This window comes from Bombina bombina, chromosome 10 (assembly GCF_027579735.1).
Source record: "Bombina bombina isolate aBomBom1 chromosome 10, aBomBom1.pri, whole genome shotgun sequence".
NCBI lineage: Eukaryota > Metazoa > Chordata > Amphibia > Anura > Bombinatoridae > Bombina > Bombina bombina.
In genome coordinates this window covers 174,489,223-174,633,401 of record NC_069508.1, presented here as the reverse complement: position 1 = coordinate 174,633,401, position 144,179 = coordinate 174,489,223, and the positions used below count along the sequence as shown (strand labels likewise).

General features: G+C 40.2%; 3 protein-coding genes across 5 annotated transcripts in view; 1 reads left to right on the top strand and 2 right to left on the bottom strand.

The window, feature by feature from the left end:
- Positions 1–24,098: 24,098 nt before the first annotated feature.
- ATPAF1 (ATP synthase mitochondrial F1 complex assembly factor 1) lies at positions 24,099–63,064 on the bottom strand. Its single transcript, XM_053693521.1, has 9 exons — positions 62,788–63,064; positions 62,081–62,189; positions 57,267–57,302; positions 48,033–48,095; positions 36,237–36,287; positions 32,729–32,776; positions 30,354–30,449; positions 25,730–25,837; positions 24,099–24,547 (listed from the first exon to the last, which is right to left on the bottom strand). The coding sequence occupies exons 1-9, from the start codon at positions 63,021–63,023 to the stop codon at positions 24,347–24,349; spliced, it is 948 nt and encodes a 315-aa protein (XP_053549496.1). The 5' UTR covers positions 63,024–63,064; the 3' UTR covers positions 24,099–24,346.
- Positions 63,065–70,561: 7,497 nt separating this feature from the next.
- LOC128641390 (G2/mitotic-specific cyclin-B1) lies at positions 70,562–78,477 on the top strand. Its single transcript, XM_053694016.1, has 9 exons — positions 70,562–70,739; positions 73,438–73,575; positions 73,647–73,745; positions 74,437–74,616; positions 74,697–74,855; positions 75,131–75,367; positions 76,230–76,370; positions 77,380–77,490; positions 78,281–78,477. The coding sequence occupies exons 1-9, from the start codon at positions 70,719–70,721 to the stop codon at positions 78,383–78,385; spliced, it is 1,191 nt and encodes a 396-aa protein (XP_053549991.1). The 5' UTR covers positions 70,562–70,718; the 3' UTR covers positions 78,386–78,477.
- A 31,983-nt stretch (positions 78,478–110,460) lies between these two features.
- EFCAB14 (EF-hand calcium binding domain 14) overlaps positions 110,461–144,179 on the bottom strand; it is a 70,086-nt gene continuing 36,367 nt past the window's right edge. The window contains exons 5-11 of one of the 3 annotated variants that reach the window (XM_053693519.1): positions 138,914–139,024; positions 137,267–137,347; positions 135,987–136,145; positions 118,976–119,035; positions 113,504–113,609; positions 111,673–111,792; positions 110,461–111,504 (exon numbers count right to left, since the gene is read on the bottom strand). In XM_053693519.1, coding sequence (XP_053549494.1) covers positions 111,326–111,504; positions 111,673–111,792; positions 113,504–113,609; positions 118,976–119,035; positions 135,987–136,145; positions 137,267–137,347; positions 138,914–139,024 — 816 coding nt within the window. In that variant the 3' untranslated portion in view covers positions 110,461–111,325. Of the gene's footprint in view, positions 111,505–111,672; positions 111,793–113,503; positions 113,610–118,975; positions 119,036–135,986; positions 136,149–137,266; positions 137,348–138,913; positions 139,025–144,179 lie in introns of all 3 variants that reach the window. The other 2 variants (XM_053693518.1, XM_053693520.1) reach the window with 2 other exon arrangements.

Below are 144,179 nucleotides of genomic sequence, written 5' to 3'. Positions count from 1 at the left end.
CCCCCTCTTAGGGACCACCCCGCAGACCATCCTATTCCACTTGGACATTAAAACATCCTCAACTCTGACGGACCTCCTTAGTATATACTTACTCACCGCAGCTAAGCAGTCGATAGCCAGACTCTGGAAACAAAAGATGCTTCCTACCTGGGGCGACGTAGGTAAAAAAATTACTTATTTAGAACTCATGGAAGACCTGATTTTTTACTCAACATAATAAACCACTCCTACACTCGCAGATATGGGAAGTATGGAAACAGCTAGATAAACTTTAAAACCCCTAAATGCGGGAGATTAAGATATCCTGGCCTGAAACGAGTTTTCCTATGTTCCCCTCTCCCCTCCTTTTTTTTTCTCTCTCCCTTTTTCCATCCCAAGCCACCCCTATCCCCTCCCAGGTTACTCCTGTCAACAGCCTATGTTTATTATTTGACTTTTTGCTACATTTAGCATTTACTTTTCACAGTCTTTAATACTACAACATATTAAAAAATTTACAAATGTGACAGCCCCACTTTGGTTTCGAATTTGGGACACCATACAGTCGAACCCTGGGCATTCGCCCCAGGCAAATATACCCATGTTTTCATGTTTTCAGTTCTTGATTTACAATGTAATTTCATCTACATGTATTTTCTTTATATGTAATGCCTGTTTCTTATTCAATAAAAATTTATAAAAATAAATAAATAAACATTTGCAGACGAATCAAACTGAAACAGCTGCCTGAAGAACTTTTCTACCAAAGACTGCTTCAGAAGTAGCAAATACATCAAAATGATACAATTTAGTAAATGTATGCAAAGAAGACCAAGTTGCTGAGTTGCAAATCTGATCAACTCAAGCTTCATTCTTATAAGCCCAAGAAGTGGAGACTGATCTAGTAGAATGAGCTGTGATCCTCTGAGGTAGGGACTGTCCCGCCTCCAAATAAGCTTTATGATTTAAAAGCTTTAACCAAGATGCCAAAGAAATTGCAGAAACTTTCTGCCCTTTCCTAGAACCAGAGAAGACAACAAATAGACTAGAAGTATTCCTGAAATATTTAATAGCTTCAACATAATATTTCAAAGCTCTTACAACATTTAAAGAATGCAAAGATCTTTCAAGAGCATTCTTGGGATTAGGACACAAGGAAGGAACAACAATTTCCCTACTAATGTTGTTAGAATTCACAACCTTAGGAAGAAATTTAAATGAAGTCCGCTAAACAGCCTTATCCTGATGGAAAATCAGAAAACGAGACTCACAAGAGAGAGCAGACAATTCGGAAACTCTTCTAGCTGAAGAGATAGCCAAAAGAAAAAAACACTTTCCAAGAAAATAGTTTAATATCCAAAGCATGCATAGGCTCAAAACGAGGAGCCTGCAAGGTCTTCAAAACCAAATTAAGACTCCAAGGAGGAGAGATTGATTTAATAACAGGCTTGATACAAACCAAAGCCTGAACAAAACAGTGAATATCAGGAAGCTTAGCAATCTTTCTATGAAATAAAACAGAAAGAGCAGAGATTTGTCCCTTTCTAAGTACTTGCAGACAAACCCTTATCCAAACCATTGTGAAGAAACTGTAAAATTCTAGGAATTCTAAAAGAATGCCAGGAGAATTTATGAGAAGAACACCATGAAATATAAGTCTTCCAAACTCGATAATAAATATTTCTTAAAACAGACTTACGAGCCTGTAGCATAGTATTAATCACTGAGTCAGAGAAACCTCTATGACTAAGCACTAAGCGTTCAATTTCCATACCTTCAAATTTAACGATTTGAGATCTTGATGGAAAAACGGCCCTTGAGACAGAAGGTCTGGTCTTAGAGGAAGTGGCCAAGGCTGGCAACTGGACATCCGAACAAGATCCGCAAACCAAAACCTGTGAGACCACACTGGTGCTATCAGAAACACATACAATTGTTCCATAATAAACTTGGAGATCACTTTTGGAAGAACTAGAGGCGGAAAGATATAAGCAAGTTGGTAAAATTAAGGAACTGCTAAAGCATCCACCATCTCCGCCTGAGGATCCAACTGGGAAGTTTCTTGTTTAGATGATAAGCCATCAGATCTATTTCTGGAAGACCCCACATCTGTACAATCTGACAAAATACATCTGGATGGAGAGACCACTCCCCCGGATGTAAGGTCTGACGGCTGAGAAAATCCGCTTCCCAATTGTCTACACCTGGGATATGCACCACAGAAATTAGACAAGAGCTGGATTCTGCCTAAAAAAGTATCTGAGATAGCTAGGGGACTGCGAGTCCCACCCTGATGATTGACATATGCCACAGTTGTGATATTGTCTGTCTGAAAACAAATGAATGGTTCTCTCTTTAACAGAGGCCAAACCTGAAGAGCCCTGAAAATAGCATGGAGTTGCAAAATATTGATCAGTAACCTTGCCTCTTGAGGTTTCCAAACCCCTTGTGCTGTCGGAGATCCCCAGACAGCTCCCCAACCTGAAAGTGATCACAGTCCAGGTAGGACAAACAAAAGAGGCCCCCTGAATTAAACGATGATGGTCTAACCACGAAGTCAGAGAGAGTTGAATGTTGGATTTAAGTATAATCCCTGCACCATTGATTCAGCATACAAAGCTGTAGAGGTCTCGTGTGAAAAAGAGCAAAGGGGATCGCGTCCGATGCTGCAGTCATGAGACCTAAAACTTCCATGCACATAGCCACTGAAGGGAATGATTGAGACTGAAGGTTTCAACAAGCTGAAACCAATTTCATTCATCTCTTGTCTGTTAAGCACAGAGTCATGGACACTGAATCTATCTGGAAACCTAAAAAGGTGACCCTTGTCTGAGGAATCAAGAAACTCTTTGGTAAATTGATCCTCCAACCATGTCTTTGAAGAAACAACACTTAGTTGATTTGTGTGAGATTCGGCTAAATGTAAAGACTGAGTGAGAACCAAGATATCGTCCAAATAAGAAAACACTGCAATACCCTGTCCTCTGATAGCAGATAGAAGGCCACCGAGAACCTTTGAAAAGATCCTTGGACCTGTTGCTAGGCCAAATGGAAGAGCGACAAATTGGTAATGCTTGTCTAGAAAAGAGAATCTCCGAAACCGACAGTGGTCTGGATTAATCGGAATGTGAAGATATGCATCCTGTAAGTCTATTGTGGACATATAATGACCTTGCTGAACAAAAGTAAAAATAGTCCTTATAGTCACCATCTTGAAAGTTGGGACTCTTACAAAACGATTCAAAAACTTCAGATCCAGAACTGGCCTGAATGAATTTTCTTTATTTGGGACAATGAATAGATTCAAATAAAACCCCAGACCCTGTTCCTGAAACGGAACTGGTATTATTACCCCTGAAAGCTCTAGATCTGAAACACACTTCAGAAAAGCCTGAGCCTTCACCGGATTTGCTGGAATGTGAGAGAGAAAGAATCTTCTCACAGGAGGTCTTACTCTGAATCCTATTCGATACCCTTGAGAGACAATACTCTGAATCCACTGATTTTGAACAGAATCTTCCCAAATGTCTTGGAATAATTTCAATCTGCCCCCCACCAGCTGAACTGGATCGAGGGCCGCACCTTCATGCAGACTTGGGGGCTGGCTTTGGTTTCTTAAAAGGCTTGGATTTATTCCAACTTGAAGAAGGTTTCCAATTGGAACCAGAGTCTTTAGGGGAAGGATTGGTTTTCTGTTCCTTGTTCTCTTGAAAAGAACGAAAACTATTAGAAGCTTTAGATTTACCCTTAGATCTTTTATCCTGAGGTAAAAAACTCCCTTCCCTCCAGTGATAGTTGAAATAATTGAATCTAACTGAGAACCAAATAAATTGTTACCTTGGAAAGAAAGAGATAGTAATGTTGTAAGATTCTGTTCTCTTATTTTCCTTGTCACTCCAGTTACTCCCACTGACTGCTGATTCGCTAACTACTCCTTAAGACAGGTGCTCTCCTTGCACTCTGTGCTTAGTATTGAAGTTTCTACATACAGATTGGATTACAAAATTTCACAGTCCTGCCTGTTCCAGCTTCCCTATAAACGATTGCTGGTATTGAAGCAGGATTCAAAAGACTTTCTTTGCCGTTATTGCCTTCAAGGACTTCACTGTTATCTGCTTTATACTCAAGTGAGGAATTGTTCAACTTTGTTTTGTTTAAATAGCTGCTTCATTCAACGCAGCTGAACAGCAGCACGCAAAAGGAATCCAACCGTGACGTCACTTCCACTCCGGGCCCGGCACCAACAAACTTTCTCCCTGCTTGCGGTTGAAACGGACTACTACCGAATAAACTTTCTACTTGTGTAAGAGCTACAGGTACCACATTGATTAACCGCATTACCGCTTGACTAACCTATCTTCTGTTAACTTATTAGCGGCTATTACTGCAACTACATTACAACTAAAAGCATCAACTAATATCTGCCTAACTGTTTGTTCTTTGCAAAGCTCCTGCTTTTTTGAAAGTAATAAGGCATATCTTCTGCATAAATTGCTATGTTGAATTAAGACACTTGCTTGCTGGGAAAGACCTGTTATTGCTGCTGCTTTTGTTCCGTTAAATCACCAGTTCTATACACAGTTTCTGTTGTTGTCTCTCTAAGATATACATCAGACTATATACGTTATTTCTTTCAGCTTGGTGCTGTTTATATTCCATGTTCTTTTTCTGAATTTGAGCAAAATTCACAATTCTGAAAGAGTCCTTTTTGCAATAACAGATTTGTGTAACAAACAATTAATTTTAGTTTTAACTGCAGTTGTGTTCCACAATCAAGAGTTCATTTAAAACCTTATAAATGTAGACTTGGATACCATGTCAGCATTCCAAGATTTGAGCCATAAAGCTCTTCTAGCTAAAATAGCTAAAGACATAGATTTAACATCAATTTTGATGTTATAAAAATAGCATCACAGAGAAAATGATTAGCATGTTGAGGTAAACGAACAATGCTAGACAAATCAGGATCTGTTTCCTGTTGCGCTAAGCTATCCAACCAAAATGTTGATGCAGCCGCAACATCAGCCATAGCAATGGTAGGCCTGAGAAGATAGCCAGAAAATAAATAAGCTTTTCTTAGATAAGATTCAAGTTTCCTATCTAAAGGATCTTTAAAAGAAATACTGTCTTCCATAGGAATAGTAGTATGTTTGGCAAGAGTAAAAATAGCCCCATCAACTTTTGGGACTTTTTCCCAAAACTCTAATCTAGCCACTGGCAAAGGTTACAACTTTTTAAACCTAGAAGAAGGAATGAAAGAAGTACCAGTCTTAATCCATTCCTTAGCAATCACATCAGAATTAGCATCTGGAACTGGAAAAAGCTCAGGAGTAACCACGGGAGGTTTATAAACAGAATTTAAATGTTTACTAGTTTTGATATCAAGAGGACTAGACTCCTCAATATCCAAAGTAACCAACACTTCTTTCAATAAGGAACGAATATACTCAATCTTGAAAAGATAAGTAGATTTGTCAGTGTCAATGTCTGAGGTAGAATCTTCTGAATCCGAGAGATCTTCATCAGAGGAGGATATTTCAGTATGTTGTCAGTCATTAGAAATTTCATCAAATTTAAGTTTTAAAAGACCTTTTACGTTTATTAGAAGGTGGAATAGCAGACCAAGCCTTCTGTATCGCATCAGCAATATAATTTTTAATATCAACAGGGATATCATGTACATTAGATGTTGAAGGAACAACAGAAACTGTACTAGTACTAATGGAAACATTTTCTGCATGCAAAAGCTTATCATGGCAACTGTTACATACTACAGCTGGAGATATAATCTCAGCTAACTTACAACAGATACACTTAGCTTTGGTAGAACTGTGATCAGGCAGCAGGGTTCCAACAGTTGCTTCTGAGACAGGATCAGATTGAGACATCTTGCAAAATGTAAAAGAAAAAACAACATTAAAGCAAAATTTACAATTGCCTTATATGGCAGTTTCAGGAATGGGGAAAAATGCAAACAGCATGGCCCTCTGAGTATATAGAAGGCAAGAGGCATATAGGAAGTGGGGTGAAAAATAAATTAAATTTTTTTGGCATCAAGTATGACGCACAACGCAAAAGGAAGTTGAAATTTTTTTGGTGCCAACAACATCCGGAAATGACGCAACTCGCGTCATAACAGACACAACGTCGTGCGAAGGAAAACCTGGCATCAACTAAGATGCCAGAAATGATGAACTTCCATCAACAAAGACGTACCTTCGCGCCCAAAAAAATCTCGCGCCAAGAATGACGCAATACATAACAGCATTTTGCACCCTCGCGAGCCTAATTTTGCCCGCGAAAGAAAAAAACAGTCAATTTGAAAAAAGGACTATACCCCAGGTAAGACAAATAACTTTCTAAACATGTTTCCCAAACTGAAACTGACAGTCTGACTTATGGCAAATATAAGTAAAATACATATATTTAAAACTTTATATTAATACATAAATCGCCAAACTATAGCTGAGAGTGTCTTAAATAAGAAAAAAAACATACTTACTGAATGACACCCATACACATATAGCAGATAGCCAAACCAGTACTGAAAAAGTATCAGCAGAGGTAATGGTATATAAGAGTATATCGTCGATCTGAAAAGGGAGGTAGGAGATCAATCCCTACGACCGATAACAGAGAACCTTTGAAAAGATTTCCCGCAAGGAAAACCATAACATCAATAGGCGATACTCCCTTCACATCCCTCTGACAAACACTGTACTCTGAGAGGAATTGGGCTTCAAAATGCTTAGAAGCGCTTATCATAGAAGAAAACATAGAAATCAAACACAAACTTACTTCACCACCTCCATAGGAGGCAAAGTTTGTAAAACTGAATTGTGGTTGTGGTGAGGGGTGTATTTATAGGCATTTTGAGGTTTGGAAAACTTTGCCCCTCCTGATAGGATTGTATATCCCATACATCACTAGCTCATGGACTCTTGCCAATTATATGAAAGAAATAACCTGTTTAATTATTTGTCATAAAAAAATATGCAATATATTTTATTTTTGTTCTCTTTTCCTATAATTTAACTTAAAGTTTGTTTGCTAAAATTGGAACTACACACTACAGACTTCAGCCGAACGCAACTATATTATATGCACTGGTTACTCAATCAGTATAGTGCCCCATTTCTATATGTAACTAACTGGCATCAGCAGAGAAGATAAGAGGCTTTTAAAACAAAATTACAGTATGCAGATCTTTTGCTTTGTAGTGTTTAATTGATTAGATGCTATGGATACAGAGGTTATAAAGAGCAGACTTTATTTAGTTATAAGGTCATCCAAACTTAGAGGGTACAGAATGTACATTATATATTAATAAATCAGCTACATAGAATAAGATAGAACCTGGTGACAATGGGGAGGCTTGAGGGAACTTTAGTGAATCAGCTGCACAGAATAACATACAGTAGAACCTGGTGACACTGGGGAAGCTTGAGGGAACTTTAGTGAATCAGCTGCACAGAATAGCATACAGTAGAACCTGGTGACAATGGGGAGACTTGAGAGAACCTTAGTGAATCAGCTGCACAGATAAACATACAGTAGAGCCTTGTGATACTGGGGAGGCTTGAGGGAACTTTAGTGAATCAGCTGCACAGAATAACATACAGTAGAACCTGGTGACACTGGGGAGGCTTGAGGGAACTTTAGTGAATCAGCTGCACAGAATAACATACAGTAGAACCTGGTGACACTGGGGAGGCTTGAGGGAACTTTAGTGAATCAGCTGCACAGAATAACATACAGTAGAACCTGGTGACACTGGAGAGGCTTGAGGGAACTTTAGTGAATCATCTGCACAGAATAACACACAGTAGAACCTGGTGACACTAGGGAGAGTCGAGAGAACTTTAGTTAATCAGCTGCACAGAATAACATACAGTAGAACCTGGTGACACTGGAGAGGCTTGAGGGAACTTTAGTGAATCATCTGCACAGAATAACACACAGTAGAACCTGGTGACACTGGGGAGAGTCGAGAGAACTTTAGTTAATCAGCTGCACAGAATAACATACAGTAGAACCTGGTGACACTGGGGAGGCTTGAGGGAACTTTAGTGAATCAGCTGCACAGAATAACATACAGTAGAACCTGGTGACACTGGGGAGGCTCGAGAGAACTTTAGTGAATCAGCTGCACAGAATAACATACAGTAGAACCTGGTGACACTGGGGAGACTCGAGAGAACTTTAGTGAATCAGCTGCACAGAATAACATACAGTAGAACCTGGTGACACAGGGGAGACTCGAGAGAACTTTAGTTAATCAGCTGCACAGAATAACATACAGTAGAACCTGGTGACACTGGGGAGACTCGAGAGAACTTTAGTTAATCAGCTGCACAGAATAACATACAGTAGAACCTGGTGACACTGGGGAGACTCGAGAGAACTTTAGTTAATCAGCTGCACAGAATAACATACAGTAGAACCTGGTGACACTGGGGAGGCTTGAGGGAACTTTAGTGAATCAGCTGCACAGAATAACATACAGTAGAACCTGGTGACACTGGGGAGACTCGAGAGAACTTTAGTGAATCAGCTGCACAGAATAACATACAGTAGAACCTGGTGACACTGGGGAGGCTTGAGGGAACTTTAATGAATCAGCTGCACAGAATAACATACAGTAGAACCTGGTGACACTGGGGAGGCTTGAGGGAACTTTAGTGAATCAGCTGCACAGAATAACATACAGTAGAACCTGGTGACACTGGGGAGGCTCGAGAGAACTTTAGTGAATCAGCTGTAACAGAGTAACATACAGTAGAACCTGGTGACACTGGGGAGACTCGAGAGAACTTTAGTGAATCAGCTGTAACAGAGTAACAGAATCTGGTGAAGCTGGTTTGACAGGTAAAACTGGAGAGACAAGAGAAAGCTTTAGCGAATTGGCTGCATGGAATACCATAGAAACTGGTGAAGCTGGAGTGACTGGTAAACGCTGGAGAGGTTAGAGGGAGCTTTAGTGACTGCTGCATAGCATAGAAACAGATAAAGCTGGCGAGGCTGTTAACAGCTGGAGAGCATAGAGGGAGCTTTAGTGACTCCGCTGCATAACATAGAAACAGATAAAGCTGGCGAGGCTGTTAACAGCTGGAGAGCATAGAGGGAGCTTTAGTGACTCTGCTGCATAACATAGAAACAGGTAAAGCTGGCGAGGCTGTTAACAGCTGGAGAGCATAGAGGGAGCTTTAGTGACTGCTGCATAACATAGAAACAGGTAAAGCTGGCGAGGCTGTTAACAGCTGGAGAGGTTAGAGGGAGCTTTAGTGACTGCTGCATAACATAGAAACAGGTAAAGCTGGCGAGGCTGTTAACAGCTGGAGAGGTTAGAGGGAGCTTTAGTGACTGCTGCATAACATAGAAACAGGTAAAGCTGGCGAGGCTGTTAACAGCTGGAGAGGTTAGAGGGTGCTTTAGTGACTGCTGCATAACATAGAAACAGGTAAAGCTGGCGAGGCTGTTAACAAGTAAAAACAAGAGCAACTCCTCCTTATGAAAGCACAGGGACTCCAAGTTAAAAGATATATAACAAAGTCTTTATTGAAGGTTGTATAACATAAAACCAAAAAGCATGAGACGCAGCTCACAAGATCAGGAGCAGGGTTCCAGTAGTGCAAGGAACGGCAAACATGTTTCGTGTGGGGCCTCCACACTTGTTCACTGCTGTTGATTGCACACACTGGATACGCCTTATAAAGGCAAATAATCAGATCAAATTTCAAACATGTGATGTTAACCCTACCTGTTTATGTTAAAAGGTTAAATGCGCATTTTATCACATAAGAGAAGCTAGTATAAACATCAGTAATCAATAGAAAAATGTACAAAATACCAAATTGTAATTTACTTATACTAAAAATATTGTAATAGGGCTTGGAGAGAAAAAAACATTTATATATACATATGTCACACAAGGATATCAAATGAACAAATTAACGTCAGCTTCCATATTTATACCAAGAGGGTGTCTAGTGTTGAGTGTGAATATCCACTGTGCTTCTTTATAGCACAGTTTATATTCCTTGTCACCACCTCTTGTGTGTTTAGGAATGTGGTCAATAGCTTGAAAAGATGCCAGGGATGAGTCAGCTGCGTGCATATTTTTAAAATGCTTCGCTACAGGCGTGAAGACATCAGGATTATCAATATCCCTGATGTGTTCAAGGGCTCTGTCCCTGAGCATCCTCTTAGTTTTTCCAACATATTGGATCTGGCACCCCCTGCAGGTCAAAAGGTAAACTACATATGTAGAATTGCAATTTAAAAGATGCCTGATCGGATAGGTCATGTTGGAAACTGAGGACTGGAACAATTCACCCTCAGCAACATAATTGCAAGTCTGATTTGCATTTGTAAAATCTTGTTCTGTGTGGCAGCCAAGTACGTGTCTTATGTCCAGGCAACTGTGAGGGAGCCACTATGTTGCCTATGTTTTTCGCTTTTCTAGCTACAAATTTGCAACCATTATTCGCCACCTTCTCCAAAGATGGATCGGTGGCGAGAATGGGTAAACATTCCCTGATAAGGTTGCAGATCTTATTAAATTCAAGGCTATATGGGGTGCTAAAAATTAGCTTGTCCCTACATTCACCATGTTTTGATAGAGCCCTATCATCACGTTTGTATTCCAAAAGCCGGTTGCGTGGAATCTGGCTAACCTGTTCCTTGGTAGACTGCAGGAGTTTAATAGGATAGTCTCGCTGAGATAACCTACCCTCCAAAATATCAATTTGTTCCTGATACGCAATATCATTAGAACAAATTCTTCTTGTTCTAATGTATTGGACCTTGGGTATTGCCCTCAGGACATGTTTGGGATGGCAGGATTTGTAATTCAAAATAGTGTTGCCACTAGTAGGTTTCCTATATAGGCTAGTATCAATAGTATTTGTGGATAGTATGTGTGGATATCTGTGCATTAAGCTCTATATCTAGAAATCTAATCTGTAGTGGATTTTGTTCAAAAGTGAACTTCAGGTTTGCCTCATTGCTGTTAACATACTCAATGAACTTCACAGCACTGTTATCATCCCCATTCCACACCAGCAGCAGATCATCAATATAGCGGCCAAAATCAAAAACTGTTTTACATCTGCTGAATAATTAGAATAATTATCCATTGACCCCCATTTTTTATTTTCTGCCAAAACTGCATATGGATGCTACCAACCCTCCTGGTCGCCCCATTATCTCAGGGGTAGGCTCCCTTTTGGCGCCCCTCTCTGAATTAGTCGATTCTCTTTTACAGCCCCTAGTGGTTAGTCTTATGAGTTACATTAGGGATGCCACTCAGGTTCTCAGGACAGTACAGGATATTACATGGGAAGAGACATACCGTTTTGTCACCATAGATGTAGTCTCTCTCTCTATACCTCCATTCCACACCAGCAGGGATTGAATGCGGTATCTTTTATTTTGGATAATTATTCTAATTATTCAGCAGATGTAAAACAGTTTTTGATTTTGGCCATTGAATTTTTGCTTACACACAATTTTTTTTTGTTTGAGGGATGTTGCTACCTCCAGAGACGTGGAACAGCTATGGGGGCAAAATTTGCCACCTCCTATGCCAATCTCTATATGGGATGGTGGGAGCTGTTCCACGTCTATGGGGGTGGCAACCCTTTCAAAGATAATATTATTTATTTTGGCCGCTATATTGATGATCTGCTGCTGGTGTATCCAGTGGGTGCAATCAACAGCAGTGAACAAGTGTGGAGGCCCCACACGAAACATGTTTGCCGTTCCTTGCACTACTGGAACCCTGTTCCTGATCTTGTGAGCTGCGTCTCATGCTTTTTGGTTTTAGGTTATACAACCTTCAATAAAGACTTTGTTATATATCTTTTAACTTGGAGTCCCTGTGCTTTCATAAGGAGGAGTTGCTACGGACTATCTTGTTTTTACTTGTGATCCTGTTTGGTGTTCTAACTGGAACGCTGTCTGGCTGCACCCTCGTTCTGAAGCAGGCTACTAGCTGACGTGTGCACACGCCGAAGATACGCTGACGTGGAAGTCGTGGCGTGGGTGAGCGCCATAGATCTATGTGTTTGTTGAGGCTGTTAACAGCTGGAGAGGCTAGAGGGAGCTTTAGTGACTGCTGCATAACATAGAAACAAGAAAAGCTGGTGAGGCTGCTAACAGCTGGAGAGGCTAGAGGGAGCTTTAGTGACTGCTGCATAACATAGAAACAAGAAAAGCTGGTGAGGCTGTTAACAGTTGGAGAGGCTAGAGGGAGCTTTAGTGACTGCTGCATAACATAGAAACAGGTAAAGCTGGTGAGGCTGTTAACAGCTGGAGAGCCTATAGGGAGCTTTAGTGACTCTGCTGCATAACATACAAACAGGTAAAGCTGGTGAGGCTGTTAACAGCTGGAGAGCCTAGAGGGAGCTTTAGTGAATCAGTTGTGTAGAATAACAGAGACAGGTGATGCTGGAGAGGCTGGTAAATTAATCTGAAAGTAGTTTGCGCCCGTTTGCTTCCAACTTTTTGTCAATTCATAATTGCACAAAAATATTTTGAATTTTTAAACATTTCTAACCTGCTCCCTCAGCAAAAATGTGATTTCAAAGAAATATTATATAAATATGTCCCAAGGCAATTATCTTCCATTTATAACATCATATATTTTAGTATTACATATTTCAAGCTCATCAATCTCTTCTCCACCCAACATACTTAGATATGCCTCATAATTAAAGGGCCATAATACCCAAATGTTTAAACACTTGAAAGTGATGCAGCATAGCTGTAAAAAGCTGACTAGAAAATATCACCTGAACATTTCTATGTAAAAAAGAAAGATATTTTACCTAAAAATTCCTCAGTAGCTACGTCCAATTGTAAAGGACTTCTAAGCAGCAAATCAGTATGTCTGTCCCGGGACAGCTAAGGGATTGAGCCTTGTGCATTCTCATGTTATTTCCCTATTCAGTGTAAGGACGTTTACAATGAAATCTTATGAGATCACAGTAAAAGAGTTCATGACCTCAGCACTGTTGATTCTGATTGGCTGCTGTTCGTTTCTTCATTTTTTTTATTTTACCTGCAGCTGAGCAGTAACTGAGTATAACTTTCTACACAGAACTTACTCTGCTGAGCTGAGGAGATTGTGAGGTAAAATATCTTCCTTTTTTACATAGAGATGCTCAGGTGATATTTTCCTGTCAGCTTTTTACAGTTATACTGCAACAGTTTCAGTTGATTTAGCATTTGAGTATTAAGTCCCTTTAATATTAAATCCAACAAACACTAATTTGCGAATGTGTAAAATTTAATGATACACGCTTGTATTACACATTTCTATTAACAAAAATACACTTTCTATACACTCTAAAAGTGCTTGAGAAAAGCTCCTCCAGGTCTTGCACACCTCTTCAACACCTCTGCTTAAGCACACCTCTATTTAAACACACCTCTGCTTAAGCACACCTCTATTTAAACACACCTCTGCTTAAGCACACCTCTGCTTAAGCACACCTCTATTTAAGCACACCTCTATTTAAGCACACCTCTATTTAAGCACACCTCTATTTAAGCACACCTCTATTTAAGCACACTTCTACTTAAAGGGCCATGAAACCCACATTTTTTCTTTCATGATTTAGAAAGAGAATGCAATTTTAAACATCTTTCTAATTTACTTATATTATCTAATTTGTTTTATTCTCTTGATATTCTTTGCTGAAAAGCATATCTAGATATGCTCAGTAGCTGCTGATTGGTTGCTGCACATAGACGCCTCGTGTGATTGGCTCACCATGTGCATTGCTTTTTCTTCAACTAAGGATATCTAAAAAATGAAGCAAAATAAATAATAGAAGTAAATTGTAATGTTGTTTAAATTTGTATTCTCTATTTGAATCATGAAAGAAAGATTTTGAGTTTAGTGGCCCTTTAAGCACACCTCTGCTTAAGCACACCCCTGCCACATCTCTATATATGCTTTTTTCCCCAACAGTGCCCCTTAAATGAATACAATAAACCTCATCAAAGAATTGGAATCCTTCACATTTTTTTTTTCAATTTTGAGAGGAAAAAAGGGAGAGAGAGTGAGAGAGAGAGAGAGAGAGAGAGAGAGATGAAGGGAGAGAGAGAGAGGGAGAGAAATAGATAAAAGATGGGAGAGAGACACACAGATAGAGGAAAAGAGGGGTAAGGAGAGAGAGAGAGGAAGAGAGGGAGAGAGAGAGAGACAGAGGAAGAGAGGGAGAGAGAGAGAGAGACAGAGGAAAATAGGGAGAGACAGAGGGAGAGAGAGACAGAGGGAGAGAGACAGAGGGGGAGACAGACAGAGAGAGAGAGACAGAGGAAGAGAGAGAGACAGAGGAATGGAGGGAATGAGAGAGTCAGAGGAATAGAGGGAAAGAGACAGAGGAATGGAGGGAATGAGAGACAAAGGAATTGAGGGAATGAGAGACAGAGGAATGGAGGGAAAGAGACAGAGGAATGGAGGGAAAGCGACAGAGGAATGGAGGGAGAGTGAGAGACAGAGGAAGGGAGAGAGAGACAGAGGAAGGGAGAGAGAGACAGAGGAAGGGAGAGAGAGAGAGAGAGAGACAGAGGAAGGGAGGGGAGAGAGAGAGAGACACACACACACAACGTTCTTTTAAATTAAAAATAGGTGCCAATGGCACTCTAAAGTATTAAAAGGCTTTGCCACACCTGATGTACTGACTAAAGGGAAGATCTCATCTCTGAATACAAAACAGAAACACATCTACTAAGAACATATATAGCCTAGTTCAAAATGAGAATCAGAAGAGATTCTGATGTAGCATAAACTCAGACTGAGTTAGCAATTAGTCAGATACAATTGTGTGTTACAAACCAAACTAAAATGCACTATACATCAGTGGTACTGTGACCTTAAGGGGAAGGCACAGCAATATAATACAAACCTTGTATCATTCTTATTCTGAATATCCAGGAGCGGAATAAACAGTAGACTGTATACTGTAGTGTATTTGGCATAAGTATATCAGAAAATAGTTTTTGTAATCTGTTACTGAAATTTGTGAGCCAGAGTAAGAGTTAGTGAAAAAGAGCAGAGTTTTAGTCTTACCTTCTTGCAACCAGCACAGCATCTGTGTGATGAGCAGGGGGGCGGGGGAGAAAGATTTGGCACAAACAGGATATGAACAAAATCAAAGCCAAGAAAGTGATGAGCAATGAATTTGTTTCAACTTAGTTATCTCTACATGAATTACACACCCCCAAGTTCCAACCGCGTCTAATCACAGCATGTTTGTATGTTGCTATAATCCTACAGTTGTTCTGCAGAGGAGCAGGTTTTATAAATTCATTTGTTTTTATTTTCTATTTGCCAGCACAGACGTCTCCTAATGCCTGAAATTGTGTCCATCAATTCTCAGGGCAATCTGTGTGATATTGTTATTAACATCATCAGTGACCCCTTGCACTTCAGAAATGGCAGCAATCATATGGTTAATAAGAGTTTGCTCCCACCGCCTCTAGAAACAGTATCTCTTGCAACATTGTGTTTGTGGTAACAACTTTGCATTCCCTACTACAGCTCCAGATATACAATCAAGTATTTTTCTTAAATACATCTAGCAAAGTTCAAGTGAATTGAATACAGCTATACATATATACAAAAAATAGTAGAGGGTTCATTTATTTCCAGCGTATCATAACAAACTTTTTCTTCCCCCTCTATCAACCCAGAGTCATAAAGTCAGAGTTAACAAGTATAACCCACACAGATCAGATTTAGGTGAACAGCCTATAGGAATTTAACAAGCACAATGAATCAAGGGAGGGAAAGAAAAAAGAAAAAAAGAATCACACTAAATAGTGCTAGCCGCTAGCCCAACCCTCAGCATATGTTTCTTCTCTTTCAAATAGGAAAGAGAAGGGTCCTGACTCCATTGAGCAAATATAATGTCTAAAGGGCTACACTATATACTTTTGAATATTAATAGGAAACATTTTAATTATGTCCTCCCATTTCCTAATGAAGTTTTGAACATTCGATTCTTGCTGCATATCCACTAGAATTTGTTCTAAAATAATTTGGCAATATAATTTATCTGTGAATTCTTTAAATCTAAGTACATTCTTAGATTTCCAATCCTTAAGAATCTGATGTCTAATCAAAAAAAATGATTGTGTTAATAAGCTTTGAGTTCCTTCTATAAGCCTGTTTGTCGAGAAAAAAAATTACTTAAAGGGACACTCAATCAAAATTAAACTTTCATTATTCAGATAGACCATGCCATTTTAAACAACTTTCCAATTTACTTCCATTAACAAAATGTGCAGTATTTTTATATTTAACCTTTTTGAGTCACCAGCTCCTACTGAGCATGTGCAAGAATAAGTGTGTATGCATTTGTGAATGGCTGATGGCTGTCACATGGTACGTGTATGCATTTGTGATTGGCTGATGGCTGTCACATGGTACAGGGGGAGTGGAAAAAGACATAACTTTTAAAATTGTCAGAAACAAAATCTACTACTTATTTGAAGTTCCAACTAAGTGCTATTGCATTGTCCTATTATCTTGCATTTGTTGATTATGCAAATCTACTGGTCCTTTAAGACATGTCAAAGTCTGTTTTAGTGCTTTGTCTTCTAGAGCAGTGATTTGCAACCTTTTTTTTGCCGTGGCACACCTTTTTACATGAAAAAATCCTGCGGCACACCACCATCCCAAAATTTTACAAAATCACACATTGTAGCCTAATACAGGATATATATACACTGTACTGTGCTGTCATGCCATGCCTCCTACAAACTATACATGACATATTGACATTCATTCACAAACACCCCCGCACTGTTGTCAGTCTGCCGCGACACACCTGAGGATCTCTCACGGCACACTAGTTGAAAAACACTGTTCTAGAGAGCCAAAAGGCTACTTTGTGCCTTTAGAATTAAGGTGAATATAAATTTTCATGAATCAGTGCCGGTTTCGTCATTGCTGTGTAAGTACAGCAGAAAGAAGCCGGCGGGATATCACAGATCCGGCTTTGGTGAAGAAAATGGCATTTGTAAAGTTTCATGAATGAAAGTGCCCCTGTTTTTAATAGTATTTTTAAAAACTGGGCACTGATTCATGAAAATTTACATTCACTTTAACTTTAGGACATGAAAATAATGTGTGATATCAGCTCTAGGAAACCACATTTAGGGCAGCCAAGACTTTCCACTTGTAGAGAACTGAAGGCGTTACATAAGCTTTATATAGAATTTTAAGATTTGATTCTCTCCAGATAATTGACTGTGAGGTTGATTCAGCTCTAGCAATACTTAAAGGGCCACTGTAAGTAAATATTTTCTATGCCTGTTACTAACTACCCCAAATACGCTTTTTATCAATAGCATTTCATTAACATATCTCTACCGTATATCAGAAATCTTGTCTGCAAATTTAATTGTTTTCCAAACCCACTCCGTGGGTATCCTTTGCTCTGTACCAATCCGTTTACAATACCTAGGTTTCAAAATGGCGCTTTAAACACAAAGTTATTGGTTTAAGTATTTTGAACATGCAGTGCTGAAAATAGTGGGCAGGATAACGTGACATCATCGGCGAATAAAAGATATAACTTTTAGAACGTTATGAAACTTCGTTTTGGAGAAAATATAGGTCAGTAGGTTTTAATTCATGTTTATTAACTTTAATATGTTAGTTGTTTAGCTTAAAAATTATTAACAAAGTAATCCTTTAATATAATCATAATACTACCTATTTTTAATTGTGGGATATCTTGCTATTTCTGTGCTAGACTTTGGATATTCTCTACCCCTTCTTTTTGTAATAAGGTCTTTTACCAATATGATAGATGATGGTTCCAATTTTTATAAATATTTAAGCAAGAATATAAAGTATGCCAATCCTCTTCTAGCCCTCTACTTCTAAAAGAAAGACTCAATATATAATGTCTAGCTTGTAGGAAAGCAAAGAAGTCCTGATTCTATAAGTCGTATTCTACTTTCAAATCTTAATATGTTTTAACTGACCTGGAATCTGTGTTAAACAATTGATGTGAAAAAAATGAAACCTTTATTTTTCCATCTCAGAAACGCTTCAGAAGATAGACCTTCTGGAAAGTTAGGGTTTGCCCTAAACGTTAGATATCTAGAAATTGTACGATTAATTTTCAGGTATTTCGGGTATTTATGCCATGCCACAATTACATTATGAACACATATAATATCTCTGACCAGATCCAGAAGGGACTCGCTATCCGAATGTAATAAATTATTTAAGGAGAAAGGCCAAACTAAAGTTTGAATTTCTTGGCGCGTAATATTCACTTTCAGTTAGCCATTCTGCTGCAAATTTAACTATACAAGCCCAATTATATTTTAATTTTAGTAGAGAGCAAGGCCACCAAACTTTTTAAGTTGACATAGTTTTTTTGCGACTATTTGTTTGTTTTTTCTTGCCCCATAAAAAAAGCTTTAATTCAGAATTTATTTTCTGGAGATCTTTCTGGTTAATAAAGATAGGAAGATTTTGAAGATTGTAAAATAATTAGGGGAACGCTATCATTTTAAATAAGCTTATTTAGGGTTAGAAAGGCTTGAAAAAGGCTCTTACGAGCTGAAACGCGTTGCCGCAATACAGACCTAGCTCACCAAGGAGGCGTCATCCCGCATCTGTGGGCATGCATTTGATGTGCATGGTTGTTTTGACGAACCCATAATCTTAACAGAGGACAGCGCTTTCTACCGCTCCCCATTAAAGGAGTTAAGTACCAGAAAAGTGTGAAGGTCCAGTAAGATTAATTTACTAAACAGGAGAGGTTACAACACTTTTGGAAACTGTATTGCAGACTGCAGTGGGATATATACAGGGAGACGCATTGCATTTTGTTTTTATGCACACAAACTCCTGCTAAGGCACCTAGAAGGATACTCTGGGTTACTATTACAAGTACCCAATACATACATACACTATTAGGTGGAAATCAATTTGGATACAAATCAGCTGATGCTTATTGAACTATCTTCTTCAAGTAATGCTCCGATTTTTTCTTGATACCATCATTTCTTTATATCATGCATGATATGATTTCATAGGTCAATACACTGTATATGCATATTTTTAATATCCAGAACGTATGTTTAAAATTGATATAAAATACTTTTTCTTTCACTTAGTTATTTTTTGTATACCACCACAACTGTTATACTCCATTATATTGCTACTTGACATTTTATTAGATTTTAAGTCCCTTTAATCAGTGGGCGCTCACATTTATTTGCTTTTTGTTGTACTTGTACCTTTCAGGTTCTAGGATTGCCTGTGCTTAATGTGTAGCATAATCTAATACTGCATCCAGCGCAAGTTTTCATAACATAGACTGTTTTAGCCTTATGCATATCCCAGGTATTAATTAGTCTGTAGGATAGCCTTATGCTTATCCCATGTATTAATTAGTACGTATGATAGCCTTATGCTTATCCCAGGTATTAATAAGTAGGTAGGATAGCCTTATGCTTATCCCATGAATTAATTAGTAAGTAGGATAGCCTTATGCATAACCCAGGTATTAATTAGTACGTAGGATAGTTTTATGCTTATTCCAGGTATTAGTACGTAGGATAGCTTTATGCTTATTCCAGGCATTTAGTAGTCTGTATGATAGCCTTATGCTTATCCCAGATATTAATTAGTACATAGGATAGCTTTATGCTTATCCCAGGTATTAATTAGTACGTAGGATAGCTTTATACTTAACACAGGTATTAATTAGTACGTAGGATAGTCTTATGCATATCCCAGGTATTTATGAGTATGTAAGATAGCTTTATGCTTATCCCAGGTATTAATTAGTACGTAGGATAGCTTTATGCTTATCACAGGTATTAATTAGTACGTAGGATAGCCTTATGCTTATCCCAGGTATTAATTGGTACATATGATAGCTTTATGCTTATCCCAGGCATTTAGTAGTCTGTATGATAGCCTTATGCTTATCCCAGGTATTAATTAGTATGTAGGACAGCCTTATGCTTATCCCAGGTATTAATTAGTATGTAGTATAGCCTTATGCTTATCCCAGGCATTAATTAGTATGTAGGATAGCCTAATGCCAGGTACTAATTAGTACGTAGGATAGCCTTATGCTTATCTCAGGTATTAATTAGTACGTAGGATAGCATTATGCGTATCCCAGGTATTAATTATCACAGGCAATAATCAGTATGTGTGATAGCCTTATGCTTAACCCAGGTATTAATTAGTACGTAGGATAGCTTTATGCTTATCACAAGCATTTAATAGTCTGTACGATAGCCTTATGCTTATCCCATGTGTTAATTAGTATGTAGGATAGAATTATGCTTATACCAGGCATTACTTAGTATGTAGCATAGCCTTATGCTTATCCCAGGCATTAGTAAGTATGTAGTATAGCTTTATACGTATCCCAGGCATTAATTAGTACGTAGGATAGCTTTATGCTTATCCCAGGTATTAATTAGTATGTAGTATAGCTTCAAGCTTATCCCAGGTATTAATTAGTATGTAGGATAGCTTAATGCTTATCCCAGGCATTTAGTAGTATGTATGATAGCCTTATGCATATCCCAGGTATTTAGTATGTAGGCTAGCCTTATGCTTATCCCAGGTATTAATTAGTATGAAGGATAGCCTAATGCTCATCCCAGGTATTAATTGGTATGTAGGATATCTTTATGCTTATCCCAGGTATTAATTGGTACGTAGGATATATTTATGCTTATCCCAGGTATTAATTAGTACCTAGGATAGCCTTATACATATCCCAAGTATTAATTAGTACGTAGGATAGTCTTATGCTTATCCCAGGTATTAGTACGTAGGATAGTCTTATGCTTATCCCAGGTATTAGTACGTAGGATAGCTTAATGCTTATCCCAGGCATTTAGTAGTCTGTATGATAGCCTTATGCTTATCCCAGGTATTAGTTAGTATGTAGTTTAGCCTTATGCTTATCCCAGGCATTAGTTAGTATGTAGTATAGCCTTATGCTTATCCCAGGCATTAATTAGAATGTAGGATAGCCTTATGCTTATGCCAGGTACTAGTTAGTATGTAGGATAGCCTTATGCTTATCCCGGGTATTATGTACGTAGGATAGCCTTATGCTTATCCCAGGCAATAATCAGTATGTATGATAGCCTTATGCTTAACCCAGGTATTAATTAGTACGTAGAATAGCCTTATGCTTATCCCAGACATTAATTAGTATGTAGGATAGCTTTATGCTAATCCTAGGTATTAATTAGTACGTAGGATAGGCTAATGCTTATCCCACGTATTAAATTAGTACGTATGATAGCTTAATGCTTATCCCAGGCATTTAGTAGCCTGTATGATAGCCTTATGCATATCCCAGGTATTAATCAGTACGTAGGATAGCCTTATGCATATCCCAGGTATTAATTAGTAGGTAGGATAGCCTTATGCTTATCCCAGGTATTAATTTGTACGTAGGATAGCCTAATGCTTATCCCAGGTATTTATTGGAACGTAGGATATCTTTATGCTTACCAAAGGTATTAATTAGTATGTAGGATAGCCTTATGCATATCCCAAGTATTAATTAGTATGTAGGATAGTCTTATGCTTATCCCAGGTATTAATTGGTACGTATGATAGCTTAATGCTTATACCAGGCATTTAGTAGTCTATATGATAGCCTTATGCTTATCCCAGGTATTAATTAGTACGTAGGATAGCCTTTTCCTTATCCCAGGTAATAATTAGTACGTAGGATAGCCTTATGCTTATCCCAGGTATTAATTAGTACGTAGGATAGCCTTTTGCTTATCCCAGGTAATAATTAGTACGTAGGATAGCCTTATGCTTATCCCAGGTAATAAATAGTATGTAGGATAGCCTTATGCTTATCCCAGGTATTTATTAGTACGTAGGATAGCCTTATGCTTATACCAGGTTTTAATTAGTAGGTAGGATAGCTTTATGCTTATCACAGGCATTTAGTAGTCTGTATGATAGCCTTATGCTTATCCCAGATATTAATTAGTACATAGGATAGCTTTATGCTTATCCCAGGTATTAATTAGTACGTAGGATAGCTTTATACTTAACACAGGTATTAATTAGTACGTAGGATAGTCTTATGCATATCCCAGGTATTTATGAGTATGTAAGATAGCTTTATGCTTATCCCAGGTATTAATTAGTACGTAGGATAGCTTTATGCTTATCACAGGTATTAATTAGTACGTAGGATAGCCTTATGCTTATCCCAGGTATTAATTGGTACATATGATAGCTTTATGCTTATCCCAGGCATTTAGTAGTCTGTATGATAGCCTTATGCTTATCCCAGGTATTAATTAGTATGTAGGACAGCCTTATGCTTATCCCAGGTATTAATTAGTACGTAGGATAGCCTTTTGCTTATCCCAGGTAATAATTAGTACGTAGGATAGCCTTATGCTTATCCCAGGTATTAATTAGTACGTAGGATAGCCTTATGCTTATCCCAGGTATTAATTAGTACGTAGGATAGCCTTTTGCTTATCCCAGGTAATAATTAGTACGTAGGATAGCCTTATGCTTATCCCAGGTAATAAATAGTATGTAGGATAGCCTTATGCTTATCCCAGGTATTTATTAGTACGTAGGATAGCCTTATGCTTATACCAGGTATTAATTAGTAGGTAGGATAGCTTTATGCTTATCACAGGCATTTATTAATCTGTATGATAGTCTTATACTTATCTTAGGTATTAATTAGTAAGTAGGATAACCTGATGCTTATCCCAGGCATTAGTTAGTACGTAGGATAGCCTTATGCTTATTCCAGGCATTAATCAGTATTTAGTATAGCCTTATGCTTAACCCAGGCATTAATTAGTATGTAGGATAGCCTTATGTTTATCCCAGGCATTATTGCAAATCCCCCACAGTTTGTCTTTACCATCTCTTATGGACATTTATTCTATGAATCAACCACCCTTTCTGTGAAGAAGCACGTTACTCCTGAACCTGCTACCCCCTTCAGCTTAAGATCATGACCCCTTGTTCTGGCGTTACTCCTTTTGTGAAAAATACTTCCAGCCCCCCTCCTCTAAGCTGTTCATATTACCCATAATGTTACCTAGTAAGAATGTGATTGCTATTCCTATGCCAATATGCTGCTACCTAGAAGGGCATAAGACGGCATAAGCTGGTGACTGTCATCTTGATGATAATTACCTACTCACAAGGGGGTAATGTTACATCACAATGCAAAGAATTGACTCATACGTCTGTGTGTCATTATAGGGAAATATACAGGCTTTGAAAGAATTATCTGAAAATTAGTGGCAGATGTGGTATTCCCCTTTGAAATGAGAAGTCTCATTCTACTCTGAAAGCAGAGGGACAGGCAGGGGCTCTGTAACGTCTCCTCTTTCTAGTAGGCACCTAATCATCCCTCAGTGACCACCTATTTGGGGACATGTAAGTCATAATTTAAGAGAATCTTAAATTGTGTCAAATGAGGGGCAACTGTACCTCAAAGTAAAAGTATGGGAGGTGGGGGCTCGATCCTAATCCCCCCCCCCCCACCGAAATACTTTACGGAGTACAGAAAACATTACTTACACCACAAGGTTATCACGCAGATGCCTGCACAGTGCAGTTATTTATACAGAAGATGGTAGTGTAGGCAATCTGTGTTCAGCAGCTAGTGTTTTATTACGGCTTTTACTAATGTCGTGGTGTGATCTGCAACACTAGAAATGTCCGATTTAGAGCGTCATCAACACAGACAACCATAATGACAACTAACTTTCTAACCTAAAAGATACTTAAATTCTCAGTTGTGACAGTACTCTAAATACTGCAGTTTCAACATCAGCAAAAGTGACAGAACATTAGGCACATAGACAGGGAGGTTTGGTCATTCCAAGCACTTATGTCACGCTAGGCAAGGCATCAGTCTGGTCACGCCAGGCACGGCATCAGTGACCTGTGCCCAACAACTGGGCTACTACAGACACCTGTTGATATCAGGGACACTAGAGCACACCATACATTTTTGTAGATGTCTGATCATGTAGAATCATTTTCTGCCACTTTAAAACATGGCTGTAAAGCTAAATAATGATTTTACCAAAATAACTACATTTCTTTTTGTTTATTGTTATCCATATCTCACAATACTTTCAGTGGAACTATGCAAGTTCATTATGGTGTAATGCTGAGCAGCAAAACCGTCACTGGACATTTCCAGGCCTCTTCACTCTAGATTCACGTTGTAAAAAAAAACCCCACTTTCGTGGACCATAGGTTTGTATAATGAGAAAAACAAGCGCCTCCTGCTGCTTGATGCAAAGCTGCTATAGACACAGCACATAGTTTCCATTAGGGCTAATTGTCATCTTTATTCTTTCCTTGTAGGTGCACAATACTTTTTCCAAGTCCATTTTTCTCCAGAAAGGCAACTACAGACATATACTTAAATTCATCGGGTTTGTGATTGAAAGTTTCTACCAGTCCAAATGACTCCGACTGATCGGTGGCGTAAAATAGCTGCACTTGATTGGCTAAGCACTGAGCCTCATGGACGTTCTGAGGAGAAAGAAAACACTTGTAAGTTCCTCTGTGATGAGAACAGTAACTATTTCTTTTTATTTACCAGCTATAGACTTTGTTACATTATATACAGTGTAAAATAAGCTGAGAAAGGGAGTCACTCACAGGGTCTTGCATCAACAATCAGTGTCTTTATTAATGTTTCGGGGTTGCCCCCGCTTTCAAAATAGGCCTATTTTGAAAACGTGGGCAACCCCGAAACATTAATAAAGACACTGATTGTTGATGCAAGACCCTGTGAGTGACTCCCTTTCTCAGCTTATTTGTATTGATCTTGGAGTGCACCCAGGGCCGGTCTAGGCCCTAGTATCTTACCAGGAGTGCTTCTACCATTTCCTTTATTATATATATATATTATTATTTAAAGTCTCAGCAAAAGCATCTCCGAGGGCCGAAAATAAGGAACACTTAAAGGGACAAAAAGCACCTTGTGGTTATAAGACTTTTCTGCAGTGTTAAAATAAACATACCAGCCAAGTGTGGAAACTTTCTAAATACAATGACACAGTGTTTGCTGGATTTATTTTTCAAACAGCCAATCATTCCACACTGTGTTCCTTATTTGGAAGAGCCAATGCTGATTTGTTACTGAAGTAGACAAAGAGCGCCACTTTCATGAATTGTTTAGCACTATGTTTTCTTATCACCTTTACTGAGATCAAAGGGCAGATATGAAGCAGGGCAGTGTACTTTTGCTCTTCCAATTGTCAAAGTTGGAAATTACAAGAAAATAGGGCAAAAATATTCATTCTTTTTACCATGCAGAATTAAATATTTAATATTAATCTAGTTTTTTCCCCCCGTCTCTTTAAGAAAAAATATTTTCCCCTTAAAAAAGGACTGGGAGTATTTCTAATCTCATACAGTAGGGCCAAACAAACATGAAATTCTGCCCTAGATGACAAACATAAAATAGATGACATCACAATTACAAGCCTTGTAATAGCTTTCTTTACCACACACGGGACTGCAATCTCATTTGGTTATAATAAAATAATTTTAATAATAAATCATGTTTTGGAAATCTAAATAACAAACAAATACAAAATTGTACTTAAAACTGAGATTTGGTTTCAGTAACCAGTGCATTGTAAGTGCATTTTGTGCATTGAAAGTTCCTCATTCCCTAGAATTATGACAAACTTGTGAAAATATTACCAGGTATTTGGTGTCAATGTCTGATGTCATCAGCGCAATTCCTTTGTCTTTCTGCAGTTCTGTGAAGTGGTACAATATTAACTGGCTGGGAGCAGAATCTCTGGCTGTCTGCAAAGGAAAAGCTCAAGAAAATCATATAGAAGAAAACATTAAAGGGATGGAAAGGACAAAAATGAAATGCGCGTGGGATCACTTCAATTTGAGGGCCGTGTATTCAAACACCGCAACTTCTCAGAAAGTCAGCAGGGGCTTATATGACACAAATGACATCTTCACAGAAGCAAAACGCACAACTGCCAGCTCTCTGAGATGTTGCAGTGTTTGAATACATGGCCCTCACAGGATATGTGTGTATACCACTGATAACTTTTACTAGAAGCATTTTTGCAAATTTAAAGTATATTGCTAAAATTCTTCTATTTCATATTGAAACGCACCCATGCACATTTAATTTTTTACCTTTGTATCCCTTTAATAACAAAGATCCAAATAGTTCGGTAACTATTAGGGTTGCACCGATACCATTTTTGTATGACTGAGTACAAGTACCGATACTTGTTTTCAAATACTCGCCGATACCAATTACTGATACTTTTTTTTATGTCATGTGACAGTTTACCAAGCACAATACAGACTAATTATTTAAGGTTATTTCTTTATAATTATAAAGGACTGTAATTCAAAAGACATTATGAAATAATAAAAAAGTTCACTGAACATGTTTATAAATAAAAAATATTACAATAAAATATTAAATTTAAAGGGATGATGCAATTGGGTTGTTGGGCTGTTATATAACATCAATCTGACATTTATATGGAGGTTCGACTCTAAGTTGAACAGTCTTTCACTTTCCACACTACTGCATGGGGCAGAAACATATTTTTGGGCCATTTTAGCCAGAGCTGGAAATCTGTTTATTAACTGCCCAGTACTTCAGGGGTTTGTCTGAACGAGGTATAGTGATCTCTACTACAATAATACAAATAACAGCAATTTGTATTGGCAGAACAATAGTAAACAATTTTTAGTTTAGTCTCCACTCCAGTTTAAAATGAAATGGGAACATGCAGTTTGAAAAAACATCACAAGATAGCAATATGGGTAGGAAGTGTGGGTATCGGTTTAAGTATCGGTGCATTTGCTCGAGTACAAGTACTCATGCAAATACTTGGTATAGGTACAGATACCGATACTAGTATCAGTATCGGTGCATCCCTAGTAACTATAATATCAGTATTACATTTTTTTTTACATTTCTACTTAAAAATCTACAAATCTTTTCAGGAAAAAGTAAAAAACAAAATGCCCTAAAGGGCCATGATTTTGTGATTCAGATAGAGGACGTGATATTAAACAACTTTCAAGTTTACTTCTATTATCTAATTTGCTTCTTTCACTTGGTATCCTTTATTGAAGGAGCAAGTGTGCACTACTGGGAGCTAGCTAAATGCATCTAGGGAACCAATGACAAGAGGCATTTATTTGCAGCCAACAATCAGCAGCTAGCGCCTAGTCCTGTGCCTACCTAGGTATGCTTTTTAAACACGGGTACCAAGAGAGTGAAGCAAATTTGATAATAGAAGTTGTCACGTATACCAGACAGCTAAGGCTAACCCCCACCCCCCTACAGCCTCACCCCTGTTGTTTCTCAGTGGTTTTGGGCTCCTCAGAGCAACCACAATCCCTCGAAGCTTTGGTTTGCTTGTCTTGTGAAACCCTCCTAGGCTGTCCCTGGAACTCCCGGTAGGCCGCCTCACCACGGACATCCGCCTAACCCCTCTCAGGCTGTCCGGGCTCCTGGAACTCCCGGTCGGCCACAGGACAGCAGGACACCCGCTAAATTTACCTCTGGTCGGTCCAGCAACCATGTGCCCCAGAGCTACGCTCTTTTGGGGATTAGTAGCCCCTAGGGAGGACAAGAGGTGGGGGAATTACCAGAGGGGAGCTGCTTTTGGAACCAGTGGTTTTGGACACCCCTACACCCATAACTTCAACGGGCTGTATCTCCGGTCCCCAATAACGAATCACGCCACTTTTTGGACTGCGGCATGTGGGGACCAAGAGCATTCAAATAACACCCTGTAAGTGCCGCTCCCCCGGGATCACTACAAAACCGTCACCACTGTGTCCTGGGATTCTGTGGGACTATGGTTGCTATGGAGGCGCCGGTCAGTCTGGAGGGGCGGGAATGGCAGGAAAACTGTGGCATTGTCTCCCTGTTTTATCAAGATGTGTGTGTCTGTATAAAAGATGTGCGTTTGTCGCAATAAAGGCAGTTCTTATTTCACCTGAATGCTAGTATGACTAGTCATTTAGGTGGGCTCCTGCTAGAATCACTTTCCTGGGCTACATAGCAGCCTGTTCCAGGCAAAGGAAGGACCCTCTGGCAGAGCTACCCAGTCGGGGTAGCTGGAGTCTGCCACAGGGTGGGACCCCGAGTACTGGTGCTGTCGGGCATCAGGGGTGGCTACAGGCTGTGGTCACTTGCCAGCTACATAGCTGCAGTCGGCAGGGAGGAAGCAGGATCCATTTGGCGGAGCTACCCTGTCAGGGTAGCCGGAGTATCCGTCACAGAAGTAAATTAAAAAGTTTCTTAAAATCACATGCTCTGTCTGAATGATTATAGAACATTTTTAGGTTTCATGTCCCTTTAAAAGGGATAGTAAAGTCCAAATGAAACTACCATGATTCAGATAGGGCATGCAATCTAATTTACTTTTATCATCAAATTTGCTTTGTTCTCTTGGTATTCTTAGTTGAAAGCTAAACCTAGGTAGGCTCATATGCTAATTTCTAAGCCCTTGAAGGCCGCCTCTTATCTGAATGCACTTGACAGCGATGTGTGCTACAGAAGATGTGTTTTGTCCATAGCTTTGAACACAAGAACATCCCCTGATTTTTCATAACATTTGGAGCACGCTACATGTGCAGTTTGTTTAAATCTGGTATAAGTAGATCTCAGTGAGAATATTTTACATAAAAGTAGATTGCGACGCACTAAAGTCCGGGCACCCCTGATCTAAATCCTGCAAGTTTATTTTTTACTTTCCTATTTAAAGATATTTTCATGCAAAAAATAAATAAGCTGGGTATGGTCTACTGTGAGAGCATTACTGATTCTAGCCTTTGCTGGGGACATAATTATCTAGAACCAGCAATGCATATGTTAGAATATTCCTTTATGCTGACAACAATTTGTAATTAGCAGAAAAGTTGGGACATTTCTCAAAACTCGTTTGGTGAATAGGAACCGGCCTCTACAAGAGGATAAATTGCTTTAGTTAAAGGGACAGTTCACCCAAAAAAAAAATCTCTCCTTTAAATTATACCCAGTGATCCATTTTACCTGCTAGAGTTTATTATTATTTATACAAGTAGCTCCTTTACTCCTATTTCAGCATTTGAAATAGCTGATTTAGCCTGTGGTATCCCAACCTATACTGAAAGTTTCTATACTGGAGTATAGGCTATTGAATAGCCTAAGTAAACAAAGCCAGCAGAAGAGATTACACTCTCAGTGGGATGCAGGATAGATAAGTAATAAAATGATAATTGTCCATTGTTCTCTCTATGTATTAAAGGGACACTGAACCCAAATTGTTTCTTTCATGATTCAGATAGAGCATGCAATTTTAAGCAACTTTCTAATTTACTTCTATTATCAATTTTAATTTGTTCTCTTGCTATCTTTATTTGAAACAGAAGGCATCTCAGCTAAGGAGCCAGCAAATGTTTGCTTCAGGACCATGGACAGCACTTGTTTATTGGTGCTGACCAATCAGCAAGGACAACCCAGGTTGTTCACCAAAAATGGGCCGGCATCTAAACTTATATTCTTGCTTTTCAAATAAACATACCAAGATAATGAAGAAAATTTGTCCCTTTAAGCTTTGGTGCTCCAGCCAAATAAACACAAAGTTACAACATAACGAGATCTGATATTACATTTAAGTTCAACCCATTGTAATAGGCTGTGGTTTCAAAGCACAAAAGTAGCTACTTCATATACACAAATAAGCATGAAAATGCAATTTCTCAAATATTTTAAACTCTAACAAGTCATTTAAAATACATGAATAGAAAAACAATTTTACAGTGTACTGTCCCTTTAAAGCACAAACAGATGCCAGGTTATCACACAGCTGCAGAAGAGAATCAGTGCCTCAGAGACCCCCTATTTGCTTCCAAACCTGCACAAATACAGTGTTGTAATCAAAGGAAAACACCACCTGGATTCAGACACGGCCAGCTTAAAGGGACATTAAACCAAATGTTTCCTTTCATGATTCAGCTAGATCATAGCATTTTAAACAACTTTCCAATTTACTTCAGTAATCATATTTGCTTTGTTCTCTTGGTATCCTCTGTTAAAGGAGGAAAAAATGCACTACTGGGAGCTAGCTGAACACAGGTAAGCTAATGACAAGAAGCATTTATGTGCAGGTACCAATCATCAGCTCTTGAGCCGACCTAGGTATTATTTTCTATAAAAAGGATATCAAGAGAACAAAGCAAATTAAATAACAAAAGTAAATTGGAAAGTGGTTTCAAATGGAATGTTCTGTGTGAATCAGAAAAGGAGAATTTTTTTTTATATCCCTTTTAAGTCTTGGGAACTTACCTGGATATTGATTAATGAAGTAAAATGCAGCTCATTTCCAGACCACTGGCCCACGAAGAACTCGTATCCTTCCTGTCTCGGCAATGCATACAAGAACTATATGGGGTATAGAACAGTGACGTTTAAATACTTAAAGGGACACTGAGCCCAAATTTTTTCTTTCGTGATTTAGATTGAGCATAAAATTTTAAGCATATTTCTAATTGACTCCTATTATCAAACTGTCTTTATTCTCTTGGCATCTTTATTTGAAATGCAAGAATGTAAGTTTAGATGCTGGGCCATTTTTGGTGAACAACCTGGGTTGTCCTTGCTGATTGGGGGATAAATTCATCCACCAATAAAAAAGTGCTGTCCAGAGTGCTAAACCTAAAAAAAAGCTTAGATGCCTTATTTTTCAAATAAAGATAGCAAGAGCACACATTCAAATTTGATAATAGGAGTAAATTAGAAAGTTGCTTAAAATTGCATGCTCTATCTGAATCACGAAGGAAAAAATGTGGGTTCAGTGTCCCTTTAAGAAACAGACAAACCACACACAAAAAATAAAACAGAAAGATGAAGAGAAACATTATCATAATCTTGGATTAAAATGTTACATTCTGAACTGTGATTTCATATATTAAAACACCAAATATCCGGGTCCCTGGATCCTCCACCCTGGCACCCCCTCCCCCCCACTTTTTTTTTTTTCTTTTTTTCCTTCTTCTTCTCCTCTATATCTATTCCCCTTCCTGTCTTCAGACGCCCTGTTGAGTTTATCTTCTTCGATTATTAAACAAGGTTTAACTCACCTGGGTCTAGATATCTTATAGGCCTGCACCATTACACCTAGTATTAGCCAAAGCTCGAGGAGGTGACCCATACCAGGCGAGACTCAAGTTGACCCTTAGTTAATTTCTTTTGGTTTATGTTACTCTATCTAAAGATATGGTTCTTGAACTGATCATCGACAGGGATAAGCCCTAAGGTATTAAGCACCACTGTTAGATTATAGGCTTATAGTAGAAAGTTCTGATGTAGTTATTGTCCCTGCCTGTTGAAAATGAAATTATGCAAAAAAGAGGTATAATGCATGGCTTTGTAACATCCTCCCTGGATGGACTCCAAAGAGACTACATAATTCTAAGGACATGTCTGTTATACTGGATCCTTAATCTTGCTTTGATGTATGCCATACGGGCGTGTTGCCATGATATTCTCATGTAAATGTACTTTCTTGTATGTTATTTTACCTCAATAAAAAGTATTATTTAAAAAAAAAAAAAAAAAAAAAAAAACAAATATTCTATCCAAACTGGTTTTAAATGTATGCACTGCAGATTTAGCATTATGTACTTTCAACTGTTTTGTTTGGCACAAAACAAAAAATACCAACAGGACCAGCAGCCCCTGATGTGACTAGAAAAACAGTTCCAGGTATTCATTTGAGGTCTGTACATTTAGGTTATAGCACATAGCATATCAGACAGAATGCTCATTCCCAAGCTACCCATACGCTTACAGTAGAAATTGTGCACTTAAAGGGACACTGTACCCAAATGTTTTCTTTCAGGAATCAGATAGAGCATGCAATTTTAAGCAACTTTCTAATGTACTCCTATTAGCAACGTTTCTTCATTATATTGGTATCTTTATTTGAAATGCAAGAATGCAAGTTTAGATGCCGGCCCATTTTTAATAAACAGCCTTGTTGTTCTTGCTGATTGGTGGAAAAATTCACCCACCAATAAACAAGTGCTGTCTAGGGTCCTGAACCCAAAAAATAGCTTAGATGCCTTCTTTTTCAAATAAAGATAGCAAGAAAATGAAGAAAAATTGATAATAGGAGTAAATCAGAAAGTTGCTTAAAATTGCATGCTCTATCTGAATCACAAAAGAAAAAAAAATGGTACAGTGTCCCTTTAATAAAGAATCTCTGCAGATTTAAACACTATCAGCTACATGAAGCTATTCTAAATACATATTTCATAACATTGCTCTAAAAAAGGCAAAACAAACAAGGTTGAGTTTCTGTGCAAAAACTAGAGTAAAGGAAACCAACCCCCTGTAGAATTACAGCTTGCGGTCTGGCTGTTAGGAAGAGCAAACAAATATTCAGTCCTTTTTTATAGGGAAGTTCCGAGTGTGTTCAAAGGCACCCAGGGGTCATTAAAATATTGTTCGGTGACCTGCTGCAAGGACGACAAGTATGAGATTATACAAGCTGTGCAAGGAAAGCACAACAAGTACTTTTATCAAAATGTCCAAGCTCAGCACATAAATATGGAAACATCTGTGCCAGCTGGGCGATTATACAGAGACTGAAGCTGTGAGCCGCCAAGTAAGAGAGAAAAATGGCTGTTCCAAGGGAGGAAAGAAGTGTTCAGACTTACCGAGGGGCAGGACTGGGCTCTCTGCCATATTAGCTCAAAGGCTTCTCCCTGTGTGAAAAAAAATAATATGAGATTATCTTAAAAATGGTCTAGTTCAGAAAACAGTAGCAGGTAGTATGGCATATTAGTTAAAATTATTTCAACGTTTTAATTGAAGATAAGTCCTCTGACACCTTCTGTACTCCTTAACTGTAATGAGGTTCCCTTGTAGCAGAACCCAATATCACTCTACTGACTGTGTATAATCTGATCTATACCTAATATCACCAACTAGAACCCATTGGTTATGCCATTGTAAATAAAGAATTTAACAATGAAGAGTTTAGAGAAACTAAAATGGTTACTGAAATGGGGATATATTCTACAGGATTCTGGCACCAAGAATTGGTAGAGGACGGAGAAAAGAGACTAGAAGGTAATCTAAAAAAAACAAAAAAACACCAAAAGCTAACCCTCAGCTATGGTTTAGAGATGGGTCTATAGCTTTCCATAAACAGTTACAAAAGACACAGAAGAGAAGAAAAGAATATTCCTCAGTCAGTACAGGTAAGTTTAGTTGCTCTGTGATTAAATAAAAATGTGGGATGTCCCTGCACGAGTAAACATTAGTCAAGAATAAATAAGGTGAATTAAAGGGTCTTACACATCACATATTATTTGTGATGACCGATAAGAGCCCAGGGAAGTGGAATTATAAAGGTACAATAAGCTTCTTTTTGGGAGAGTCAGTGCCACCTTTCTGGTAACAGTAAGCTGCTTGTAATGCACGTCTGCCGCTCGAGCAAACTCCTAGTGGGAAGATAAGGGACTGATGTTTAAAGTCAGCTTGGTTTGCTTGTATGGACCTTAAAATGAGATTACAGACATTAAATGAGTAAGGAATTTTGTGTGTTCATGAAACCCTCTCTCTTTAAAATAATAGATGGGGAAATGTACGCATTAGTAAACTGAGCTTCAGTGCACAATTTTAGCACACAAATCGCTAGAAATCTTGGAAATGGACCGTCTGTGAAGCTCATGTATTTTGGCTTCAATAAATTGTATTCTTGTTTCCGGAGCCATTTTCTTTCCCATCCCCACCCTATCCTAAAAAAACCCAACACACTTCCTTCTCAAAAATTGCTCCATATTCTGTCCATGCAAACTCCATTTTGTAACTCTCTTTTGCCCAAAATCACCCTGTGCCTACCCTATCGGAGCACCTGAAACACTACCCTACTTTATTACAGGTTAGAAGAACAAGCAGGAAATGAAAAATACCGCAAGGTTACTGGGTTCTCATTGGTTTGACAAGGTGGGTGCATTCCTACAAATTAGAAGCAGAAAAATGCGTCTGGCTAAGACAACTGATTAAACACCATATGGCTAACACCTAAAAGTTAGTGTAGAACAGGGTTCTTTAACCCCTTAACGACCAAGGACGTGCAGGGTACATCCTAGAAAAACTGTCACTTAATGACCAAGGATGTACCCTGCACGTCCTCAGGATTTTCAAGCGCTGGAAGCGATCGTGATCGCTTCCAGGGTATTGCAGTGATGCCTCGATATTGAGGCATCCTGTAATACCCTTTTTTAAGCATCCGATGCAGAGAGAGCCATTCTGTGAGCGCACGCGCACGAGGAGGTGTGAGTGATGTGCCAGGAGCGTGTGTCCTCTACACTATGGAGAATAAGATAGATATAGCTAGCTAAATACGATTTAGGGAATGGATCTGGGAGGGGGGTAGGGTATTGAGGGGGCAGCTACACTATGGAAATTTTTTTTTTCTTTTTTAAATAGTCCAATTTTACTGGAAAATGGGTACTAGCAGACAGCTGCCAGTACCTAAGATGGCGCCTAACAGTTGGAGGGGGGAGGGTTAGAGAGTTGTTTAGGGGGCTCGGGGAGGTAAGGGGGGATACTACCCTGCATAAAATATATTTAACCCCCCCCCAAAAAAAACTTTTTATACTAGCAGACTTTCTGCCAGTACTTAAGATGGGGGTGACCAGGAGGTGGGATGTGTCAGATGGGAAGCTGACCTCTACACTAAAGCTAAAATGAACCCAAAAAGCTACTTAATTAACCCCTTCACTGCTGGTCATAATACACGTGTGATGCGCAGCGGCATTTAGCGGCCTTCTAATTACCAAAAAGCAATGAGAAAGCCATATATATCTGCTATTTCTGAACAAAGGGGATCACAGGAAAAAAAAAAGCAAAGAACATGTAAATATTGGGTCTCTCTAAACTCAGGACAAAATTGACAAACTATTTAGCATGGGTGTTTTTTGGTGGTTGTAGGTGATGTGTAACAGATTTTGGGGGTCAAAGTTAGAAAAAGTGTTTGATTATAGTCAAACTTGAAAGTGCTGTAAAAGGTAATAACACACCCCACAGTGTCAACACACACACATTCTGTCACAACACACACACCACACATTCTGTCACAACAGACACACCACACACCTTCTGTCACAACAGACACACCACACACCTTCTGTCACAACACACACTCCACACACCTTCTGTCACAACACACACACCTTCTGTCACAACACACACACCTTCTGTCACAACACACACACCTTCTGTCACAACACACACACATTCTGTCACAACACACACACCTTCAGTCACAACACACACACACACATTCAGTCACAACACACACACACACATTCAGTCACAACACACACACACACATTCAGTCACAACACACACACACACATTCAGTCACAACACACACGCACATTCAGTCACAACACACACACACACATTCAGTCACAACACACACACACACATTCAGTCACAACACACACACACACACATTCAGTCACAACACACACGCACCTTCAGTCACAACACACACGCACCTTCAGTCACAACACACACGCACCTTCAGTCACAACACACACGCACCTTCAGTCACAACACACACGCACCTTCAGTCACAACACACACGCACCTTCAGTCACAACACACACGCACCTTCAGTCACAACACACGCACCTTCTGTCACAACACACACGCACCTTCAGTCACAAAACACACACATTCAGTCACAAAACACACACATTCAGTCACAAAACACACACATTCAGTCACAACACACACACATTCAGTCACAACACACACACATTCAGTCACAACACACACACATTCAGTCACAACACACACACATTCAGTCACAACACACACACATTCAGTCACAACACACACACATTCAGTCACAACACACACACATTCAGTCACAACACACACACATTCAGTCACAACACACACACATTCTGTCACAACACACACACATTCAGTCACAACACACACACATTCAGTCACAAGACACACACACATTCAGTCACAAGACACACACACAAGTCGCAACACAGTAATGGGTCCCAAACTGTGGTTAGAAGAACCCTGTTATAGAAGAATCATGGTATTGTTAGGGGTCTATAAATTAATATACACAAATAAGCAAAATAAAACTAGAAACAAGCAATGCTTTGTAAAAGATATATTACTCACCGGTATTACAGCAAATACTGTGTCTTTTGTAGAATAGTACTGCTTCCAAAGCTGAAAGGTTACAACACACTACTGTAATATTGTATTTAAAAGGGACAGTCTACTTGATTTGTTTAAAAAGATAGATAATCCCTTTGTTATCCATTCCCCAGTTCTTCATAATCAACATGGTTATATTAAAGGGATAGGAAAGCCAAAATTAAACCTGCATGATTCACATAGAGCATGTCATTTTAAGACACTTTTAAATTTACTTCGTTCGCTTAGTATCCCTTGTTAAAAAATGCATCCGAACATATCATACAGTAGTGGGAGCTGCTGCTAATTGGTGCCTGCACACATTTGTCTCTTGTGATTGGCTAACTATAGATGTACAGCTATCTGCCATTAGTGCAACACTGTCCCTTCAGCAATAGATAACAAGAGAATGAAGCAAATTGCAAATGTATTTAAAATTGTATGTTCTATCTAAATCATAAAAGAAAATGTTGTGGTTTACTATCCCTTACAGGCATACCTCGGAAATATTGCGGATTTAGTTCCAGACCACCGCAATAAAGTGAATATAGCGGTAAAGTGAGTTACACAAAATAAAATTTCCCCCAAAGCATATAAAATTTATATTTACACTATATCGTAGTCAATTAAGTGTGTAATGGCATTATGTATAAAAAACAAACAAACCAATGTACATACCTTAATTAAAAATACTTTATTGCTAAAAAAATGCCAACTATAATCTGAGCCTTCAGTGTGTCGTAATCCTTTTGCTGGTGGTGCGTATTTATAGGCGTGTATATTTGTGTATTCATGTATATGTATGTATATGTATGTATGTATGTATATTTGTGTATTTGTGTATGTATATTTGTGTATGTATATTTGTGTATTTGTGTATGTATATTTGTGTATGTATATTTGTGTATGTATGTATGTATGTATATATATTTGTGTATGTATGTATGTATATTTGTGTATGTATTTATGTATGTATGTATGTATGTATATTTGTGTATGTATGTATGTATGTATGTATATTTGTGTATGTATGTATGTATGTATATTTGTGTATGTATGTATGTATATTTGTGTATGTATGTATGTATATTTGTGTATGTATGTATGTATATTTGTGTATGTATGTATATTTGTGTATGTATGTATGTATGAATGTATATTTGTGTATGTATATTTGTGTATGTATGTATGTATGAATATTTGTGTATGTATGTATGTATGAATATTTGTGTATGTATGTATGTATGTATATTTGTGTATGTATGTATGTATGTATGTATATTTGTGTATGTATATTTGTGTATTTATGTATATTTGTGTATGTATGTATATTTGTGTATGTATGTATATTTGTGTATGTATGTATGTATGAATATTTGTGTATGTATGTATGTATGAATATTTGTGTATGTATGTATGTATGTATGTATATTTGTGTATGTATGTATGTATGTATGTATGTATATTTGTGTATGTATGTATGAATATTTGTGTATGTATGTATGTATGAATATTTGTGTATGTATGTATGTATGTATTTGTGTATGTATGTATGTATGTATTTGTGTATGTATGAATGTATATTTGTGTATGTATGTATGTATGAATATTTGTGTATGTATGTATGTATGAATATTTGTGTATGTATGTATGAATATTTGTGTATGTATGTATGTATGTATGTATATTTGTGTATGTATGTATGTATATTTGTGTATGTATGTATGTATATTTGTGTATGTATGTATGTATATTTGTGTATGTATGTATGTATGTATGTATGTATGTATGTATATTTGTGTATGTATGTATGTATATTTGTGTATGTATGTATGTATGTATGTATGTATGTATATTTGTGTATGTATGTATGTATATTTGTGTATGTATGTATGTATGTATATTTGTGTATGTATGTATGTATGTATGTATGTATGTATATTTGTGTATGTATGTATGTATGTATATTTGTGTATGTATGTATGTATGTATGTATGTATATTTGTGTATGTATGTATGTATGTATGTATATTTGTGTATGTATGTATGTATATTTGTGTATATTTGTATGTATGTATATTTGTGTATATTTGTGTATTTATGTATGTATATTTGTGTATGTATGTATGTATGTATATTTGTGTATTTATGTATGTATATTTGTGTATTTATGTATGTATATTTGTGTATGTATGTATGTATGTATATTTGTGTATGTATGTATGTATGTATGTATATTTGTGTATGTATGTATGTATATTTGTGTATATTTGTGTATGTATGTATGTATGTATATTTGTGTATGTATGTATGTATGTATATTTGTGTATGTATGTATGTATGTATATTTGTGTATGTATGTATGTATGTATATTTGTGTATGTATGTATGTATGTATATTTGTGTATGTATGTATGTATGTATGTGTATTTGTGTATTTATGTATATTTGTGTATTTATGTATATTTGTGTATGTATGTATATTTGTGTATGTATGTATATTTGTGTATGTATGTATATTTGTGTATGTATGTATATTTGTGTATGTATGTATATTTGTGTATTTATGTATATTTGTGTATGTATGTATATTTGTGTATTTATGTATATTTGTGTATGTATGTATATTTGTGTATTTATGTATGTATATTTGTGTATGTATGTATATTTGTGTATGTATGTATGTATGTATATTTGTGTATGTATGTATATTTGTGTATGTATGTATGTATATTTGTGTATGTATGTATGTATGTATGTATGTATGTATGTATATTTGTGTATGTATGTATGTATATTTGTGTATGTATGTATATTTGTGTATATTTGTGTATGTATGTATGTATATTTGTGTATTTATGTATATTTGTGTATTTATGTATATTTGTGTATGTATGTATGTATGTATGTATATTTGTGTATGTATGTATATTTGTGTATGTATGTATGTATGTATATTTGTGTATGTATGTATGTATATTTGTGTATGTATGTATGTATATTTGTGTATGTATGTATGTATGTATGTATGTATATTTGTGTATTTATGTATGTATATTTGTGTATGTATGTATGTATGTATATTTGTGTATGTATGTATATTTGTGTATGTATGTATATTTGTGTATGTATGTATATTTGTGTATTTATGTATGTATATTTGTGTATGTATGTATGTATGTATATTTGTGTATGTATGTATGTATATTTGTGTATTTATGTATTTATGTATATTTGTGTATGTATGTATATTTGTGTATTTATGTATATTTGTGTATTTATGTATATTTGTGTATGTATGTATGTATATTTGTGTATTTATGTATATTTGTGTATGTATGTATGTATATTTGTGTATTTATGTATATTTGTGTATTTGTGTATATTTGTGTATGTATGTATATTTGTGTATGTATATTTGTGTATATTTGTGTGTGTATGTATGTATATTTGTGTATGTATGTATGTTTGTATATGTATGTATGTATGTATGTATATTTGTATATGTATGTATGTATGTATGTATGTATGTATATTTGTATATGTATGTATGTATGTATATTTGTGTATGTATGTATGTATATTTGTGTATTTATGTATATTTGTGTATTTATGTATATTTGTGTATATTTGTGTATTTATGTATGTATATTTGTGTATGTATGTATGTATATTTGTGTATTTATGTATATTTGTGTATTTATGTATGTATATTTGTGTATGTATGTATGTATATTTGTGTATGTATGTATGTATATTTGTGTATATTTGTGTATTTATGTATGTATATTTGTGTATTTATGTATGTATATATATTTGTGTATGTATGTATGTATGTATATTTGTGTATGTATGTATATTTGTGTATGTATGTATATTTGTGTATGTATGTATATTTGTGTATGTATGTATGTATGTATATTTGTGTATGTATGTATGTATATTTGTGTATATTTGTGTATTTATGTATGTATATTTGTGTATGTATGTATGTATATTTGTGTACAATATATAATAAAGATAGAAAAAATACCAGGGTATATAAGATTACCCTAGAACAGCAAGGGATAAATAAACGGCACACATAAAAGACTTTCAAAAATTTATTAATGATAAGTTCCCAAAATACACTTCAGTATATAGCAATATCTTATCTGTCAATTTCAGTCACCACTAAAGACAGCAAAATCTAAAACATTTAAAGTGCACTGAGACCTAATTCTTTCCCTATACTATAAATCTCAAAAAAAACATCATAAACAATCAGGGGTTAACCAGAAAACTTATGTTTATAACGAATTGTACATAGAATCTAATGTTTATAGGACATATATAGTAGGTAAGCAAAATACATGTTATATATATGGCTGCAGTCCAAACAGGGGTGAACTATATTGTATATAGAAAAGCGCTTTTTTCCTTTTTGGTATGTACCAGGGAATCTCCTCTTAAGGCAAATGGATATGCCGCAGTTAGTGCTGCTGTATAGGGAGTCTCTAGCAAGTATAATAATTCAGTTGGAAAACACAGCATATACTTAGCTTAAGTCCTCCGGTTTTTGTTGCTTCCACTTTTCTTCTGCTTGCAAGCACCTGTGATGATTGCTTGGCGTGTGACGTCAACAGACAGTGGGAGTGGTGTAGCGTCACCAGGGACTGTGAGTGGCTGTAAACGGAGGGATCCAGTTGAATCAATCTTTACGTTGTCAGTTTTGCCAAGAGCTTTGACAAAAGGCTGTATCACAATGTTGTATGTGTGTTCACCTATCGTATAGGCACATCTTCCATTGCACTCCAATAGCACACTCCTCAAACCACTTACTCCACTGTCGGAGTCACACCAGAAAAATTCGTAGCTCACTTGAAATGTACAGCTGCATGTATAGAGCCAAAATGTCTCTGAAGAAACATGAGATTCAGGGAATAGGTCTAGTCAGGTGCACTAGAAATTCTGGCCCACGGTACATTCGACAGGTACCTGGGTTCTCATAAACACATAGTGCCAACGCACGTTTCTCCCCCACCTCCAGTATGTGTTACAGGGGATCATCAGGGCATGTAGAGTCCTCAAAGGACTTCCTCTTTTATGCAGATATCTAATTGCTTACAGGTGTTTTTTTCCTTAAAGCTGTATCACTTTTAACCCTGTATCAAAAAGCCTGGTCCCCTCTCCCTCTCTGGTAGGATATCTCTTTTCCTTCCCTTGCCCCCCATAAGGGTCTCTTCCTTTTTCCCCTTCTGTTTTTCCTCCTCCTTCTGGAAAAACAGAAGGGGAAAAAGGAAGAGACCCTTATGGGGGGCAAGGGAAGGAAAAGAGATATCCTACCAGAGAGAAGAGAGGGAGAGGGGACCAGGCTCCACAGAGCAGGGGGAGGTACAGAGGGAGGGGATTACGCAGGGGCTTTTAAAAACCCCAATGGATGAGGAATTACAGATAGTAAACCTTTCCTCTTTTCCTCTAAACCTAGCTCATATCGAACTCCTTAAAAAAGGTATGTCCTTTTGCCCCAATACACCAATTGACAAGTTTGAGGTCATAAAAGACCTACATCTTTTTGCAAGAAAGATTGTCCTGTCTGTGATCATGAAATCTAAATCAGATAATAACTATATGTGCAACTGATCAAGTGGCCCTTAATGATTTAGAGTTACTTCTTGCTGAAAACCAAGCTGTTTTTGATGATGACACACAGAGAGAATCTTTGGTGGATAGAAAGTATGCCTTTAAACCAAAATCAACATACATGCCTTCACTTTCCCTAGTCCCAGCGGTTAATCTATTTGTAAAACAAATGGAGAGAGATATAGAAGATATATCGAGCCAACAAACTTTTGACAACCTAAAACCAAGGGAAAGAATAGCACTAAAAGAATTAAGTATGGCCAAAGGTTTGGTGATGAAGCCTGCCGATAAGGGCGGCAATTTGGTTTTACTTGATGAGCATCTATATGTGAATGAAGTTAAACGGCAGCTAAATAACAAAAAGCAATATGAAAAAATTGGTGGCAACCCTTTGGTCCATATCCAAAATTCCCTTTTTAAACTATTGAACGATGCAAGAAGCAAAGGGGTAATTACCCAAAATGAGTTTAAATTCCTATATCCTGAGCACCCAGTTATGCCTGTTTTTTATGTATTGCCAAAGCTACACAAAAATATGCAGTGCCCCCCGGGAAGGCCTATAGTCTCGGGAATAGGGAGTGCCACGGAAAAAATTGGGGAGTATGTTGATAAATACCTACGACCCTTTTTGCTAACCTTAACATCATATGTTAAAGACACAGCTGACCTGTTGAGAAAGTTGGATGGAGTAGAAGTGAATGAAAAGACCATTCTGGCATCTCTTGACGTAGAGGGCCTTTACTCCTCCATACCACATAAAATAGGCTTAGCAGCAATAAGGAGGTTCTTAGAAACTAGAGGACCAACAAATGCTGAACACACCGAATTTGTCTATTCTCTGTTAGAGTTTGTTTTGAAAAATAATATTTTTTCATTTGACGGACAGATCTTTCGCCAACTATGTGGGACAGCGATGGGGGCAGTTTGTGCCCCCACATATGCATGTCTACATCTGGGCCTTTGGGAATCAGAGATCTTTGAGTACTATTCAAGGATCTTTGAGGACAAAGTGCTACTATGGATTAGATATGTGGATGATGTTCTTGTCCTGTGGGATGGGACGGCAGAAGAATTCAATGAATTCGTTGCTGCCCTTAACCACAACGACAAGAACATCATCCTGACGTCAGAAACCAATAAAGTGGAACTAAATTTTCTAGATGTGACTTTGAAAAAAGAGGGAGTAAGAATAGTGACGGAAAACTACAGGAAAAAGAACGCAACTAATAATATCTTACATGCAGATAGCAGCCATCCGAACCACCTTAAAAAAGGGATCCCGTATGGCCAATTCCTCCGTCTGAGGAGAAACTGCTCCTCTCTTTCCAAGTTTGACACTCATGCAGCCCTAATGAAAGAGAGATTCCTAAAAAGTGGCTATTCCAATAAGTGCCTTAAGAAATCTCTCTGGAAAGCCAGAAATATGTCCAGGGATGATTTACTATATAGTAACAACTCTAAAAATGAAAATAGCAAGATTAGATTTATCTCTAATTTCAATAATCAATGGGAGAGTTTAAGGTCAGCTTTTAAGAAAAATTGGCACATCTTATCCCTTGATGAAAAAGTGAACAGTGTGATGGGGGATACCCCATTGTTGACGGCTAGAAAAGCACAGAGCTTAAAGGACAAATTGGTGAGGAGCCAATTTTCAAGGGGCCCCTCGGCCTCTGACTGGCTGAGAAAGGACAGAGGTATTAAGGGTAGCTTTCCATGTGGGCACTGTGTATACTGTGCCCACATGGATAGCACTAAACAATTCTCTGTCCAGGATGGAAAGATCTTTGATATAAGATTCTTTTTCAACTGCAAATCGTAAGGGGTGATATATCTTCTGCGGTGCTCCTGTCCGGTCTTCTATGTTGGAAAAACGAAAAGATTGGTGAAGGACCGAGTACAGGAGCACAGAGACGATATTCTCCACTCCAGAGAAACTAACGTTGCTAGGAATTTTTGTAATGTACATATGATAAATTTCAATGAATCTACATTTTTATTAATAGATAAAGGCATCACAAATGGACGTGGTGGCAATAATGATAGGGTCCTCCTGCAAAAAGAGGCGAAATGGATCTACAGACTGGGAACTAGGTTCCCAAAAGGTTTAAATGATAAGCTTGAATTTGTCCACTTTTTATAAATTTTCATTCTTTTTAAATATAATAAACATCTGTTTGAAGTGTGCGCCAGGATAGAGAGTAATTTCTATCTCTCTTCTGTTGTGTAATTGAAAGTATTGGGGGTAACCAGGAATTAGGTTGAACCAACATATATGTAGCTATTACTTTCTAACACAATTTTGAGTTTTGAGAGGCTTTTTGATACAGGGTTAAAAGTGATACAGCTTTAAGGTGTTGCAAGGATACTTGGGAAAAAAACACCTGTAAGCAATTAGATATCTGCATAAAAGAGGAAGTCCTTTGAGGACTCTACATGCCCTGATGATCCCCTGTAACACATACTGGAGGTGGGGGAGAAACGTGCGTTGGCACTATGTGTTTATGAGAACCCAGGTACCTGTCGAATGTACCGTGGGCCAGAATTTCTAGTGCACCTGACTAGACCTATTCCCTGAATCTCATGTTTCTTCAGAGACATTTTGGCTCTATACATGCAGCTGTACATTTCAAGTGAGCTACGAATTTTTCTGGTGTGACTCCGACAGTGGAGTAAGTGGTTTGAGGAGTGTGCTATTGGAGTGCAATGGAAGATGTGCCTATACGATAGGTGAACACACATACAACATTGTGATACAGCCTTTTGTCAAAGCTCTTGGCAAAACTGACAACGTAAAGATTGATTCAACTGGATCCCTCCGTTTACAGCCACTCACAGTCCCTGGTGACGCTACACCACTCCCACTGTCTGTTGACGTCACACGCCAAGCAATCATCACAGGTGCTTGCAAGCAGAAGAAAAGTGGAAGCAACAAAAACCGGAGGACTTAAGCTAAGTATATGCTGTGTTTTCCAACTGAATTATTATACTTGCTAGAGACTCCCTATACAGCAGCACTAACTGCGGCATATCCATTTGCCTTAAGAGGAGATTCCCTGGTACATACCAAAAAGGAAAAAAGCGCTTTTCTATATACAATATAGTTCACCCCTGTTTGGACTGCAGCCATATATATAACATGTATTTTGCTTACCTACTATATATGTCCTATAAACATTAGATTCTATGTACAATTCGTTATAAACATAAGTTTTCTGGTTAACCCCTGATTGTTTATGATGTTTTTTCTGAGAGTTATAGTATAGGGAAAGAATTAGGTCTCAGTGCACTTTAAATGTTTTAGATTTTGCTGTCTTTAGTGGTGACTGAAATTGACAGATAAGATATTGCTATATACTGAAGTGTATTTTGGGAACTTATCATTAATAAATTTTTGAAAGTCTTTTATGTGTGCTGTTTATTTATCCCTTGCTGTTCTAGGGTAATCTTATATACCCTGGTATTTTTTCTATCTTTATTATATATTGTATATTTACTATAAGGGTGGCACCATTTAGAGCAAATTAGCAATATTACCTACTCTCTCACACCCCCTACATTTGATGTATATTTGTGTATTTATGTATATTTGTGTATGTATGTATGTATATTTGTGTATATTTGTGTATTTATGTATATTTGTGTATGTATATTTGTGTATATTTGTGTATGTATATTTGTGTATATTTGTGTATGTATGTATGTATATTTGTGTATGTATGTATGTATGTATATTTGTGTATGTATGTATGTATGTATATTTGTGTATGTATGTATATTTGTGTATATTTGTGTATTTATGTATGTATATTTGTGTATGTATGTATGTATATTTGTGTATATTTGTGTATGTATGTATGTATGTATATTTGTGTATGTATGTATGTATATTTGTGTATTTATGTATATTTGTGTATTTATGTATATTTGTGTATTTATGTATATTTGTGTATTTATGTATATTTGTGTATTTATGTATATTTGTGTATTTATGTATGTATTTGTGTATTTATGTATATTTGTGTATTTATGTATGTATTTGTGTATGTATGTATGTATGTATGTATATTTGTGTATGTATGTATATTTGTGTATATTTGTGTATGTATGTATGTATATTTGTGTATGTATGTATGTATATTTGTGTATGTATGTATGTATATTTGTGTATGTATGTATGTATATTTGTGTATGTATGTATGTATATTTGTGTATGTATGTATTTATGTATGCATATTTGTGTATGTATGTATGTATATTTGTGTATGTATTTATGTATGTATGTATGTATGTATGTATGTATGTATATTTGTGTATGTATGTATGTATATATATATTTGTGTATGTATGTATGTATGTATATTTGTGTATGTATGTATGTATATATATATTTGTGTATGTATGTATGTATGTATATTTGTGTATGTATGTATGTATGTATGTATATTTGTGTATGTATGTATGTATGTATATATATATTTGTGTATGTATGTATATATATATTTGTGTATGTATGTATGTATATTTGTGTATTTATGTATGTATATTTGTGTATTTGTGTAAATATGTTGGAAAAAATGGCCCTGATAGATTTGCTCGACACAGAGTTGCCACAAACCTTCAATTAATAAAAAGAGTAATATCTGCGAAGCACAATAAAGTGAATCGCAATAAAATAAGGTATGCCTGTACTTTTTAACCCATGTGATTACCTTGTATCTAAGCCTCTGCAGACTGCCCCTTATCTCAGTTCTTTTGACAGACATGGATTTTAGCCAATCAGTGCTGACTCATACATAACTCCATGGGAGTGAGCTCCATGTTATCTATATGGCACACATGAACCAACGTTGTCAAGCTGTGAAAAAAGCTGCACTGAGATAAGTGGCAGTCTTCAAGGGCTTAGAAATTAGCATATGAGCCTACCTAGGTTTAGCTTTCAACAAAGATTATCAAGAAAACAAAGTAAATTTGATGATAGAAGTAAACTAAAAAAAAAAAAGTCTACTCAAATTACACACTACAGGTATTTGTCAGATGATTTTTTTTTTACTTTCTTTTCTCTTTAATGCTGCTATGTATTGGTTACACCTGTCAAGAATAATGGGAGTTCACTACTAGAGAATCAATAAAGTACATGAAAATATATAGAGCGAGATTTATCAAGCGCAACGAGAATTCTCCGGGTTATTCTCCTATGGGTTCTCCTCAGCTCACCTTTACAGAAATGCACATGTGCACTCAAGATTATCCCCAAAAAAATGGGGGGTGATTTTTTGCGCTTCTCCATTGGCGAGCTGAAGAGGTGTAAAGATAAATTTCTCCAGTCAGATTAGTATCTGCGTCTTATTTATCAATGAAAATAAGCATCTATTCTCCATGTAAGCCGCATATGAACCAATAGCAATTTGTAAGCAGCCCCACTAATAGCTTTGTTAATGCCCCTCTTCAAAAAACAGTAATGGAAGAAAATAGATCCGTTTTAATTATTTTGCGATTTTATGTTTGCTCTTCTTTTTATCTATTGTTTTTCTGCCCTTTTTATATATATTTTTCGCTCCAATATACATTATTATTGCGCTTCGCTATATATTATTTTTGCACTATGTTGAGCCCTTTTTTTATAGCATCGCTTCTACAACTGGTAGAGAATAGATTTCTAAAGCTCCGCAGTTATGTCTTTTGCAGGAGAACGGTCAGTCTGCTATAGGAGAAAACAAATGATACATTTGTAACAAGTCAAATTAATGAGGCGTGCTATAGGAAATATGACTAAAAGAATCTAATTTAACCCTTTTTGGCGCACCTGTACGCCAAGGAGAACAGGAACAAAGTAGGAGAATTTTACAGTCAAACTTGCCCAATTTTAGGTGCATTTTTCCTTTTTAATAAAAAGGGTAATTTATTCATGTGCACATTTTACGGGCAAATATAGGAGAATAGCAATGATAAATCTTGCCCATAAAGCACAGTAAGAGGGGGGGACATTTTTTTATTTTTTCACAACGCTGTACACAATGTTCTAAAATAATTTCAGTGGGATAAATTCAGCCCCTGTTGGTCCCCAATAAAATTTCTTCTCAGAGGAGCCAATTACAGCAAAATTCAAAATAAACAGCATTTGCAACTAGTTGTTGTGAATACAAAATGTTATGTTACCTCTATAATATCACATGCACTCTTGTCTTTTATCAGCTCTAGATTCAGGATAGAGTCCAGTGTCTGCAAACAGGAAAAAGATAGCAAATTCATTAACTAGCGCTGTCATACAAAGCTGTGATTTATCTGCTACAGAGCAGAGGGCACGAGGCGGTAACATTATAAAAGGAAGTTCATTTCTAGGGTACAGATGAATTATGACTTTATTGCTGGCTTGATATGCAAAACCTAGTAAAAATGAGAATGCATTTCAGTTTAATTTAGAAGCTTTCGTACAATACAACACACATGTCCAGATCTCTAGCCTGTCTTAATTGCCCTCAATAGAAAAAGGACCAGACTAAAGCAAACGTGAAACATTTATGTGAATCGCTGCAGACACTTAGGAGAAGCTTTGTTTTCTTTGTTTAAACTGTGGTAATTTAATATCTGTTTGTGGGAATAATTAGGAATTTTTCATTTATCTGAAACGAGGCTTGGAGTGTAATATTAACAGTAAAAAACATAATTTATGCTTACCTGATAAATTTATTTCTCTTGTAGTGTATCCAGTCCACGGATCATCCATTACTTATGGAATATATATTCTCCTTCCCAACAGGAAGCTGCAAGAGTCCACCCACAGCAAAGCTGCTATATAGCTCCTCCCCTAACTGCCATATTCAGTCATTCGACCGAAAACATGCAGAGAAAGGAAAAACCATAGGGTGCAGTGGTGACTGTAGTTCAAATGAAAAAATTACCTGCCTTAAAGTGACAGGGCAGGCCGTGGACTGGATACACTACAAGAGAAATAAATTTATCAGGTAAGCATAAATTATGTTTTCTCTTGTTAAGTGTATCCAGTCCACGGATCATCCCTTACTTATGGAATACCAATACCAAAGCTAAAGTACACGGATGATGGGAGGGACAAGGCAGGTACTTAAACGGAAGTTACCACTGCCTGTAAAAAACCCTTTCTCCCAAAAATAGCCTCCGAAGAAGCAAGGTATCAAATTTGTTAAATTTGAAAAGTATGAAGCGCAGACCAAGACTCCGTCTTGTAAATCTGTTCAACAGAAGCCACATTTAAAAAAGGCCCAAGTGAAAACCACAGCTCTAGTAGAAAAAGCTGTAATCCCTTCAGGAGGCTGCTGTCCAGCAGTCTCATAAGCTAAATGAATTATGCTTTTTAACCAAAAAGACAGAGAGGCTGCTGAAGTCTTTTGACCTCTCCTCTGTCCAGAATAGACAACAAACAAGGTGAACGTTTGATGAAAACTGTAGTAGCTTGTAAGTAAAACTTTAAAGCACAAACCACGTCCAATATTGTGTAATAGACGTTCCTTCTTTGAGGAAGGATTAGGATACAAGCATGGAACAACTATCTCTTGAGTGATGTACTTGTTAGATACCACCTTAGGAAAAAACCCAGGTTGGTACGCAGGACTACCTTATCCGTACGAAGGACCAGATAAGGAGAATCACATTGTAACACAGATAACTTGGAGACTCTACGAGTCGAGGAATTAGCTACCCAAAAGGAACTTTCCAAGATAAAGATTGATATCTATGGAACAAAAAAGGTTCAAACGGAACTTCTTGAAGAACCTTAAGAATCAGGTTTAAGCTCCATGGCGGAGCAACAGTTTTAAACACAGGCTTGGATCTAACCAAAGCCTGACCAAATGCCTGAACGTCTAGAATACCTGCCAGACGCTTGTGCAAAAAAATAGACAGAGTAAAAATCTGTCCCCTTTTAAGGAATTAGCTGACAACCCTTTTCTCAAAAACATCTTGGAGAAAAGAAAATATCCTGGGAATCCAGACTTTACTCCATGAGTAACCCTTGGATTCATAACAATCAGATATTTACACCATATCTATGTTCAATTTTCCTAGAGACAGGCTTTCATGTCTGTATTAAGGTATCAATGACTGACTCGGAGAAGCCATGCTTTGATAACATCAAGCGTTCAGTTTCCAGGCAGTCCATCTCAGATTGATTCTATTTAGATGGTTGAAAGGACCCTGAGGTAGAGGGACCTGTCTCAGAAGCAGAGACCGTGATGGAAAGGATGACATGTCCACCAGATCTGCATACCAGGTCCTGCGTGGCTACGCAGGCGCTGTCAAAAACACCAAAGCCCTCTCCTGCTTGGTCTTGACCTCCGGAGGAAATCCCACTCCCCCGGAAGAAAAGTCTGACGACTTAGAAAATCCACCTCCCAGTTCTCAACACCTGGGATATGGATAGCTGATAGACAAGAGTGAGTCTCTGTCCAGTGAATTATTGTAAGACTTCTAACATCGCTAGGGAACTTCTGTTCCCCCTTGATGGCTGATGTAAGCCACAGTCTTGTATATTGTCCGACTGAGTATGATGTACCCCAGAGTTGCTAACTGAGGCCAAGTCTGAAGAGCATGGAATATCACTCCCAGTTCCAGAATATTTATTAGAAGGAGGGTCTCCTCCTAAGTCCACTATCCCTGAGCCTTCAGGGAGTTCCAGACTGCATCCCAACCTAAAAGGCTGGCATCTATTGTAACAATTGTCCCATCTGACCTGCGGAAGGTCATACCCTTGGACAGATGGACCCGACATAGTCACCAGAGAAGAGAATCTCTGGTCTCTTGGTCCAGGTTTAACAGGGGGACAAATCTGTGTAATCCCCGTTCCTCTGACTGAGCATGCATAGTTGCAGCGGTCTGAAATGTAGACGTGCAAACGGTACTATGTCCCTTGCCGCTACCATTAAGCCGATTTCATTCATGTACTGAGCCACCGAAGGGCGCGGATGGGATGAAAAAACACGGCAGAAATTTAGAAACTTTCACAACCTGGACTCCGTCAGGTAAATTTTCATTTCTACAGAATCTATCAGAGTCCCTAGGAGGGAAACCCTTGAGATTGGGGATAGAGAACTCTTTCCTTGTTCACTTTCCACCCATGTGATCTCAGAAATGCCAGTACTACGTCCGTATGAGACTGGGCAATTTGGATGTTTGACGCCTGTATCAGGATGTCGTCTAAATAAGGGGCCACTTCTATGCCCCGCGGTCTAAGGACCGCCAAAGCGACCCCAGAACCTCTATAAAGATTCTTGGGGCTGTAGATATCCCAAAGGAAAGAGCTACAAACTGGTAATGCCTGTCTAGAAAGGCAAACCTGAAAAACGATGGTGATCTTTATGCATCACAATGTGAGGATAAGCATCCTTCAAATCCATTGTAGTCCTCTATTGACTCTCCTGGATCATAGTTAAGATGGTACGAATAGTTTCCATCTTAAATGACGGAATTCTGAGGAATTTGTTTAAGATCTTTAGATCCAAAATAGGTCTGAAGGTTCCCTCTCCTTGGGAACCACAAACAGATTTGAGTAAAAACTCTGTCCCTGTTCCTCTCTTGGAACTGGATGGATCTCGTACACAATGTAAGAATGCCTCCTTCTTTATCTGGTTTGCAGATAATTGTGAAAAGCGAAATCTCCCCTTTTTTGGGGGGGGAATCTTTGAAATCCAGAAGATATCTCTGGGATATAAATTCCAATGCCTAGGGATCCTGGGCATCTCTTGCCCACGCCTGGGCAAAGAATGAAAGTCTGCCCCCTATAGGATCCGTTACCGGATAGGGGTCCGTTCCTTCATGCTGCCTTAGAGGCAGCAGCAGGCTCCTTGGCCTGCTTATCTTTGTTCCAGGTCTGATTGTCTCCAGACCGCCTTGGACTGAGCAAAAATTCCCTCTTGTTTTGCCTTAGAGGAAGAGGATGCCACACCTGCCCTGAAGTTTTTAAAAGGTACGAACATTAGACTTTTTTTTTTTTTTTTTGCCCTTGATTTAGACCTATCCTGAGGAAGGGCATGACCTTTTCCTCCAGTGATATAAGCAATAATCTCCTTCAAACCAGGCCCGAATAGGGTCTGCCCCTTGAAGGGAAGTTAAGTAGCTTATTTATTAAAGTCACGACAGCTGACCATGATATAAGCCATAGCGCTCTGCGCGCCAGTATAGTAAAAAAACAGAATTCTTAGCCGTTAGTCTAGTCAAATGAACAAGGCATCAGAAAACAAAGGAATTGGCTAGCATAAGCTTGTCAAATATATTCATCCAATGGAGTCGCTTAACTGTAAAGCCTCATCAAGAGACTCAACCCAGAACGCCGCAGCAGCAGTGACAGAAGCAATGTATGCAAGGGGCTGCAGGATAAAACCCTGTTGAATAAACATTTTTTATCCATTGGATCTAAAAAGCACAACTGTCCTCGTCAGAGGTAGTGGTACGCTTAGCTAGAGTAGAAACTCTTCTCTCCACCTTAGGAACTGTCTGCCAGAAGTCCCGTGTGGTGGTAACTATTAGAAAACATTCTTCTAAAAAATAGGGGGGGAAGAGAACGGCACACCTGGTCTATCCCATTCCTTATTAAAAATTTTTTAGTAAACCTCTTTAGGTATTGGAAAAACATCAGTACACACCGGCACTGCATATTATTTATCCAGGCTACACAATTTCTCTGGCCCTGCGATTGTACACATTCATTCAGAGCAGCCAAAGCCTCCCTGAGCAACAAGTGGAGGTTCTCAAGCATAAATTTTAAATGTAGAAATATCAGAATCAGGTTAAATCATCTTCCCTGAGTCAAAAAAAATCACCCACAGACTAAGCATATTGTGAGGTAGTATCATACATGGTTCTTAAAGCGTCTGTATGCTCTGTATCTACCCCCAGAGCTAACTGCTTTCCTTTAATTTCAGGTAGTCTGACTAATACTGCTGCCAGAATATTATTCACCACCTTTGCCATGTCTTGTAAAATAAACGCTATGGGCGCCCTTGATGTACTTGGCGCCATTTGAGCGTGAGTCCCTGAAGCGGGAGTCGAAGGGTCTGACACGTGGGGAGAGTTAGTCGGCATAACTTTCCCCTCGACAGAATCCCCTGGTAAAAGAAACGCTATGGGTGCCCTTGATGTACTTGGCACCATTTGAGCGTGAGTCCCTAAAGCGGGAGTCAAAAGGTCTGACACGTGGGGAGAGTTAGTCGGCATAACTACCCCCACGACAGAATCCTCTGGTGATAATGTTTTTAAAAACAAAAAAATGATCTTTATTGTTTAACATGAAATCAGTACATCTGGTACACATTCTAAGATGGGGTTCCACCATGGCTTTAAAACATAATGAACACAGAGCTTCCTCTATGTCAGACATGTTAGAACAGACTAATAATGAGACTAGTAAGCTTGGAAAACACTTTAAATCAAGTTAACAAGCAAATATATAAAACGTTACTGTGCCTTTAAGAGAAACAAATTTTGTCAAAATTTGAAAAACAGTGAAAAAAAAAGGCAGTAAAACAAACGAAATTTTTACAGTACATGTAATAAGGTAACAGAGCATTGCACCCACTTGCAAATGGATGATTAACCCCTTAATGCAAAAAACAGATCAAAAAAAAAAAAGACAGACGTTTTTAAAAACAGACACAACAAACTGCCACAGCCAACAGTGGGAAGCTTCAGTTAACTGTTTCTATGCAAAATTTAAGCCAGCCATGTGGAAAAAACTTAGGCCCCAATAAGTTTTATCACCAAACATATGTTAAAAAACGATTAAACATGCCAGCAAACGTTTTAAAACACATTTTTACAAGAGTATGTATCTCTATTAATAAGCCTGATACCAGTCGCTATCGCTGCATTTAAGGCTTTACTTACATTACTTCGGTATCAGCAGTATTTTCTTAGTCAATTCCATTCCTAGAAAAATATTTTACTGCACATACCTTATCTGCAGGAAAACCTGCACGCCATTCCCCCTCTGAAGTACCTCACTCCTCAGAATGTGTGAGAACAGCAAATGGATCTTAGTTACGTCTGCAAAGATCATAGAAAAACGCAGGCAGATTCTTCTTCCAAATACTGCCTGAGATAAACAGCACACTCCGGTGCCATTTAAAAATAACAAACTTTTGATTGAAGAATAAACTAAGTAGAAAGCACCACAGACTCTCACGACCTCCTATCTATGTTGAGGCTTGCAAGAGAATGACTGAATATGGCAGTTAGGGGGAGGAGCTATATAGCAGCTTTGCTGTGGGTGGACTCTTGCAGCTTCCTGTTGGGAAGGAGAATATATATTCCATAAGTAATGGATGATCCGTGGACTGGATACACTTATCAAGAGAAATGGCTCCCGAATTATAGGAGTCTATTCTATATTATTTACCTGGCAGCTGAAGCTATCACAATATTGATACACTGTAATTTCCACCACAGGATATGTTAATACAGGTGGCCCTCGGTTTACGCAGGTTCAATTTGCGCCGTTTCAGAATAACAACCTTTTTTTTTTCAGTCATGTGACTGCTATTGAAAAGCTTTGGAAAGCAGTGCACTAATTAAAATAGCCAGTAGGTGGAGCTGTCCGCTTGTTTTGCAGCAAAGTTATGCAACTTAACAGACTGAAATTGATCTGTGTACACAGAGCAGACATTATCTATTGAGCAACAAGATTTAGCAGCCACTTCCCTATTATCTTCCTGTCCAGCTGCTTGAGGGGAGGGTGAACTGATTGCAGAAAAATGCAAGTAAAAAAACGTTTTTGTTCATTAAACTTAGTTTGAAGACGATGCAGTCTGTTGTGTGATTATTTAATTAGGTGCTGTTATCAAATGTTTTTGTTCCTTAAACTTAGTTTGGTGATGATACAATCTATATTATTAGGTTTATAATGCTGTTTATCATTTAAAGTCTTAATTTCAAAGCTTTAAAAATAATGCATTAGGTGTTACTTATGACAATTTTGAGAGGGGCCTGGAACCTTATTCCCTCACTTCCCATTGACTTACATTATAAACTGGGTTTCAATTTACAAGCATTCCTCCTGGAACCTAACCCCGGCGTAAACTGAGGGCTACCAGTACTATAGTGTTAAAGGGACACTGAACCCAAATGTTTTCTTTTGCGATTCAGATAGAGCATGCAATTTTAAGCAACTTTCTAATTTACTCCTATTATCAATTTTTATTCGTTCTCTTGATATCTTTATTTGAAAAAGGCATCTAAGCTTTTTTTCTAGTTCAGAACTCTGAACAGCACTTTTTTATTGGTTGCTGAATTTATCCACCAATCAGCAAGAACTACCCAGGTTGTTCACCAAAAATGGGCCGGCATCTAAACTTACATTCTTGCATTTCAAATAAAGATACCAAGAGAATTAAGAAAATTTGATAATAGGAGTAAATTAGAAAGTTGCTTAAAATTGCATGCTCTATCTGAATCATGAAAGAAAAAATTTGGGTTTTGTGTCCCTTTAAGGTTTAAGTGGTTTTAATTGTGTGGCTGTTGTGTCTTTGTTTATTCAATACATATTATGTATATATGGGGTTATGCTAGTTTTCAGATTTATATTTCATGATATTTTTATAAGACATACAGGGTTCAGCAGTACTTTCTCTTTTTTGTAAGCCTATTTACAATTATTTATTAATGATCTAAACTTGTGCTTACACCCCGACAGGGATAAACCACTGAGACAATTTTTCTAAATAGGGTTTTTTTCTTGTAGATTAGTCTGCTGTCTTCCCCCACTCTTTTCTCTTCTATAACATTATAAAAAATGTAGCAGAACAAAAAGGGACACATGCAAAAACTGTTAGCACTTTCGCTTTGCAGCACTGCTGCACATCAGGCTGTTCTCTTAAAACAGTGCTGTGCTCTGGTGGCACCGCACTGCAAAGCAACAGCCCACTGAATGATTGCTGGTTCTCAGGGATTTTTTCACCCCACCCCCTAGACTTTCCTGGTCTGCAAAGCTGTGACTCCTGAATGTCAGACAAACTTGTGGGTAATGCACTTTTTTATTACATTTTTAACCTTAGAATTATGTGATGTTAGAGTAAAGGAAACACATTTAAGAGACATTTAAAAACTAAAAAAACTAACAGAATTTATTATGAAAAACAATTTTAACTGCTGCAATATATTATAATACTTTAAAATTGCTTTTTTTTCACCAGTTAATCAACACATTGCAGTTGAGCTGGTGCTTTAATGTAATGGTCTAATTTAAAATTTAATTTAATTTCAAAATGACCTGCAGAAAAAATTTCACTAAAAAAAGTCTTATTGCAGAAAGTGGAAAAACATTCTGCCTCTGGGGTTACCATATACAAGACCTGTGAAGCATTAGGCTGTTAGAGATGTGTATTCGGCAATTTCGTTCACTGCAGAATGCTGAAGTCGGAGGCTGCTCTCAGTATTAGGCTATTTTCGGAGCCGAATATCCTCGTGCAAGTGAAACACGCCAAGATCTGTGCAAATCCAAATTGCAGTGTGTTTCACTTGCACAAGAGGATGTTCGGCTCCAAAGAGACGAATACCGAAAGCAGCCTCCGACTTCCACATCAGTCAGTGAATGAAACTGCAGAATGCGCATCTCTAATGGCTGTAGCTCACACACATTCTCATTCACCGATTGCACTTAATCAGAAAAGCATTTTTGCTACACACTAATGTACATTTCATTTTCATCTAGAGCACTGGTTTTCAAACCTGTCCTCAGACCTCCCTAACAGGCCACAATTTGAGGATTTCTGAACTGGAGCACAGGAAAAACAATCAGTTGCTTAACGTGACTGGGTTATAAAGTCTACATCGGAACAACGTTGAAATCAATTATGGGATCAGGTCTGGGAGGCGTCCCTATGACGCTAGGAACGCCTTCCAGACCGCGGTCAAATCCTGCAAGTGCAGTTGGCTTCAGGACAGCCGTTGGCTATGACGTTGTATTCCGTCATAATGGCTTTAAAGCCCAGCGCCGTTGTGATGGAATACAACGGCAGGAAAAGGTTATTTATTTTACCTGCTCTCATCCAAGGTAATCCTGAAAACCTGGCCTGTTGGGGAGGCCTGAGGACAGGTTTGAAAACCAGTGAACTAAAATCTCCTAAGAAGCAACGTTTACAAAAAAATCTGCTGAGTATTTAATAACAAAAAACTATGACTTTGTTTTCACCAATTTATCATAATTTAATAAAAAATGGCAAGTTCTAATTCATTACAGCATGTCATTTTTGCATATTGATGCTGCAGCCGCAAAGGGGTTAAACAAACTGATAATGACCTGCTGGTCTATAGCGGGAAACAGCCGCTGAGCCAACAGGCAGAGTCACACAGCCCCACAAAACACTGGCTAAGTTAAGCGCGGCAGCTGTAGTACTTGCATACAATAGAATGGTTGTACATAGCTACCTTATTCTTTGTGAATCCTTTGGATGAAGCATTTCCCTAAGTAAAGAGCAGAAAAAGTTCTATTAATGACACCATAAAATACCTACATTGTACGCAGCTATTTTCTCAGCATATACCAGAAACTAAATCAGAAGGCAAAAGCTCAGCATAGGCAAATTGTTCTGGTTTAGCTACTTTACTTAAAGGGACACTGAACCCAAATTTTTTCTTTTGTGATTTAGATAGAGCATGCAATTTTAAGCAACTTTCTAATGTACTCCTATTATCAATTTTTCTTTGTTAATCTTGCTATCTTTATTTGAAAAAGAAGGCATCTAAGTTTTTTTTTCTTGGTTCAGTACTCTGGACAACACTTTTTGATTGGTGGATGAATGTATCCACCAATCAGCAAGGACAACCCAGGTTGTTCACCAAAAATGGGCCAGCATCTAAACTTACATTTCAAATAAAGATACCAAGAGAATAAAGAAAATTGGATAATAGGAGTAAATGTGAAAGTTGCTTAAAATGTTATGCTCTATTTGAATCACGAGAGAAAATTTTTTTTAGGTTCAGTGTCCCTTTAAAGGGACACTGAACCCAATTTTTTTTCTTTCGTGATTCATATAGAGCATGCAATTTTAAGCAACTTTCTAATTTACTCCTATTATCAATTTTTCTTCGTTCTCTTGCTAGCTTTATTGGAAAAATAAGGCATTTAAGCTAAGGAGCAAGCCAATTGTTGGTTCAGGACGCTGGAGAGCACTTGTTTATTGGTGCTGTCCAATCAGCAAGGACAACCCAGGTTGTTCACCAAAAATGGGCCAGCATCTAATCTTACATTCTTGCTTTTCAAATAAAGATACCAAGAGAGTGAAGAAAATTTGACAGTAGGAGTAAATAAGAAAGTTGCTTAAAATTGTATGCTCTATCTGAATCACGAAAGAATAAATTTGGGATCAGTGTCCCTTTAAGCAACAAACAGAAAGGACTTATGTTCGACAGGGAAGTTTGGAGGTAATAATATAAAATGTTTATAGTTATATAACTTTATTAAAACAGATTTCCCAGTGTAACAAAATAAAGAAATAATGTATTTGCACAAAAATAAAATAATGAATAAAGGCTGCTTATAGAGTTAAAAGGGATAGTCTAGTTAAAATTAAAATGTCATGATTCAGATAGAGCATGCAATTTTAAGCAACATTCTAATTTACTCCTATTATAAATTTCTGTTCGATCTCTTGGTATTTTTATTTGAAAAAGCAAGAATGTAAGCTTAAAAACCGGCCCACTTTTGGTTCAGCACCTGGGTAGTGCTTGCTGATTGGTGTCTAAATGTAGCCATCAATGCGATGGGCAGCAAATGTAAAATATTGTAATGGCCCAATAAATTAGCGATCCACTTGTAATCTAGCCCTTAATGGTTAATACAGTTTAATGTCCTTTTATACTGGTATTAGCAGCGAAACATTTTATACTGCAAAATTTATTTATTTTTGCATATTTACAAGGACAACTCCCACATTAGTACTAGATGGTTGGGACAAGCATCCCCAAATCAATTAAAAAATATACATTTAAATATGAAGAAATAAAAAACTAGGTAAAATGTGAAATGTGATTTGTGGATCCAAACCAACATAAATACTCTCATACCAAACCCAATAAGCTGAAATTTGAAATGATTTCAGAAATCGCATTATTGTGTTATAATATTTTGCTGCAGTATTAGATGAAACGGTAGATTAGCAGGAAGTGAGTGTACTGCTAGCAATCCTAAAGTACTTTAGTACAACACAGCTGTAATTTGTTGTATAAGTACTCACACTGAGAATAAACCGAGACTGTTAGGGAAATGCTTTATGCGATGTGCATTAGGGAACAATTACAGTTGAATGGGGACAAAGCTATTAGTTTAGACTATCTTAAAGGGGTAGACTACTTGAAATGTTTTATAGTTTAAAAAGATAGATAATCCATTTATTATCCATTCCCCAGTTTTGCATAACCAATGCGGTAATATTAAAGGGACATTCCGGTCAAAATTTAAATGCGCATAGATGAATTACATCTTTGAGTAGAAACAAATTTAAAGTATACAGTATTAGCAAAAATGTTTCTAGTAAAAGTTACCACTGTTTTAGTGTTAACATTTTTCTATGCTTGTGAAGCACAGCTAGGATTTGAAATACTGCAGCTGCTCAGAGCGCCAGTGGGACTTGTATCATGTCAGTAATTAAAATCTGTCATTACCAGATGGTACAAGCACCTCTCTAAGCAAGTGGTGTGTTTAAAATGCTGGTGCACCGTGCATACTTAAAGGGACATTCCAGACAAACTTGGAATCCACGTGGATGCATTTCAGTTTTGAGTAGAAGCATTTATGTAATATACATGTATTAGCAAAAATGCTTCTAATAAAAGTAAAAGCGGCTTCAAAAGTGTATTTAAGTATGCACCGTGCACCAGCATTTTAAACACAGCTCTTGCTCAGAGAGCCTAAAGGTGCTTGTAACATCTGGTAATGATTACATTTGTTAGTTGCTGACATGATACAAGCCCCACTGATGCTCTGAACAGCTGCAGTATTTAAAATGCTGGTGCACTGAAAATATCTACCTATGCTTCACATGCACGTGCAGAGAAAAATGTTAACACTAAAACAGTAATAACTTTCACTAGAAGAATTTTTGCCAAAACATGTATATTGTAATTAGTTTTCTATTCAAAGCTGTAATTCATCTTTGTGCTTTTAAATTTCGACTGGAATGACCCTTTAAATACACTTTTGAAACAGTTACATGTATATTGAAACTAATACATGTATATTGCAAAATGTTTCCATTCAAAACTTAAAGTGAATGTAAATTTTGATGCTAAAGTGCCCGGTTTTTAAAAATTTGATTAAAAATAGGGGCACTTTCAATTATTAAAATCTACATTTCACTTGTGAAAAAATACTTACCTTTTAATCTTGACAGGCGCTCCAGCTTCCTCTGCCCATCGCAAAGCCTCTTCCTGGGTCTAAAATGAGGAATCCGGCTTCCTCCAATCACGGCATTGAATCAGACACTGATTCCTCTGGGGGGGGGGGGGGGGAAGCCGTGATTGGAGGATGACCTATCCATCATTTCTGACAGAAATGGCTTGCAACGACTGGAGGAAGCTGGAGCTGCTGTCAAGTTTAAAAAGGTACGTTTTTTTCACAACAGGAGTGAAATGTAAATTTTAATGAATTAAAGTGCCCCTGTTTTTAATCAAATTTTTAAAAAACGGGCACTTTAGCATCAAAATTAACATTTACTTTAAATGCATCCATGTGGATTCCAATTTTGGCTGGGATGTCCCTTTAATATACTTTTTACCTCTGTGATTACCTTGTATCTAAGCCTCTGCAAACTGCTCCCTTGTCTCAGTTCTTTTGACAGACTTGCATTTTAGCCAATCAGTGCTGACTCAGAAATAACTCCACAGGAGTGGGCACAATGCCATCTATATGACTCACATGAGCTAACACTGTGTGAAAAACTGGTCAAAATGCACTGAGATAAGAGGTGGCCTACAAGGGCTTGAAATTTATCATATCAACCTACCTAGATTTAGATTTCAACAAAGAATACCAAGAGAACAAAGCAATTCTGAAGATGAAAGTAAAGTGGAATTTTTTTTTTTAAATTACATGCCCTATTTGAATCATGACAGTTTATTTTTGACTGTCCCTTTATTGCAGCATATATGCTTGCTCAGTCAAATGACAATCCTAAGGCAGTGGTTTTAGTGTAGAGTTACTAAATCACAAACCCAAACTTTTCCAGGTTCTTGGGTGTAACATTAAAGGGACATTTTACTGTAACAATAAGATATACTATTTTATTGTGTATTTAATTTTTAAAAAAAATCCCTTTTTCACTGTGTCTTTTGAAACTCTGAAAAAGCGTTAAACACATAGCTGCACACCCAGATAGAGTGTAATTCCGATCCTGAGAATAGCACAACCAGTAAGCCAATCAGGAGAAGCATATGCACATATCCACCAAACATGTCCTACTCAAGGACATAAACACACTGCATCAGGGTGTGTGATTTTAATTATATGTTTGATACCTAAACAGGAAATTTGATTAAATTGTTTTAATGAAATAAAGGATTCTTCTTATGCTTAAATGAGCATTTAAATGTTGACATCAACTAACAGTTATACAGCTGAATTTGCTCTAAATGTCTCTTACATTAAAGGGACACTGTACCCAATTTTTTTCTCTTGTAATTCAGAAAGAGCATGCAATTTTAAGCAACTTTCTAATTTACTCCTATTATCAATTTTTCTTCGTTCTCTTGCTATCATTATTTGAAAAAGAAGGCATCTAAGCTTTTTTTTGGTTTTAGTACTCTGGACAGAACTTTTTTATTGGTGGATGAATTTATCCACCAATCAGCAAGGCCAACCCAGGTTGTTCACCAAAAATGGGCCGGCATCTAAACTCACATTCTTGCATTTCAAATAAAGATACCAAGAGAATGAAGAAAGTTTGATAATAGGAGTAAATTAGAAAGTTGCTTAAAATTGCATGCTCAATCTGAATCACAAAAGAAAATTTTTGGGTACAGTGTCCCTTTAATTGCTTTTGATAACATATAATAACCCATACAGTGAACATCAGATTGGTTTTCCGTGTTGCATCTTGGCGCATGCAAACTACTGTCAGTTATTTGGGGACTTTAAAGTGAAATGTCAATTTTGATGAATTAAAGTGCCCTTGTTTTTAATAGGTTTATTAAAAATCGGGCACTAATTCATCAAAATGGACCTTCACTTTAACAAATACTCACACCTTTCTCTCCAAAGATTTAGCAAATTCTGCCTGTTTAGAAAATCCAAGAGGTTGTTTCTTAACTTCATCCCTTGTTTCCATACGAGCATCAAACTTGCCAGGGTCAGAACTACAATTTAAACAGATCATATACAGAATTACAAGGTAGAACTACAGGAGAGAAAGTATCTCTCTCCTCCCCTGACCCTCTGACCTATCGCCCCCTCTCTCCCTGTCCCTCTGTCTCCCCCCCCCTCTCTCCCTGACTCTCTGTCTCCCCCCCTCTCTCCCTGACCCTCTGTCTTCATCATCATGACCCTCTGTCTCTCTCTGACCCTCTGTCTTCCCCCTATCTCTCTGACCCTCCGTTTCCCCCCCCTCTCTCCCTGACCCTCTGTCTTCATCATCATGACCCTCTGTCTCTCCCTGACCCTCTGTCTTCATCATCATGACCCTCTGTCTCTCCCTGACCCTCTGTCTTCATCATTATGACCCTCTGCCTCTCTCTAACCCTCTGTCTTCCCCCTCTCTCTCTGACCCTCTGTGTCCCTGACCCTCTGTGTCCATCATCATGACCCTCTATCTCCCCCACTCTCTTACCCTCTGTCTCTCCCTGACCCTCTGTCTCCCCCACTCTCTCTCTCTGACCCTCTGTCTCTCCCTGACCTTCTGTACATCTCCCTGGTCCCCTCTCGGTGTCTGATCCTGTTACTTTCTCATTCTTTCACCTTCGGAGTCTGAGGATCTTGTCCCGGTATTTATCATAGTGCGGGTTATTCTGCAGCTCGGTCAGCGTGTCATTTTCGGACTGTTTTTGCGAGCTCCGCACACACAGCGTCCTCTCCTGCCCGCACAGCAGCCCTAGCGCACCGCTTCCCCGGCTGCGCACCGCCAGCATTCCGCGGTAACACAATGACATTTGGAGCAAAGCTGCTGACATCTGCCTGTCATTAGCCGACAGCATTCGGAACCGGAAACAGCCATCAAAACCCGGAACCGGAAACAACTTTATGACCCAGGAAATATAAACTTGCAGGGAACCAGAAGTTCCCTTAGTGCGATGTAATAGACCTATAGTATACGCACTGCGGCTGCGTGTAGTGTGCTGGTCACGTGCTCATGTAGTAGTATAGAAAGTAGCCTTATTCTACCTCTGGGGCAAAATTATCCAACTCGTGTAATAAATATAGTAATTCCCTTACATCAAATGTAACCCTCAGACCTTATACACTGAATGCTCACACAGCCAGCTGGTGTGGCACACTATTTACAGTCTCTTCTCCAGGTATCCTTTATATATATACATACATACATACACACACACACACCATACATACATACTCACACACCATGTCTTTATGCACATATCTATATTTATATCTATACAGAGTGTATATGTGTGTGTCCCCGAACAAATCCCCAATTCTGGAATTACACAATGCATACTTTTTCATTAATATTTTTATTTTTAAATAAAGCAATTACAAATTCCCCCCACCAGTAAGTCACAATCTTCTATAAGTCTTTGGTACATGATACATTGCATTGCATGTGAAATGGGATGCTAAATTGGAGAAACAAGCCAAAACTGCACCTTCGGGTGAACTTACACAGACAGACACTCAATCAAAAATCACTGTGAAACAAAATACTGTACTCCTGTTGGTCATCATTTCACTCAACCTGACCACTCCATCCAAAACCTTAAAATCTTGTCTACTTATAAATATATAGTTAGTTCAATATTATAATTTTATTTTAATTTATATATCTGTATATAAACTCTCTGTATATGTATATCTATCTGGCTGTCTATCTATACCCAGGATTTGAAATTTCCACTAGTCCTATCTATCATCTATCTACCTTAAACACAAAGTAAGACCACTGTTAGCACAATTTTGTTATAAATGAGGGACTGGTCTGAGTTTTTCACAATGTGATATGAGAAAATATGCTGTTAGCCATACAGTACAGAGCAGCTGACTGTATATTATTCTGCATGAATTGCAGAGACTGAGCTGGTTTCTCAACAGCTATGACATGACCCAGTACCGGGCCTTGACAGCCCTGCTGGTGAGTCACAACCTGAAATGCCCCCACTGCGCACTGTGACAGGCCTGCCAATACACACATAAGATACCGGGCAGGCCTGCCAATACACACATAAGATACCGGGCAGGCCTGCCAATACACACATAAGATACCGGGCAGGCCTGCCAATACACACATAAGATACCGGGCAGGCCTGCCAATACACACATAAGATACCGGGCAGGCCTGTCAATACACACATAAGATACCAGGCAGGCCTGACAATACACATAAGATACCGGGCAGGCCTGCCAATACACACATAAGATACCGGGCAGGCCTGCCAATACACACATAAGATACCGGGCAGGCCTGCCAATACACCCATAAGATACCGGGCAGGCCTGCCAATACACACATAAGATACCGGGCAGGCCTGCCAATACACACATAAGATACCGGGCAGGCCTGCCAATACACCCATAAGATACCGGGCAGGCCTGCCAATACACACATAAGATACCGGGCAGGCCTGCCAATACACACATAAGATACCGGGCAGGCCTGCCAATACACCCATAAGATACCGGGCAGGCCTGTCAATACACACATAAGATACCGGGCAGGCCTGTCAATACACATAAGATACCGGGCAGGCCTGTCAGTACACCCATAAGATACCGGGCAGGCCTGTCAATACACATAAGATACCGGGCAGGCCTGTCAATACACACATAAGATACCGGGCAGGCCTGTCAATACACATAAGATACCGGGCAGGCCTGTCAATACACATAAGATACAGGGCAGGCCTGTCAATACACACATAAGATACCGGGCAGGCCTGCCAATACACACATAAGATACCGGGCAGGCCTGCCAATACACACATAAGATACCGGGCAGGCCTGTCAATACACACATAAGATACCGGGCAGGCCTGTCAATACACACATAAGATACCGGGCAGGCCTGTCAATACACACATAAGATACCGGGCAGGCCTGCCAATACACCCATAAGATACCGGGCAGGCCTGTCAATACACACATAAGATACCGGGCAGGCCTGACAATACACACATAAGATACCGGGCAGGCCTGACAATACACCCATAAGATACCGGGCAGGCCTGTGAATACACACATAAGATACCGGGCAGGCCTGTCAATACACAAATAAGATACCGGGCAGGCCTGTCAATACACACATAAGATACCGGGCAGGCCTGTCAATACACACATAAGATACCGGGCAGGCCTGCCTATACACATAAGATACCGGGCAGGCCTGACAATACACATAAGATACCGGGCAGGCCTGCCAATACACACATAAGATACCGGGCAGGCCTGTCAATACACACATAAGATACCGGGCAGGCCTGCCAGTACACACATAAGATACCGGGCAGGCCTGTCAGAGTGCCAGTGCACATCGGCGTGTGCATTGTGCACATGTAGCGGCAGTTCAGTGCGAGGACAGCATGGGAAAGAAGCAGATAGGACTGAACCTCAGCACTGCAGTTAAGTGATACCAGCCAACTGATACCAATGAATGTATATATTTTCTTCCCCCACTCACACTAATGCATTATAATTTAAAACAAAATAATAATAAAATCTCTCTCTCTCTCTCTCTCTCTCTCTCTCTCTATATATATATATATATATATATATATACACACACATACTACAGGGCCCTGGACATGTCTGGCTAAAATTTACCGGGCCTTACCATTAAATACAGTAGATTTGCATAATAAACAAATGCAAGATAAAAATACAATGCAATAGCACTTAGTCTGAGCTCCCAGAAAGTAAGTAGATTTGTTTCAGACAAATTTCAGTTATGTCTTTTTTCCACTCCTCCTGTATCATGTGACAGCCATCAGCCACTCACACACATATATATATATACAAACCTCTCAACCCCTACCCTATAACAAGTTGGGAGGACTAACCCGTAGCAAGGAAAATATCACGGTTTTCAGGGAGATCCTCAGGACATGCCCCAGTCACACTCACAGCACAGTGATCACTTCCAATTATCAGAACTGGAAATAAATAATGTTCATAGTTAAAGGAACATTAAACATCACTCGATTTTGTGCAATAAGCATGATTGTCCCACACTCCATAGAAAGGCAAAAAGCAAAATGTGTAACTAGGGTTGCCATGTCGGCCATGTTTTCCTGGTCAGTTATGAGTTACACATGGTGTATAATACTTGGTACATCTAATTTACCTTACTACAACTGTGAATTACTAATACGGTACATAGCTCGTTATCAGTTTATATACTGAAAAATGGTATATATGCACAAGTTATAAACCTGATACTTATGAGCACTGTGACTTTAAAAACTGATAACCATATTCGGATAACGTATTGTAGCAAGAGGTATTAAACAGAACGTATATACGGGTACAACCAAAATACAATACTACTTGACAAACATCATTCAAGTGTTATAGCGCGTCAATAAGGAAAATATATAATGTAACACCAGCATGATTTATTCAGATTAAGCTACCAGCATATATGAATATTTACACTTTGTGTTGGTCATTTTATAAGTAATTGCTGCACTAGCCGGGATAGTTGATAACAAAAGAATGTATGATCACATTCGTTGATAACGATATTACAATTTTAAACACTGACACTCAGTATCTGTTATTATTAAGGATTGATACAATTGTCTAACATTCAAATTATTACCTATCAGAACCGCTAGTGTAGGGGGAACTAATACAGTTCTCTTATGCCACATATGGTATTTTGGTGTTGTGTCTTAACTGATCTGATATAATCGGAGTAGGATTCAGTATACCTATAATATCTTGCTACACACTAACTACAATTCACACAAGTGGCACCAATCCAATATTTACTTATTATTATTAGCCTGCAATTGGCAGGTCAATTCAATAATTACAATATCGTAGTAGCACATAGAGTTGATTGTTACTAGAACACCCTTCAGGTAGACTTTTGAACGGCACTACTCGTCGCACATACTTAATTTGATTGGGACTGTCTATATATATATATATATATATATATATATCTACAGTTCCTTTGACGTTTTATACAACGCTCTAGTATTTATCACCAGAACAGCAAATTACTTCCTAGATATTTTTAGCGGAACATACGAGTAAGTGTTACTATGTGCATCTAACCACCTATTTGGTATTAATTTGTGAGCACTGTACCCCGAGTGTACTCCATGGTCTGCAATATATATATGCACATATTCATCCCTGATTTAGAGCATAGACCTAGTATAAACCAATCGCTAGGTTTGTTCTCACAATATCTGATTAATCTTCAATTAATATACACAATCTGACGTCATTTCAGAACTTTAACTGTTGAACCCTAATAGTTCTCCTGTGGTTTTAAATGTGCCCCAATTTTTTAAGCAATCCTATTAAAGTGTTATGATTTTAATGTGTTTTTTCTTTTTGATACATACCACGCCATACTTGCATACACCTTTGAGTGAGTGAGTGCTATTATGTGTACTCTTTTGGTGTAACCGTCTGTGGTTACTTAATTTCAATCCTTTGTTGAAGGAGCAGCAATGCACTACTGGGAGCTAGCTGAGCACATCAGGTGAGCCAATGGCAAGAGGCATATATGTGTAACCCCCAATAACCAGCAAGCTCCCAGTAGTGCATTGCTGCTCCTGAGCCTACCTAGGTATGTTTTTCAATAAAGGATACCAAGTGAACAAATTCAACGACAAAAGTAAACTGGAATGTTGTTAAAGGGACACTGAACCCAAATTTTTTATTTTGTGATTCAGATAGAGCATGACATTTTAAGCAACTTTCTAATTTACCCCTATTATCAATTTTTCTTCGTTCTCTTGCTATCTTTATTTTAAAAGTAGGAATGTAAATCTTAGCAGTCAGCCCATTTTAGGTTCAGCACCATGAATAGCTCTTGCTTATTGGAGGCTTACATTTATCCACCAATAAGCAAGCATAACCCAGGTGCTTAACCAAAAATGGGCCGGCTCCTATGCGTCACATTCCTGCTTTTTAAATAAAGATAGCAAGAGAATGAAGAAAAATTGATAATAGGAGTAAATTAGAAAGTTGCTTAAAATGGCATGCTCTATCTCAGAGCATCCAAACTTTTCATGTTGGTGACACACTTTTTAGACCTACATAATTTCACGACACAGTAATTCAGTTGTACTAGCAAACAGGAGGTTAAACTAACTTGTTTTAAGAGATACGGACACATACATAAATTATATAATAACAAAATGTATTTACAAGTAACAGTAAGTATGTGCAAGAATTAAAAAAAGTTTGATATCACCAATAGCTACTTACTATTTTAAAGGGATTTATGAGGTTGATGGGATGAACACAGTTTCTGAATATTTGGTGGAATATTAGATCATCAAGCATTTTTAAGCTTCCACTTCCTATCCATATATCAAGAGCAGGAGCAGCAATGCACTACTGGGAGCTAGCTGCAAAAAAACCCAAAACACTTTGACTTCTCGTTTAAGCTGCCGCCCTCAGAGCTGTGCGAGTTGCACTGACTACTGACCCTGCTGCAAACACACTGCTGTCCCACTCATTGACTACACATGCAGTCACAAGCCGATTGAGGAGACTACACATGCAGTCACGAGCCGATTGAGGAGACTACACATGCAGTCACGAGCCGATTGAGGAGACTACACATGCAGTCACGAGCCGATTGAGGAGACTACACATGCAGTCACGAGCCGATTGAGGAGACTACACATGCAGTCACGAGCCGATTGAGGAGACTACACATGCAGTCACGAGCCGATTGAGGAGACTACACATGCAGTCACAAGCCGATTGAGGAGACTACACATGCAGTCACGAGCCGATTGAGGAGACTACACATGCAGTCACGAGCCGATTGAGGAGACTACACATGCAGTCACGAGCCGATTGAGGAGACTACACATGCAGTCACGAGCCGATTGAGGAGACTACACATGCAGTCACGAGCCGATTGAGGAGACCACACATGCAGTCACAAGCCGATTGAGGAGACTACACATGCAGTCACGAGCCGATTGAGGAGACTACACATGCAGTCACAAGCCGATTGAGGAGACTACACATGCAGTCACGAGCCGATTGAGGAGACTACACATGCAGTCACGAGCCGATTGAGGAGACTACACATGCAGTCACGAGCCGATTGAGGAGACTACACATGCAGTCACGAGCCGATTGAGGAGACTACACATGCAGTCACGAGCCGATTGAGGAGACTACACATGCAGTCACAAGCCGATTGAGGAGACTACACGTGCAGTCACAAGCCAATGTGCCGCCAAAGCCGCCAATAGGAATAGTGTCAGTTCTCACTGAGCTTCGCCAATAGGTTAAGAATGATCTGTAACCCACTAGGTATCAATCACGAGACAACCATGTGATATGCGTAGCAAGCAGCAGGAAAGTCGGAAAGCAAAAAAAATTGTGCTGAAGCAGGGACACACCTACACATTGCTGCCGACACACTAATGTGTCACGACACACAGTTTGGAAAGCATTGCTCTATCTGAATCATGAAAGAAACAATTTGGGTTCAGTGTCCCTTTAACTGAAGTAGCATTGGAGTGAAAAGAGCAGGACTCAGATTCATTAATAACAAAATTGATTCATCAGTCATGCCCTACTGAGCTGCAACGTGTTGGGGACTCCAGAGCTGGACTTTAGCTATGTGTTTAACTCCTCCTACCTGAGGGCCACTAGTGTTACATTACTATATTGCAACAAGTTACAATTTTTTTTTTATTAGAATATTATTTTAAAATGTATTTTTGTCACAATTAAACATCACACCCCCTTTTATCAGCACTGTGTGTAATTTAACACAAAACATCTATTTAAGTGTGTGGTTTGCTGAGAACACATCACTTGATTTGTGTGTAAATAAATACATATAAAGGCAAACCGAGGAAACAACTTGTGTACTGAAGTTAGCAGTGGTTATAGACACTACTAATATAATGAATATATCAATACATATTAATAATAATACATATAAATATAATGAATATAAATCATCAGACAGATGTAGATCAATTTAAAGTTGACGATCAGCAGTGTTGCTTCTGTCAGATACAGTAGCTATTCTCTAGTTCACAGTACACAGAGGGTTAATGGCGGCTCATACAGATACAAAGCTATGATTGGCCAAAACACTGCACGTGACATTACGAGCAACCCCCTGCCTCATCAGCAAACAGCGCTGAGGACGCTACGACTGGTTGTCATGACGCACCGTCTGTTTCAACCAATCGCTGAACGCCGGAGTAAGTTCTCCATAGTAATGCATTTGAAATGAAATGTATTCGACCAATGAGGAAACGCAAACTGTTCCGAACTGACCAATAGAAGGCGACATGCGGGAGATTTAAACTGAGTGTGCGGAAGCCAAGCATCACAAGCGGCTGGGAGTCGATAGTTACAGACACAGCCTGCGTGGCTATTACGTGACCTAACGGACGCTAGTAGAGACTCTCACAGCATCTTATTCTCCCGGGACATCTTGGGCGTTAACGACATTGAACATCGTACGCTGTGAGAGTATAAAATCGAACGTAACCATGTCCATGCGGGTGACTAGGGTGAGTACTCCCGGAGCTGCCTCTATCTGACTGGGACTTGCTCTTAGCTCTTGCTCTAACTATGAGCGTTTTTCTTATAACCGTCTTGTTCGGCCGCATCAGTGCAGAGAGGCTCCAAACTGTAGAGTGCTGGTGCCAGAGCCCCGTGTGTCTCCTGTGTCTTTAGTATAATGGTGCTTCTGAGGCCAGAGCCCCGTGTGTCTCCTGTGTCTTTAGTATAATGGTGCTTCTGAGGCCAGATCTGTCTCCTGTCTGTGCAGTATAATGGTGCTTCTGGGGCCAGAGCCCTGTATGTGTGTTCATTTAGTATAATGGTGCTTCTGGGGCCAGAGCCCCGTGTGTCTCATGTGTCTTTAGTATAATGGTGCTTCTGAGGCCAGATCTGTCTGTGTAGTATAATGGTGCTTCTGGGGCCAGAGCCCTGTGTGGCCCCTGCCTCTGTGGGATAATGGTGCTTCTGGGGCCAGAGCCCTGTGTGGCCCCTGCCTCTGTGGGATAATGGTGCTTCTGGGGCCAGAGCCCTGTGTGGCCCCTGCCTCTGTGGGATAATGGTGCTTCTACCACACACCTTGTGCTGTTGTATACTCTGTCCTCACATACTTCTCTTTAATGTCCCCATAAGCAATAATAGAGCTGCTTGTAATATTCCATTGTCAGTTCAAACACTACAGGGGTTTCAATTCTAGGGTTAATGTACAATGAGGGGTTTAAGTGGTGGGATTCAGTCTGTTCTCAACAGTGTTTCTAAACTTTAGATAGTGTAAAGGTTTTGTATTATAGATAAGTAGGAGAACCTTTCTTACTGTTTAAAGACCTTACTATTATAAGCAAAATGCTCTTAGATCTTTCTCCATAATGTGTTAAGGATTTGTTGCAGGCTGGGGTGTAGCTATCAGTGTATATGTGCTACCCCTGTGTAGCTCACTGGCTGTATCTTATCTGGAGCTACAGTGTGTAACCTTCCATATGTGTAATAGCTTGGGTATTTGTCTTCTGGTAAAAAATAAACTCCCTTTAAAAAAAAGTCTTACCAGGTGCAAAGTAGACACATTTCCCTATAGTTAAAATGTTCCGTTATACTTAACAATATAACTTGTATGGACACTCCTCCTTTCAGGGCTGTATATAATACTGCTGTTCTGTCCCAATAGACATACAGGGAGTAATACTTTTTGCCATTATAATAAAAATGCTCCAAGACCTGTGTCTGGTTGATTCACCAGCTTACTGCTCTGGACCAGCAGTTCTCTATCACTTTAACAGTGTAACATTTGTCATTAGTGATGAGTTAAATCTCTAATGAATCAGACTGTAATTTCAATACTAGAATGGCCCTTAAAATCAACGTAAACTTGAGCGTACTCGCTAAAGTCATTGGAAATAATTTAAAAAAAAAAGAGGTAGACTTTAATTCATGAAATCTGTAATTTTATACAGATTCTTAGTTTTTCACATTTTAATGTCGTGACGATAACCACCTTTTTTTTTTTTTCTGCATGTCAGTCAGTTGACTGACAGATGACAAGTCTGCAATCAAACATCACAGCCACAGGGGGGAAATGATTAGTTGATTTTCCATCTGTCAATCAACTGAGGACTATGGCGGGCAGAGGAATGGCAGCTATAATTGTGACAAAATCTAAGAATATCTGTAAATTGCTGATTTCATGTATTAAAGTCTACCTCCTCTTTTAATTTGTATCCTATGACTTGAGCGAGTACACTCAAGTTTACTTTAACTTTAAATTTAAGTTTAAATTGTAAACTAAAAGTTTGTTTAATAAACACTACCATTTGCCTTTTTTGGGGGAGCCAGTCTGCCTTGGTGTCTGCAAACAAGGCTAGCTACAGTCATAATAGAAAAAGGTCTGCTGCACATTACAACATTTGAGTATTATCATAAAAATCCATACAAGCATGGAGCACACCAGCTGTCTGACGCGTTTTGTGCACCGGTTACTCAGAGTACATCTTAATTTCCTTTTTATAGGAAAGAAGGCTCGCATGTTAAACGCTTAGTATACCACTTAGTTAACATCTAAGAACAAAGTGAATTTAATAAGTCTTATAAGTATTGTGATGCCTGTATAAACCTAGTTGTAGGCATTCTTTTTAACAAAATAACTGATATCCCATTTCAGATTTAATCCAGTTGGTACCCTGGTTTTTAACCTGAATATCTAATATATATATATATATATATATATATATATATAAAAAAATTTAAATCCAGGATTGTATACCTATTGCTGGCCCTCTAGCTATATAAATTACTTAAATTGAAAAATTTCAAACAGAGGCACATAATTAAAACCTTTGCATCTCTTTAATCAGCTTTGGGTTTTTTATGTTCTGTTCACAGGCACTTGCATGTAACACTTGTGTTTTTACCTAACATATTGTACATGGCAAAACTTGGGAATATGTGACTTGCGATATGATGGATGTTAAACTTTTTTTTTTTTTTTTTTAAATCCTCTGTGGATAATCAAGTTTATGAAACTACAATTTGCATAAGTTATTTGTTAAAATACACATTTTGCCACATACAATATGTGCATTTCACTAATGTTGAATTTTTTTCAATTAAAGTGACTATTGCAATAGTAGAAGCTTCAGTATCAAATAGTGGAACACACTGGCTGTGGGTGGCTCCAGTTGATGTCCTGAATTACAAAAAGAAATCATATCTTTTCAGAACACAATGGCAAATGCTGAAAATATGAAGACAACACTTGCTGGCAAAAAACCTCTTGCGGCAAAGCCAGGCCTTAGACCTCGCACTGCCTTGGGTGACATTGGAAACAAAGCTGAGCCAAGAGTAACTCTCAAGAAGGTGAGGAGAGTTTATGGTGATGTAGTGTTCTAATGATCTGTTCTCAAGTAACTAGCAAATTTCTCTCCCAGGAAGCAACAAAGCCTTTAGTGAAAGCTGTGAAGAAACCAGCGGCCAAAGCACCAGAACCACTGAAAGTAAAAGAGAAAGCTCTTCCGAAATCAGCCCCGGTATGTACTTTTTGTCAGTGCTACACAGTGGCAGGAAATGGACTACACTCCCTGATAACTTCCAAACTTGACAAATGCAATTTCTTACTCACTGGCCTGGCTTTTCCCCTTCATTCATCCTAAATGCCTCTGCCAGGCTAATCCACCTGTCTGTCTTCCTGCGCCTCTAAGTCCCTTCACTGGTTCCATTCACAGCAGAATTAAATTCAAAATGATCACCCTACCTAGAATTTAGGCACCCTACTACCTGTCCTCACTAATCAACAAATACTCTAGCCCACCCCTTAGATCCAACAATTACCTGATCCTTGTATCGATCACCTCCAATACTAGACTGCAGGAGTTTTCCTTTAAACGCTCCCTAAAATACTTATTTTTGTTTAGGTAAGCCTAGCTCAGCAACAAATTCCACCTACATAATTGTCCTCTAACTTTGTATTAACATAATTCTCACCCTTAGTCCTCACCTGTTTCTCACCCTCCTACCAACAGGCATAGGTTCTCAATTCCTTTATTTGTCAAATGTTTTCGTCTTAAAAGTAGTCATTGTACCCATGGACAGCCTAGCAGAATTTGTTGGTACTTTATCATGTATAATAAAATAAACATAGTCTGATCATGCTAATGTTGCAGTAATGTATCACCCAAAGGCCTATACAAATTAAATGATCTTGCTAATTCTAACATGCAGAAGGTGGAACCCAGCTCACCAAGCCCAATGGAGACATCTGGCTGTATCCCAGAGGAACTGTGCCAGGCCTTTTCTGATGTTCTGATTGAGGTGAAGGATGTGGATGCAGATGATGCTGGTAACCCCATGTTGTGCAGTGAATATGTGAAGGACATTTACTGTTATCTCAGGAGCCTTGAGGTGAGGCTGGATCTATAGTTACTACAAAAGACTAGGTGTGTTCTGGATATTCAGCTATTCATTACATGAAACTCTTGCAGGAAGCACAAGCAGTCAGGCCCCACTATCTCAAAGGACATGAAGTCACTGGAAACATGCGTGCTATCCTGATAGACTGGCTGGTCCAGGTACAGATGAAGTTCCGTCTGCTTCAGGAAACCATGTTTATGGCTGTTGGCATTATTGACCGCTTCATGCAGGTAGGTTTCTAACTTCAGAAAAATGTCGCTAGTAATGCTGCATCACCCTGGCAGCCAAAGGATTGGGGGGAAATACAACCATATGTTGCAATTCTTAACTTTACTAAAGTGCTCAATCATCCCTATATATTCTTTTGGGTAGAACGAAATCTGCTTACACAACTGTTCCTTCTGCATCCCTTGGCTAGATCATAATCTATGGGATTAATTGAAGTAAAGCTCTAATGAGCAGTTTGTTATATTGAGGTCTGTATTGATATACAAATTTCCTGCAGGATAATCCAGTGCCCAAGAGCCAGCTGCAGCTTGTGGGTGTAACTGCTATGTTCCTTGCTGCCAAATACGAGGAGATGTACCCTCCAGAGATTGGAGACTTCACCTTCGTGACTGATCACACTTACACAAAGGCTCAGATCAGAGACATGGAAATGAAAATTCTCCGTGTCCTCAACTTTGCAATTGGCCGACCATTACCACTCCACTTCCTTAGGAGGGCATCTAAAATCGGGGAGGTAAGAACAAGACGATGACATTTAGGCAAGATAACTGGCCCCGCTGTGTAAGTAGCACTGATTGGATTTTTTTTTTTTGGGTTCAACACAATGTCAAAATCACTTAGTTACATGGCAAAGGAAACGGTTATCCTGCATTTAAGTTTGCCCTGTCTAAACTTTTACATAAACAATAAATGCCTCTAACTCAAAACGGTTTCCCACTTTAGGCTTAAAAGTGCACACCTAACTCTGCTAGAAAATCTTACTGAGGCCAATTAGGGACCAATACTGCAACAATGCAAGTTTAGTGCTCTTTGGTTAGGGGCCCTGTAACAAGTTTCAATTGGCTCCTGAAACCTTAAAGTGAAGGTAAAGTTAGTCCTTTTTATCACCGATTCCTAACTCTACTGGGCTGGTGGCGTACTTGCTGTGAAAAACGAATGCGCAGGAGTACGCTCCTTATCGAAGCCTCACACTTTTGCGCATGAGCATTAAAATTAATATGCAGATGACGTTGCTTGACGGCCGCCTAACGGCCAGAGTTTCAATTTTTTAGCTAAAAAACATGACCCACATATTAATAAAAAAAGGTTACATTCGGCTAGTGTCAATAGTAAAATACCGGTGCTAACTTTATTTCAAGATAAGATTGGAAGAAATGATGAATGAAAGTCATATTATTGTAGATTGCAACCCATGTAAGTTTACCTTCACTTTAAAGCAAGTAACCAAATATGGTGTTGAGTGCACTAAGTAACTGAGTTTTATTTTGACTATAAAAAAAATGGATTGGTAAGGATGGCTACCAGGCCTCATGCAGTCACTACATTTTAGTTTATTTTAAATTGTCAGTTTTAATATAATCTTTACCCTTTATTAGGTGACTGCTGAGCAGCACAGTCTGGCCAAATATCTAATGGAGCTTGTGATGGTAGATTACGACATGGTGCATTACCCTCCATCTCAGATTGCTGCAGCTGCTTCCTGCCTGTCTCTCAAAGTCATGAGTGGAGGTGATTGGGTGAGTAACACATCTAAAGACTAGTGGTTGTAGTCCCCCCCCCCGAGACATTCACATGCCAGTATAAGCATCACCTGCTTGCAGAACTCCCCTATAGGTCTCATGATACAGAGACTGGACTGTTGTGGTGAAATTGATTCCACATATGTAGAATATTAAACTTGTGGCTTCATTAGTTGGGCTCTAGCAATTTACTAGAAGCCCCTCTGCTTTTTACTGTGCTTCTATATATTGCCTGGATACAGTCAAGATTCAGTTACTGGGTGTGAAGATTTTGAATTCTTTTTAATGGGTACATGGTACTGCTAAGCATTGTCATAGCAGTGGTACAGTAGTTAAATGTTAAAATATAGGTATCCTAAGCCTTAACAGGCCAAACCTTCATGAGATCTTAACTAAAGAACATGTGATCTCAGCTGATATATCAGGTTACTGTACAGCTGATTTCAACAATTTATTAAAGGGACACAACCCCAAATTATTTTATGATACAGATAGAGCATGAAATGTTAAGCAACTTTCTAATTTACTCACTTTCTTCTGGTTTCTGTTTTTTTTTTTTTTTTTTTTAAAAAAGTAAAACTTAGCAGCCAGCCCATTTTAGGTTCAGCACCATGGATAGTGCTTGCTCATTGGAGGCTTACATTTACCCACCAGTTAGCAAGCATAACCCAGGTTCTCAAACAAAAATGGTCTGTCTCCTATGAATTATATTGCTGCTTTTTTAAATAAAGATGGCAAGAGAACAAAGATTGGTAATAGGAGTAAATTAGAAAGTTGATTACAATTGCATGCTCTATCTGAATCGTAAAAGAGAATTGGCTTTAGTGTCCATTTAAGATGTAATGAAAATCTGGCCTTTATAACAGTCAATGCTTAAGGGAACTACAATTGAGAAACTGTCCTAACACTACTTGTTATACAAGCTCCACAGGAGCCAACCTGTTAAGGGTCTAAAGTTAATCTTGTCTAGTACCTTTAACTTGGTGACTTTGTATGGTCATTGCAGACACCGACACTCCAGCACTATATGACTTATCTAGAAGAATCCCTCACTCCTGTAATGCAGCACATGGCAAAGAATGTCATAAAGGTCAACAAAGGTCTCACCAAGCACCTGGTAAGTAAGACGAGTACCTGTTGGTCTTTAAGAGTGACCCTGGGACTGAAACGGTATTACTGTAGGGAATTGACTTCAGTAGGTCTGGCTTTTTTTTTTTTTTTTAATTTTTTTTTTTTGTGAAGGACTAACACATTTCAAGGGACATTGTATTTAACATTCATATAAATGTTATGGTCTTTAGTTGCTTTTAGTGACAATTAGTAAGTGCTTTTAAAGGGTCTACTCCAGCATTTGTCTAGGATAATCCCTTACACAATTTCGCATAAAAAAGTCCCTAAGTTTTGCACATTGGGGCCATTGGCATAAAAAGCCCAGTTTAAGTTGATTAGGCTCAACTACAGACACTAACAAAACCGCTAGCACAATTCTGGTTAGAGGAGTTGCTAAAATGTATGGGATTAACACTAAGAATGCCCAGGCTACTGCTGCAAGTTTATTCTGTACAGAGGAGAGAGAAGTAAAGTTGTGCGGCAAGTGGGTTTTTGGAACCATTCTTGTTCTAGGGTTATCCCAACTCACAAAATGGTTGATCAATCCTCCACAGGTGGCTGTATTCAAACACCAAACAAGAGGTTAAACTGGAGTGCTTAGGAGACCTTAAACTCTGCATGATGCCATCAGCAGTTTCTCCTCAGATTCCTACACTTGCAAAAGACTTTTATAGTATCTGACATAAAATACATCTGATTCAGGCTACTAACTGAGTTCTCTGTGGGAACTGACTACTGAGGCTTTTGTTTAATGTTTGACGATGTGGCTAAGGTTACTTTTTTTTTCCTCTCCTTAGACCGTGAAGAACAAATACGCCAGCAGCAAACAAATGAAGATCAGCACCATCCCACAGCTGAGGTCCTCTGTCATTGTGGATCTGGCCCGACCCCTTATGTCATAAAACATGACTTTGTGTAAATGTTGGCACCATGTGCTTTTGTAAATAGTGTCTGTTTTTATTATTTTTAATAAACTTTGTTTTTACCTCTGAAACTGTTCTGAGCTTTTAGTCTTGTGAGAAAAGGACATTAATACTCGTATGCTTAAATCACTTGATAGTGATGCAGCTTAACTGTAAACTTGAAATATCACCTGAACAACTCTATTGTAAAGGAAGACATTTTTCCTAATTTTCTTCAGTTTACAAAAGTGCTCCGAACTATTATACTTAAAGGGGCAGTGTGATGGACTCTGGCTACCCCCAACTGGGCAGCTCTGTCTAGGCTTATATACCCTAGCCATATTGATGGACTTATCTGATCCCAAAATTCCTGCTTTCCTGCCCCTCCAGAGTGGCTCCTCCATGAGAATAAGGATCCCACAATTGCTAGGTTGCGAACCCAAGGGAGCGGCAGCTATTCACGGTACCATTGTAGGGCTCTGTGTGCCCAAAGTTCTGTCAGTTCAAAAAGCAAAATGATCTAGGGCCAGAGTGGCAGCTGATCAAAGGTACACCAGGTCAGCGGGAGGTGGGGGGGTGGTCTGCAAACCTGAGTTCCACACAGCTTGGGGCTGTCCAGCAAGGCTAATGCAATTCAGTTTGCCTGGAGTAGCCATCCACATTGCCGTTAATCTACCCCAGCCAATATTGAATTTCAAAGTTAAAGGGACAGTCTAGGCCAAAATAAAATCATGTTTCAGATAGGGCATGTCATTTTAAACAACTTTCCAATTTACTTTTATCACCAATTTTACTTTGTTTTCTTAGTTGAAAGCTTAACCTAGGAGGTTCATATGCTAATTTCTTAGACCTTGAAGGCCACCTTTTCAAAATGCCTTTAAAGTTTTTCACCACTAGAGGGTGGTGGTTCATATAGATAACACTGCTCGTGCACGTGAAGTTATCTGGGAGCAGTCACTGATTGGCTAAACTGTAAGTCTGTCAAAAGAACTAAAATAAAGGGGTAGTTTGCAGAGGCTTAGATACAAGATAATCAGAGGTTAAAAGTACAGGTGGCCCTCGGTTTACAACGGTTCAATTTACACCGTTTCAGAATAACCTTTTTTCCAGTCATGTGACTGCTATTGAGAAGCAGTGCATTGATTAAAATAGCCAGTAGGTGGAGCTGTCCGCATGTGTTGCAGCAAAGCCAACCAAGCTGAAATTAATCAGTTTAACCAGACCTGAGCTATTGAGCAGATTTCAAAGGAACAAGATCTTCCTGTCTATAAATCAATCCAGATTGGAATGCATATAAAGAACTGTTTGCAGAAAAATGCAAGTGGCATCTGTGATTATTTTATTGGGTTTATAATGCTGTTTAGCAAATGTTTTTGTTCATTTAACTTAGTTTAATTATATATTCTGTTTGATTATTTTATTAGGTGTATAATGCTGTTTAGCATTTAAAGTCTTCATTTCAAAGCTTTAAAATGTATTAGATGTTAAGACAATTTTGAGAGGGGCCTGGAACCTAACCCACTCACTTCCCTTTGACTTACATTATAAACTGGGTTTCGATTTACAACCATTCCTTCTGGAACCTAACCCCGGCGTAAACTGAGGGCTACCTGTATATTATAACTGTCAGTTATGCAAAACTGAGGAATGGTTAAAGGGATTATCTATCTTTCATAACAATTCTGGTCTACACTGTCCCTGTAAAGGGCTGCAAGGCCAAGCTCCACTGCAACAGGCGTCCCGTGTCTGCAGAAACCCAGTTAAGTCAGACCAGGGGGTTGTTGTCTGCGAGCACCGTAAAAGCTCTCCCTTACAGGTAGGGCTGCCATTTCTTGAGTACCCACACCAGTGCCAAGCATTCCTTCGCCGCATAGCCTACTTCCCAAGGTGGTGGTATTCTGCTAATGTAGGCTACGGGGTGCTCACAGCCCTCATCCACCTGGCTCAGCACTGCTCCAACTTGAGCATGGAGGCATCTGTATGAACAAATGTTTGGATGGGTTAGGGGCAGAAACTGGTGCTGTCTTCAGTTGCTGGAAGGCAGCCTTGCACTCTGTGGACCACAGGACTTCCCAGGGTAAGTGTTTTCTGGTCAGGGGTTTGGCCAGGGTGCTATAGTTGAAGAGGACTTGCGGTAGTACCAAGAAAGGCTAGGGGGTCGGCCAGTTAGAAACTGACTCAATCTTGGCTGGCTCTTGCCTCTGTTTCCCGCAGCCCACTTGGTGTCCAAGGTACTGGACCCCCTAGTGCCCTACTGTGCATTTATCTGGTTTCAGTGTCAGACCTGAAGCCCTGATGTGGTCAAACTGTGCCTAGGTGCACTGTTTCTTCCAGGTGTCACTGTAGATCGCAATGTCGTCCTGGTATGCACAGGCATAATAGAGGAGGCACTCTACCATCCTCTGGAACATCGCCTTAAACTGGTTACTGGCCAAATGGGGTGATGAATGCAGACTTGGGAATCGATTCCAGGTCTGGAGGAATCTGCCAGTACCCTTTGCACAGATCTAATGTCGTTAGAAAGTTACCCTAGGCAATGCAGTCTAATAGTACGACTACCCGGGACATAGGATGGTCGTGGTCCAGTCATTAAGGCTACAGTAGTCTACACAGAAGTGGGTCATGCCATCCGGCTTGGGCACCGGCCCCACTAGGCAGGGACTGTTGGACAGCTAAATAACTCGTGCCTAGCATCTCCCTAATCTCGCTGTGCATCCCTTTCTAAACTGACTGACCCAGTATGCCAGCTGCCGCAAGAGCGCCTGTCCTGGGGGCTCCATCCAGTGCACCGCTATCGTGGTGTACCCAGGGTCCATGGAGAACATATCCTGCTGGCTCTCCAACACCTGTCTAACCTGTTATTGTTGCACAGTCCCTAACCACTCATCTAGCCTTATGTCTCCTATGCCTGAAGGTGCCCTACGCTGCCCGGTAGCTCCGGCATGGGGAGACTCTGTCCTCCATGGCTGGATCACATATGGCAGCTACTTTCTCTTGCCTCTCCTGGTATGCCTTCAGCGTGTAAACATGAGACCCAGCGGGCTTGTTCATCTGAACATTTGGCTACCAGGTAGGTAGTATCACAAAGCTGTTATCAGTCAATGGGGTCCCTGCCAAGCGGCCTGCAGCTTATCTGTCTTGGCCAGTTTTAGGGCCAGAACCTTCTGCCCCACTTCTAAGGTGCGGTTACAAGCTTTGCAGTAGTACCACAGTTTCTGCCTTCCTTGGGCGACCTGAAGGTTCTCCCACTCCCTGAATTCCAGGATGTACCCTACAATGGAGGGGCCCTCCTCCCCTACTGATCCTTCCCAGTGGGCTCTAGGCAGGTCAAAGGAGCTCCTCACCCACCGCCCATACACCAACTCAAAGGGGGAAAATTCAGTAGATTCCTGGAGCACCTCCCTGTAAGCAAACAGGTGTGTGTAAGTTATCTCTTCCAGTGCTTGTGAGAGGCAGAGAACATCCGAAGCAGCTGCTTCAGTGTCTCGTTTAAACCTCTCGCACAACCAGTTGGTATGGCGCACTTGGCAGGGGTCTTATCCTGCAAAGCCTCCATAGCTGCTGGGTGAGCTCAGCAGTAGAGTCCCTTGGTTCGAGAGAATCTCCCAGGGGAAACACTCTGGCAAAGATCTGCATTGGGTACTGTCTCTGTCTGGATGTTGGCCAGGGGGATTGCTACCAGGAAGCATTGTCCACTACAGTCAGTATGTAGCTCTATCCCGAGGGACTAGGACGGGACAATGTCATCAGCTATCCTACAGAATGGTTCATTGATGATAGGGAGGGGATGCAGGGTGGCTTTGGAGTGGTCCCCAGTCTTCCCTACTCTGACAAATGTCACAGGTACAGCAGTACTGCCTAACATCCACTGTAATTCCTGGGCAGAAGGTCTGGGTAAATTGGGGGCGGGTCCTAGTAATCCCCAGATGTCCTGCCAGGGGAATGTCGTGCCCTATGCGCAGCAGGTCGTACAGTTACTTTTGTGGTACCACCAGCTGTAGCTTGGGAATCTACCTATTCCCACCATCCTCTGTAACTGAGTCCTCTAACCCACTCAAAGCGGTCTCCGTCTGGGCCCTGTAGGGGGTTGTCTGGTCATCTCCTGGGCAAAGTCAGAGGGGGAAGCACAGGGGACGGGTAGTGGTAGGGTTGGCTTACCTGGGTCCCATTCTTGCGGGCTTCAGCCTGGCTTGTTGGCTAGTGGTAATCAGGCAACCATCCAGAGGGTCATCCATGAGAAAGGTGGAGGTGAGGTGTCCCAGATCATTCCCTAGTAACACCTCCGCTGGCAAGTGGCCCATGATGCCTACTTCCACATCATGGAAACCAGCACCCCAATCCAAATGGACTTGTGCTGTGGGGATTTGGAGCACCTCAGCCACATGAACGGTAACTGATTTCTGGGTCTGGTCTGCACTGGTGACCAGGTGTTGTTGGATAAGGGTAATGGTGGCTCCGCTGTCTCGTAATCCTTGGACCTGCCAGCCATTGAGCCATACGGGCTGGCGATCGTGCAGATGATTGTGCAGATGATTATTGCCAGCTGCCGCTTGTATTAGATATACCTCGTGCAGAATCCCCAAGTGGTGGGGTCAGCGGGGCTTCCTGACTCCAAGCAGTGAGCTGCTGCTCAGGGAACTCCAGCCGGGGCTCTAGTCTAGTTGGGGTGGTGCTGATTCTTGGGACAATTGGACCATAAATTGCCCACTTGATCATACCTGTACCACCGGAATCCCGTCTTCTAGGGCGGGCTGGGGCCCCGAAGAGCAAAGGGGGTTACTGGTGGGTAAATGGAGGCTGAGAAGGTGCAGGAGTGGAGTGGGCTGTTGGACAGGGTTCAGGGTGCATCGGGCATCCAAGAACTGGTCTTCCAGCTTGATCTCCGGTTTTCGATCCCTGACCCATTCTCGTACCTCTGGCGGGAGTGGTCATAAAAATGCTCCAGAAGGATGAGCTGGGAGGCTTGGGCCAGGGTGGTAACTTGGCAACCCGAAAACCAATAGTCCAGGGAGCGGGTGAACTGGTGGGTCCACTCGGTAAAGGATTGTCCCCCTCTCCTCCTCAGGTTCTGGAACTTAAAAGGTGAGCCTTGGGGGTGATGGCATACCTAGCCAAGATACACTCCTTCACCCGCTCATAGTTTTGCTTATCTTCTAGGGGAATGGCCTCAAAGGCATCCAAGGCCCTCCCTGACAGCTTTCTGATCAAGAGGGTAACCCTGCCGGCATCGGCGATGCCCTGCAACTCGCACTGGGTCTCGAATACCTGTAAGTACTGATTGATCTTCTTTATCTTTAAAGACACAGAGCCTCACGGGGTAACTTCTTTCGGGGGGGGGGGGCAGGCCTTAGATTGGCTGGTACGGCTCCCCCCATAGCTTTCTGGACCTCCAACATTTTGAGGTGCGTAGTGTCGGCAATAATCTGTGGTGGGGTGGTCCCAAGAGCGCCAGCCACCACTACTGGATCTTCCTTTTGGACCTCGGACATCTTTTCCCCCTAGTTGACGGTTTGCTGGCTTAGTCACTGCCCTTGTTACTGCTGGGCTCACTGGCCTGATCTCTGCCCCGATAGTGTTCCATCAGCTCGGCGATGATCGCTGCCTTGGATTTGTTGCTGGCCACTTGTCCCCAAACTTCTAGCAAATCTTTAAGAGTACTACTTTTAAGCCCAACGTATCACTGCTCTATCCGAAGAAGCCCTGGTGGTGGTTTGGATGTTCCAGGTAGAAGAAAGCATCCCACTGCTGCCAACCAGTTGTGACGGACACCGGCTACCCCGACTGGTAGCTCTGCCAAAAGGGTCCTTTCTGTACCCGGAACCTGTAGCTGTAGAGCGGGGAAAGTGATTTCCATCTAAAGGGGAGGAGAGTCCACGGCTTCATTCATTACTTGTGGGAATTAAGAACCTGCCCACCAGGAGGAGGCAAATACACCCCAGCCAAAGGCTTAAATACCTCCCCCACTCCCCTCAGTCATTCTTTGCTTTTCGTCACAGGAGGTGGCAGAGAGGTGCCGGAAAATCGGAGGTCTCTTATGAGGGGTTCTACCCTTTGCTATGGGACAGGAGTTTAGGTAGCCCTTCAAGCTTCTCGGTTGAGGGCCTGGGTGAACGTTAGAGTTCGGAGATGCAGAGGGAGCTTTCCTTTGCAACACCATCCCGACTCATATTAACAGCTCCTCCAGCAATCGGCGTTGACGAGTTTTGCAGATAGCATTCTTCTCTCAAGTCCATGTCAGGAGCGCAGCTACCACCTATCGCACTTGAACGGCCGTGTTCCTGTTCCACGGCGTAGATTCTGGTAAGATTGTTTCATTTTTTATATTATGATAACACAGAAGACAGGGCCACAGTGTGGCGCCTTTATCTTTATAGAATCAAGGATTAATATTCTTATATAGGGGATTATTGAATAGGGGGGTATGTACATAAGTTTACTGTGTGATTGCTGTGTTACATGCAAGGACGCGGCTCTGGCATTTTTGTGGAACTGACAGGTTCTCTTCGGGGAGTTCTTGCGCTTTCTTTTTTTGAGCATTTTCTCCTCGGGCAGGGGCGGTCCTGCGTAGACATCCTTGTGACCGGGTGGGGCCTCTTCACTTCCGGTCTGATCTGCGATGAAGGAGACTAATGGTTTCTGCAGTCAGGGTCATAGGAGGTGGTGAGTGCCCCAGCCATTGGTGGTTATAAGGGTGCCTGTCTTATCTTTTTCTAAAAAGCTATGGAGGATTCTGACGCGTTAGAGGGCACTCCTTTAAGTCTTATACCTGTGTTTATTGTGAGGTTTTGGTAGACCAGCCTGCGCAACTGTGTTCCACATACCTTGAGAAGGCTACGACTTCCAAACATAAGAGAATGTTTAGCACTACTGAGCCGTCCACCTCTGAGGGGTCACCGTCCCGTGAGGTACGTTCCCTAATGGCGTCCCCTATCCCACATGCAGCGCCCCAGGGTTTGACTGTTACCCCTTCGAGGGAGATTGCTTGACCGCCTGATTTTGCGGATCAGCTTGAAACGGCAGTCGCTAAGGTGATCAATGCTTTGCCGCGTTCTGCTAAGCGGAAGCGTAGAGCTCTTCATAGCAGCCCCTCCCAGGATTTGTCTCTGTTGGACGCCCTGGAAGGGTGGTACGACGAGGCCCATTCCGACGTATCGGAAGGGATCCTTTCGGGGTTGGAGTCCATGTCATCTAAACCTCCGGTAGAGGAGGAGCCCAGTTTTTGGTTTAAGATGGAGAACTTGCGTTTCTTACTAAAGCAAGTACTGGCTACTTTAGAGGTTCCGAAACCGAAGCTTCCAGAAAAGCCCTCCATTCCTAAATTTGACTCTGAGGACAGGGTGATTTCTCAGACTTCCCGGTTCCTGTCAAGATGGGAACATTATAAAGAACAAGTGGGAGCGGTTAGGTTCTTCCTTTCCCCCCTTTTGTCATTTTAAAAAGCTTTTCCCTGTCCCGGAGGCCCAGCTGGAGTTGTGGGGTGGATGGGGCCATCTCCACGCTCGCTAAGCGCACAAAGATTCTTTTTAGAGGATAGTTCTTTGTTCAAGGAGCCTATGGACAAATAGTTGGAAAGCATGTTACGAAAGATGTTTCAACACACAGGGTTTGTTTTTCAACTGGCAGCAGCGGTCACCGCGGTTGCTGGAGCTGCATCAAATTGGTGCAATGCCTTATTTGATATGAATGAGGGTGAACCCTCTTTCGAGGAAGTGCAGGAAAAGATTAAGGCCCTAAAGGTGGCCAATTCCTTCATTTGTGACGCTAATATGCAAATTATCCGCCTGAATACTAAAGTATCAGGTTTTTCTAGCATGCAGGGCTCTGTGGCTAAAATTTTGGTCGGCGGACATGACCTCTAAGACGAGGCTGCTGTCTTTGCCTTTTAAAGGCAAGATCCTGTTCGGTCATGGTCTGGATTCTATCATATCCACGGTTACAGGAGGCAAGGGTGCCTTCCTTCTCCAGGATAAGAAGGCGAAACCTAAGGGTTCTAATTTTCGTCCTTTTCGGGGGGATAAGGCGCAACGCCAACAGCCCACAGCGGAAGTGGACCAAACCAACGGTGCCTGGAAGCCTGCTCAAGCTTGGAACAAGTCTAAGTAGAACAAGAAGCCCGCCAAGAGTAAGTCCGCATGAAGAGGCGGCCCCCGACTGATCTGCGGACCGCGTGGGGGGCAGATTGTCTCTATTCTTAGACGACTGGTTGCAAGATGTTCAGGACCCCTGGGTTCTGGAGGTAGTTGCCCAGGGTTACAGGATAGGGTTCAAGTCCTATCCACCCAGGGGCAGATTCCTTCTGTCAAACCTGTTTTCAAGGCCCTAAAAAAGAGAGGCCTTTCTGGGTTGTGTGCGGGATCTCTACGCTCTAGGTGTTATCGTACCAGTACCCCATGCAGAAAGAGGTCTAGGGTATTACTCCAATTTGTTTGTGGTCCCAAAGAAGGAGGGCACGTTCCGCCTGATTCTGGACCCCAAATGTTTAAACAAGTTCCTGTCCATTCCATCGTTCAAAATGGAAACGATCAGATCCATCCTGCCCCTAGTTCAAGAGGGGCAGCTGATGACCTCTATAGACTTGAAGGATGCCTACCTTCATGTTCCGATTCACAGGGACCATTTCAGGTTCCTCAGATTTGCTTTTCTAGATCAGCATTTCCAGTTCATGGCTCTCTCCGGTCTGGCGACGGCCCTGGGAGTCTTCACAAAGGTTCTGGGGGCCCTTCTATCAGTGGCCAGATCCCAGAGCATCACTGTGGCGCCCTACCTGGACGACATCCTGGTTCAGGTGCCGTCATTCCATCTGGCAGAGGCACACACCAGGGTCCTGCTGCAGTTACTTCAATCTCACGGTTGGAAGAAGAGTTCTTTGGTTCCCAGTACCAGGGTGGAGTTCTTGGGCATGATCATAGACTCCATGTCCATGAAGATATTTCTCACGGACAAGCGACGCACAAAGATGGCGTCTACCTGTCTTGCCCTTCAGGCTACAGTGAGACCATCTGTAGCTCAGTGCATGGAAATGATTGGGCTCATGGTCTCCAGCATGGACATCATTCCATTCGCCAGGTTTCATCTCAGACCTCTTCAATTGTGCATGTTGAGACAGTAGAACGGCGATCATTCCGATCTGTCACAGCCGATATACATGGATGTGCGGACTTGGATTTCCCTCTCCTGGTGGATCCGCCCGGATCACCTGTCCATGGGGACATCCTTCCTGAGACTATTCTGGGAGATTGTTACCACGGACGCGAGTCTGGTGGGATGGGGAGCTGTTTGGGGTGCTAGGATGGCACAGGGGAAGTGGTCTCACTTAGTCTCTTCTAATAAATATTCTGGAGCTTTGAGCGATCTATAATGCTCTGAAGGCGTGGCCTCGTCTGGGGGACTTCAGCTTTATCAGGTTTTAGACGGACAATATTACCTCGGTGGCTTACATCAACCACCAGGGGGGCACGAGGAGCTTCCTGTCAATGAGGGAGGTGTCTCGGATCCTAGAGTGGGCGGAGACCCACAACTGTTCACTCTCTGCTATCCACATCCCGGGTGTGGACAACTGGGCACCGGATTTTCTCCGCAGGCGGACTTTTCATCCGGGGAATGGTCTCTTCACCCCAAAGTGTTTACAGAGATCTGTCTTAGATGGGGTCCTTTTCAGCATCAAAATCTCGATTCTCTGAGGCTGACTGCGTGGAGATTGAACGCTTAGTCTTGGCAAAAAGGGTTTTTTTCTGAGAAGGTCACTCGACGCATCTATCATAAGGTGTGGAGGACTGGTGTGAGAGTCATGGCTACCCTTGGCACAAGGTGAGGGTATCCAGGATTTTGTCCTTTCTCCAAGAGGTTTGGAGAAGGGTCTCGCCGCTAGTTCCCTAAAAGGACAAATTTTGGCTTTATCTTTTCTGTTGCATAGGAGACTCGCTGATCTCCCTGACATCCAATCTTTTGTTCAGGCTGTCTCAAATCAGGCCTGTTTTTAGGCAAGCTGCTCCCCCTTGGAGCTTAAACTTGGTACTTAAGGGCTTGCAGAGGGTTCCGTTTGAGCCTATGCATTCTCTTAACATAAAGGATCTCTCATGGAAGGTTCTCTTTCTGATGGCCATTGCATCGGCACGCAGTCTCTCTGAGCTGGCGGCCTTGCAATATGAGCCCCCTTATCTGGTGTTTCATTCACCACTGCTTGTAGAACCTTTCTCCTAAAAATAGCCTCCGAAGAAGCAAAAGTATCAAATTTGGAAAAAGTATGAAGCGAAGACCAAGTCGCCGCCTTACAAATCTGTTCAACAGAAGCCTCATTTTTAAAAGCCCATGTGGAAGCCACAGCTCTAGTAGAATGAGCAGTAATTCTTTCAGGAGGCTGCTGTCCAGCAGTCTCATAGGTTAAACGGATGATGCTTTTCAGCCAAAAGGAAAGAGAGGTAGCCGTAGCCTTTTGGCCTCTTCTTGTATAACTTTTACAACCTCATTAAACCCCGGGGTTCTTCTAGATATCCAGTGTTTTAATATAAGGTGCCTGACTGCCAAAATTATGGTATTAACAATGTAAATCCAATGATGGTTCCCCGTATTTGATACTGATTTGGCGATTTTCTGAGGATGCAAATAATAATTATTAATAAACTTAACGTGCGATTCTCTCCAGCCCACAGAAACCTTACATTTCTTTAACACAGAAAAGCTCTTCTCAATAATCTCAGAATCTGTCTCCATTCCCCGCTGGGACCAAGAATCACACAATTTATCTACAAGAGCTTGACTTTGTTTTGACAACATAATGTCATAGATCAATGAGATTGAAGTAACTTGTCTAGCAAACTTCTGTATAATGACTCTGACCTCGGACCAAGCCGCTGATGGAGGAAAAATCCAACCGTGCGAAAAAATGATTCCACATCTAAAATTTGATGATTACCGTCGAAGAGCTGCTTTACTAAATTTAAGCCCTTTTCGTTCCATATTTTAAAAACTTTCTGGAATATTCCTGGTGTAAATTGCGGGTTACCCATTATGGGCAAAAATTCTGAGTAGGAAGGATCTATGCCTAACACAGTACAAAATTTGTGCCAGGCCAGCGCTATATTCTTAAACGAAATTAGGGAAAACACATTCGATGGTAACTGTCGCAACTTACAATGAAGAATAGCTTTTAGAGCAAAAGGATGTATTAAGAAGGTCTCTTCCTCAATTGAGGTAACCCTGTTTGAATCCGCAATCCAATCAAAAGCAAATTTGACCAATGTTGCAATATTACATAACTTGATGTCCGGAAGGGACAAGCCTCCATTGCAGGACTTCTGCATTAATTTTATGAGAGCAATATGCGTTTTTTTTTCTTTCCATAGAAATTTAGACATATAGCTATTTAATTTACTAATGTCCTTATTCGGTATAAATACTGGTAGATTTTGTAGAGGGTACAGAAGACGGGGAAAAATAATAGTTTTGATTAAATTAGCCCTTGCAGTAATAGCTAGAGGAAACGAGGCCCAAAGTTGTAGATAAAAAGGAGTGGAAGGCTACTGAGCAACAGTAAAAACGATGAGTTTATTTCCAATTTAAAAAATACACAAAAGGGTGAACAGAGTCACAGCAAACAGGGAAGGAGACAGCAATCTTACATGTTTCACGCACACTTGCGCTTAATCATCTATGATTAAGCGCAAGTGTGCGTGAAACATGTAAGATTGCTGTCTCCTTCCCTGTTTGCTGTGACTCTGTTCACCCTTTTGTGTATTTTTTAAATTGGAAATAAACTCTTTTTACTGTTGCTCAGTAGCCTTCCACTCCTTTTTGTGCATTTTGCGGTAGTCCGCCGCTACCTTTTTGGTTGGCTCCACACCATTCCCCTTGCTCACACATGGTTTGATCCGCTCTGTTTCTTTTGCCTGGCGGATGAATACTGCAGCAGCACTTTCCTCTTTACCAAAGTTGTAGATCTTGTTTAATCTTCTGCAACACAGGAATGTAATTTGCCGAATACCACAACTTAGAAATCTTATGTAATATTAGCCCTAGATATTTGATAGCATCAACCGTTTTAAATGACAATTCAACCCTTGGGGGAGTAGCTTTCCCTACAAACATGAGTTTGCTTTTTTCAAGGTTAACTTTATAGCCTGAAAAAGAGCTAAACTCCTCAAGCAATAACAGTAGCGTTGGGAGAGATCGATATTCTCCAAGAAGACCAAAATATCATCTGCATATAACAGTACTTTGAGCCTATAAGGGCCCAGAGGAATACCTGATAAACCATCCCTTAACCTAATTGCAAACGGTTCGAGGGCGATATTTAACAATGAAGGTGATAATGGACACCCTTGTCTTGTGCCTTGTTGTAAAACAATGGGAGAAGAACAAGATCCATTTATCAATAGATATGAAATGGGTTTTGCATAAATTCTATTAACGAATTAAACAAAATTCCCCTTGAACCCAAACTCATCCAGGGATCTGAATAGATGTTCCCAGATAATAGAGTCAAAAGCTTTGACTGCGTCCAATGTAAGCACGGCTCTATCTGGAGTCTCCCGCCTCTCATCATCCTGACTGATATACCATGTATAGTCTAAAAAAGTAATAAGTTTACGAAAATTCTTTATGGGGTTCCTTAGGGTCATAAACCCTGACTGATCTGGGTGTATAAGATCCTGTAGGCACCGAGATAATCTAGCCGCTAAGATAGCTGCTAATATTTTATAGTCGGTATTCAATACCGAAATTGGTCTATAGGATGTGGGATCCTCCGGATCTTTACCTTTTTTTATAGATAAGAGAAATGTTAGCTGATGAAAAGTATGATGAGATAGGTTTATCTGTAGTATAATAAATATTAAATAGGTTTTCTAATACATCCAGCAGCTCTTTCAAGCATTTGTAGAATTCCGCGGGGAACCCGTCAGTACCTGCTGCTTTATTTAACTTCAATTGATCAATTGCCTTACTAATCTCAGTAATTGTAATTGGCTCATTTAGTACAGCCAGTTCTTCTGAAGGTAACTTTGGAGTCTTAATCTTAGCCCAAAAAGATTCTTGAGTGGGACGATTTACATTAACCGCGGCATATAATTTTTGGTAATACTTGAAAAAAACCTGACCTATTTCCTGTTTATCAATGTGCCTTACCTCATTGTATTTAATGGCGACTATAAAATTCCTTTTTTTCCTTCTTCTGGTAAGTCTCGCAAGGTATTTAGCCGAGCACCCATTGAATCCTCTATAATGTCTGTTAATTCTTAATTCTTCCTCCTGTGATCTTTGTTTTAAAAATATATCCCTTTCCTTCCTATATTCTAAATATATACCCCAATTAACCACCGAGGGAACAATCTGTAAGTTCCTATACGCATTCTTCACTTTATTGGATAATTGCGTCTCCCTCATCTTAATAGTCTTATCTCGTTTCTTCAAATAAGCTGGTATCTCCCCCGCAAAACTGCTTTCAATGTTTCCCAGAAAATTTCCACCTTGTTTCTGTAGCTAGCATTAAGCATACTGTAATCGAACCATTTTTGTCTAATCCATGAGCAAAATCTAGACTCCGTGTAAAGATGCCTAGGAAAAGAAAACACTGTATTATTGGAGTTGCTCTTTCCACAGGGAGGAAAGGACAAAGAGATTATTGCATGGTCCGAAATCAAAATCTGATAGATTTCAGACTCCAACTTCCAGATGGACACAGCCTCCGAGACCAAAAATAGATCGATTCTCGAGAAGGTTCTGTGGGCTTTGGACTCACACGTATATTTCTGTATATCAGGATTTTGCACCCTCCAAATATCAACCAAATTTAATTTATAACAAAATTTTTTAAAATATTTGGCCTCTTTCTTATATAAAGACATATTTTTTTTTGAGAATCAGTCCAACACCGGTTGTAATGTCATATTAAAATCCCCACCAAGCACAAGATTCTCTGCTTTAAATGGGTATACCTTGCCTTTAATTCTTTCCCAGAACTCGGAAGAAAATTTATTAGGAGCGTAGATATTACAAAATATGAATTTGGTATTCTTGATACCCACTCCTTAGTAATAATATTCACAATCCTCTTAGGAACTGGAAAAAACATCAGTGTAAACAGGAACCTCTAAGTATTTATCCATTTTACACAATTTCTCTGGAACCACTATAGGGTCACAATAATCTAGAGTCGCTAATACCTCCCTGAGCAATAAGCGGAGGTGTTCAAGCTTAAATTTAAAGGCCGTCATATCAGAATCTGTCTGAGGAAACGTCTTTCCTGAATCAGAAATTTCTCCCTCAGATAACAAATCCTTCACCCCCACTTCAGAGCATTGTGAGGGCATATCAGATACGGCTACTAAAGCGTCAGATGGCTCAGCATTTTTCCTAAACCCAGAGCTGTCCCACTTTCCTTGTAAACCAGGCAGTTATGAATACAACCCTCACAGAGGTTTTATCTAAACTGTGGCCATGTCTTGTAAAGTAAAAGAATTTGACGCACTAGAGGTACTTGGCGTCACTTGTGCGGGCGTTACTGGTTGTAACACTTGGGGAGAGCTAGATGGCGAACCCTCATTTACTTCTGACTGAGAATCATCTATTGCTCTATTTTTAAGTGCTAATATATGTTCTTTATAGTTTATAGACATATCAGTACAATTGGGACACATTCTAAGAGGGGGTTCCACAATGGCTTTCAAACATATTAAACAAGGATTTTCCTTGGTGTTAGACATGTTAAACAGGCTAGTAATGTAACAAGCAAGCTTGGAAAACACTGTAATCAAAGTAAAAAACACTTAGAAATAAAACGGTACTGTGCCTTTAAGAGAAAAAAAGCTGCACCAGCAGTAAACTTAACAAAATTTTTACAGTAGCATTATAAAGACTTAGTAACTTTGCACAGCTACGCAAATAAACAATTAACCCTTAAATGGCAAAAACGGATTGAAAAAAACGTTAACCCCAGTAAAAAAGACTTTCAGCACCATGCCACAGCTCTGCTGTGGCTCTTACCTGCCCTTTAGAACGATTTGTGGGGGAAAAAGCTTCTTTAACAACCCTCAAACACAGCAGAAACGACAGGAGAGGCAGTGATATGTCTCAGGGGAAAGGAAACTGCGCAAAAATAGGCCCCTCCCACCTCACTCGATGTTTTGAGGCCTACCAGAGAAACACCAGAGTGTCTCTTAAGTAAACATGTTAGTTACAAAACTCAAAACCAAGCCACAATGACCCCTCTAGTCCCTTCAAAAAACGTTATAAATGCATCAAAAAAATAAAACGTTTTTTCCTAACAGTGTCACCAGTAACTAATGAGCCATTGCAAGCAAGCTGAAATTCCTGTTAAAGTATCTGAATACAGCTTACCCTTCCCTCATGGGGATATTGTCAGCCTTTTCTAGATTTAACAGTTTGTCTAGAAAAATATAGACTGAACATACCTCATATGCAGCTTAGTCTGCAAACCGTTCTCCCAACTGAAGTTTTCCTATACTCTTCAGGCCTTGTGAGAACAGCAGTGGATCTTAGTTACAAAGTGCTAAGTTCATCATCCCTCTTGCAGAAATCTTCATCCCTTTTCTGCCAGAGAGTAAATAGTACACACCGATACCATTTAAAATAATAAACTCTTGCTTCAGAAGTAAAAAACTACATTTTAGTCACCACATAGCTCTTTGCCCTTCCTAGCAGTTAAGCAGGCAGAGAGAATGACTGGGGGGTGGAGCTATATAGACAGCTCTGCTGTGGGTGTTCTCTCTGCCACTTCTTGTAGGGAAGGAGAATATCCCACAAGTAAGGATGAATCCGTGGACTCGATACATCTTACAAGAGAAACAAATTATGCTTACCTGATAATTTTATTTCTATCGTGAGGATGAGAGTCCACGGCCCCCGCCCGTATCTCTGACGGGCGGACCTAAATTTAATATATTCTTCTGGCACCATTAATACCCTGATATTTCTCCTACTGTTCCTTGTTCCGTTGACAGAATGACTGGGGGGATGAGGAGAGTGTGTGTGTGAGTGGGGGTATTTAAGCCTTTGGCTGTGGTGTCTTTGCCTCCTCCTGATGGCCAGGTTCTTAATTCCCACAAGTAATGAATGAAGCCGTGGACTCTCCTCCCCACAATGGAAATAAAATTATCAGGTAAGGATCATTTATGTTTTTAGCAAGAGCCCACACTAATAACCAAACAAGACCAGTATTAAGGTCATGTCATGACTAAGGACCTAATTCTAGGTCTGAAATGTTGTTGTTTTTGTGGATCATGGCACAATAAATATATCAAATTTCCAAGGCTGGAGCACCCTTTCTTTTGGACCTGCAGACAGACTGGCACCTCCATGAGAACAATAGGCACCCCACAATAGCTAGGTCGTGATCTCGGGGTGATCCCAAGGGAGTGGCGGCTATTCCCGGGTACCATTGTAGAGCTCTGGGCCCCAAGTTCTCTCAGTCCAAAAAGCGGCATGATCCGTCGCTGGAGCGACAGCTGATCAAAGGTACACTGGGTCAGCCAGTGGTAGAGGAGGGGGCCGCAACCCTGAGTTCTGACGTGAGCTCCCCTTGGTAATCACTCAAACACTTGCCCTTCATATGAAGTACCAATCCCCAAAAGAGTGGAGCTTTGGGGCAAAGGGCCTCTGGAGCGACCAAGTTTGAAGTTCAGTGGGGATCCCTATCAAGTCTAGCCGGCGAGTAGTTCCATTAAATTCTGGCCGGACTTTGATGAAGCAGGGTGGGGACAAGCGGGGTAGCGATCAGCTCTTTCAAGGCAAAAATTCAAGCAGTGTAGCCACAAATAAAAGGAGGTCAGTGAAAACACTAATCCAATAATGGGGAGGTGGCCTTGGCAGCTTGGTATCTGTGACAGGCAGTATACACAAATTTTCATATAACTGCATGAAATAGACACTGCTATAAAGAATATGCACAAATACTGATCTAAAAATTCCATTATAAAATATTTTAAAAACTTAGACGCTTCCAGTTTAGCATTGTTGATGAGGCTACGCTGAGACACCCACTGAAGGGGGCTGATAGCAGAACCTCCCCTGCATATGGAAAGACCCATTATACAAACAGAAGCAATCTGAAGTATGTATACATCAGTATGCATCTAAAACTTTGGGGCTTGGTTTAGGAGTCTGAAAATCAGCACCTTTCAAAATAAGCAACTATACATTTTTACAAAAACACTCCCAGATGGGCTATATAAATGGATCATCTACAAAACTTTTATGCAAAGAAAAATCTAGTGTACAAATGGCTCTTTAAGCTGCTGTCCTGTTGCAACTGTTGGGGGCAAGTAAAATAGCCAATCAGAACTGCTGAGGTAAAGCTTTACTATCTAATCTCATGAGATCAAAGAAAACTTCCCTAAACAGAATAGGAAAATGACATTACTGTGCCTGCACATGCCCGCTTCCTTGCAAGCCCAGTATCCAGATTGGCTGCTCCACACCTTTTAGAATGGAGTGTGAATACTTAGGACATTTTGAGGTTACTTTTTTTTTTTATTCCTGCCTTGATCGTCTCAGAAGCAGCAACACAACTAGGTGCTAGTTTTAGGCTCCATGCCTATACATCTTTGGCTTTTACTCCGCTTGCATCACACTGCTCATTTAGCTGAGCAATGACTAATCAGATTTCATCCAATCGTTGCATGCCCCATATGGCATCCAGCTCGTGGGGTACGCAACGATTGGATGAAGCCAGATTTTTATTTTATTTTAATCCTAGAGCTGGAAATGCACCCTGCAAATTTCTCATGGCCAAACATGCCACAGAACTGCAAGGTTTTTTTACTAGTTGTGCACATATTCAAGCTGTTTGGATTCTCCAAATAATGCCATTGGTGGGTGGAGCTTAACTGGGCCAATGTTTCTATAGAAAGACAATTATCTACTGTCCTTTTTTTGTAAAGGATCACAACATACAGAATTGTATAAAGGAGCAATAGCTTTGAAGTATTTGTTTTTGTCAAAATGCTCATTTAAATTGATATTATCATTTATTTCATTCTCATGTTATTCTTTGTTGAAGAGATACATAGGTAGGTATCTTGCACATGCCTGAAGCTCTACATGACAGGAAATAGTGCGGCCATTCAGTGCTCCTGCTAATGTGTAACATTGTTGCAAAACTGCTGCGGACAAGTGCACACTCTTGAGCTTAGATTTTTGCTTTTCAACAAAGGCTAACAAGAAAACATAATATAAGTAAATTAGAAAGTTGTTTAAAATTGTATGTTCCATCTGACTAATGAAAGAAAACAATTTGGGTTTTATGTCCCTTTAACTCTTGCACATGCTCAGTAGCAGTTGGTGCCTCTGTGTATATAAAGACTTCACAATTTGATAATTAAAGTCAATTGAAAAGTCCCTTTAAACTGCTGCTCTATCTGAATCATGAAAGTTTCATTTTGAATTAAAGGGACACAAATTCTTTCCTGATTCAGAACATGCAATTTTAAAAAAAAACAACAACTTTGCAATTTACTTCTTTAACTTTTACTTTATTCTCTTGGCAACCTTTATTGAAGGTGCAGCAATGCACTACTTGGGAGCTAGCTGAACACATCTGTAGATCAATCAAGATGCATATATGGTTTGCCACCAATTGGCAGCCAGCTCCTGAGCCTACATAGTTATCCTTTTCAACAAAGGTTACCAAAAGAACAAAGCCATTTAGATAAGTAAAGTTGTTTCAAATTAAATATGGTATCTGAATAAGGAAAGACATTTTTGGCACAGACACCAATATAAAACCTTTTTAAAAACGTACTTAGAAGCTCCCAGTTTAGCACTGTTGATGCAGTTAAGCAGGGACACCCACTGGAAGGGGCTTGGAAAGCAGGAAGACCAGACCCCACCCTCCTCTCCATTACACAAGCAGTAGTCTGTACACAAGTCCACAGCTGACACTTTGGGGCTTGGTTAAGACTCTGACAATCAGCAGTTTTATTAAAAATAAGCAATACCATACATTGTTACAAAAACATAAAATATATCATCCACAACACATTTATGCAAAGAAAAATCTAGTGTACAATGTCCCTTTAACTACGTTTTATTGTATAAGTGTCTGTTTATAGTGGTGGTTTTAGGCCATTGCCTGGAACAGTAGGATAGTAAATAAAGTGAGCAATACCGATATCCTAATCATCAGATGCAACAAATACTGAGCGTTATCGCCTACTCATTCACGTGTAACAGGTAGGGGTTTGTGAATAGTGACAGCATAGAATTCATATAGGTAGGTTACACAACACGCGCAGTTACTAGTGTCACACTTTGTGCTCAGGAATTAATGCCCTTATTTATGAAATGCCACATTTTACCCAGGTACAATATTATCTATTCGACGCTACATACAGTTTACAAAAGGAAAATGAAACAGTCAAGGGAAGGTATCAGCTCCGCCACAAGTCAGATAAATATATTGTGGTTAGCGTTTCAGGGGAAAAAGAAAAATACAAGAAGTAATTACACAAATTGTAGCCAACTGAAGTTAGATATCCTTTGTCTATATAATAAATTGAAGCAAGGGAGACACTGTAAACTAGACTTTTCTTTGCATTTATATAGCCCATCTGGGAGTGTTTTTGTAACAATGTATAGTTTTAAATAACATTGTGCTGATTTTCAGACTCCTAACGAAGCCCCCATGTTTCAGATGTCTACAGACTCCAGTTTGTATAATGTGTGTGTTCATATGCAGAGGGCGAGTATGTACTACCGGACCAGCAAGCAGTAATAATAAATGTATTTTTTACAAAAGCATACAGTGAAATCTAGAATTACAAAGCAAGTTGACCATGCCAGGTACTGCACATCTGTCTTTAAAATAAGCAATTCATGTAATTAGCAAGAGTCCATGAGCTAGTGACGTATGGGATATACATTCCTACCAGGAGGGGCAAAGTTTCCCAAACCTCAAAATGCCTATAAATACACCCCTCACCACACCCACAAATCAGTTTTACAAACTTTGCCTCTCATGGAGGTGGTGAAGTAAGTTTGTGCTAGATTCTACGTTGATATGCGCTCCGCAGCAGGCTGGAGCCCGGTTTTCCTCAGTGTGCAGTGAATGTCAGAGGGATGTGAGGAGAGTATTGCCTATTTGAATGCAGTGATCTCCTTCTAAGGGGTCTATTTCATAGGTTCTCTGTTATCGGTCGTAGAGATTCATCTCTTCCTCCCTTTTCAGATCGACGATATACTCTTATATATACCATTACCTCTGCTGATTCTCGTTTCAGTACTGGTTTGGCTTTCTACTACATGTAGATGAGTGTCCTGGGGTAAGTAAGTCTTATTTTCTGTGACACTCTAAGCTATGGTTGGGCACTTTTATATAAAGTTCTAAATATATGTGTTTAAACATTTATTTGCCTTGATTCAGGATGTTCAACGTTCCTCATTTCAGACAGTCAGTTTTATATTTGGGATAATGCATATGAATCAATCAATTTTTTCTTACCTTAAAATTTGACTTTTTTCCTGTGGGCTGTTAGGCTCGCGGGGGCTGAAAATGCTTCATTTTATTGCGTCATTCTTGGCGCGGACTTTCTTGGCGCAATTTTTTTTTTTGTCATTTCCGGCGTCATACGTGTCGCCGGAAGTTGCGTCATTTTTTGACGTTTTTTTGCGCCAAAAAATGTCGGCGTTACCGGATGTGGCTTCATTTTTGGCGCCAAAAGCATTTAGGCGCCAAATAATGTGGGCAGCTTTTTTGGCGCTAAAAAATTTGAGCGTCATTGTTGTCTCCACAATATTTAAATCTCATTGTTTATTGCTTCTGGTTGCTAGAAGCTTGTTCACTGGCATTTTTTTCCCATTCCTGAAACTGTCATTTAAGGAATTTGACCAATTTTGCTTTATATGTTGTTTTTTCTATTACATATTGCAAGATGTCTCAGATTGACCCTGAATCAGAAGCCACTTCTGGAAAAACGCTTAACTGAGTTTCAGTTCTACCAAAGCTAAGTTCATTTATTTTAAATGTTATAAATGTTTATCTTTAGCTATGGTTTGTAATAAGTTATTATGATAAACTTTTACATGCAGAATCCATTAGTATTTATGCTTTATATATTGCCATTCTTACATCTTATGTACAAGAAATATTTAGAAGATTTATAAGAAATATTTTTCTGATTCTATTTTAAAGGCTTTGTCTGACTTCGTGCCTTCTAATAAAATTTTTAGGTCTTTTTCACTTCTTTAATTATTGAAGTTTCAAATGACCAACAACATACTGATTTATCCTTCTCTGATGATGTTTTTTTCTCTTTCAGAAATTCTCTTCATCAGATATTGACACTAACAAATCTACTTTTTTTATTATTTTTTTATTATTAAAGTACATTTGTTCTTTGTTGAAAAGGTGTTGATTATTTTGGATATTAAGGTAACTAGTTCTTTAAGACTAGCTGACACTATTTCTGCCTATTTATTCTTCTGTGTTTTCAGAGGTTTTCTTTCCAATTCCCCATACTAGGGAATGGAATAGGCTAAGAATTTTCTTTTATTCCTTCTTCAAAGGTTTTAAACTATATTCTTTGCCAGCAGTTAAATTCAATTTGGAGGGTTCTCCAATTTATTGGGGCTCTCTCTACTCCTACTAATTATGCTATTGTTTCTATAGCAAAATAGTTTTTATTTTCCTTTAGATAGTTGTATCTTATTTATGGAAAATTATTTAGTTTCAGGTACTTTTCTTGGTCCTGTGATTTATTTGGATATTGCCATTTCTTCATTTTTTCTGTTTACTTTAAGATCAAGTATCAGATTATGATTTATTTTAGCATTGTTAAAGGGACAACATTTACTAGACTAGGTGCTGTTGCATTTGTCTTGTTGTTTTGCATTTTTTGATTATGCAAGTCCACTGTATTGACTGGTCCTTTAAACTGGACTATCATGCTAATATTTACATTTGTGTCTTCATTTTATTGAATATTTTCGCAAATGAGGGTTAATCTATGTCTTTAGCTATTTTAGCTAGAAGAATTTTGTGATTTTTAAAAAAATCCATATTTCTTTTGTTCTAAGATAATCAATTATTTGTTTTATAATTGGATTCAATTCTTAGCTGTTACTCTGGGCTTCAAGATTGAGTTCTAAGACTAAAACTTTAAGCTTATACTAGTTTGGTTGTTCTTATTAAGGAACGAATTCATGAGTTCTTTCCCAAGTAACATGTTTATAATTGGAAAATTTTCAGTTCGAAATCAGCTCCCTAATATTGCGATGTACATGCCGTATTCCAGCTTGGCTGGTAAGGGGCAGGTTAAGACTTCTTTGAAATTTATTTGGTTCTATTTGGTCCAAATTTCTTTGATTTTATTCCAGTAAGGCTAACACTTTCTTTAAGTGTGTTTCTGTCCTATATATTTTGGGTACTGTTGAAGCATGGCTGGGCACCCATGGGGTTCAAGCGCTGCTCAGACCTGGAATCTTCTGGGGTATTTCTTCCAGTTCCTTTTTTAGGAACTGGGTTTTGGAGTTTTATTCAAACTATTCTGCCTTTTTATGGTCATTGATAGCATTATTTGTTTTCATTAGATACAATAAATGCATATTTTCAATTTTTCTGTTTTCATTCAGAATATTTTCTGAGGATGCGGAATCTCATATGATTCACTTTGCTCTTCAGGACATAGTTAGAGGATCTTTTTTTCAAAAGCTCTTGATTCCTCACGCAAGGGTCACCTTTTTTAGGTTTCCAGATAGTTTATGTCACTGTCTTTGTCTCTATCAGACAAGGGACAATTTTATTGGGTTCCGTCTGTCGGTACCTTTAGTCTCTATTATTTCCTTCAGTTTGCTATATATGCATAGAAGTTTTAGGTCTTATGGCCACAGCATTGGATTCAATTCCCTTTGCTCATTTTAAATAGAAAGAGCCTTTCCAGTCTTTTATGAGTGTTGTTTCTTCAAGAACATGGTTGGAGGATCAATTTACCAAAAAGTTTGTTGATTCCTCAGACAAGGGTAACCTTTTTAGGTTTCCAGATAGATTCAGTGTCCATGACTCTGTCTCTGATGGACAAGAGACGTCTGAAATTGGTTTCAGCTTGTCGAAACCTTCAGTCTCAATCATTCCCTTCGGTAGCCTTATGCTTGGAAATTCTAGGTCTTATGACTGCTGCATTGGACACGATCCCCTTTGCTCGTTTTCACATGCGACCTCTTCAGCTCTGTATGCTGAACCAGTGGTGCAGGGATTATACAAAGATATCTCAATTAATATCTTTAAAACCGATTGTTCGACACCCTCTGACGTGGTGGACAGACCACTATCGTTTAGTTCAGGGGGCTTCTTTTGTTCTTCCAACCTGGACTGTGATCTCAACAGATGCAAGTCTGACAGGTTGGGGAGCTGTATGGGTGTTTATGACAGCACAAGGGGTTTGGGAATCTCAGGAGGCGAGATTACCAATCAACATTTTGGAACTCCGTGCAATTTTCAGAGCTCTTCAGTCGTGGCCTCTTCTAAAGAGAGAGTCGTTCATTTGTTTCCAGACGGACAATGTCACAACCGTGGCATATGTCAATCATCAAGGAGGGACTCACAGTCCTCTGGCTATAAAAGAAGTATCTCGAATACTTGTATGGGCGGAATCCAGCTCCTGTCTAAATTCTGCGGTTCATATCCCAGGTATAGACAATTGGGAAGCGGATTATCTCAGTCGCCAAACGCTACATCTGGGCGAATGGTCTCTTCACCCAGAGGTATTTCTTCAGATTGTTCAAATATGGGGATTTCCAGAAATAGATCTGATGGCTTCTCATCTAAACAAGAAGCTTCCTAGGTATCTGTCCAGGTCCAGGGATCCTCAGGCGGAAGCAGTGGATGCATTGTCACTTCCTTGGAAGTATCATCCTGCTTATATCTTTCTGCCTCTAGTTCTTCTTCCAAGAGTGATTTCCAAAATTCTAAAGGAGCGTTCGTTTATTCTGCTGGTGGCTCCAGCATGGCCTCACAGGTTTTGGTATGCGGATCTTGTCCGGATGGCTCCTTGCCAACCGTGGACTCTTCCGTTAAGACCAGACCTTCTATCGCAAGGCCCTTTTTTCCATCAGGATCTCAAATCCTTAAATTTGAAGGTATGGAGATTGAACGCTTGATTCTCAGTCATAGAGGTTTCTCTGACTCCGTAATTAATACTATGTTACAGGCTCGTAAATCTGTATCTAGGATGATATATTATCGAGTCTGGAAGACTTACATTTCTTGGTGTTTTTCTCATTTTTCATGGCATTCTTTTAGAATTCCTAGAATTTTACAGTTTCTTCAGGATGGTTTGGATAAAGGTTTGTCTGCAAGTTCCTTGAAAGGACAAATCTCTGCTCTTTCTGTTCTTTTTCACAGAAAGATTGCTAGTCTTCCTGATATTTATTGTTTTGTACAAGCTTTGGTTCGTATAAAACCTGTTATTAAGTCATTTCTCCTCCTTGGAGTTTGAATTTGGTTCTAGGGGCTTTTCAAGCTCCTCCGTTTGAACCTATGCATTCGCTGGATATTAAATTACTTTCTTGGAAAGTTTTGTTTCTTTTGGCCATCTCTTCTGCTAGAAGAGTTTCTGAATTATCTGCTATTTCTTGTGAGTCTCCTTTTCTGATTTTTCATCAGGATAAGGCGGTTTTGCGAACTTCATTTAAATTTTTACCTAAGGTTGTGAATTCTAACAACATTAGTAGAGAAATTGTAGTTCCTTCATTGTGTCCTAATCCTAAGATCTCTAAGGAAAGATCTTTGCATTCTTTGGATGTAGTTAGAGCTTTGAAATATTATGTTGAAGCTACTAAGATTTCCGGAAGACTTCTAGTCTATTTGTTATCTTTTCTGGTTCAAGGAAAGGTCAGAAGGCTTCTGCCATTTTTTTGGCATCGTGGTTAAAGTCTTTTAATCATCATGCTTATGTAGAGTCGGGTAGAACTCCGCCTCAAAGAATTACAGCTCATTCAACTAGGTCAGTCTCTACTTCCTGGGCATTTAGGAATGAAGCTTCGGTTGATCAAATTTGCAAAGCAGCAACTTGGTCTTCTTTGCATACTTTTACTAAATTCTACCATTTTGATGTGTTTTCTTCCTCAGAAGCAGTCTTTGGTAGAAAAGTACTTCAGGCAGCTGTTTCAGTTTGATTCTTCTGCTTATATTTTCAGTTTTTTTCATTATAAGATTTAAACTTTGTTTTGGGTGTGGATTATTTTTCAGCGGAATTGGCTGTCTTTATTTCTCCTGTTAAGTGTGGTCAGTCCACGGGTCATCATTACTTCTGGGATATTAACTCCTCCCCAACAGGAAGTGCAAGAGGATTCACCCAGCAGAGCTGCTATATAGCTCCTCCCCTCTACGTCACCTCCAGTCATTCTCTTGCACCCAACTATTAGATTGGATGTGTTAGAGGACTGTGGTGATTATACTTAGTTTCATACCTTCAATCAAAAGTTTGTTATTTTATAATAGCACCGGAGTGTGTTATTCCTTCTCTGGTAGAATTTGAAGAAGAATCTACCTGAGTTTTTTCTATGATTTTAGCCGGCGTAGTTAAGATCATATTGCTGTTTCTCAGCCATCTGAGGAGAGGTAAACTTCAGATCAGGGGACAGCGGGCAGATTAATCTGCAAAGAGGTATGTAGCAGCTTATTATTTTCTGACAATGGAATTGATGAGAAAATTCTGCCATACCGATATAATGTAAACTCAGCCTTAAATGCAGTAACAGCAACTGGTATCAGGCTGTCATGTATGTATATTTTACACTTCAGTATTCTGGGGAATGGCACTTCACTGGAATTATACTGTATGCATAAGACTTTAGCCTAATTTGCAGGTACTAGCAACAGGCTTTTTAATAACACTTAATTTATTTAATGTTAAACGTTTTTTGCTGGCATGTAAAATCGTTTAATTTTCTGAGGTACTGGGTGAAAAAATGTTTTGGGCACTATTTTTTTTCCCCCACTTGGCAGTCGTTTTATTTAATTTATGACAGTTTATTGATCTCTCTCACTGTTGTGTGTGAGGGGGAGGGGCCTTTTTTGGCGCTTTTGCTACGCATCAAAAAATTCAGTCAGAAGTTTCCTGTCTTCCCTGCATGATCCGGTTCAGCTCTACAGAACTCAGGGGTCTTCAAAACTTGTTTTGAGGGAGGTAATCACTCACAGCAGAGCTGTGAGATTGTAGTTGACTGTGATAAAAAACGTTTATTTCTGTATTTTTTTTTCTGCTATCAGGGTTAGTTATCCTTTGCTAATAGGAGCAATCCTTTGCTAAAATTGTGTTTTTTACAAAGATTTGATGCTATAACGTTTCAGTTTATTAATTTTCAACTGTCATAACTTTTCTGTGCTTCTTATAGGCACAGTACGTTTTCATATTATAGTAAATTACTTGAAAAGTATTTCCAAGTTGCTAGTTTATTTGCTAGTGTGTTAAACATGTCTGATTCAGAGGAAGATATCTGTGCTATATGTACTAAAGCCAAAGTGGAGCCCAATAGAAATTTATGTACTAACTGCATTGATGCTACTTTAAATAAAAGTCAATCTGTACAAATTGAACATATTTCACCAAACAACGAGGGGAGAGTTATGCCGACTAACTCGCCTCACGTGTCAGTACCTGCATCTCCCGCTCGGGAGGTGCGTGATATTGTAGCGCCGAGTACATCTGGGCGGCCATTACAAATCACATTGCAGGATATGGCTACTGTTATGACTGAAGTTTTGGCCAAATTACCAGAACTAAGAGGTAAGCGTGATCACTCTGGGGTGAGAACAGAGTGCGCTGATAATATTAGGGCCATGTCAGACACTGCGTCACAATTTGCAGAACATGAGGACGGAGAGCTTCATTCTGCGGGTGACGGTTCTGATCCAAACAAACTGGATTCAGATATTTCAAATTTTAAATTTAAGCTGGAAAACCTCCGTGTATTACTAGGGGAGGTGTTAGCGGCTCTGAATGATTGTAACACAGTTGCAATACCAGAGAAAATGTGTAGGTTGGATAAATATTTTGCGGTACCGTCGAGTACTGACGTTTTTCCTATACCTAAGAGACTTACTGAAATTGTTACTAAGGAGTGGGATAGACCCGGTGTGCCGTTCTCACCCCCTCCGATATTTAGAAAGATGTTTCCAATAGACGCCACCACACGGGACTTATGGCAAACGGTCCCTAAGGTGGAGGGAGCAGTTTCTACTTTAGCTAAGCGTACCACTATCCCGGTGGAGGATAGCTGTGCCTTTTCAGATCCAATGGATAAAAAGTTAGAGGGTTACCTTAAGAAAATGTTTGTTCAACAAGGTTTTATATTGCAACCTCTTGCATGCATTGCGCCTGTCACGGCTGCAGCAGCATTTTGGTTTGAGTCTCTGGAAGAGACACTTGAATCAGCTCCATTAGATGAGATTACACACAAGCTTAAAGCCCTTAAGTTAGCCAACTCATTTATTTCGGATGCCGTAGTACATTTAACTAAACTTACGGCTAAGAATTCCGGATTCGCCATTCAGGCGCGCAGAGCGCTGTGGCTAAAATCCTGGTCAGCTGACGTTACTTCTAAATCTAAATTGCTTAATATACCTTTCAAAGGGCAGACCTTATTCGGGCCCGGGTTGAAAGAAATTATCGCTGACATTACAGGAGGTAAAGGCCATGCCCTGCCTCAAGACAGAGCCAAACCTAGGGCTAGACAGTCTAATTTTCGTTCCTTTCGTAATTTCAAAGCAGGAGCAGCATCAACTTCCTCTGCACCAAAACAGGAAGGAGCTGTTGCTCGCTACAGACAAGGCTGGAAACCTAACCAGTCCTGGAACAAGGGCAAGCAGGCCAGGAAACCTGCTGCTGCCCCTAAGACAGCATGAATTGAGGGCCCCCGATCCGGGAACGGATTTAGTGGGGGGCAGACTTTCTCTCTTCACCCAGGCTTGGGCAAGAGATGTCCAGGATCCCTGGGCGTTAGAGATCATATCTCAGGGATACCTTCTGGACTTCAAATCCTCTCCCCCAAGAGGGAGATTTCATCTGTCAAGGTTGTCAACAAACCAAATAAAGAAAGAGGCGTTTCTACGCTGCGTACAAGATCTTTTATTAATGGGAGTGATCCATCCGGTTCCGCGGTCGGAACAAGGGTTTTACTCAAATCTGTTTGTGGTTCCCAAAAAAGAGGGAACTTTCAGGCCAATCTTGGATTTAAAGATCCTAAACAAATTCCTAAGAGTTCCATCGTTCAAAATGGAAACTATTCGGACAATTTTACCCATGATCCAAAAGGGTCAGTACATGACCACAGTGGATTTAAAGGATGCTTACCTTCACATACCGATTCACAAGGATCATTACCGGTATCTAAGGTTTGCCTTTCTAGACAAGCATTACCAGTTTGTAGCTCTTCCATTCGGATTGGCTACGGCTCCAAGAATCTTCACGAAGGTTCTGGGTGCTCTTCTGGCGGTACTAAGACCGCAAGGAATTTCGGTAGCTCCGTACCTAGACGACATTCTGATACAAGCTTCAAGCTTTCAAACTGCCAAGTCTCATACAGAGTTAGTACTGGCATTTCTAAGGTCGCATGGATGGAAGGTGAACGAAAAGAAGAGTTCTCTCTTTCCACTCACAAGAGTTCCCTTCTTGGGGACTCTTATAGATTCTGTAGAAATGAAGATTTACCTGACAGAAGACAGGTTAACAAAGCTTCAAAATGCATGCCGCGTCCTTCATTCCATTCAACACCCGTCAGTAGCTCAATGCATGGAGGTGATCGGCTTAATGGTAGCGGCAATGGACATAGTACCCTTTGCACGCCTACATCTCAGACCGCTGCAACTGTGCATGCTAAGTCAGTGGAATGGGGATTACTCAGACTTGTCCCCTACTCTGAATCTGGATCAAGAGACCAGAAATTCTCTTCTATGGTGGCTTTCTCGGCCACATCTGTCCAGGGGGATGCCATTCAGCAGGCCGGACTGGACAATTGTAACAACAGACGCCAGCCTACTAGGTTGGAGCGCTGTCTGGAATTCTCTGAAGGCTCAGGGACAATGGAATCAGGAGGAGAGTCTCCTACCAATAAACATTCTGGAATTGAGAGCAGTTCTCAATGCCCTTCTGGCTTGGCCCCAGTTAACAACTCGGGGGTTCATCAGGTTTCAGTCGGACAACATCACGACTGTAGCTTACATCAACCATCAGGGAGGGACAAGAAGCTCCCTAGCAATGATGGAAGTATCAAAGATAATTCGCTGGGCAGAGTCTCACTCTTGCCACCTGTCAGCAATCCACATCCCGGGAGTGGAGAACTGGGAGGCGGATTTCTTAAGTCGTCAGACTTTTCATCCGGGGGAGTGGGAACTTCATCCGGAGGTCTTTGCCCAAATACTTCGACGTTGGGGCAAACCAGAGATAGATCTCATGGCGTCTCGACAGAACGCCAAGCTTCCTCGTTACGGGTCCAGATCCAGGGATCCGGGAGCGGTTCTGATAGATGCTTTGACAGCACCTTGGACCTTCGGGATGGCTTATGTGTTTCCACCCTTCCCGATGCTTCCTCGATTGATTGCCAGAATCAAACAGGAGAGAGCATCAGTGATTCTAATAGCGCCTGCATGGCCACGCAGGACTTGGTATGCAGATCTAGTGGACATGTCATCCTGTCCACCTTGGTCTCTACCTCTGAAGCAGGACCTTCTGATCCAGGGTCCCTTCAAACATCAAAATCTAATTTCTCTGAAGCTGACTGCTTGGAAATTGAACGCTTGATTTTATCAAAACGTGGTTTTTCTGAGTCAGTTATTGATACCTTAATACAGGCTAGGAAGCCTGTTACCAGAAAGATTTACCATAAGATATGGCGCAAATACTTATATTGGTGCGAATCCAAGAGTTACTCATGGAGTAAGGTTAGGATTCAGAGGATATTGTCTTTTCTACAAGAAGGTTTAGAAAAGGGTTTATCCGCTAGTTCCTTAAAGGGACAGATTTCAGCTCTGTCCATTATTTTACACAAACGTCTGTCAGAAGTTCCGGACGTTCAAGCTTTTTGTCAGGCTTTAGCTAGGATCAAGCCTGTGTTTAAAACTGTTGCTCTACCATGGAGTTTGAACTTAGTTCTTAATGTTTTACAGGGTGTTCCGTTTGAACCCCTTCATTCCATTGATATCAAGCTGTTATCTTGGAAAGTTCTGTTTTTAATGGCAATTTCCTCGGCTCGAAGAGTCTCTGAGTTATCTGCCTTACATTGTGATTCTCCTTATCTGATTTTTTCATTCAGACAAGGTAGTTCTGCGTACTAAACCTGGGTTCCTACCTAAGGTGGTCACTAACAGGAATATCAATCAAGAGATTGTGGTTCCATCTTTGTGTCCTAATCCTTCTTCGAAGAAGGAACGTCTGCTACACAATCTAGATGTAGTTCGTGCCCTAAAATTTTATCTACAGGCAACTAAGGATTTTCGACAAACGTCTTCCCTGTTTGTCGTTTATTCTGGTCAGAGGAGAGGTCAATAAGCTTCGGCTACCTCTCTCTCTTTTTGGCTTCGTAGCATAATACGGTTAGCCTATGAGACTGCTGGACAGCAGCCTCCTGAAAGAATTACAGCACATTCTACTAGAGCTGTGGCTTCCACTTGGGCCTTTAAGAATGAGGCTTCTGTTGAACAGATTTGCAAGGCTGCAACTTGGTCTTCTCTTCATACTTTTTCCAAATTTTACAAATTTGACACTTTTGCTTCTTCGGAGGCTGTTTTTGGGAGAAAGGTTCTTCAGGCAGTGGTTCCTTCCGTATAAAGAGCCTGCCTGTCCCTCCCGTCATCTGTGTACTTTAGCTGTGGTATTGGTATCCCAGAAGTAATGATGACCCGTGGACTGACCACACTTAACAGGAGAAAACAAAATTTATGCTTACCTGATAAATTCCTTTCTCCTGTAGTGTGGTCAGTCCACGGCCCGCCCTGTTTTTTATGGCAGGTAAAAAAAATTTTGAATTATACTCCAGTCACCACTACACCCTTTGGCTTCTCCTTTCTCGTTGGTCCTTGGTCGAATGACTGGAGGTGACGTAGAGGGGAGGAGCTATATAGCAGCTCTGCTGGGTGAATCCTCTTGCACTTCCTGTTGGGGAGGAGTTAATATCCCAGAAGTAATGATGACCCGTGGACTGACCACACTACAGGAGAAAGGAATTTATCAGGTAAGCATAAATTTTGTTTTTATCCCTCCCTCTCTAGTGACTCTTGCGTGGAAGATCCACATCTTGGGTAGTCATTATCCCATACGTCACTAGCTCATGGACTCTTGCTAATTACATGAAAGAAAACATAATTTATGTAAGAACTTACCTGATAAATTCATTTCTTTCATATTAGCAAGAGTCCATGAGGCCCACCCTTTTTTTGTGGTGGTTATGATTTTTTTGTATAAAGCACAATTTTTCCAATTCCTTATTTTTTTATGCTTTCGCACTTTTTTTCTTATCACCCCACTTCTTGGCTATTCGTTAAACTGAATTGTGGGTGTGGTGAGGGGTGTATTTATAGGCATTTTGAGGTTTGGGAAACTTTGCCCCTCTTGGTAGGAATGTATATCCCATACGTCACTAGCTCATGGACTCTTGCTAATATGAAAGAAATGAATTTATCAGGTAAGTTCTTACATAAATTATGTTTTTTTACAAAAGCATACAGTGAAATCTAGAATTACAAAGCAAGCTGACCATGCCAGGTACTGCACATCTATCTTTAAAATAAGTAATTTATTACACAATCTGTGCCACGGATGTCTTCTGTTGATAGTGCTGGCGTTTCCAGACACACGTCTGTTTTATCAGATCAGGATATCAGTTATAGCCTGCAGCGGCATTAGGGTGGTGCCGACTACAAACCTGCTGATCTAGGAAGTTCCAGCTTAGCAAAGGCCATGAAGCTCCTTCAAAGTTGTGACAGTTTCTGGACCCTTGTGTGTGTTCGATACAAGATGTTCAGGCATTTTCTTTACCTTTAGTCGGTTGTGTAAGAGAATTTTTCGCAGGTGGGAAAATTGTGGAATTTGAATTATTGAACCAACTCATTCATTTCTTAAACATGAGGTCACTTCTGTTATACAAATCATTTAATTAATTTACAAGTCCAAAGTGTTAATAGAACTTTAAATCACATTTCAAACTTCATAATAGTCTGTGTTGTATACGTATGAGCTTTCTCTCCGGCTGTGAAAAACAGAGCTAGCAAATTACATGTAGAATGAGGCAGATCACTAGTAAGTACAGTCTATTAAAAACAATGGGGTTCAAAATAATGTGCAGACAATTCTGTTTAAAGTACAAATAAGTTACAGTTTCCTGTCCTGAGAACTTAGAGATTCTATCAAATCTATTAGTACTGTACATTCAACAAAGTCCGTGTAAAGGATCTTCTCCAGTTTGGTCCACTTGTACCTAGTAAGCAGCGGCCTGAAGATCGTTCCTATAAGGTCCCATCACATGTAGAAGTGCATATTCCTCTTCAGTACTGTTGTACGGTTTAACTCATCCATTCCTGGCATTACTGTTTGTCCACTACAAATGCTGCCGTGCTGGAAGGATGCAGTATTCTGGACCCTGCTGGTCTCCTTTATGGGTCATGCTGTGTGCATAGTATACTTTATCTACAGGGTCATTATTTGAAAGAAAACTTCTATGCTCTGTGTAAAGTGCAGTATATTAATTTAAGGCAATATTTTAAAACCTATGAACTAAAGAAATCGATCTAATTACAATAAAACCTTAAGCAAAATTAAAGATAATGTCCATGTGTTTGTAAAATAAGGATGTTTGTTTCCAAAATGTTGTGCATCTCAAAAGATCGCAATAAAATCTTAAAAAGGATCACTCAACACCGAGTGTGATGGGATTGCTCAGCATGGAAGAATATTGGGAAAAGTGCAATCAAAGCTATATCCAACCACATGTCCATTGTGTTTACTTTTCATTTAAAGCTGGTTTTAGTTCATTAAAGGAATATTTATTGTCCCCATCAGCATCAAATCGCTTGAGATTCTGAGGTTCAGGCAGCAATTGTCCAAGCAACTGTTCCAATTCTTGGAAGGAGAACTTCCCCTCTATACCCTGCTCTGATTTCCTGAAGAGCTCTTCAAGATCTGTTAAAGCAAAAACAAAAAACTAGTTATGTTTAGTTTTAGCTTAACTTTAAAGAAGTAGATAATATAATCTTGTTTTATCAACTGTATATTTTACATTAAACTATTCATTAAAAAACAAACAAAAAAAAACGTAAATTGCTCTTTGTTAGCCATTTGGTAACTTGCCTTTTTCAGTGAAAATTCCTGGTAAAGAGATTTCCTTTTTCGGTCTAAGAATTCCTGAACTGAGTGACCTTGGGGAAATTCTAGCAAGGGAGGGAGGAATTGCTGTAACTTGACCACTGCCTGTTGACAAGAAAAAATGATAAATATATTTATAACAAAAAAAAAAAAATCTCAATTTACGGTAGCCCGTCCAAAATTGTTTTTTTTTTTAAAATCAAAAACCTAAATTTACCCTTAGGCAACAAAGGAAGCGGTCTTCATATACAGTATGCATATGAAATATTTCAAATAGGTACCTGTTAAATATTTTCACTCGCTTTCTAGATATTGCTCATCCAAAATATTTATTGTGCCAAACCCATTTTTATCTCATTATGAGGACTCTATAATGAAACATCATGGCGGCCTGCATGCGCATATAATTACTTTAATAGTAACGCATGCATATCTTGGCCCCTTAGTCCTAGCGTCACTAATGCTGGCACAGGAAGCAGGGCAGACTTTATGTTAGTGACATCAACGTTGGTGGGAGTGGCGCACCAGAGTGCTGAAGATTCACAGAGCTCAAACATGGGAAATCATCTGTGTTACTTTGATCGAGGTATAAGAAGTACCCCTAGGCTAAGGAGCTAGTAAAGTAAAAGGAAGTTCCCTGCCTTGACTAACAATCATTTTTTTTTTTAACCCTAAAGCAGGTTTTTTTTCTTATGATAAGGCAGAAAATCCATAGAGTGACTATTCAGCAATTATTTTTAACCCCCAGACTAACGAGCAAGTTGTTTTGTTCTTACAACAGATTAATCGCAGGAACTGCAAAGATTTAAAGCAACTTTGGATGCAACTAACGTTAATTATTAACACCTCAAGTTGCTATTGCTTTTACGCTCTACAGCTCTTGCGATTAATCTGTTGTAAAAACAAAACAACTTGCTAATTAGTCTAGTGGTCAGAAATAATTGCCGATTAGTCACTCTATGTATTTTCTGCCTTTTCATAAAGAAACAGCATGCTCGTTTTTCAGGGGTTAAAAAAAATGATCGTTAGTCTAAGCAGGGAACTTCCTTTTACTTTGATCAAATCAACTAGCTCATTAGCCTAGGGGTACTTATTATACTTACCTTGATCAAAGTAAAGTATAAGCACCTGTAGTATGTGTACACTGACATTCTCAACTGGTCTGCGCATGCGATGGAGCATAATTTTAAATATGGCCTCTGAGGATTTTTGATAGTATTGCGCAGGCGTTTCCCTTACACAATCGGTGTGCATGCAAAGTTTCAATAAAGAACTTCCTATTAATATTTAAATGAAATGGGCAGAAACACTTGCCTATTGGATGGGGAAATATTGCATAAACGCTGCCTATTTTATGGGTGGTGGTTACTGCTAGTTGTATGCGGATTTTAAAGATAAATTAAAAATATTTAAAAGCTTTGTTCCAGGAAAAAAGTATGTTGATTTTATTGTATATATATATATCTATAATTATAGTAAGGAACAAAATCGGTTAAAAAATTAATAGCTAATTCACTTGTAACTAGAGGCACTGGTCGATTTAAACTGGTTGCTCGTGACATACTAATGAAATCTATATTTGCAGAAGAAAATGCATTTTTGTGCAACAAGCAAGCATGTTGCATGTTTCTTTACCATTGCAGATCACTACATAGCAAGTAAAGAGAAAGCAATTCACATATGGTCCCTGACCGCTATCCTTCCCCAGCAGTACAGTTTGGCCAACATACAGAAGTCCACAGTGTACACAGCAGTATGCAGGGGCACTAGGTGCTTAGTTTCTGGGTATTGAGTAGTAAATATCAGGAGCTGTCACCTGACTTATCTTCCGGTTTTATCTTGCCAGCATCTGGTTGCTTAGTAAGGGCATGAATAAGCTGGAGATTCTCCTGCAGTTTAGAAGCGGGGGACTCATCTCTCACCTGCACGGATGTAAAAAACAAAAATACATTTTACCTAAAGTAGCTGGTTAAGAACAGACATTAGCTATAATAAAGTAAAATCATGCTATACCTCATGTACCTGCAAGTCCATAAAGGTCAGCTTATGCAGTTAGCAAAACAAGTGACTTACAGGGAAGATAATTCACCAACTAAACAAACATCTGTCAGTATAATGCTTCCCCACATCAACTTCTATCACTTTTTTTTTAACCCAATCAGTTTATTTTTTAATGACCTCTGGCAAAGTATTTAGAAACAAAATGTTACCAGGTTTTAGTTTGTCACAAACAAATAGATTTTAGCAAGTTCAATACGAAGCAGACACAAGTGCCCTAACACAGAAACAGTTTTTGACTACAGATAGTAAACATAGGCCCAACAAGTTTGCCCAATATTTCCTAAAAGTATAAACTTATCTAGTTTGTAAGATAGGCTTATGCTTACCTCAGCCATTAGTTAGTATGTAGGATAGCCTTATGCTTATCCCAGGCATTAGTTAGTATGTAGGATAGCCTTATGTTTACCCCAGGCATTAGTTAGTATGTAGGATAACCTTATGCTTACCTCAGGCATTAGTTAGTACGCAGGATAGCCTTATGCTTACCTCAGCCATTAGTTAGTATGTAGGATAGCCTTATGCTTATCCCAGGCATTAGTTAGTATGTAGGATAGCCTTATGTTTACCCCAGGCATTAGTTAGTATGTAGGATAACCTTATGCTTACCTCAGGCATTAGTTAGTACGCAGGATAGCCTTATGCTTACCTCAGGCATTAGTTAGTACACAGGATAGCCTTATGCTTACCTCAGCCATTAGTTAGTATGTAGGATAGCCTTATGCTTATCCCAGGCATTAGTTAGTATGTAGGATAGCCTTATGTTTACCCCAGGCATTAGTTAGTATGTAGGATAACCTTATGCTTACCTCAGGCATTAGTTAGTACGCAGGATAGCCTTATGCTTACCTCAGGCATTAGTTAGTACACAGGATAGCCTTATGCTTACCCCAGGCATTAGTTAGTACACAGGATAGCCTTATGCTTACCCCAGGCATTAGTTAGTACGTAGGATAGCCTTATGCTTACCTGAGGCATTAGTTAGTACGTAGGATAGGCTTATGCTTACCTCAGGCATTAGTTAGTACGTAGGATAGCCTTATGCTTATCCCAGGCATTAGTTAGTACGTAGGATAGCCTTATGTTTATCCCAGCCATTAGTTAGTATGTAGGATAGCCTTATGTTTATCCCAGCCATTAGTTAGTATGTAGGATAGCCTTATGTTTATCCCAGCCATTAGTTAGTATGTAGGATAGCCTTATGTTTATCCTAGCCATTAGTTAGTACGTAGGATAGCTTTATGTTTATCCCAGCCATTAGTTAGTATGTAGGATAGCCTTATGCTTACCCCAGGCATTAGTTAGTATGTAGGATAGCCTTATGCTTACCTCAGGCATTAGTTAGTATGTAGGATAGCCTTATGCTTACCCCAGGCATTAGTTAGTACACAGGATAGCCTTATGCTTACCTCAGGCATTAGTATGTAGGATAGCCTTATGCTTACCGCAGGCATTAGTTAGTATGCAGGATAGCCTTATGCTTACCCCAGGCATTAGTTAGTATGCAGGATAGCCTTATGCTTACCTCAGGCATTAGTTAGTACGCAGGAGATCCTTATGCTTACCTCAGACAATAGTTAGTATGCAGAATAGCCTTTTGCTTACCCCAGGCATTAGTTAGTACGCAGGATAGCCTTATGCTTACCCCAGGCATTAGTTAGTACGCAGGATAGCCTTATGCTTACCCCAGGCATTAGTTAGTACGCAGGATAGCCTTATGCTTACCCCAGGCATTAGTTAGTATGCAGGATAGCCTTATGCTTACCCCAGGCATTAGTTAGTATGCAGAATAGCCTTATGCTTACCCCAGGCATTAGTTAGTACGCAGGATAGCCTTATGCTTACCCCAGGCATTAGTTAGTACGCAGGATAGCCTTATTCTTACCTCAGACATTAGTTAGTATGCAGAATAGCCTTATGCTTACCCCAGGCATTAGTTAGTACGTAGGATAGATTTACGCTTATAAAATCTATGCAATGAAAACGTGCGCTGGATGTGGTGTTAGATTATGCTACACATTAAAAACAGGCAATCCTAGAACCTGAAGGATACAAAGAATCAAGAGATTGTTTTCAGAAATGCCGACATGGGGGTGGGATTGTGATTTTAGATAAAAACCAATATGAAAATATGTGAAAATCTACTTGAAGATACCAATATATACAAAAAAGTAAATCAATCCAACCACTTTTTATACATAGGAACTTAAGATGCTACTAGATAAAAATAAAAAAATTTGGAGCCATCAATGAACAAGAATTTGATTTCCTTTTTAAAATATTATTTAAAATAAATCCATAAATCCCTAGAAAACCCTCCAGGATGACCAACAGTGTCTGGAATAGAATCAGTCACTGCTAATCTATCACAGTACATTGACAGATACAACAATATTGGATTCATATTTAAAGGACTCTACAGATATCATATTGCTTTTAGACAATATTAAATGGACAGATGACACGTGGCTCATTAGCTGTAAAGTAACATCACTCTATACTATTAGAAATCATATACATGATGCAGAGGCTGTAAACTATTTTTTAGAAAAAGGTACAAATGTAAAAAGAGAACAAAGGAAATTCATACTTGAGAGTAATGAATTTATACTTGGTCATAATTATTTTTCTATTTGACAACCACTGTTATGTATGATGGATAGCCTTATGCTTATCCCAGGCATTAGTATGAAGAAAAGCCTTATGCTTATCCCAGGCATTAGTATGAAGAAAAGCCTAATGCTTATCCCAGGCATTAGTACGTAGGAAAGCCTTATGCTTATCCCAGGCATTAGTATGTAGGAAAGCCTTATGCTTATCCCAGGCATTAGTACGTAGGAAAGCCTTATGCTTATCCCAGGCATTAGTACGTAGGAAAGCCTTATGCTTATCCCAGGCATTAGTACGTAGGAAAGCCTTATGCTTATCCCAGGCATTAGTACGTAGGAAAGCCTTATGCTTATCCCAGGCATTAGTACGTAGGAAAGCCTTATGCTTATCCCAGGCATTAGTACGTAGGAAAGCCTTATGCTTATCTCAGGCATTAGTACGTAGGAAAGCCTTATGCTTATCCCAGGCATTAGTATGTAGGAAAGCCTTATGCTTATCCCAGGCATTCTTAAAGCCCCCCACAGTGTTTGTCAGATCAAGATAAGAAAATTTGGAGGTTTAATATGTCTCCGAATGAGAAAGATGGTGGCAGATCACGACATTCATCTGTTTTCGAAGCCGGACAGAAATCCAGCTCTAAAAAGAGCTGAAAACCGAGATCGGCCTTCTTCCTCACTCCAAGGCATCTGAAACCTCCAAATGCACATCCTAGTCATAAGTGTAGACTCTTGGTTGCTGGTGCACAAGGAACAAGTTAAGCTTATCCAGCTATTAAAAGGGACAACAAACACCTTGTAATTACAAGACATTTCTCTTGTGTTGCTACAGAATAACAGCTAAACTCCTCCCACTATTTGCCTAATTTAGAAGAGCCAATCTAGGCTAGTCCCAATCGTAATGTTAGTATAGAGTGCATTATTTTGTATTTGTTATCAGTTAAAGCCAATTAGGAACATAAATGTAAGCAGGGTTAACCTTGATAACTCAGCAGGTGTATTTCAAGTTCTGAGAGTTAGAAATTGCACAATTTTTATAGCTAAATTGTATGGAAAGGGGACAAAATAAATAATGAGTAAATTGCAATGTTGTTTCATTATACATAATTAAACATTTTATATACAAATCTTAAAGTGTTTACTGTCCCTTTAAAGGAAGGATGACTTGTCTTTGTAGCTTAGACAGAGGGATTTGGGATTCCATTTGGGGAATAAGGGGAGTACACTCTGCACCAGGCAAATAATGACAAGCACGTGTCTGAGCTACCTGTCACTCTGAAGGAATTTACTAAAAAGTCCCATTACCCCCTTAAAAAGCAAATTTCTGGCAATCTCCCACACCCTATATCTGTGGAAGACGCTAAATGCAAGGCACACGCTTATTCAGACCAAGTCCAGAACAACTCCCTAGTATTACCACAGTCCTCTATCAGTCTGAGAGTTCGACAGAAATGGGCTAACAAGGGCCTTTATAGAATAGCGGATGTGATAATAGACAATAATATAATATCCTACACACAATATAGGAATCTTGACCCTAATGATCGCAATATATGGTTTCATTACCTGCAATTGAAATCAAGAGTACAAGAAATCTCAAGTAACTAAATTTCCTACGAATAACACATTTGAATCTTTATGCTTAATTAAGGAAAACACTTCGGGTCTGATTGCAATTATCTATCGACTACTTAAAAGCAAATACTCTTTGAATAAGTCTCTGCTTATGTTGAGATGGGAAAAGGATTTGAATACCACCTGGCCCCTTAAAACCTGGGTTGATAACCTGACCAGTGGTCTATCATTTTCACAGAACGCGACTCTCAAGGAGAATTATATAAAGGTGGCAGTTATGTGGTACCTCCTCCACCCGACTAGGTTTACAGAAGGGGAAAACAACGACATTGTGGGGAAAGGGGTTCGTTTATACACATGTGGTGGCACTGTATCAAAGTTAGAGAAGTGTGGGTGCAAACTTCCGCTCTTTTGAGCTCAAATTTTCAAACAAATAGTCCTCACGCCTGAACAAGCTTTATTACATTTCAAGGTATCACAGCTCTCAAAAAGATGCCATAAATTGGCTATGATCATCTGTACAGTCGTGAGAATAAGTCTGGCCCAACACTGGAAAAACACACCACCAGATTTCTCTATTATTTATAATAAAATAACGCACCACTATAATATGGCCAGCATGGTAGCTGAGACTTTGAACACAAGGGATAGCTTCCTTGTACAATGGGAACCCTTTATAATGTTCCACGAAAGTAGGAATAGACGGGAGTTTAGATTATGCTTTCTACTAAACTTTGCCCTTGGGGGGGGGGGGGGGGATGCGGTGGAGAGCCGGGACCAAGGAGACTCATGAAAGGGTTTGAAACGAAATGACTGTATTTTGTATGATTTGAAATGTTTGTTTTTTGATATGAGAATAATACATCTTGATGTGATCCAGATTGTAAATACGGACTAATGCAGGAAGAAACATAGAAGCAATAGTGAAATTCCTTATAAGAGGCGAGACACTTCTTGCCTAACTGCATGTAATGATATGTGACCTTTGACGTTAACGGACTCATTGGAAAACTAATAAAAAATAATGTCAACATAAAAAGTCCCATTACCTGTGAGGGGTCTGTTTTGGTTATATTTGCAACAACCTCTGGGGAAGTTATATTGTCCACCTGCAAGTACAAAACAGGTCACGTAAGAGATAAAATAAAGAGTTTCTTGTGATTTTCCTTTAGATTTTGATCTAAAAACCTCAAACTCATGTTTAATTAAGCAAAGTAAAGACAACAACGCAATTCAATCTAATTTTGTCTGCTTCTCCTGTTATTTACCTCTGCAAATTCCACTTTTTCTACTCCCTCCGAGAGGTTGGAACAAACATCACATACTTATCAAGTTACGATTTAAATAACCCTGCTACACAGTAAGTGTTTAGATCAGTTTAAGATCATTATGTCTGTTCATAGCGCTCGTATTTATCATCACTTTAAGACTTGGCTGATATGTTATTCTAAAGCAACACAACCGGAATATCTTGTAATTACAAAGTGTTTATTGTCCCTTTAAGTTATAAATAAAATAAAGTCTGCTCTCTTTGAATAGCTATGGGCTGACCCAACCTTCCTTCAAGTACCGAGCCTCAGATACAGAGTTTCTATTTGTTATCCTGATGGTGTCACATTACTGTGTATTATTCTGTAAGCTCTCAAACCCTTTATCTAGATACACAGAACACACAGACTAATTGCAAAAAACAACCTAAAAGGCGCATTGCACTTTCTGTTATGCATACGGAAGAGCTGTATTTAAACAGGTTGGTTTTTGTTTGCCTAAAAATTAGAAACAGTTGTTTAAATGTTGATGAAAGCGAATATAGCAGTATTAACTGCTTAAGTTTTGCTAATGCTTACTGTTCCTATCAGCCAATGGAAATTGAACGGGAAGCCTTTAAGCCAATAGGAATTAGCTTGAAGCGGATACTACTTTATTAGTCTTAAAGTAATAGTCTAATCAAAATTAAAAACGTTCATGATTCGGCTAGAGCAGCAATTTTAAGCAACTTTCTAAATTTACTCCTATTATCAGATTTTCTTTGTTCTCTTGGTATCTTTATTTGAATGTAAGCTTAGGAGCCAGCCCATTTTTGGTTCAGCACCTAGGTAGTGCTTGCTGACTGGTGGCTACATTTAGGCAGCAATCATAAAGTTCTACCCAGGTGCAGAACCAGAAATGTCCCTATGCTTACATTCTTGCTTTGTTAAATAAAGATAGCAAGAGAACAAAGAAAATTGATAATAGGAGTAAATTAGAAAGTTACTTAAAATGACATGCTCTATCTGAATCACAAAAGTTTAATTTTGACTAGATTATTCCTTTAATTTGTATGCTCTAATTCATTAGAGTATGCAATTGTTTTAACTATAGACACTCCAACGCTGTGTGTTAACAGTGTTTACCTATATGAAGATGACCTGACTTCCTCATTCCTAGACTGTCCATCATAGGACAAAATAGCAAGGGGCGGGAACCCTGGAAAGCGTTATCTAGGTATTAGGCCAAGATATAGAATTTCCTGCTGTTGATTATTTAAATTGTAATGATCTTGGTTCTACCTAGCTAATGCTTAACAGACGAGATAAATACCAAGCAGTACCGCGATATAAAGATCAGCACAAAATAAAAGAAAACAGAATTTATGCTTACCTGATAAATTTCTCTCTCGTGTTATGTATCGAGTCCACGGATTCATCCATACTTGTGGGATATTCTCCTTCCCAACAGGAAGTGGCAGAGAGAGCACCCACAGCAGAGCTGTCTATATGGCTCCTCCCTTAGCTCCACCCCCCAGCCATTCGACCGAAGGCTAGGAAGAAAAAGGAGAAACTATAGGGTGCAGTGGTGACTGAAGTTTTTTTAAATAAAAAAATACTACCTGTCTTAAATAGACAGGGCGGGCCGTGGACTCGATACATCACAAGAGAAATAAATTTATCAGGTAAGCATAAATTCTGTTTTCTCTTGTAAGATGTATCGGGTCCACAGATTCATCCATACTTGTGGGATACCAATACCAAAGCTTTAGGACACGGATGAAGGGAGGGACAAGACAGGTACCTTAAACGGAAGGCACCACTGCTTGTAGAACCTCTCTCACAAAAATAGCCTCTGAAGAAGCAAAAGTATCGAATTTGTAAAATTTGGAAAAAGTATGAAGCGAAGACCAAGTCGCCTCCTTACAAATCTGTTCAACAGAAGCCTCATTTTTAAAAGTCCATGTGGAAGCCACTGCTCTAGTAGAATGAGCAGTAATTCTTTCAGGAGGCTGCTGGCCAGCAGTCTCATAAGCCATACAGATTATGCTTTTCAGCAAAAAGAAAGAGAGGTAGCCGTAGCCTTTTGACCTCTCCGCTTACCAGAATAGACAACAAACAATGAAGATGTTTGACAGAAATCTTTGGTTGCTTGTAAGTAGAACTTTAAAGCACGAACCATATCAAGATTGTGCAACAGACGTTCCTTCTTTGAAGGAGGATTAGGACACAGCGAAGGAACAACAATTTCCTGATTGATATTCCTATTAGAAACAACCTTAGGAAGGAATCCAGGTTTGGTACGTAAAACCACCTTATCTGCATGGAAAACAAGATAAGGTGAGTCACACTGTAAAGCAGATAACTCAGAAACTCTTCGAGCCAAAGAGATAGCTACTAAAAACAAAACTTTCCAAGATAGAAGCTTAATATCTATGGAATGCATAGGTTCAAATGGAACCCCTTGAAGAACTTTAAGAACCAAGTTTAGGCTCCATGGCGAAGCAACAGGTTTAAATATAGGCTTGATCCTGACCAAGGCCTGACTAAACGCTTGAACGTCTGGGACATCTGCCAGACGTTTGTGTAAAAGAATAGACAAAGCAGATATTTGTCCCTTTAAGGAACTAGCTGATAATCCCTTCTTCAATCCTTCTTGGAGAAGGGACAAAATTCTAGGAATCCTAATCTTACTCCATGAGTAACCCTTGGATTCACACCAACAAAGATATTTGCGCCAAATCTTATGATAGATTTTCCTGGTGACAGGCTTTCTAGCCTGAATCAGGGTATCAATGACCGACTCAGAGAAACCACGCTTTGATAGAATCAAGCGTTCAATCTCCAAGCAGTCAGACGCAGAGAAATTAGATTTGGATGCTTGAACGGACCTTGGATTAGAAGGTCCTGCCTCATTGGCAGAATCCACGGTGGAACAGATGACATGTCCACCAGGTCTGCATACCAAGTCCTGCGTGGCCACGCAGGCGCTATCAGAATCACCAAATCTCTCTCCTGCTTGATTCTGGCAACCAGACGTGGGAGGAGAGGAAACTGTGGAAATACATAAGCCAGATTGAAGGACCAGGGCACTGCTAGAGCATCTATCAGTACCGCCTGGGGATCCCGGGACCTGGACCCGTAACAAGGAAGTTTGGCGTTCTGTCGGGACGCCATCACATCCAATTCTGGTGTGCCCCATAGCTGAGTCAGCTGGGCAAATACCTCCGGATGGAGCTCCCACTCCCCCGGATGAAAAGTCTGACGACTTAGGAAATCCGCCTCCCAGTTCTCTACCCCTGGGATATGGATTGCTGAGAGATGGCAAGAGTGATCCTCCGCCCATCGGATTATTTTGGTTACCTCCATCATCGCTAAAGAACTCCGTGTTCCTCGATGATTGATATAGGCTACAGTCGTGATGTTAACTAAATGAAGAACAACTCACCCGGGGAACTCTTAAAATCCAAATACTTTATTTCCATGCATTTAAAATCATTTGCGGCAGCATAAAAACAAGTAGTGTATTTTTCATTGAACACTCATATCCACCAACGGTAGCGCCAAGGGGTCAGCTGACTCGTTTCGGCTAATCGCCGTAGTCCAAGCTGTATGACCCACTATTACACCCCCCCGTTTATTTAAAAGTTATTCACTTTTGATTGGTTACTCAATGCATGACGCTACACATTCAATTCATTGATACATTTCCTCTTACATGAAGCGATTGTTGTATCATTTCTATCACAGTACATATTGCATATTGTTACAATTTGGTTGATAAAAAGTGTTTACAATATTAATACAAATCTGCCTTATATTTAACTTTAACTACTCATTAGTAAATTTGTTCGATTTTTTTCTCAGAACCTTTCGTGACTTTATGCAAAAAGTTTAGTCTTTTCCTTGTCTATTTGGGTGTGTGTATTTCCCTAATTAATTTTAATTTGACTTATTCTAGCATTGTGTGTACACTGCTGCTGGAACTATCATAGTTTTACTTATATTTTAACCAAAATATCATCTGTTTTGCATCTTCTTGTGCGTCTAGGCTAAAAGTAAAGGTTTACCTTGTTATTCCATAAATCTTTTCTCATTGCTATGTTATACAACTGTCTATCCCATTTTGGATCTACACTGCCAATCTATTCCCAGAAGTTTATAACATCTGATTCCAGATTTAACCCTTTTGGGGTTCTGGTCTGTAATTTTATCATACAAAACACCTCCTGTTTTGATAAGAGGTAATTTATGTTCCCCCCTCTTTTCGGGGGTCTTACCTTCTGTATAATTGTCCACCCCAGAGTGTTAGGACTTTTATTGTGTTTTCTAAGGAAGTGTTCTATTAGAGGAGTAGTCATTTTGCCTGCTTTAATGTTGGTTACATGCTCCCTAATACGGCTCCTCACCTCACGAGTAGTTAAACCTGTATATTGGATGTTACATGTTTTGCATGTTAGAAGGTATATACAATTTGTTGCCCTGCAGTTTAGACACTCTCTATGATTAAACACTTTTCCAGTAGCTTCGCTTTTAAACTGGTTTCCTGGGATTAGGTACTCACATGCTGTACAGGTATGATTACTACAGGGGTAGACTCCTACACATGTTAACCATGAACTCACACTTTCTCTATTTTCCTGTAATTTCGTTGGTGCTACTATGTTCCCTATAGTCTTTGCTTTTCTATAAGAAAATTTACATCCTTTCCTGGCAATATTTGCCAAACTGTCGTCTGCACTTAATATGGACAAGTTTTGTCTTATAATTTCACATACAGCGTGATATTGGTCACTGTAGTCAGTCACAAAGAATATACCTTGGTCAGACTTTTGATTAGCATTCTTTCTGAATTTATTTTTCAATAGGGTTTCCCTTTCAACTCTCTATCTCTTTTTTAGTATTTGTCACCATTTGCTTGTTATACCCTCTCTCTGTCAGTCTTTTCTCTAGGTCTTCTGCCTGTTTATTATATTCTTTTAGGTCAGTGCAGTTACGCCTTAACCTCACAAATTGACCCTTAGTAATGGCCTTAAAAATACCCTTAGGATGGCAACTGTTTGCGTGGAGTACTGTGTTTCCTGAGATAGGCTTCCTAAATATTGTACTTGTTATTCCTTCCTCCACTGAACCTGTAATCTTGATATCTAAATATTCCACAATCTTTTCTTCATATTGATATGTAAAGCTGATGCCCAGGCTGTTATTTAATTCATCCACAAATCTTTTGGCTGACTCTTTGTTTCCTTCCCAAATAATTATCAGATCGTCTATAAATCTTCGATAACATTTTATGTGTTGTTTTTGGCCCCCACCACCTCCAAAGATGTGGAACAGCTCCCACCAACCCATGAACAGATTGGCGTACGAGGGGGCAAATTTTGCCCCCATAGCTGTTCCACACCTCTGGAGGTAGTAGGTTCCCTCAAACAAAAAATAGTTATGTGTCAATAAAAAATTTGTTATCTCCACTATGAAACTCATGTGGGTACTACTGTATTTGCCTGATCTCCTTAGAAAAAATTCAATGGCTTGTAGGCCCTTGTCATGTTGTATACACGTATATAATGCTTTTACATCTATGGTTAACCAACCAAATCCCTTTTTCCACTGGAAGTCTGTCAAATGATTTAGGAGATCTTTTGTGTCCCTCAAATAACTATATAGTTCTAATACCATTGGTTGAAGGATTGTGTCAAGCCATTGTGATAATTTTTCAGTTATGGACCCTATGCCACTAACTATTGGTCTTCCAGTAATTTCAGTGAGGGATTTGTGCACCTTAGGCAGGTGGTTAAATATTGGAACAATTGGGTGTTCTACAATCAAGTATTTTGCTGTTGTTTGATTAAATAAACCAATTTCCCTTCCTTCATCTACCAGGTGTTCCAGCTCCCTCACAAATCTATTGGTTGGATTACTACTTAGTTTCATATACTGTGTTGGGTCATTTAGTTGTCTAAATGCTTCCTCAACAAACCATGTCCTGTCCATGACCACTATGGATCCACCTTTGTCTGCATTCCTGATGGTAATGTCTCTATTATTACTTAGTTCTTGAAGTGCCTGTCTCTGTTTGAAAGTTAAATTTCTCTTAGTTTTATTTGTGCTATTTGACAACTCAGCTCCTTCTCTACTCTCCTTTGAAAAGTCATTAAGATTGGGCCCCTATCTTGTATAGGGTAAAACTTTGATTTATTTTTAAAAGTTGGTAAAGTAGTATACTGTTGTTGAGAATCTTGTGTATATAATGTGTTCTCTGAGAGGACAGTCGTGATGTTGTCCGACTGAAATCTGATGAATTTGGCCGCAGCTAGCTGAGGCCACGCCTGAAGCGCATTGAATATCGCTCTCAGTTCTAGAATGTTTATTCGGAGGAGAGATTCCTCCCGAGACCATAAGCCCTGTGCTTTCAGGGATTTCCAGACTGCACCCCAGCCTAGCAGGCTGGCACCTTTCGTTACTATGAGCCACTCTGGCCTGTGGAAACACATTCCCTGAGACAGGTGGTCCTGAGACAACCACCAGAGAAGAGAATCTCTGGTCTCTTGGTCCAGATGCAGTTGAGGAGATAAATCTGCATAATCCCCATTCCACTGTTTGAGCATGCATAGTTGCAGTGGTCTGAGGTGTAGGCGGGCATAAGGGACTATGTCCATTGCCGCTACCATGAGTCTGATTACCTCCATACACTGAGCCACTGATGGCCGAGGAATGGAATGAAGAGCTCGGCAAGTGATTAAAAGTTTTGATTTTCTGACCTCAGCCAGAAATATTTTCATTTCTACCGAGTCTATCAGAGTCCCTAGGAAGGAAACTCTTGTGAGAGGGACGAGAGAACTCTTTTTTATGTTCACCTTCCACCTGTGAGATCTCAGAAAAGCCAACACGATGTCCGTGTGAGACTTGGCTAGCTTGAAAGTCGACGCCTGAATTAAGATGTCGTCTAGATAAGGCGCCACTGCTATACCCCGCGGTCTTAGAACCGCCAAAAGGGACCCTAGCTGATGATGATCTCTGAATAGGGATGTGTAGATATGCATCCTTTAAATCCACAGTAGTCATATATTGAACCTCTTGGATCAGAGGAAGAATAGTCCGAATAGTCTCCATCTTGAAAGATGGTACTCTGAGGAATTTGTTTAGAATTTTGAGATCCAAGATCGGTCTGAAAGTTCCCTCTTTTTTGGAAACCACAAACAGGTTGGAGTAAAAACCTAGCCTTTGTTCCGCTCTTGGAACTGGGCGGATCACTCCCATGGTATGTAGGTCTTCTACACAGCGTAAGAACGCCTCTCTCTTTGTCTGGTTTGCAGACAATTGAGAAATGTGAAATCTCCCCATTGGGGGGGGAGTCTTTGAAGTCCAGAAGATATCCTTGGGACACAATTTCTAAAGCCCAGGAATCGTGAACATCTCTTGCCCAAGCCTGAGCGAAGAGAGAGAGTCTGCCCCCTACTAGATCCGGTCCCGGATTGGGGGCTACCCCTTCATGCTGTTTTAGAGGCAGCAGCAGGCTTCTTGGCCCGTTTACCTTTGTTCCAAGCCTGGTTAGGTCTCCAGACTGACTTGGATTGGACAGAATTCCCCTCTTGCTTTGCTGCAGGGGAAGCTGAAGCGGGACCACCCTTGAAGTTCCGAAAGGAACGAAAATTATTTTGTTTGGTCCTCATCTTATTTGTTTTATCCTGAGGGAGGGCATGGCCTTTCCCTCCAGTGATGTCTGAAATAATTTCTTTCAGTGCAGGCCCGAATAGGGTCTTTCCTTTGAAAGGGATGTTCAACAATTTAGATTTTGATGACACATCAGCAGACCAGGAATTAAGCCATAACGCCCTGCGTGCTAAAATGGCAAAACCTGAATTATTTGCCGCTAATTTAGCCATTTGGAAAGCGGCATCTGTAATGAAAGAGTTAGCCAACTTAAAGGATTACTTTCTGTTATAATTTTTAAGCTAAACAACTAACATATTAAAGTTAATAAACAATTAAAACCTACTGACCTATATTTTCTCCAAAACGAAGTTTCATAACGTTCTAAAAGTTATATCTTTTATTCGCCGATGATGTCACGTTATCCTGCCCACTATTTTCAGCACTGCATGTTCAAAATACTTAAACCAATAACTTTGTGTTTAAAGCGCCATTTTGAAACCTAGGTATTGAAAACGGATTGGTACAGAGCAAAGGATACCCACGGAGTGGGTTTGGAAAACAATTAAATTTGCAGACAAGATTTCTGACATACGGTAGAGATATGTTAATGAAATGCTATTGATAAAAAGCGTATTTGGGGTAGTTAGCTAGTAACAGGCATAGAAAATATTTACTTACAGTGGCCCTTTAAGGGCCTTAATTCTATCCATAATATCCTCTAATGGAGTCTCCACCTGGAGAGCCTCTTCTAGAGTCTAAAATCAGAAAGCAGCTGCAGTAGTTACAGGAAAAATGCATGCAATAGGTTGGAGAAGAAAACCTTGATGAACAAAAATTTTTTTAGGAGACCCTCTAATTTTTTATCCATAGGATCTTTGAAAGCACAACTGTCTTCGATAGGAATAGTTGTACGCTTAGCAAGAGTAGAAATAGCTCTCTCCACCTTAGGAACAGTCTGCCACGAGTCCTGTATGGTGTCAGATATGGGAAACATTTTCTTAAAAACAGGAGGGGGAGCGAACGGAATACCTGGTCTATCCCACTCCTTAGTAACAATAGTCACAATCCTCTTAGGGACTGGAAAAACATCAGTGTAAACAGGAACCTCTAAGTATCTGTCCATTTTACACAATTTCTCTGGGACCACTATAGGGTCACAATCGTCTAGAGTAGCTAATACCTCCTTGAGCAATAAGCGGAGGTGTTCAAGCTTAAATTTAAAGGCCGTCATATCAGAATCTGTCTGAGGGAGCGTCTTTCCTGAATCGGAAATCTCTCCCTCAGATAACAAATCCCTTACCCCTACTTCAGAACATTGTGAGGGTATATCGGATACGGCTACTAAAGCGTCAGACGGCTCAGCATTTGTTCTTAACCCAGAGCTGTCACACTTTCCTTGTAAACCAGGCAGTTTAGAGAAAACCTCTGTGAGGGTTTTATTCATAACTGTGGCCATGTCTTGTAAAGTAAATGAATTAGACGCACTAGAGGTACTTGGCGTCACTTGTGCGGGCGTTACTGGTTGTGACACTTGGGGAGAGCTAGATGCTAAACCCTCATTTCCTTCTAACTGAGAATCATCTATTGCAATATTTTTAAGTGCTAAAATATGCTCTTTATAATTTATAGACATATCAGAGCAAGTGGGACACATTCTAAGAGGGGGTTCCACAATGGCTTGTAAACACATAGAACAAGGATTTTCCTTGGTGTCAGACATGTTAAACAGGCTAGTAATGTAGCAAGCAAGCTTGGAAAACACTTTAATCAAAGTAAATAACATTTTAAACAAAAACGATACTGTGCCTTTAAGAGAAAAAAAGCTGCACAAACTCTGCAAAACAGTGTAAAAAAGCAGTAAACAAAACAAAATTTTTACAGTAGCATCATAAAGCCTTAGTAACTTTGCACCACTATGCAAATAAACAATTAACCCCTTAATGTAAAAACCGGATTGAAAAAACTTCAAAACCGGTAAAATAACGTTCAGCACCTTGCCACAGCTCTGCTGTGGCGCCTAGCTGCCCTTTAGGAACGATGTGTGGGGAAAAAAAACCTCTTTACAGCCCTCAAATACAGCAGGAACCTCTGGAGAAGTAGCTGGATGCTTCTGAGGTAAAGTTAACTAGGCCCCTCCCACCTCACTCGATGTTATGGGGCCTAAAAGAAACACCACAGAGTGTTTCTTAAACTAGCCATGTGGGTTAATAACCCTTAAACAAGCCACAAAGACCCCTTAAAGTCCCTCAAAAAACGTTATATTTGCAATTGAACCAAAACGTTTTTTTCCTATCAGTGTCACCAGTAACTATGAGCCCTTTATGCAAGCTTGGATTCTTCTTTTACTGAATACAGCTTACCTTTCCCTCATGGGGATATTGCCAGCCTTTTCTAGAAATAACACAGTCTGTCTAGAAAAAAATAGACTGAACATACCTCAATGCAGTTTAGCCTGCAAACTGTTCCCCCAACTGAAGTTTTCCTTACTCTTCAGCCCTTGTGAGAACAGCAGTGGATCTTAGTTACAAAGTGCTAAGATCATCATCCTCCTTGCAGAAATCTTCATCCCTTTTCTGCCAGAGAGTAAATAGTACACACCGGTACCATTTAAAATAACAAACTTTTGCTTGAGAAAATAAAAACTAACATTTTTGTCACCACACTCACTTTGCCCTTCCTAGCAGTTAAGCAGGCAGAGAGAATGACTGGGGGGTGGAGCTAAGGAAGGAGCTATATAGACAGCTCTGCTGTGGGTGCTCTCTCTGCCACTTCCTGTTGGGAAGGAGAATATCCCACAAGTATGGATGAATCCGTTGACTCGATACATCTTACAAGAGAAAATAGGACAACACAGCTGAAGAACATTTCATTATTTCTAACAAAAATGCTCTACAAGTATTGGGAACCCAGCTATGGACAAAAATAGGAATGAGGTCATCTTCATATAGGTAAAAGGGGTGTGGTTATTTATTTCCTTGTCCCCTTCTGGGAGGGGCTCTCATCTGTTAAGCATTATCTAGGTATGGTCAAGATAAATAAATACCTAACAATAAACCATATATATTACACACACACAAACGTGTTGCTGGTTAATTGGCAGCTGTACAATACACAAAACATTTTTCTAAAAGGCAAATTATTCACAAATGTGAATGATGATTAGATCACTTAGATAAAACATAATTTATGTAAGAACTTACCTGATAAATTCATTTCTTTCATATTAACAAGAGTCCATGAGCTAGTGACGTATGGGATATACATTCCTACCAGGAGGGGCAAAGTTTCCCAAACCTTAAAATGCCTATAAATACACCCCTCACCACACCCACAAATCAGTTTAACGAATAGCCAAGAAGTGGGGTGATAAGAAAAAAAGTGCGAAGCATATAAAATAAGGAATTGGAATAATTGTGCTTTATACAAAAAAATCATAACCACCACAAAAAAGGGTGGGCCTCATGGACTCTTGTTAATATGAAAGAAATGAATTTATCAGGTAAGTTCTTACATAAATTATGTTTTCTTTCATGTAATTAACAAGAGTCCATGAGCTAGTGACGTATGGGATAATGACTACCCAAGATGTGGATCTTTCCACACAAGAGTCACTAGAGAGGGAGGGATAAAATAAAGACAGCCAATTCCTGCTGAAAATAATCCACACCCAAAATAAAGTTTAACAAAAAACATAAGCAGAAGATTCAAACTGAAACCGCTGCCTGAAGAACTTTTCTACCAAAAACTGCTTCAGAAGAAGAAAATACATCAAAATGGTAGAATTTAGTAAAAGTATGCAAAGAGGACCAAGTTGCTGCTTTGCAGATCTGGTCAACCGAAGCTTCATTCCTAAACGCCCAGGAAGTAGAAACTGACCTAGTAGAATGAGCTGTAATTCTTTGAGGCGGAATTTTACCCGACTCAACATAGGCAAGATGAATTAAAGATTTCAACCAAGATGCCAAAGAAATGGCAGAAGCTTTCTGGCCTTTCCTAGAACCGGAAAAGATAACAAATAGACTAGAAGTCTTACGGAAAGATTTCGTAGCTTCAACATAATATTTCAAAGCTCTAACAACATCCAAAGAATGCAATGATTTCTCCTTAGAATTCTTAGGATTAGGACATAATGAAGGAACCACAATTTCTCTACTAATGTTGTTGGAATTCACAACTTTAGGTAAAAATTTAAAAGAAGTTCGCAACACCGCCTTATCCTGATGAAAAATCAGAAAAGGAGACTCACACGAAAGAGCAGATAATTCAGAAACTCTTCTAGCAGAAGAGATGGCCAAAAGGAACAAAACTTTCCAAGAAAGTAATTTAATGTCCAATGAATGCATAGGTTCAAACGGAGGAGCTTGAAGAGCTCCCAAAACCAAATTCAAACTCCATGGAGGAGAAATTGACTTAATGACAGGTTTTATACGAACCAAAGCTTGTACAAAACAATGAATATCAGGAAGAATAGCAATCTTTCTGTGAAAAAGAACAGAAAGAGCGGAGATTTGTCCTTTCAAAGAACTCGCGGACAAACCCTTATCTAAACCATCCTGAAGAAACTGTAAAATTCTCGGTATTCTAAAAGAATGCCAAGAAAAATGATGAGAAAGACACCAAGAAATATAAGTCTTCCAGACTCTATAATATATCTCTCGAGATACAGATTTACGAGCCTGTAACATAGTATTAATCACGGAGTCAGAGAAACCTCTATGACCAAGAATCAAGCGTTCAATCTCCATACCTTTAAATTTAAGGATTTCAGATCCGGATGGAAAAAAGGACCTTGAGACAGAAGGTCTGGTCTTAACGGAAGAGTCCATGGTTGGCAAGATGCCATCCGGACAAGATCCGCATACCAAAACCTGTGAGGCCATGCCGGAGCTATTAGCAGAACAAACGAGCATTCCCTCAGAATCTTGGAGATTACTCTTGGAAGAAGAACTAGAGGCGGAAAGATATAGGCAGGATGATACTTCCAAGGAAGTGATAATGCATCCACTGCCTCCGCCTGAGGATCCCGGGATCTGGACAGATACCTGGGAAGTTTCTTGTTTAGATGAGAGGCCATCAGATCTATCTCTGGGAGCCCCCACATTTGAACAATCTGAAGAAATACCTCTGGGTGAAGAGACCATTCGCCCGGATGCAACGTTTGGCGACAGATAATCCGCTTCCCAATTGTCTACACCTGGGATATGAACCGCAGAGATTAGACAGGAGCTGGATTCTGCCCAAACCAAAATTCGAGATACTTCTTTCATAGCCAGAGGACTGTGAGTCCCTCCTTGATGATTGATGTATGCCACAGTTGTGACATTGTCTGTCTGAAAACAAATGAACGATTCTCTCTTCAGAAGAGGCCAAAACTGAAGAGCTCTGAAAACTGCACGGAGTTCCAAGATATTGATCGGTAATCTCACCTCCTGAGATTCCCAAACTCCTTGTGCCGTCAGAGATCCCCACACAGCTCCCCAACCTGTGAGACTTGCATCTGTTGAAATTACAGTCCAGGTCGGAAGAACAAAAGAAGCCCCCTGAATTAAACGATGGTGATCTGTCCACCACGTCAGAGAGTGCCGAACAATCGGTTTTAAAGATATTAATTGATATATCTTCGTGTAATCCCTGCACCATTGGTTCAGCATACAGAGCTGAAGAGGTCGCATGTGAAAACGAGCAAAGGGGATCGCGTCCGATGCAGCAGTCATAAGACCTAGAATTTCCATGCATAAGGCTACCGAAGGGAATGATTGAGACTGAAGGTTTCGACAGGCTGTAATCAATTTTAGACGTCTCTTGTCTGTTAAAGACAAAGTCATGGACACTGAATCTATCTGGAAACCCAGAAAGGTTACCCTTGTTTGAGGAATCAAAGAACTTTTTGGTAAATTGATCCTCCAACCATGATCTTGAAGAAACAACACAAGTCGATTCGTATGAGACTCTGCTAAATGTAAAGACGGAGCAAGTACCAAGATATCGTCCAAATAAGGAAATACCACAATACCCTGTTCTCTGATTACAGACAGAAGGGCACCGAGAATCTTTGTGAAAATTCTTGGAGCTGTAGCAAGGCCAAACGGTAGAGCCACAAATTGGTAATGCTTGTCTAGAAAAGAGAATCTCAGGAACTGATAATGATCTGGATGAATCGGAATATGCAGATATGCATCCTGTAAATCTATTGTGGACATATAATTCCCTTGCTGAACAAAAGGCAATATAGTCCTTACAGTTACCATCTTGAACGTTGGTATCCTTACATAACGATTCAATAATTTTAGATCCAGAACTGGTCTGAAGGAATTCTCCTTCTTTGGTACAATGAAGAGATTTGAATAAAACCCCATCCCCTGTTCCGGAACTGGAACTGGCATAATTACTCCAGCCAACTCTAGATCTGAAACACAATTCAGAAATGCTTGAGCTTTCACTGGATTTACTGGGACATGGGAAAGAAAAAATCTCTTTGCAGGAGGTCTCATCTTGAAACCAATTCTGTACCCTTCTGAAACAATGTTCTGAATCCAAAGATTGTGAACAGAACTGATCCAAATTTCTTTGAAAAAACGTAACCTGCCCCCTACCAGCTGAACTGGAATGAGGGCCGTACCTTCATGTGAACTTAGAAGCAGGCTTTGCCTTTCTAGCAGGCTTGGATTTATTCCAGACTGGGGATGGTTTCCAAACTGAAACTGCTCCTGAGGACGAAGGATCAGGCTTTTGTTCTTTGTTGAAACGAAAGGAACGAAAACGATTGTTAGCCCTGTTTTTACCTTTAGACTTTTTATCCTGTGGTAAAAAAGTTCCTTTCCCACCAGTAACAGTTGAAATAATAGAATCCAACTGAGAACCAAATAATTTGTTTCCCTGGAAAGAAATGGAAAGTAGAGTTGATTTAGAAGCCATATCAGCATTCCAAGTCTTAAGCCATAAAGCTCTTCTGGCTAAGATAGCCAGAGACATAAATCTAACATCAACTCTAATAATATCAAAAATGGCATCACAGATGAAATTATTAGCATGCTGGAGAAGAATAATAATATCATGAGAATCACGATTTGTTACTTGTTGCGCTAGAGTTTCCAACCAAAAAGTTGAAGCTGCAGCAACATCAGCCAATGATATAGCAGGTCTAAGAAGATTACCTGAACATAGATAAGCTTTTCTTAGAAAAGATTCAATTTTTCTATCTAAAGGATCCTTAAACGAGGTACCATCTGATGTAGGAATGGTAGTACGTTTAGCAAGGGTAGAAATAGCCCCATCAACTTTAGGGATTTTGTCCCAAAATTCTAATCTGTCAGGCGGAACAGGATATAATTGCTTAAAACGTTTAGAAGGAGTAAATGAATTACCCAATCTATCCCATTCCTTAGCAATTACTGCAGAAATAGCATTAGGAACAGGAAAGACTTCTGGAATAACCGCAGGAGCTTTAAAAACCTTATCCAAACGAATAGAATTAGTATCAAGAGGACTAGAATCCTCTATTTCTAAAGCAATTAGTACTTCTTTAAGTAAAGAGCGAATAAATTCCATCTTAAATAAATATGAAGATTTATCAGCATCAATCTCTGATACAGAATCCTCTGAACCAGAAGAGTCCAAAGAATCAGAATGATGGTGTTCATTTAAAAATTCATCTGTAGAGAGAGAAGATTTAAAAGACTTTTTACGTTTACTAGAAGGAGAAATAACAGACAAAGCCTTCTTTATGGATTCAGAAACAAAATCTCTTATGTTATCAGGAACATTCTGCACCTTAGATGTTGAGGGAACTGCAACAGGCAATGGTACATCACTAAAGGAAATATTATCTGCATTAACAAGTTTGTCATGACATTTAATACAAACAACAGCTGGAGGAATAGCTACCAAAAGTTTACAGCAGATACACTTAGCTTTGGTAGATCCAGCAGGCAGAGGTTTTCCTGTAGTATCTTCTGGCTCAGATGCAACGTGAGACATCTTGCAATATGTAAGAGAAAAAACAACATATAAAGCAAAATAGATCAAATTCCTTATAAGACAGTTTCAGGAATGGGAAAAAAATGCCAAACATCAAGCTTCTAGCAACCAGAAGCAAATGAAAAATGAGACTGAAATAATGTGGAGAAAAAAGCGACGCCCATATTTTTTGGCGCCAAATAAGACGCCCACATTATTTGGCGCCTAAATGCTTTTGGCGCCAAAAATGACGCCACATCCGGAACGCCGACATTTTTGGCGCAAAATAACGTCAAAAAAATGACGCAACTTCCGGCGACACGTATGACGCCGGAAACGGAAATGAATTTTTGCGCCAAAAAAGTCCGCGCCAAGAATGACGCAATAAAATGAAGCATTTTCAGCCCCCGCGAGCCTAACAGCCCACAGGGAAAAAAGTCAAATTTTTGAGGTAAGAAAAATATGATAATTAAAGCATAATCCCAAATATGAAACTGACTGTCTGGAAATAAGGAAAGTTGAACATTCTGAGTCAAGGCAAATAAATGTTTGAATACATATATTTAGAACTTTATAAATAAAGTGCCCAACCATAGCTTAGAGTGTCACAGAAAATAAGACTTACTTACCCCAGGACACTCATCTACATGTTTGTAGAAAGCCAAACCAGTACTGAAACGAAAATCAGTAGAGGTAATGGTAAATATAAGAGTATATCGTCGATCTGAAAAGGGAGGTAAGAGATGAATCTCTACGACCGATAACAGAGAACCTTATGAAATAGACCCCGTAGAAGGAGATCACTGCATTCAATAGGCAATACTCTCCTCACATCCCTCTGACATTCACTGCACGCTGAGAGGAAAACCGGGCTCCAACTTGCTGCGGAGCGCATATCAACGTAGAATCTAGCACAAACTTACTTCACCACCTCCCTTGGAGGCAAAGTTTGTAAAACTGATTTGTGGGTGTGGTGAGGGGTGTATTTATAGGCATTTTAAGGTTTGGGAAACTTTGCCCCTCCTGGTAGGAATGTATATCCCATACGTCACTAGCTCATGGACTCTTGTTAATTACATGAAAGAAATTAACTTTATCTGTTGTACAGAGAATTGTTCTGCAGAAACTCATCAGCAGGGACAGAAAGTTACCCAAAAATGCACAAAACCAGACCAAGCTACACTGTCCCCTTCCCGCTCACCTTGTTTACAAACTGTAGTTCATTTTCTATCAGGTTGACTCTCTGGCTGAGATTAGCAATGGTGGAATCTACACTGTGAAGTTTCTGCTCGTTCTGGCTCTGATATTTCAGCATCGTGACGTTCAGGTCTTCTATGGAACTTTGTAGATAGACGATTTCCTGCTGATGAGTGAACACAAGGATGTATGTTATTAGCATATTCATTTGCACAAGTTAGCGTCTTGAAACTGCGACAATGTTAAAGGGACAGTCTACTTGAAAAATGGTTATTGTTTAAAAATAGATAATCCCTTTATCACCCATTCCCCAGTTTTGCATAACCAACACTGTTATATTAATACACTTTTTACCTCTGTGATAACTTGTATCTAAGTTTCTGCAGACTGCCCCCCTATCTCAGTTATTTTTACTAACTTGCATTTTAGCTAATTAGTGCTGGTTCCTGCATAATTCCACGGGACTGAGCACGTTATCTAATATGGCACACATGAACTAGCACTGTCTGGCTGTGAAAAACTATCATAATGTACAGAGATAAGAGGCAGCCTACAGGGGCTTGGAGGTTATAAAGTATATTAATATAAGAATGCTGGTTGTGCAAAGCTGGGGAATGGGTAGTAAAAGGTGGTATCTATCTTTTTAAACAATAACAAAAAATTAAGTAGACTGTCTCTTTAGGATACAACAGTACTTAGTATAAGCCATACACCCTCCCTCTCCGACATGCACAATACAGGGGATCAGAACAACGTGTAGGTCATAAACATAACACAGGACTTTTGATGGTGGGAGATGTCTTACTATAGCGCAGCTTCCGCCCCTCCCGACACCATAGGTAACATAGCAGATCACAGTCGCTAAGAGGACACCGGAGCTTTCACACCTGGCTTACATTTCCTGCTCAGCTTTAGAAGTAGAAACTACCTGGTGTTTGAACGTTGTCAGATTCAGTGTTACCGTTTATCATTTCTTGTTTAGCTCTTTAGCATTATAAATCTATAGCCTAAAATGTTTAATGTGCTCTTTATTTGCAATTTCTCACATTTTCTTTTCCAAGAAATAAAAAAAATAACCTCTTTAGTACTTTACAGTTGATCATTTATTGCCGTTTCCTGCCTCACAAATAAACGATGTGCAGTGCTACAATGTGAGCTTTATGCAAGGTTATAGAATGCTAAAACCTGTCCTTGTTTTGTCTCAGTTAAGGGTTAAATATTAGGAAGAAAAAAAAAAAAAAAAAACATAAAAAAGGGAAAACGGTATTTCCATGGCTAGTGTACCTGTGTTTGGCTCTGAGATTTGCTGCTAATAGCCGAGGGGGTTGTGGATAGCTGGTCTTTGTCTTTTGCTGCAAATTTAGCCTAAAAAGGAAGAAATACAAAACGTTATAAAAAAAACAAAAACAAAAAAAAACAACAAAAGGGTAATCTGAGAAAAGCAAAGTCTTGTTCAATTGTGATTTTTTTTTTTTTTTATCAGTTGCAACAAACTTATCTGCACCAGGGTCAGCCTGATCATAAATAAGCTGCACTCTAAAAGCTTTTCCAAAACTACTGTGCTTGTCTACTAGAAAGCATCATCCATTGTAACAAATGCACTTTGTACAAAATAGCAACAACAACTTGCTAGTTGCTCCTGTTGAACTATATACAGCACAGTGTTTACCAAACATACTGAACCAGGGACAGTCTACACCAGAATTGTTATTGTTTTAAAAGATAATCCCTTGTTTACCCATTCCCTAGTTTTGCATAACCAACACAGTTATATTTATATATTTTTTACCTCTGTGATTATCTTCTATCTAAGCCTCTGCAGACTGCCCCTTTATTTATTCTTTTGACAGACTTGCAGTTTAGCCAATCAGTGATGGCTCCCAGGTAACTTCACGTGCACGAGCACAGTGTTATCTATATGAAAAACATGGACTAACACCCTCTAGTGGTGAAAAACCTGTTAAAATGCATTCTTAAGAGGCGGCCTTCAAGGTCTAAAAAATTAGCATATGAACCTCCTAAGTTAAGCTTTCAACTAAGAATACCAAGAGAACAAAGAAAAATTGGTGATAAAAGTAAATTGGAAAATTGTTTACAATTACATGCCCTATCTGAATCATGAAAGGTTTTTTTGGACTAGACTGTCCCTTTAACCTCAGTTTCGTCCTTCAAACGACTGCTCACCAGAACCGCACAGTCCAAAACTCTAACTTAGCTACAGCCAAGATGGTACAATCATAGCTGCTCTCATCTCGCTTCCTATATATTAAATTTACACTGAGGAAAAAAAAATACAAAAAAAACAAAAAAACTTGTGTTGCAACTTATTACAGAATTCCTAATCAGAGAAAATAGAAGAGCGAAAGCGCATATCACTACTCAGGCAACGTTGGTGTGATGTGAACAATTCAAATAAGAAAATGTGTCAGGAGCAAATACAGTTTAAATACTTATGCTCACCAGTAAAAGTATTTATTCAGCGTAAGCTGCTTTTGAGACCTTGCAGCCTGCTTCTCACCACATGAGATGGTGGACTGAAATCACTCTGAACACGCTTGCTAGGAGTGATTGACAGGCCCTTCTCTCACAAGAGAGAAGGGGGCGGCATTACACACAAGCTAGTAATGATACATCTAGGCAGCAGACTTACAGTTTCCACTGCCCGTTTGATGCAAAGCCGCATTTAAAATAGATTTTAAATGTGTATAGCAACTAACAACCAACAATAAATAATGAACCCCATGTGCAGAGGAGCTGTATTGTTTTCAATGCACGTTTCTAGCGGTCATCAGGCTCTGGTCAAGTATTTATCTACCTGAAGCAACTTCCCCCACTTGTATCTGAGAAACTCTTTATATTTAGGCTAAGCTGATTATCTTTTCTCTGTCCTGTATCTGTGAGACTAAACAAAACATACGCTGATTATCTCACCATTTCATCCTGCAGAGTTTCTATTTGTTTCTTGTGCTCCCCCACCTCAGTCTGCAGGGTCTCTACATCGTGATGAACACTGGTTAAAGTGCTACCCAGGGTTGCAACGCTCTGCAACAAAATAATGGGCAAAGTGATAAAGTATCCTGTAATCAAAACTTTTTTTTCAATAAAGCATGAAAGGTCAAATCAGAGAATTCTCAAAACCAATACGTCGCAACATAAGGCACTACCGCAACATTCCCCACTGCACAACACCAGGCGTTCACACACACTGTACAACGCTAGGCGACACACACTGCGCACACTGTACAACGCTGGGCGTTCAGGCGACGCACACTGTACAACGCTGGGCGTTCAGGCGACGCACACTGTACAACGCTGGGCGTTCAGGCGACGCACACTGTACAACGCTGGGCGTTCAGGCGACGCACACTGTACAACGCTGGGCGTTCAGGCGACGCACACTGTACAACGCTGGGCGTTCAGGCGACGCACACTGTACAACGCTGGGCGTTCAGGCGACGCACACTGTACAACGCTGGGCGTTCAGGCGACGCACACTGTACAACGCTGGGCGTTCAGGCGACGCACACTGTACAACGCTGGGCGTTCAGGCGACGCACACGCACACTGTACAACGCTGGGCGTTCAGGCGACGCACACGCACACTGTACAACGCTGGGCGTTCAGGCGACGCACACGCACACTGTACAACGCTGGGCGTTCAGGCGACGCACACACACACACTGTACAACGCTGGGCGTTCAGGCGACGCACACACACACACTGTACAACGCTGGGCGTTCAGGCGACGCACACACACACACTGTACAACGCTGGGCGTTCAGGCGACGCACACACACACACTGTACAACGCTGGGCGTTCAGGCGACGCACACACACACACTGTACAACGCTGGGCGTTCAGGCGACACACACACACACACTGTACAACGCTGGGCGTTCAGGCGACACACACACACACACTGTACAACGCTGGGCGTTCAGGCGACACACACACACACACTGTACAACGCTGGGCGTTCAGGCGACACACACACACACACTGTACAACGCTGGGCGTTCAGGCGACACACACACACACACACTGTACAACGCTGGGCGTTCAGGCGACACACACACACACACTGTACAACGCTGGGCGTTCAGGCGACACACACACACACACTGTACAACGCTGGGCGTTCAGGCGACACACACACACACACTGTACAACGCTGGGCGTTCAGGCGACACACACACACACACTGTACAACGCTGGGCGTTCAGGCGACACACACACACACACTGTACAACGCTGGGCGTTCAGGCGACACACACACACACACTGTACAACGCTGGGCGTTCAGGCGACACACACACACACACTGTACAACGCTGGGCGTTCAGGCGACACACACACACACACTGTACAACGCTGGGCGTTCAGGCGACACACACACACACACTGTACAACGCTGGGCGTTCAGGCGACACACACACACACACTGTACAACGCTGGGCGTTCAGGCGACACACACACACACACTGTACAACGCTGGGCGTTCAGGCGACACACACACACACACTGTACAACGCTGGGCGTTCAGGCGACACACACACACACACTGTACAACGCTGGGCGTTCAGGCGACACACACACACACACTGTACAACGCTGGGCGTTCAGGCGACACACACACACACACTGTACAACGCTGGGCGTTCAGGCGACACACACACACACACTGTACAACGCTGGGCGTTCAGGCGACACACACACACACACTGTACAACGCTGGGCGTTCAGGCGACACACACACACACACTGTACAACGCTGGGCGTTCAGGCGACACACACACACACACTGTACAACGCTGGGCGTTCAGGCGACACACACACACACACTGTACAACGCTGGGCGTTCAGGCGACACACACACACACACTGTACAACGCTGGGCGTTCAGGCGACACACACACACACACTGTACAACGCTGGGCGTTCAGGCGACACACACACACACACTGTACAACGCTGGGCGTTCAGGCGACACACACACACACACTGTACAACGCTGGGCGTTCAGGCGACACACACACACACACTGTACAACGCTGGGCGTTCAGGCGACACACACACACACACTGTACAACGCTGGGCGTTCAGGCGACACACACACACACACTGTACAACGCTGGGCGTTCAGGCGACACACACACACACACTGTACAACGCTGGGCGTTCAGGCGACACACACACACACACTGTACAACGCTGGGCGTTCAGGCGACACACACACACACACTGTACAACGCTGGGCGTTCAGGCGACACACACACACACACTGTACAACGCTGGGCGTTCAGGCGACACACACACACACACTGTACAACGCTGGGCGTTCAGGCGACACACACACACACACTGTACAACGCTGGGCGTTCAGGCGACACACACACACACACTGTACAACGCTGGGCGTTCAGGCGACACACACACACACACTGTACAACGCTGGGCGTTCAGGCGACACACACACACACACTGTACAACGCTGGGCGTTCAGGCGACACACACACACACACTGTACAACGCTGGGCGTTCAGGCGACACACACACACACACTGTACAACGCTGGGCGTTCAGGCGACACACACACACACACTGTACAACGCTGGGCGTTCAGGCGACACACACACACACACTGTACAACGCTGGGCGTTCAGGCGACACACACACACACACTGTACAACGCTGGGCGTTCAGGCGACACACACACACACACTGTACAACGCTGGGCGTTCAGGCGACACACACACACACACTGTACAACGCTGGGCGTTCAGGCGACACACACACACACACACTGTACAACGCTGGGCGTTCAGGCGACACACACACACACACTGTACAACGCTGGGCGTTCAGGCGACACACACACACACACTGTACAACGCTGGGCGTTCAGGCGACACACACACACACACTGTACAACGCTGGGCGTTCAGGCGACACACACACACACACTGTACAACGCTGGGCGTTCAGGCGACACACACACACACACTGTACAACGCTGGGCGTTCAGGCGACACACACACACACACTGTACACCACGCTGGGCGTTCAGGCGACACACACACACACACCTGTACAACCTGGCTGGCGACCCCCCCTGTTCAGACGCTGGCGTCAGGCACACACACACACACTGTACAACGCTGGGGCTTTCAGGCGACACACACACACACACTGTACAACGCTGGGCGTTCAGGCGACACACACACACACACTGTACAGACGCTGGGCGTTCAGGCGACACACACACACACACTGTACAACGCTGGCGTTCAGGCGACACACACACACACACTGTACAACGCTGGGCGTTCAGGCGACACACACACACACACTGTACAACGCTGGGCGTTCAGGCGACACACACACACACACTGTACAACGCTGGGCGTTCAGGCGACACACACACACACACTGGTACAACGCTGGGCGTTCAGGCGACACACACACACACACTGTACAACGCTGGGCGTTCAGGCGACACACACACACACACACTGTACAACGCTGGGCGTTCAGGCGACACACACACACACACTGTACAACGCTGGGCGTTCAGGCGACACACACACACACACTGTACAACGCGGGGCGTTCAGGCGACACACACACACACACTGTACAACGCTGGGCGTTCAGGCGACACACACACACACACTGTACAACGCTGGGCGTTCAGGCGACACACACACACACACTGTACAACGCTGGGCGTTCAGGCGACACACACACACACACACTGTACAACGCTGGGCGTTCAGGCGACACACACACACACACTGTACAACGCTGGGCGTTCAGGCGACACACACACACACACTGTACAACGCTGGGCGTTCAGGCGACACACACACACACTGTACAACGCTGGGCGTTCAGGCGACACACACACACACACTGTACAACGCTGGGCGTTCAGGCGACACACACACTCACACTGTACAACGCTGGGCGTTCAGGCGACACACACACACACACACTGTACAACGCTGGGCGTTCAGGCGACACACACACACACACTGTACAACGCTGGGCGTTCAGGCGACACACACACACACACTGTACAACGCTGGGCGTTCAGGCGACACACACACACACACAGTACAACGCTGGGCGTTCAGGCGACACACACACACACACTGTACAACGCTGGGCGTTCAGGCGACACACACACACACACTGTACAACGCTGGGCGTTCAGGCGACACACACACACACACTGTACAACGCTGGGCGTTCAGGCGACACACACACACACACTGTACAACGCTGGGCGTTCAGGCGACACACACACACACACTGTACAACGCTGGGCGTTCAGGCGACACACACACACACACTGTACAACGCTGGGCGTTCAGGCGACACACACACACACACTGTACAACGCTGGGCGTTCAGGCGACACACACACACACACTGTACAACGCTGGGCGTTCAGGCGACACACACACACACACACTGTACAACGCTGGGCGTTCAGGCGACACACACACACACTGTACAACGCTGGGCGTTCAGGCGACACACACACACACACTGTACAACGCTGGGCGTTCAGGCGACACACACACACACACTGTACAACGCTGGGCGTTCAGGCGACACACACACACACACTGTACAACGCTGGGCGTTCAGGCGACACACACACACACACTGTACAACGCTGGGCGTTCAGGCGACACACACACACACACTGTACAACGCTGGGCGTTCAGGCGACACACACACACACTGTACAACGCTGGGCGTTCAGGCGACACACACACACACACTGTACAACGCTGGGCGTTCAGGCGACACACACACACACACTGTACAACGCTGGGCGTTCAGGCGACACACACACACACTGTACAACGCTGGGCGTTCAGGCGACACACACACACACACTGTACAACGCTGGGCGTTCAGGCGACACACACACACACACTGTACAACGCTGGGCGTTCACGCGACACACACACACACACTGTACAACGCTGGGCGTTCACGCCACACACACACACACACTGTACAACGCTGGGCGTTCAGGCGACACACACACACACACTGTACAACGCTGGGCGTTCAGGCGACACACACACACACTGTACAACGCTGGGCGTTCAGGCGACACACACACACACACTGTACAACGCTGGGCGTTCAGGCGACACACACACACACACTGTACAA

Coding starts and splice junctions, on each gene's coding strand:
- LOC128641390 (XM_053694016.1), top strand. CDS start 70,719: ATGTCCATGCGGGTGACTAGG. Junction 73,576..73,646: donor CAAGAGTAACTCTCAAGAAG/GTGAGGAGAGTT, acceptor TTTCTCTCCCAG/GAAGCAACAAAGCCTTTAGT. Junction 76,371..77,379: donor TCATGAGTGGAGGTGATTGG/GTGAGTAACACA, acceptor TGGTCATTGCAG/ACACCGACACTCCAGCACTA.
- ATPAF1 (XM_053693521.1), bottom strand. CDS start 63,023: ATGCTGTCGGCTAATGACAGGCAGATGTCAGCAGCTTTGCTCCAAATG. Junction 30,450..32,728: donor GAGCCCAGTCCTGCCCCTCG/GTAAGTCTGAAC, acceptor TACCCCATATAG/TTCTTGTATGCATTGCCGAG. Junction 24,548..25,729: donor ACATTGACACCAAATACCTG/GTAATATTTTCA, acceptor CTTTCTCCTCAG/AACGTCCATGAGGCTCAGTG.